General features: G+C 44.1%; 10 protein-coding genes, 1 long non-coding RNA gene, 2 other non-coding genes and 3 pseudogenes across 17 annotated transcripts; 13 read left to right on the top strand and 3 right to left on the bottom strand.

Annotated features, from left to right (window-relative positions):
• The first annotated feature begins 4612 nt into the window (after positions 1-4612).
• Positions 4613-7502, top strand: LOC117834269 (uncharacterized). Its single transcript, XM_072295663.1, has 13 exons — positions 4613-4810; positions 5097-5234; positions 5356-5437; positions 5540-5616; positions 5746-5861; positions 5980-6097; positions 6176-6292; positions 6406-6497; positions 6584-6650; positions 6733-6814; positions 6903-6994; positions 7092-7235; positions 7356-7502. The coding sequence occupies exons 1-13, from the start codon at positions 4613-4615 to the stop codon at positions 7500-7502; spliced, it is 1470 nt and encodes a 489-aa protein (XP_072151764.1).
• Positions 7503-24757: 17255 nt separating this feature from the next.
• On the top strand, positions 24758-29836 carry LOC117834192 (uncharacterized). Its single transcript, XM_034713821.2, has 3 exons — positions 24758-25270; positions 25468-25729; positions 29104-29836. The coding sequence occupies exons 1-3, from the start codon at positions 25116-25118 to the stop codon at positions 29587-29589; spliced, it is 903 nt and encodes a 300-aa protein (XP_034569712.1). The 5' UTR covers positions 24758-25115; the 3' UTR covers positions 29590-29836.
• Positions 29837-37396: 7560 nt separating this feature from the next.
• Positions 37397-42391, top strand: LOC117833785 (probable apyrase 3). Its single transcript, XM_034713385.2, has 9 exons — positions 37397-37777; positions 38609-38737; positions 38822-38878; positions 38965-39057; positions 39144-39349; positions 39453-39544; positions 41388-41602; positions 41726-41915; positions 42051-42391. Exons 1-9 carry the CDS (start codon positions 37499-37501, stop codon positions 42176-42178), a joined length of 1389 nt encoding a protein of 462 aa, XP_034569276.1. The 5' UTR covers positions 37397-37498; the 3' UTR covers positions 42179-42391.
• Positions 42392-42537: 146 nt separating this feature from the next.
• On the top strand, positions 42538-49896 carry LOC117833786 (probable apyrase 3). Its single transcript, XM_034713386.2, has 9 exons — positions 42538-47195; positions 47310-47438; positions 47852-47908; positions 48005-48097; positions 48233-48438; positions 48682-48773; positions 48890-49104; positions 49185-49374; positions 49501-49896. The coding sequence occupies exons 1-9, from the start codon at positions 46926-46928 to the stop codon at positions 49629-49631; spliced, it is 1383 nt and encodes a 460-aa protein (XP_034569277.1). The 5' UTR covers positions 42538-46925; the 3' UTR covers positions 49632-49896.
• Positions 49897-50448: 552 nt separating this feature from the next.
• On the bottom strand, positions 50449-59721 carry LOC117834270 (glutathione S-transferase zeta class-like; annotated as a pseudogene).
• A 59-nt stretch (positions 59722-59780) lies between these two features.
• Positions 59781-60974, top strand: LOC140220201 (protein FAR1-RELATED SEQUENCE 3-like). The gene is made up of 3 exons (XM_072290226.1): positions 59781-60095; positions 60302-60609; positions 60731-60974. Exons 1-3 carry the CDS (start codon positions 59781-59783, stop codon positions 60972-60974), a joined length of 867 nt encoding a protein of 288 aa, XP_072146327.1.
• Positions 60975-61554: 580 nt separating this feature from the next.
• On the top strand, positions 61555-65445 carry LOC117833438 (glucan endo-1,3-beta-glucosidase 7). 2 transcript variants are annotated; one of them, XM_034712921.2, is made up of 4 exons: positions 61555-62258; positions 63908-64287; positions 64418-65050; positions 65126-65445. In XM_034712921.2, the coding sequence occupies exons 1-4, from the start codon at positions 62168-62170 to the stop codon at positions 65339-65341; spliced, it is 1320 nt and encodes a 439-aa protein (XP_034568812.1). In that variant the 5' UTR covers positions 61555-62167; the 3' UTR covers positions 65342-65445. The 2 variants fall into 2 exon arrangements, with proteins under 2 accessions (XP_034568812.1, XP_072151655.1); XM_072295554.1 differs by lacking the exon at positions 61555-62258 and adding an exon at positions 62265-63475.
• A 95-nt stretch (positions 65446-65540) lies between these two features.
• LOC117833439 (uncharacterized) lies at positions 65541-71722 on the bottom strand. Of its 4 annotated transcripts, none has more exons than XM_034712922.2 (15): positions 71428-71721; positions 70764-70995; positions 70289-70368; positions 69730-69768; positions 69616-69634; positions 69052-69108; positions 68348-68475; positions 68138-68206; positions 67870-67955; positions 67682-67791; positions 67058-67108; positions 66637-66695; positions 66279-66323; positions 66110-66184; positions 65541-66007 (listed from the first exon to the last, which is right to left on the bottom strand). In XM_034712922.2, the coding sequence occupies exons 1-15, from the start codon at positions 71527-71529 to the stop codon at positions 65891-65893; spliced, it is 1269 nt and encodes a 422-aa protein (XP_034568813.1). In that variant the 5' UTR covers positions 71530-71721; the 3' UTR covers positions 65541-65890. The 4 variants fall into 4 exon arrangements, 3 of the variants coding, with proteins under 3 accessions (XP_034568813.1, XP_034568815.1, XP_034568814.1); XR_011898914.1 differs by having other exon boundaries at positions 65939-66007; positions 66279-66501; XM_034712924.2 differs by lacking the exon at positions 69052-69108 and having other exon boundaries at positions 71428-71722.
• An 85-nt stretch (positions 71723-71807) lies between these two features.
• On the top strand, positions 71808-71881 carry TRNAE-UUC (transfer RNA glutamic acid (anticodon UUC)). Its single transcript has one exon. It is a non-coding gene; the product is annotated as a tRNA-Glu (tRNA).
• Positions 71882-77870: 5989 nt separating this feature from the next.
• On the top strand, positions 77871-84773 carry LOC117866684 (PHD finger protein ALFIN-LIKE 8). The gene is made up of 5 exons (XM_034750952.2): positions 77871-78042; positions 78186-78218; positions 79562-79790; positions 83912-84038; positions 84136-84773. The coding sequence occupies exons 1-5, from the start codon at positions 77952-77954 to the stop codon at positions 84418-84420; spliced, it is 765 nt and encodes a 254-aa protein (XP_034606843.1). The 5' UTR covers positions 77871-77951; the 3' UTR covers positions 84421-84773.
• An 852-nt stretch (positions 84774-85625) lies between these two features.
• LOC140223578 (uncharacterized) lies at positions 85626-90656 on the top strand. Its single transcript, XR_011898915.1, has 3 exons — positions 85626-86197; positions 87269-87316; positions 90520-90656. It is a non-coding gene; the product is annotated as an uncharacterized lncRNA (long non-coding RNA).
• A 631-nt stretch (positions 90657-91287) lies between these two features.
• Positions 91288-92727, bottom strand: LOC117866683 (uncharacterized; annotated as a pseudogene).
• A 4762-nt stretch (positions 92728-97489) lies between these two features.
• LOC117866458 (putative clathrin assembly protein At1g33340) lies at positions 97490-99261 on the top strand. Its single transcript, XM_034750663.2, has one exon. The coding sequence runs from the start codon at positions 97849-97851 to the stop codon at positions 99073-99075; it is 1227 nt and encodes a 408-aa protein (XP_034606554.1). The 5' UTR covers positions 97490-97848; the 3' UTR covers positions 99076-99261.
• A 4319-nt stretch (positions 99262-103580) lies between these two features.
• On the top strand, positions 103581-106714 carry LOC117866361 (transcription factor bHLH18-like; annotated as a pseudogene).
• Positions 106715-108989: 2275 nt separating this feature from the next.
• Positions 108990-109959, top strand: LOC117833945 (21.9 kDa heat shock protein). Its single transcript, XM_034713535.2, has one exon. It carries the CDS (start codon positions 109154-109156, stop codon positions 109793-109795), a length of 642 nt encoding a protein of 213 aa, XP_034569426.1. The 5' UTR covers positions 108990-109153; the 3' UTR covers positions 109796-109959.
• A 2906-nt stretch (positions 109960-112865) lies between these two features.
• LOC117834893 (small nucleolar RNA R66) lies at positions 112866-112938 on the top strand. Its single transcript, XR_004635848.1, has one exon. It is a non-coding gene; the product is annotated as a small nucleolar RNA R66 (small nucleolar RNA).
• The last annotated feature ends 28694 nt before the right edge of the window (positions 112939-141632 follow it).

The raw sequence follows: 141632 nt of genomic DNA on the forward strand, positions 1-141632 counted from the left end.
TATCAATGCTTTTGACGTATAGCAAGTTTCATTAGATTCGTTATGAAATATATTTTCATAGCATACCTGTTTAATGTTATAAGTATTGATACTCTTCATTGTAAACTTGGTCAAGTTAGGGCAAACATAAAGAGACACTCTTTGCGGGATGGAGGGAGTATGTGTATTAGCAGCAAATAAATGCACCCAAATACATGACATGTCAGTAGTGGTGGCTGGCCAATAAATGCATGCTTATCAGAAAAATATTTTTGAGGATCAAATTTGATATGATGTATTAGCAGCCAATAAATGCTGACTTCTCAGAAAATGTACTATACATATATAATTTGAGATTCCGTTGATCGATGAAGGAAAGATATCACGTGATACAATAGCAAAATGGAAACAAGTAAAATGGCACATGTTTAATTTGGTCGTACCTCGAGCCTATATAAGCGCGCACCCGCAATACCAAGGAGCATCAAGAAAACCAGTCGTCTCTACTACGTCCAAAAGCTTAGCCTCTAGCCCTAATGGCATGCTCGAAGAAGACCCTCGCCTTCCTCGTCGTCCTACTACTGATGGCTTTCGTTGCTGTGGCCGTACCAGCGGGCAGGCGCAGCTTCCTGCTCGAAGCAGAGCATTGCTCCGAGTCTAAAAACTGTAAGGCGGACACGTGCGGGGCGACATGTGCCGTCCTCGGCATCAACGGCGTTGGGGTATGCAAGGTCGAAGGTGGTGTCCCCTCTTGCTGCTGCGTCCCAAAATCCTCCAACTCCATCGGCGTCAACCAGCTTGCTCATTGATTCATAGGTTGCCTATGATTGGGCAACTGATTTAAAATTTTTAAAATATATAAGGTATTAGTGCGTGATTTCTTCGATTTGTAAGGTGCGAAACGTGTGGCACAAAGTCTTAAATCCACCTCATGCCAAATAATAAGTAGCTGCTTGTAATACATCTATCAATAGATGTTTTATTTTTTTCTCAAAATTTTGTGAAATTTTCACTTTGCAATACGGCTGGCGATTCATGGACCCTCCGCGCTAGAACATGGATGGCATTTCCTACTTTCTCCCTTTCTGATCTTTAACGAAGATTGGATCATGTGACAACTTGGTACTGTGCAAGAATTGGGCTATGTGTAGAGCCAAGGGTGGAGGATAGTTGGTGCCAAAGGGTCCCCCATACTATCAAGAATTGTTGTAGCTAATGACCATCAAATGAATAAACAACACGGCCCTTTGGCGAGATACGACGATGGAGAAAGTGCATACGGAGCTCGTGGTACCTAGTAGGAGTTCGTGTTGGTAGGTCAATTGGCATGAGGATAATGTAGTCGTCAGGTGACGCAAGGTGTGCTGTCGGTGGAGTTGAGTCTTGCTCATGGCAGCAGTGGCACATTGAATTCTGATGTGTGATAGCGTTGGTGGCGAAGCCCGCACGTATAGGAGCTCAGGTTGACAACAAAATGGTCTTTTTTTCTTTTCTAGAAAAGTTATTTATGAAACTCTTCCGAAAAAGTTATTTGAAAAACATTTTTAGAAAGTTTTAAAAAATTTATACAAATGATTTTCTAAATAACTTATGTGAAAAGTTATTTGAATAATTAATACATTTTTTGGAAAAGATAGTTAATACCTTTTGAATTAAGTTTTTCCTAAAAAAATTTCTAATAAAGAGTTTTTGAAACACTTTTCTTAAAACCCCGCACCCTCTGAAATTCCATGCAAACTTTGCTACTATTTGGAGCAGTCACTAGGACCATCTTCTCTCTGGGACATTGTACGTGGCAAGATGAAAAAATTGGCAAAAATAGATATTTTGGTCTCTGAATTTTAAATCAAGGGTCAAATTCTGTCGGGCATGCACCCCAGGCCCACGAGTAGACCTTGGACAGTCCACTAAGGGACGTACTCGGATATGATCAGGACAAGGGATAGGTGTATCCCACTCGGACTAGTCGAGTATGTGTATGGAAAACTACTCGGGCCATACCGAGTAGAACTCTGTAATAGCACCCGACTAGGACTCAGACTTGTAACCCTGTCTTCCTGTGCATATAAGGACGGACAGGGACCCCCCTCAAACAGAACAACTCCGGTTCATCCAAGATCAATACAAACAAACACACATGACGTAGGGTATTTCGCGATCTAGCGGCCCGAACCTGTCTAAATCGTGTTCCTTGCGTCACCATTGATTCCTTGATTCTCGACGATCCTTACCGCACAAAAGACCACCTAGGGTACCCTCTAGGCGGGTTGCCGGTCTAAAACACCGACAAATTCATCCCTCAACTTTCACGGTCAATTTAGTCCCTCAACTTCTATTTTCGGGTCAAACTCGTCCTTATGCTGATGTGGTGCTATATCCTAGTATAAGACTAATGTAAAAAGTCCATTTTACCTTTGGCTCATGTAGGTCAAACATGTAGATACACGTACTCTTTTGATACATACACATGAATATATTTTTTAACTAATATAAAATATAGTTTCTAAAAAAAAGTATGTAATTGCACTCTTTAAAATCATGCGTGTGCTAATATTAATTAAATTTTAATATGCAAAATGTATGTACTCATATTCTTTCATGATATACACAATTTAATGTATGTACACGTACTTTAAAGTTGACATGTGCTCATATACTTGTAGTACGGTATACATGCTCCACATATGTATTCATACTCTCTCAGTAAATATACATATGCTCATACTTATTTTGGATAATATTGTTAATGTAAGGCGAAAATTGAGGAGGGGAAGAAGGAGCCAATGGCAAAAAATTACTTTTCGCATTAGTTTCATGCTAATATGGAGCCCTCATATCAGGGCAAGGACATGTTTGATCAGAAAAATAAAAGTTGAGGGACTAGATTGACCATTCTGAAAGTTAAAAGATAAACTTGACTCTCGGTGCAAAGTTCAGGGACTGAAATGGCTATTTTGCCTTAAAAAAGTGGAGCAGCCACTACTTTGCTAGTAGTAGTAGTAATGATGATGATGATGTGTATTACATCGCAATTGAATAGGTGGACCAAAAATTGCATTTGTTGCTTGAACATAAGTCTTGAAACTCTTGAATATATACCGTATAATCTTCACTTGAAAAGCATCATTCTTCTAAAATGAAATCTTGAATTGCACTCTGTGTTGATGCGATGAAATCTGAAATGATGAGATGAAAAGAATAAAATTAACGGGTGCACATATACACTCATCTATATTATCCAATACAACAAGTAAATAACAATAAGTGAATTCTAAACTGATACGGTGTCCTGACCTCCCATTGATGCGTGATGCATTGATGCATGCCCTGATGGTTACCTTCCTCCATGAAAAAAAACAAAGCATTATTTGTCATTGTCCAAAACATCTACTTAGATGATAATTCTGACATCACCGCTTGCATGATGGAGCACGTATTCACTATTCTTTATCGTTCTCACTTGATACAACTCTCTTGGATTCACTCGTCTGATTCCAAATGGAGGAACACCGTCAACTTCACGCTCCAAAACAATAACAAAGATGCGTAGCGGCGTCCAAACGCAGCCGGCAACGACCGCCTGTCAGCTTCTTCCACACGGCCGGACTGATTTTCCAATGTCAATGCATACGTACCGCTGCATTACTGAAGATAAAACATTTAAAACAGAGTGGGTCGTCTGCTCCGGTCTCCTGTTAAACCTGGGAATCTGACACTTATCCTCCTTACTCATTTCAAACTAAGAATCTTTGTTTGTATGCACTGGAACACTCTATAATCAGCTCAAAGTCCTGGCGTGAGACTTGGTTTTTGCACGAGGAAAAGAAAAAAGAAACGCTCCCTGTGTGGTGACCCAAAATTATGTTATCTTATATATTATTAATACAGTCACAAAAACTTATAAACCGATAAATGAGATCCAATATATGTTATCTACGCTGGGGAGGGGGAATGTCTATTTGCCACCACAAAACTTCCACATGAGACAATTTGGTTCTCCTAGCTAGTCCTAGGGTTCAGGAGACAAGGAGACAACCTCATACATAACACGAGGAGACAACCTCACACATAAACCATTGAAGAACTTAAACATGCTTGAATCTAGAACTATCTAGGATCATTGGAAACGCTTGTAAAGTCGTCGTGAGAATTAAGGCCTTCCTAGTACACAAGTTATCTTAATTTACGCCTATGACCTCAATGACCTCAACAGTTATATTTTTCATGTGCAGGCTATACATGGTGGAATCTGCAAGGTTTTGACACTTGGAAACAGAGGACATGAAGCCACTCCAAGAAAACATGGAAAGTGACAAACGCTAGAAGAACACATTTACTTCACCTACTACAGGACGGCAACCCAACGTTAACGCCAGACTAATCTACCTAGCAGCTGAACTTGTTATCAAATAAACAACACTTTATGGACAGCAAGAGAGACAGTTCCTGTAACCAGATAGCTGTATATATACAAATGCGACAGACTTGAACTTTCGTTCATCTTATCGAGTATATAACTCACCTTGACATACACATCCATTATGGACATATCAATACTACAACTTTCAAGTTGTAGCTAGAATCTAAGCACGTTAAACTGCAAAAACATACCATCAAGCTAGAAACGGTCGAGATGGAGAACGGGCATGAGATAGCAGCATCAGATGGCGAGAAAGGTCCAGAGCAGCACGCCATTGATGTTGGCCATGTCGAGCATGCTGATGGCAAAGGCGAGGACATCGACAAGGAGAGAGTGGCTGTGGCTGAGGAGGTGCAGAAGAAGAGCAGGAGAGTGGCAGCTCTTGATGCCTTCAGAGGGCTAACCATTGTGGTACATACGCCCATCGGTTCATATCTCCTATTTGGTTCATTAATCTGAAAAGTTTGATTTGTTTAGTCTCATCAGCATTTCTGATTGCCAAAGCTCCATTATGATCTGAAAAATGATTCAAGGAAGTTGCATCTATATTAAGAAACAAATAAGGATTAGGACTTAGGGATTAACTATACACGTTTGTGTTTTCTTTTTGTTGCTAGGATTAATTCAACTTTTGTTTTGTCAAGCGTAATAAGTGTTTCAGTGTCACATATAAATAGTTGAGTATCCTTGCTTGCAGCTCATGATACTGGTGGATGATGGCGGTGGAGCTTATGAGCGGATTGACCACTCACCGTGGAACGGGTGCACTCTGGCAGACTTTGTCATGCCGTTCTTCCTCTTCATAGTTGGTGTCGCAATCGCCTTCGCATTGAAGGTGAGTAAGCATGTACACACTAGAATTGAAAATTCAATAATACTCTGAATCTCTTGTTCTGTTGCAAGTGAACGTTTCGTGCTATCAGAGAGAACTGATCATCAGGTGAACATGATTGCAGAGAGTTCCGAATATCGGTGTCGCTGTGAAGAAGATTGCCCTCAGAACACTGAAAATGCTCTTCTGGGGTGTGCTTCTCCAAGGTAATTCTTTCATTACCATGATTCTGTTGCAGCTCTTACTCCAATTCATGTTTTGGTTGAAACATTTTTTTGTCACTGTCGGATTGGATGATATGTACAAAGGTGGGTATTCTCACGCTCCGGATGACCTTTCTTATGGAGTGGACATGAAGATGATAAGATGGTGTGGCATCCTACAGGTTTAGTTCATCTACCAATAAGAAAAAAAATTAACCCCTTATATATATATATATATATATATATATATATATATATATATCTGGTCAATGACTTCTAGTTCTTTCCTTTGCTTGACACTGGCCCATCAGAGAATAGCTTTGGTGTACTTCGTTGTTGCTCTGATAGAGGCTTTCACCACAAAAGTAAGGCCTACCACGGTGCGGTCTGGTCCTTATGCCATTTTTGACGCGTATCGATGGCAATGGTACACAACCTTTTATTCTTTCTGATAGTTTGAGTAACGCTAAGATTGCACATATCTTTGCATTTTTTATTGATTCTGAAAATGATGAGCATCCCTGGCCCTTTCTGGAAACCAACAGGTTAGGTGGTTTTATCGCATTTGTCATATACATGGTTACAACATTCTCGCTGTATGTCCCGGATTGGAGCTTTGTTTACCACAATGATGGCGATGTCAATGACGGGAAGCAATTTACGGTATCTGCAACTTGCCCTAGGCATACCAAAATCACTGAAATTTGTCGTATTTGATACAGTACTTGCTTGTTCCTGCAGGTACAATGTGGTGTGAGAGCCAGCCTGGACCAAGCCTGCAATGCAGTTGGCTATGTTGATAGGCAGGTTTGGGGGATTAATCATCTCTATACTCAGCCAGTTTGGATCCGATCAAAGGTACTTGTCATTGGTAATATGTTTACCGCAATGCAATATATTATATTAGCTAAACATTGATCATTTTGTATGGCTAGAATTACAAAGTCTGTACTTAAAATTACCTTGATCAGGACTGCACATTCAGCTCACCGAACATGGGAACGTTGCGAGCTGATGCACCAGCGTGGTGCCTTGCGCCTTTCGAACCAGAAGGCTTGTTAAGGTGGAAATCTGACAACATTAACAGATGGAGCTGAATATTTTTAGCCAACAATTCAAGTATAATCTGGCAATCTTTTTCACTTTCAGCTCAATATCGTCAATACTATCAGGGACAATCGGGATACATTATGGCCATGTTCTAATCCATTTCAAGGTTATTGCCGAAAACTCTGCTCCCAGCTGTATGTTTTTTTTTAAAGAAATGCAGTGTGCTCAAGAAAGCTTCTGATTTGCAGACTCACAAGGAGAGACTGAAGCACTGGCTTCTGATGGGCTTTTCACTCCTTGTGCTCGGCATTCTCCTACACTTCACGAAGGGTATTTATCCTGCATATTTACTGTCAGACATGGCTGCCATTTACAATCCCTGAACTCAGATTGTACATGTATTGCTCTGTTCTTGCAGCCATCCCAATCAACAAGCAGCTCTACAGCTTCAGTTATGTCTGCTTCACTGGCGGGGCGGCAGGAATCGTTCTCTCAGCTTTCTATATACTAGTATGGTTTATGTTTCATTTTCGACAAGAAACTTCTTCAAATTCATGCTAAAGAAACAAATAAATAAATATTATTGCATCCATTTTTTGACGGACAGATTGATGTCTGGGGCCTGAGGACTCCGTTCCTGTTCCTGGAGTGGATTGGCATGAACGCCATGCTTGTGTTTGTCCTGGGAGCACAGGGAATATTGGCCGCGTTTGTGAATGGATGGTACTACGAGTCACCAGATAAGTCTCTGGTAAGTAACTGACGGAGGTTAACTTTGGCGTAGAACATGGTTTGTCTCCGTTCTTGATCCAAATCGCTGTGAGTCAGCTAATGAACCTTTTGTTTTGTTTCTTCATTTGCATTTTTGCAGGTCCATTGGATCGTGAAGCATGTGTTTGTCAATGTCTGGCACTCACAGAGGCTGGGCACTCTACTCTATGTCATATTTTGTGAGATTGTGTTCTGGGGTGTTGCGGCAGGCGTCTTGCACAAATTGGGGATTTATTGGAAATTGTGATTCATTTTGATGACACATTTGTACAATGAAAAAGATCTATGAATATGTGTATCATTTTTACTGTCGTAAATCGGCTTGTTAATTTCAAAATGTAACATTATTTCGTATGATTGATGTGATAGCAATGCTCGTATTGATGTCGTCATGTATATTTCATTATATAAAGTGCGCATCTGTAATAAACTAGTAGAAAGAAATCAGTTTTGTTCGAGGGAATTTGGGCTTGGATGTTGCTACTACTTTGCTAGAAACCACACACACAGCCCTGAGCTCCTGGACCGGCCCTATTAAGATCTCGACCTTCATCGCCGACGGCCCACAAGGAGTCCATTCTTAGTAGTGGCCACGGCCTTTCCTGCGGCGTGGCGAGACGAGGACGATGAGACGACACACACAGCGACACGCCGGCACCTCCTCACCGTCCTCGGCTCCTCTGTGGTAGCCTGGTAGGTATGTTGCTGTTGCCCCCCACCAATTTCTGATTTCTTTTGAACTTCTTAATCCGTAGCCATGCCGCACATCCCATCGGACAGGCTTCGCGCCGCCCGCCACCCCCTCCTGATCCCTGCACCCGGTGTTGCCTACCTGCCTCGTTTGGTGAGTTGCTGGGGAAACCTGGCGGCTCCTCACCCCGGGCAGTCCGTGCACCAGGTGCAGCAGCATCCTGCCGCTTCCCCCGCTCTCAAGCCTCTCCCGTCCCTCCAGCTCCGCTCTACTGCCTCGCCTCGCCTACACCAAAAACCCCAGTTCTCCCACCTTCTTCCCCTCTTTCACCGTTGCTGCCGTGTCGCCCACCAAGCCACCAACACTGAAGCTGCAATCCCATCCACGTGCACCACTACCCTTCCACCATAACCGTTGCTTTTGCTACCTTGCACTCGATCATCGCCGGCCTTCATGTAGGGAGCCGATTCGTTGCCACCGGTGTTGGGTGTTTGGGCATACGGAGCGCCATTGCCATTCCCCACTGCACCCTCTTGTCATGCCCGGCCTCCCCTTCGACGGGGCGCTCCCGTCGCAGGACCCTCCATCCCCCGGCCTAGCTGTTCGCCACTCTGCTGTTACTTCCTCCACCTCCGGCTCCGATGGCATGCCAGGCTCTCAACCGTTCTAGACAATCCTACCGGATCTAGACTTGGAGGAGGGGGAGATCCCCCTGGCACCCCCTGCTGCGGCCTCCGATGGCAGCAGCGATTCGGGTGACTCCGATGATGACCTCACAGACACGGAGGACCTGGAGCCGCCTCAACGCCCCGACTCCATCGACGTCTTCATGCCGCCCACTCGCATGGTGCGCTTCGCCCACCTTGCCTACGCCCTCATCGACCCTCCTCACCAGGCTCCCGAGGACCTCATCCACGACTCCCTCATCGCCCATGGAGGGAACCCGTGCATCACGCTTGTGCTTTCTTCCTATGGGGTGTTGCTTGTCATGTTCAGGTCGAATGCGGCACGCGAGCAGTCCATGGCTGCACAACCGTTCCTTGGACGTGAGCACTCTGTCTTGCTAGAGCAGCATGATGAGATGGCTAACCGCTTCCACTTCAACCATGGCATGCTCATCTCCCTTGCCGTCAAGGACTACCCCATGGAGCACTGGAACCGCAAGCAGATCGTCTACTCTGCCAACCCCTACGCCAACCCGCACCTTGTCGACCCAATCTGCTTGTGTGGCATCGACTTCTCTACTATCCTTCTCATGGTCAAGGTGGAAGGTGAAGTCGACATCCCGCTCAAGGAGTACTTCAAAAACCATTCCGGGTTTGGTGCCTTGCCTGTATCAACATCATTCATGTCATGGATCTGGAGGACTCGGATTCCGAATCCGATTCCTCCGGACCCACTTCACCTGGTTTGGGTCCTATTGTAGCTCATGGTCTGGCTCCTCCAGGAGCTGGCCATGCTCCCCCTGGCGATGGCAGCTCAGCTGTGGGCAGCTCAGGTCATGGATTTCCGCCTCCTATCGGCCTGCCTGGTCCGCCGCCGCCTGGCAGCCCCTCCGCCTTTGGCCTAGCACTGCCGCCAGGCCACGCCTTCCTCGAAGGGCCTACTCGGGCACGCCGAGGCGACAGACCCATGACCCTCCATGACCTCCTTCCTGTCCCGATGGGCAGGCACGCAGGCCTACTCCAGTTCTCAGAGGTGCGCGCCTGCCCGCTGCTTTCCAAGCCTTCCAACGTGGAGGTGTTTCTTCGCCGTGGCTCCTACTTCGACATCCACATCAGTGGCGACGATGGCTACTGCAAGTCCTACTGGGTGCCTCTCCAGTCGTTCCACATTGATGTCCGCGGCGACTAGAGCATGCTCGTTGTCAATCACTGCTCCGCCTCTATTGGCTTCCTCAACCAGGTTTGCTTCGCTGGTCCCCGTCGCCGCACTACCTACTCGACGAACATCCTTTGCTCAGGTGCAGGGCCGTGGCCACCAGCCAACCTCTCCCTCCATGATGCTGTGGTGCTCTATGATGGGTTCCAGCCACTGCTAGTGCCACTGGCTGCGCACGTCGTGTTCGCGCTCATGCCAGCCACCGCTTTGGCTGAGCCGCCTGTTGCTGCGTCGCCAACCCCTGCAGTTGTCGAGGCTCCTGTCGCGCTCCTGCCTAGACCTGCAGTGGCACCAGGCACTCCTGCCCCTGCTAGCCCAGATGGGGTCGCGCTCCCTGCATTGCGGAGCCTTGGCTCCCTCGGCATCAGCGGTGATGATCTCGTCCGACCTCCCCCCCCCCCCCCCCCCCGCAAATACTGGCCTCCTGACCACATCCAACATTGTCGTCGACTGCTCCTTGCCTCTGCCAGAACCCTGGTTCAGCAACTCGGTGACCTCCACCGAGTTGATGTCTCATGACACCCTGGTCCTCCCGGCGTCGCCACCGCACTCCAAGCTTTGGGGTGGCCCAACCATCGACATGCTCTCAGTGGCCTAGCTTCATCCACCTGTGCCTGTGGCCTCTACTACCTCTACGCTGGCAACGACGCTTTAGGCTTCCCCCTTGGCCGTGACTATGGCCGCTTCGCCCGTGCCAGCCGTGCCTTTGGACATCAACCTCACTTGACACAAGAACATCGTTCAAGCTCTGAAGCCCCCTGGACGGCGCTGCAGCAACCATCTCCATGCCAAGGAGAATGGGCCGTGTGAGACGGTGGCCGCCGTGGCTATCCGCATCAAGGAACGCAAGTACGACCCCGACGTTCCCGTGCATGACACCTCCAGCTCCACCTCCGAGGACTCCAATGCTTTTGGGAATGATGATGACTCTGCAACCATGGAGGTGCCCCTTGCTCCTGTGGCCGCTCCTGATGCTGGTGTAGACGCTACTACCCCAGCCTGGCGCGTTGAAGATCTCCAGCTCCTCGGGAGGGCCTACAGCGTCTCCGCCAACCGCCTCACCGCTATGGAGTGCCTGCCATCCGCGGTGATTGACAACCTTGACTGATGCATTGCTTCATCGTCTACATGCTCCAAGGATGCTTTGCTGTTACTATTGCGCGGCTATGGCAATTTATGTAATTTGTGCGCCCCATGAACTCATCCCCACCCTGTGCGTGGTTGGCGTATACCTGCACCACTGTATGAACCTTCAAAGCTGGCGGCGCGCTGCACTGCTGCTCTTGTTGCTGGAGCATGTCTGGGTTTCCCCCATCGTGTTTTATTGTTCGCACTCGTCTCTTGCTCGTGTCCCTCTCGTCCTCCTTGTATTGGACGGGCCCTGGTTCTTCCATGGATAATCCTATGAGACCAGTCTCCATCCTTTCCTGGAATGTCCGTGGGCTGGGTGACAAACAAGTGCAACAATGTCTGGCTCGCATTCCCCGCCTCCACCCTATCTATTGCTTGCTTACAAGAAACCAAGCTCACACACATTGATCGCTTCAAAGCTTGCACCTTCCTCCCTTGCTGCCTCACCACCTCTTTCCACTTCCAAACTTCCATTAGCGCCTCTAGTGGTGTGCTCACTGCCTGGGATCCATCCCTATTCTTGCTGGCCTCCTCCTCCCCCCCCCCACGCTTCACTCTCACATCTGTGTTTCATTGCACTTCCTCCTCCTTGTCCCTCACAGTAACCAACTACTATGGTCCTTGTGATCACACTAACAAACCTATTTTTCTTGATGAGGTTTTACAGATACAAGCTGGTATTACTAGCCATGGGCTCTGCTGGGCGATTTCAACATGACAAGATCACCAGATGAACACTCAAATGACAACTTTGATCACCAAGAAGCAGCCCTGTTCAACAACACCATCCATGCCATGGCGTTGTAGGAGACACACTTGCTCGATTGCCGTTTCACATGGTCTAATCACCAAGAGGCCCCCATCCTGGTTGAGCTGGATAGATTCCTCATCAACAATGACAAGAGCTCCTTCCTGCCCAACTCTACGGTAACATCTGCGTCTGTTTAAACTTCAGATCACTGCTTACTTGTGCTCAGTGCATCATCTTCAATTCCATGCTCAACCATTTTTTGCTTCAACAACCACTGGCTCCGAATCCAATCCTGCGGGCCGGTCCTCCACTCTGCCTGGCACAGTCTTGATCACTCACCACCTAGCTCGGTGCGGCTGGTGAAACGTCTCAAGCGTTGCAGGGCAGACCTCAAGAAGTGGTAGTGTTCCCTCACCTTGCTAGTGGATATACTGTGCAATTGCAACCTTGGCATTGCCATGATGGACCTCCTCGAGGAGCAGGGACCACTTTTTTTATGCTGAATTCCTCTTGCGTTCATTGGTACGAGAGGCAGCCCAAGAGCAAGTTGCGCAGCTTGCCATCTACTGAAGGCAGCGTGGAAAAATTAGGACCTGCACATTGATGAAAACTCCAGGTTCTTTCACATGTCCACCACCATAAACTGGCGCCGGAGTCAGATTAAGGTGCTCCACCTGGATGATGGCACAGTGGTGCACTCACATGCTGCCAAAGCGACCCTCTTGCACTCCTATCACTGGTTACTTGGGCAGCCGGATCAGTGCACCCCACTGTTGGATCTATCAAGCCTCATGGCCTCTACTTCGCTAATAGCAACGCAAGCTTCTTTGAGCTCACTACACTGTTCACCCGCCAAGAGCTGTGCCACATCCTTCTCTCCATGCGTGCTGACAGTGCCCCTGGACCAGATGGCTTCACACCGCTCTTCTATCAGCGACACTAGGACACGGTTGCCGATGATCTGCTTAGCTTGCTGCAAGACTTCCAGGGCGGTTCCATGGAGCTCCACATGTTGAACAAAGTTTACCTAGCGCTACTGCCTAAGAAAGAGGGTGATGTCAAGCCAATGGACTACCGCCCCATCTCCCTCCAAAACTGTGTCACCAAAATCTGCACCAAAGGAATGACTATGTGCCTGCAACCTTTTGTGCCTCTCCTGGTTCACTCCAACCAGACTGGGTTCCTCAAGGGTTGTTGCATTGCTGAGAATTTCTTGCATGCGGCTAAAATCGTACAGTGTAGTCACAAGAGTCCAGTGCAGTCATTCTCAAGCTTGACTTCAGGAAGGCCTTTGACTAGGTGGATTGGACTGCTATGGACTCCATCATTCGTGCTAAAGGCTTCCCTGAAGCATGGTGCCTCCGGATCAAGTTTCTGAATGAGTCCAGCCAGATAGCAGTCGTGCTCAACGGTGTTCCTGGTAAATGGATCCAATGCCGCAAAGGTCTCTGGCAGGGTGATCCCCTCTCACCATACCTCTTCATCATCATCGCCGACCTTCTATAGCAAATGATTCTCTCTGCTTCCAACCAGGGATTCTTCAAGCATCCACTCGTTTCTGACCTCCCTTGCCTGGTGCTACAATACGTTGATGACACCTTGATCATTGTCAAAGCTATACCCACATAGTTGTAGCATCTTAAGAAGATCCTAGACAGCTTCTCCTCCATGACTGGGCTTCATATAAACTTTGACAAGAGTAATTTTGTCCCAATTGCTATTCTAGTGATGGAAGCTCAGCTCATGGCCAATATCTTCGGCTGCCCAGTGGCCTCCTTCCTATAGACATACTTGTGGCTACCACTATCCAACAATAAAGTGTGTCTTTGTGATCTACAACCTCTGTGAAGTCCGTCTCTGCTTACATCCCTAGTTGGTGTGGTCCTCTACTGACTCCTAGTGGCCGGATAGTGTTGGTCAATGCTGTGCTAAGTGTGCGTGCAATCTATGCTATGGGTTCCATTCTCCTTCTCTAAGGCACCATCCAAGCAGTCAACTCTGTGCGGTATGCCTTTCTATGGACAAGTGACGATGCTTGCCATGGTGCTCAGTGCAAGGTGGCATGGGAGAATGTCTATTGGGACAAGCAGAACGGTGGCTTAGGCGTCAAGGACCTGGCTATCTAGAACCAAGGCTTGCTGTCCAAGTTTCTCAGCAAACTCCATCAGGCGCTGACGACCAACTGGCAGAAGTGGTTCCACCAGTTCTACGACCAGGGTGCTGGCCATGATCTTGGAGAACCTCACCACCTTGACACCCCGGTTTGGTCTTCACTCTTGCAGCTCCTTCCGTAGTTCAGGCAGTGCACTAGAGTTCACCTTGTAAATGGCTTCTCCATCAACTTCTGGTATGACCATTGGATTGGACCTCAACCCCTGGCTGATACCATCTCCGCTCTCTTCTCCCATGCCAATCGACAACATATCTCTGTTAACCATGCCTAGAATGGTGGCAGTTGGAACCTACGCTTTGCCAACCGGCTGTCCTCGGCAACCATCTAGGTGCTTGTTGAAATGAACCCGAATTCCCATTTCTGAGAATTCAAGCCTACGCACCTCGGTGATAGTCCCAGGAAGGCTATCATGTGCGAATCCCTGTCTCAGATAGTACAAATCCATACCAATATAGAAATAGAGTACAAATATCATAGATAACATGAGTACGAATACATCTCAGCAGCACATGCTGATACAAGTCCATCAGGATTGAATCAAGAAAGATAAAACATCTACGTAGTGAAAACGTAAGCTATGGTGAACTCCATCTTCACAGGCGACTCGAGCGAAGAACGGTCCCTAGTCCTCCCATCCGTTGTTGTCAAAGTCGTAGTCGGGCTCCAACCCTGAAAAGCCACCATTTACCTGAGAAGCAGGTAGGCCATGTGAACTCCCCAAAGCAGCAAAGCCAAGAAAATGGGGGAATTATACTATATGCATGGGTAAAACCTATATATGGTTGTAGGGGTTTATGTAGCAGCAGCAGCAGCAATCAAGGAAGCAGCAATGCAACATCATCTCCGATCTCAACACCTCAAACAAGGAAGTCGGCACAAATCACTAGATCCTTCACCCAAGGGTCCAGCACCCAAACACAGTAGGAGATGTGAGAGCTTCCTCCCCTCCATCTCAACGGCAAACGCCAGCCTGTCTCAAAAGGGGGAAGGTAGGAGCACATGAAAAGTCTAGTCATAACTAGCGGTAGTCAACAACATTATCCATAACTAGTGGACACAGACTATAGCTATAGCTTTATACACTCTGTAGAGGTTGTACACCTGTACCCGCATGGATGGAGCCTGAACGGGGATTAGCCGTCCAAACCCCACATAACAGTCGAAGCCCTATAGTAGGTGGATAGCTCTCTCCTGCCTCCTCGAGTCTAGAACCGTCCTAGACTACAGGGCATGCCATCACCAGTGAGGACCTCGAAGCTGAGAAACCTACCCACATCGGGGTGCAGTCCGGTCAGAGCAGGACAACGCCTCAAACTCCTTACACGATCCTCCAATCCGCCTATAGGCTAAGCACTATCCACCACTAGTCTCGGATCGAACCCCGCCCATAACATAAGCGAGCGGTATGTATAAAAGTAGATGCTGTGACTGGTGGTAAACTGACTCGGTCCTTAAGTGGCCGAGAGTGAGCATTCTACTCCACAAGTATGTGCCGAAGCACCTGCAACGTACAAGTACGCCACCTGCTCCTCAGTAACAAACAAGGTACCCGCCACAGATATAGGGTACAAAGAGAGTCCAGAATGCTCACTTTTGGCAAGGCACTCCTTAGTACCAACCACGGCTCGCTCCCACCAAAACACGTCAAGAAATCACACTCACCCCAAACACACGCGAGAGTGTTCAAGGAATCCCATCACCAAAATCATGGTATATGTCCATTCATAACTCAAAAGCGTGTATATGGATATAAGTGGGGTGGACTAGCTAGGGGTCTGTAGCTAGTCCAAAAATAGGTACAAGAAAAATAGGATAAACAATTATCAAGGCATGGCTAAAAACATTGGCTATGCAATCCATCAACATCAAGCATCATAGATAAAGTACTAGCAACTAAGCATGCATAGGATCTATATAATTGGGAGTGACATGACACCTTCTTCGTAGTCGATTGGGTCCTCCTCGGCGTAGTCGGGGTCTTGAAGGTCTTCCTGGTCATAGCTCGAGTCTGAACAGAACGAGATACGATGAAGCGTAAATTAAACGACATCACATCTAGGCAAAAACTCCAAGAAAGCTAATTTTAAAAGATCCAAAGAACACCAATTTTGCTACAAACAGCACGGGCTCAATTTTACGAATTTAATGCAACTGGTTTCATATTTTTCGGAGTTAAAATGAATTAGTTATGAATTTTTAAAGATTAAAGGATTTATTTAACTATTTAAATAATTTCAGAAAATATTTATTAAAAAGGGTGAAAAGTGTCAAAGCCTGATTGTCCATGTGGCAGCCTGAGGGGGTGCCACGTGTCTGCTGACGTCAGTGTTGACCTGGTCAGCGGTCAGAGGTGGGTCCTACCAGGTCAGTGGGCCCCACAGGTGGGCCTGGCTTGTCAGTGGGCCCCACTGGTGGGCCTAGCTGGCCATGTCAGCACCACGTGGCACCTACGTGGGCTGCGGCGGCGTGACACGGCGCGGCACGGCCAGAGCGTGGTGGTAGCGTGTGTAGGCGCGAGGCGGCGTGCGGGCGGGCGCAGGCGCTCGGACACAGCACGACATGTGGCATGGCAGCGCCTGGCACAGGTGCGACATGGAAGCGCACGTGCGCATGCACTCAGCAGCCAGCTGCCGCTCGGCCGTGGCCTTGCGCCACATAGCGCACGGTGCGGTGCGCGAAGCGCGTGCACACGGGCACGGGGCAGACCCCGGCCGCGACATGGCCGCGGCAGCGGGGCTCTGGTGTCCCGAGCCCGCAGCAACCGGCGGCGAGGCGACGCTACTACGACTCGGCTCCTAGCTCAAAAGCAAGAGGCAAGGGGGAAGAAGAGAGAGGTGAGGCTCACGGAGGCTAGGGCGAAGAAGAACGGCGTTGGCGGCGGCGCTCGGGTGACGTCGGTGGTAGCTTCTCCCTCGGCGGCTTCGGCTCCTCCCACTGGCGGCCTTCCTTCCTTCCCCTTCCCTTCCTCTTCTACTTCCTTTCCCCCTTCTTCACCTCCTTCTCCTCCTTTCTGTCTCCTTCCTTCTGTCCTCTTGGGTGGACGGCGGTGGACGGGCGGAGCCCGGGTGGATGGCTTGGAGAGCCCCCAGGTGCCCTATATAGTGGCGAGGCTAGGGTTAGGGCGCGCTAAGGCTTTGGGGCATGGCGCCGGCAATGTGGATGGCTAGGATGCGGCGGTGGCTTGGTGCGGGCGGCGTGGCGCCCATCGAGGGCCACTAGCGTGAAAGCGGGGGCGCGGAGCAGGTCACGAGCGCGTGCAAGGGAGCGGTAGTGCGCTCCAGCTAATGAGGTGAGGCGTGTAGGCGCGGGCACAGCATGGACGCGCGGTGCGCGTGAGGAGGGAGTACGGCCGGAGGTGGAAGATGTACATGAGAAGGGAAAGGCGAGGCTGACAAGTGGGCCAGGGTGGCAGCAAGAGAAAGAGAGGAAAGGTGGGCGCGGCAGGCGAGCAGCTGGGCCGGGGCGAGGGAAGGTAAAGCGGACCAGCTGGGCTGGTCGCTGGCTGCGTGGCGGCAGCGGTGCAGCACGCGCGGGTCAGGCCGGTTGGCTGGCCGGACTAAAAGTGGGTGAGGTTAGGCGCGAGCGGGCCAGGCTAAAGGAGTTAGCAGGCCGGCGAGTTAGGTAGGTGGCCGGGCCTCAAAGGTCGGGTTGAGGCTGTTGGTTTGAGCTCCTGTGAGAGGAAAAGGCAAAGGAGTTTTTTTTGGGTCGGTTAGCTCGTGGTTTAGGGTCCAAGCTAGAGGTTAGCTAAAAGAAGATTAGTTAATTAGTTTGTATTTTGAATTAGATTCAAAATACAAATCACACATGAGATCCAACTAAAATCAAATGAAAATCCAAATCACTCGTGCAAGCATGTTTTAAATTTGAATGCACAATTTTAGTTACTAGCTTTTGAATTTAGGGGAAAGAAGTGATGGTTGATCTTAAGTTTGACCATGTAATTAAATGATCCACACATTCAAACAAAAAGTTTTAAATTTTTGTAAAAACTGGCACAATTAAAATCACTCAATTTTGAGGGATATTACACTTGTCATCATCAACCAAGCACTACATCAGGCTCACCCAAACCCCCTACTCCAGGATCAACAGAGAATGGGCGCTGCCATGGAACCGTTCTCCTCCTCGGCGTTCTACACCTGGAGCATGGCACCCATGCGAGTGGACGTGTTCGCCCACCATATCTGGGCTAACGCGGCCACACCTCGCTGCAAGTACTTCCTCTAGTTAGTGCATCGTCATTGCCTCCCGTCTGCCACGCTCCTCCACCACTGGAACATCATCGACTCTCCTGCCTGTGCCTTTTGCGGCGCACATGAAGACCAGGATCACCTACTCCTCAGGTGTCCTCGCGCCAGACGCGTCTGGTGCCTCCTGGGTTGGGACACGGCGCCACACCTTAGTTCCTTTAGGGAGCTCTGGGACTACCGGGAGCTACCTGACGGCACTGAGCCCCCTGCTCGCTCGGCTGTCATCACTGCCGTCCTCTGGAATCTGTGGAAGGGCCGGAATGCTTTGGTCTTCAACAGCGTGCATGTTCCACCGCACCACACCATCCTTGTCACTGCCTCTGACCTTGATCTTTGGAAGCACCGACTCAAGCATCCTGCTGCCATAATGTTGTGGAGCTTGTCTTTTAGAAACAATATAAATTAAGATAGCTTCCCTCTACTCTCCCTTCACAAAACATGTATGTAACAGCCTCACATATCAATATATTCGTTCAGTCGGCTTCTTGCCTGCCGTAGTCCCCCTAAAAAAAATTGTAAGTTCTGGTTTTGTGAAATCACTGTAGGGTTAGTTTTCCAATCTTGACTTATGGAATACCCTATTGGCTAATCGGATACGTTATTCGAAGTGCCCTACAATTGATGGGATCATATGCTCACCTCATCTGCAATCCTATGAAGCTTTGTAGTACAGGTTTCTTCTTTTCGAGGTCTTGTATTCATACAAGTGGCAGCTCTTTCTACTGGTTGATTCAGAAATCAGAATTATTGAATTAGGCACGCGGCGATGGAAGTACATTAGATCAATTTTTCTGCTGGATCCTACTAACCATGGCGAGACTTTGGGTGGAAAGGGAAATGCCAAAAAAGGCGGGGTACCACAAAGAAAAAGACTTTCATCAGAAAATAGCATTTCATTATCTAAAAAGTCATAATGTAAGAGTTAAATCCCGAGCCTGAAGAACATGGGCAGCGTGAGACTATGCCCAGGGATCTTGGAACACGCCAGCCTATCCTACCACCTTCTCTATGCTTGATGAGTCATCTTCTTCTTCCAAGCAACCACAAATGACAAGTCCTTTGAAGACAGCGATGCCAAGTTGGCAACAGAGCCAATGAAATCCTTCCTGCACAATGTATGTATCTTGCTCGCTCTTATCTGAAGCACTTCATATCATTGTACATCCATCACTTCATCGGCCATGTGCGGTGTGGCATGCCACTACAACAGCTATGCTACATTGGAAACTCATTCCTGCTTGAACCCGCATTGAAATTGATAAACTGAAAAGACGACATCTTGGTCACCGTGTGTCTGTGGTACTCTGCTCCCCAGATCAGAAAACTGGGCCCGCCCCCGCGTTGCCCTAGGGTGACTCTGGTGGCACCACCACTGCACCTCTAGCGCCGCTCCCCCCTCTCCCTCCGACTCGCCGAAGCTGGAGCCCGCCGACGGAGGTCCGCCCGGCCGTGATGAGGGTGGCGGCGGGCACATCAACTCCCCCACGAAAGACCTTCTCCCCCCTCCACAACCTCTCCCCCACCCTCTTCTTTCCTGTTGCGGTGATGGTGGTTGACGGCGGCAACCGCACCCTTGGGCTGGTGATGCCTAGATCCGGGCCGGATCTGGCATCGCCCAGGCTGTTTAGGGCCTCCCCTAGTGGATCCATGGGGACCGCTAGTGGGGGGCGGATGCCAGATCTGCGACGGCGCGGCCCACGGTGGTGAGGGTGACGGCAGCAACGCCCTATGACTGCGGCGGCCTGCGTCGATGTCGGCCCGAGGCAGCGGCCCGCTGCAGGGCGGCGGCACACAGAAAGCCTACCTCTCCTGGGCTAAGCTCGGGAGGAGGGTGTCTTAGCCTTCAGTGACCGCCACCGTGGGGAGCTCGCGGTGGATCCACCCGTACATGGCTCATGGCGGCGGCGCGGCCCGCGGCGGTGAGGTCGACGGTGGCGACAGCCCATGATGGCGGCAGCCCACGTCGGCGACGGCCCGAGGCGGTGGCCCGATGCGGGGCAGCAGCACACATGGAGCCTACCTCTCCTGGGCTAAGCTCGGGGGGAGGGCTCACGGTGGATCCGCCCATACATGGCTCGTGGCGGTTACAGGCGAGCGTGGCTTGGCTCTATGGCGGCGGCGGCGGACGGAGGGTTGCGATGGCGGGCGGTTCGGCTTTGGCAGCAGCCAACAAAGTTTGGTGGTTGTCAGGGTGTTGAGGTCCTCAGGCGAAAGCCTGACCGGCGCCGGTGACGACGGTGCCATGATGCATCGTGCTCCTTCTTGAAGGTGTTGTGGTGAGGAACTTGACCCCAGGGACTTTTTCCAGGTGAAAACCGAAGAACCAAAGCAGGTTCGGGTGGCAACAGCGTCTTGGTGTCGCTATCCTCTTGAGGTGCTGTTTAGGAGTCCTTGGGATGGCGTTACCCGTTCAGCTTGGAGGGATGGCGGTTTCAGTATACTACTACTACCAGTGTGCATGGTAGAGATTGACTAAGTGCAGTTTCTACGTGATAAGAAAACAACAAGAAACAGTTAGTTGTCGAGCAGGATCATCCTAACTTCTGAAGTTTCTAAGAAAATGACAGATGGGAGGGATTAGTTGCTGCACAAGGCCCATTGCTTAGTCTTTTTAGCGTTCTTTCTTAGTGGCTTGCTTTCTTTTTCTTTTTGACCCTCGTGTTGAGAAGGAGTCTAAGTACTCATATAGCTTGGGACTAGGTGGGACTAGGTGGCAGGATTTGTTTGTGGTCGTAGACATTAGAATTAAAAAACTCTGCTCCCCATCCGTTCTCAACCTGCCAACCATGCCCGTTTTGTCTGTGTTCAGTTATTTTCAATGCGGCGTGATCTGTTGTTTTGTTCTTTTGCAATAACAAGAAGGGCTCATCTATCATTCAAGTGTGCGGATGTAAATAAATCTCAAACTGCTTCTAAAAAACTCTGCACTGTGTCTGTTGTCTAGAATCCAAGGCATCTGGTGTCTAGTATCCAAGGCATGCACTAGATGCTGAGCAACAATTTAATATAACACGGATTTGGGTCTACTACACCTTCAGTTTTGCAATATCTGTCCATAATGACCATTCTCATATACAAATAAGACACCGATAAAAAAATACTAACATTGGATTATCTGCAACCTGTAGTTTTGCATTCTAATCAGATAAGTGTGAAATACTGCAAAGACAAATATATTGCAACGAGGAGTATTTCTACATGAGTGCAGAAAATCTATAGATTTAGTGCTACTGAACTGCATGCCTTTGTTTCAAAAAAAAAACTGCATGCCTGAACTTTTCTCCCTTAAATTCCCTTTTTTCTCCCCTTCAAAATTATAGGTTGCAGTGCTACTGGAACGCAGTGAGTAACAAGCGACGACAGCGTGGACTGCAACTGTCCTGATCGACTGCTAACCGTTTATTGTCAGATCATTGATTAGGTGAGCCCTGCTGGGAGCCTGTCGAGAGGCCTTGCCATGCTACCAGCTAACATTAGTGTCAGAGCTACCAATCCATACATCATGCATGCATGTTTCCTCTGATCTGTCACTGTCAGGCGCCATTTGCACACAAGATATATATACTTTCTCTCAGAAGTTAATGTATACCGTGAGATCTGCAGGTTCATAATCATTGAGCAGTCAGTTAGCATAATGCATGCATACCGTTGCAGGGAAGATAAACTGTCTGGTCAATGTTCTTCTTCGAGGGAACAAGCAGTGAGCAAACCAAAAGAACGGCCAGTTACATCCATGAACCAAATGGACTGAAGGAAATAAAATCTTATCAGCTTCTGCAGCTTCAGTCAACCAAGCAGTATAGTTACCTTATCCCTGTATCTCTGTATTATTCTGTTGGCAATAGGAACAGATGCATGCATGGTAGTTACCTAATAAAAATAATTCACACTTAAGTAAATCTACTGTCGACCTAATTTCCTCAGCTTTGTGGTGCATCCTGTTCTGTCTAGGAATATAGAAAATCAGAGTTAAGATGGCACTGATTGCTACTATTTTAGTGATGAGATACAGTTGGGCGGCCTATGATGACCCTGCTTCTGCATGTATATTCAATCTTGGTCATCAGCTGCTGGTCAACCAAAAGATAGAGCATCCACATGGAGAAGATGAACACCAGCTATGAGTTATGCATCCACCCTCAAAGGTCAACCTCTGGCTACCAGCAGAATGAAGTGGCTGTAACAGCTAGAGCTTGCCACCAAGAACTTCGTTGAGTCAACACGTCAAAAGATGGTAACGGAGCTGGATTTCCATTAGGTGTTCAGTGGGTTATTATGTTTTCTTTTTTTTAGTACACACAATTTGTGGATGCATGGTGCGATCTAGGAATATCCATGCATACACGCAATGCCTCAGTGGCTGACCAGCTAGCAAAAGCCAAGCTTACACGCATCCAAAACCATTACATGTCAGTGTTAGAAAAAGAACCAGTATCAGATGCTTTAGTTGCCAGTTTGCCACTATATGTGGTGAGGACACACTTTCATACATGTGATTTTCCTTTTAAGACAGTTCCTGATATTACACTGAGAACAAAGTTGTTGCATAATTTAATTGCATATTTATCCCTGAGTTTTGTCATTGGCTTCTAATTTGAAGAAGCTTTGAATGGTACATTACATAATCTCCATGTGTCTTTGTCGGTTACATACTTCCATTTGACAAAGAGATCTTGATCCATCAAGGGATGGAGGGGATCAAATGTGAAATGGGATCCTTAGTGAATGGAATGATCACCCATGTTTACAATAAAATTGGAGAGAAAATGCAACCAAGATCATTGATGACTTCAATCCGGATCTGTTGAAAAGTGAAGTGGAGATGATACATAATGTCATCAGGTTAGAAAGAGAGTCTCTGATGTCATGGTGAACATAGATAGTTCACTAGGGTTTCACCTAATGAGGTTGCAGGCCCAAAATGGTTGGTAGAGTACTAGAGTTTAGGAGGCACTATTATGTATGATCAAAGTCTTTGGTAATTAAAAAAAATCAAAGAAACGTGTTCGGTTAAGTTTAGGCCTTGAAGGACTTGAATAATACTGCACGTTGGCATCTTCCGCAGCATTCAACTCAGACAACCCAAGTCTAAGGGAACAGATTTAGAATAACTACGAGCAGAGTCACCCTCTGACCTACCAGCTGGGTACCAAAGACAGCAATCAACAAAGGCTTCAATTTCTGCTACGGTCACTTGCAAAAACAGCTGCAAGACTTTCAGCGTTTTCCCCAACTACAGCTTCGTGCTACTGCGCTGTTTTGAGTGTACTGACCTCGTAGTTCAACTAAGACTATGTGCGACTGTTGCCTGTTAGTCATAGCTATGCAACTGGCTATCACACAGTCTCAGTGACCTTTAGACCACTAGAATGATGCCGTTTAAGTCGGTCTAACTAATGTGTCCGTGGTAAGGAACAAGTTCAAACTTTTTTGTACGCATTTTGACATTTTGCAGTTTATAATGTTTTACCTGTCTTATTTGATCAATCTAATTGTGACAATATCTATGTTTCCGCGCCAAGGTAAATTTAGCCCTGATCAAATCTGGGTGTATATTTTTTTATTTGATAAATCTAATTGTGACAATATCTATGTATCTTTCTGACCGAATCAAATCTGGGTGTATATTTTTTTATCAAACATTATCTTGATCCTTTTCTAGTTAAAATGAAAAACACTAACAGTAAAAGCTTATCCAATCTCACCCTTCTTAAAAGGCTAGTAGAAAACATCATTTAGAACTTTCGGCCAAAGCATCTCACTTTCACCTTTCCCCTGCAAACTAAAGCACACAAATTGCATGCATGTGGTTGTGGTGCCTGCCTACTACTACCTGCTAATTAAGTACCTTGAACAATACGATGGTCTCTTCATCGAAAAGGTAATGATGGTCCTGTTCCTTCTGACGTGGCATGATTACTCCTCTTGGATCCTCGTTGGCACACATGTATGTGCAATGAGAAGCCATTATGCCCTAGAACCCGCAGGAGGAAGGACAAGTGCCCCAAAAGCCATTATTTAACCCCTTCCTTTTCGTCACTTTTTTGTATATAATATCTCATCAAATATGGTTCGGTCACCTAATGAAAGCTCAAATCTTTCCGTTGCAGAGTAGGCTTGCCAAGAGCATGCCAACATGCCATGTGCTGAAACCTTCCCTCTGCTTCATCCCTTTATGGTCACCAAAGGAAAAGAATCCATTTTCTTTGGCATTCCCACTATGGTTACAGCACTCAACCACTGAAAACTTACACGATTAACTTCTGTACAAAAAGGTTGCTTAAACACTGCATATGGACTAGTGTATTTTTGTTACAGCACTCAACCAACTGAAACCTACAAACAACCTAGGTGCTTAAAAACTTCATTTTGGGGGGCTAGAGAAATTTTATCATTGCACAATCAACAAGAATTCTTCAAGCAAGCACACTACAAAATCTCATTTCGACTCTTTTCCCCTCATTTTTCTTCCTCGTTTCACTTATATTCATCATGAAATAAAATAAGCAATACCTCCGATTCGTTAAGGACCGTTGCGACAAACCCTCCATAGAATACACACGACAAAACAAAAACACAACCCATATAGCTCCATCCTCCATGTGATTCTTCGACAAAAAAATTGGTCACCATGGCAGTACCCTCCCATTCTCCTCCCTCCCCAACCGTTTACCCGCAATGGCGACGTGTGCACGAGGCCGGCCGGGCTCTGCCGCGCTTCACTCCACCACCGCCCCTGCCTCTCACCGCTGCCACTCTCCATGTGCCCCAATCACTGCATCTGGCTCCACCCCCATTCCATCCCCTACCTCTCCCTGCAGCTCGATCTCCTCTTAAAACCCACCTCTCAAGTCTCCCGTTCCTTCCTATAAAGGCTCGCACCTGCAGCTCCGGCCAACGCAAACCTTTCACCCATAAAGCTCCTCCATTTCTTTCCCCAAATCTCATATCAGTATCTCACTGGAAAACTAGTTTCTGCGTCGATGTGTTCCATATTCCCGTCGCATTCGGTCGTCGGCATATCGGCGTCGCAAGCGCAGGAAGAAGACGGTGGCTTTCGGAGCCCTGAGAGCAGAGCCAGCATGAGCAGCAGCGGCTCCCTGACCTCCCCTTCAGCACCTGTCTGCTCAAGATCATGGTAACTACTGCAATCTTGTTTTTTCTAATCACCCTACATGTATAGGTCTATTTGGCTTTATCATTGCCTACTATAAACATAGTATAAAGGAGGATTATGATCAATCACTTAGCTAGGTGCCTACCTAGGGAGAAAGAAATCATTAGTTAATTACTTGAGCTGCTGCTGATGTTGACATATATGCAACGGATTTTAAGGTCTATAAGCGAGGACTCGCTGCGGCGGTACGTGAGCTACGCCAGCGAGAGCTGCATCCAGGAGCTGCTGGCGGCGTCGGACTCCGGGCGGGGCGCCGCCGGCGACGGCGACGACGGGTGGAAGGTGCTGGTGTACCAGAACGGCGTGGAGATATCGAAGCGGCGGGCGGGGCCGGCACACGTGTTCCGGAGCCGGTGGCTGCTGCAGGACGTCTCGCCGGAGCAGTTCATGGCCGCCGCCAACGCCGTCGACGCCGCAAAGGTACCGTTCTTGGTCCACGATGCGTCGTTTATTTTGTTATATACTGGTTATTAAATAAAGTCTTTGATTTGAGAATCGTCGCTAATGGAAGAATCCAAGGCGAAGTAGCAAATTTGTTACCAAGTTTTTTTTCTTCTCTTGGAAACCAAACCACAAGTAGGAGCATCTTTAACTTTGGGTCAAATGCATGGTTAAAGACAGGGGTAAAGATAAAAAAGTTTTCGCCTGTCGCAAACAGCTGGCGTAATCAAATCCCTTAACAAAAAGCGACCTCCTATGTTTAAGTTTTATCGAGTACTAGCCACTTTATTTATATATGGATGTGATTTGGCTATAATCAAAACCGCCTTTCGCTAATGGCAATGCAAGGACTACTTGTTTAAATCTGATTGGAGTATAAGTGCATTGCCACGATTCCTGTTAAATAGGTTGACTTCTTGGACGCACGGCAAAAATGAAAAAAAAAATACACAAGACCTTTGGTGGTAAAAGCTGGCGGTGACGGTGAATGGAAATCTGGTCGTAGATGGCGGTAAGTACACGGCCCGTGACTCGCGAGAGCAAATTAAAACACACCGTGCTCAAGCCATGCTGCAACCTAGCCCCGTGATTCTTTCTTTTCTTAAAGCCTTTTCCGTAGCGAAGAGCTATAGACTAGCACCGTGTCCATGACTGCATATGTACCTTGGACCCCGAGTTACTGCGTGTCCATGCACTCACCGTGCAACGGTGCTCTTTATTCACCGTCCATCAGCTGCAAGAGAGAAGTCTCGTGACAGTGAAAAGCTAATGATTAGACAGATGTTTTTTTTCTTCGATGAAATTAATGAAGCCTGGAGAGCCACGGTGGCAACCGTTGTGGACACGAAAACATATAGGCCTACTACAACTGTTTTGCCATAAAAACGTCTTCTGTCAGTTGTCAGCACAAACAAATATCAACGAACCAAAGTTGTCGGTCACCATGCTGGGCGCATTAATAAGTTGCATATGGCCTGTCCCTCGGAGTGCTAACAACTCTGGTGACCTCTCGGAGCTACCGGCTCATGCGCCTAAAAGATAATGTAAAAGATAATGTAAGAGACACATCCTTCAACAATTAGAGTCAATTACTAGCCCCACGCGTCAGCGCCATGCGATGCGATTTAGGAATGATGTATGATCTGCGAGACGCCCGTCGTCTTTTTTTTTTTTGCCACATCGGCAGAATAGTCTTACGTGGACGCAATTGAAGGAAGAAAGAGAAGAACGTCGTCGCCTCGTTCGTCGACGGCTCCAGCTCGTGCTCCGAAGCGGAGTCATCCCTCGCCGCGCGCGTTGTGCTAGCGCTGCTCGATCCCGTGCGGGCGAGTAACTGCGACGGCAGCAAATCACTCCCCTGCGCCGCCCGTCCGCCGGTCAACCAGTGGTGCTGCTCGCCAGCCGCCAGGTCGTGCCGTCCGCTCGCCGGCTGCGGCATCCATGCCAGAGATACGTAGCCGGGATGAGATACTCCATCTTGGATCTCTTGATTTGAGCAAAAAGTATTCTATCAAATGAATGGATTTGGTAGAGGGGGTGAACAACAATCAATTTTGATGGCCTAGTTACGGAAAGAACATGGCTGATGGATTATTGGTCAGTAGCTTTTTGTCTCAGGCAAGAGAAAGGGGAACGAGAGGTAGAAGATAAGGCGAATTTTGCAATATGGACCTTCATAGAGATAAAAAATCATCGAGACACTCTTTTGGCATGCACAAGAGGACGTGAAATAAAATTAAAAAGTTACGTTCATCTTTCTACTTAATTGGATTGTATTCTCTTAAACGATATGCAACGTTCGTACTTAAACAAGCAGCAAATTGGTATATAAAGATCAACGTTATACTTGATCATCATAGTTTTATGTATTCATAAATGAATTAAAGACATGCAAACAGCTCAACAAACAGGCCACTGTATGACTTGTCTGTTTTACTATCTATATCAGCTATCTAAACTGTTGTACGTGCTCCGAGATTATCTCTTGAACGAGAAATCGATAGCTCTTTTCTCTCTCTTTCATATGAGTAAAAATCTTATGTGTCGCACCTATGAGTTAGCTAAATTGGCACCGGTGGAAGGAGGCTTAAAAGGAAGGTCAAAGAAAATATGGCCAAGCAGCAGTTCTTCTTCTCTACAGTCTACACACATGGAGTAGTGAGTTTGGCATTGGCTAGTCCACATCAGAAAGCCGGCAGCGTGCGCGTGGATTAATTATGGGAAGGTAGATGCATGGTTAGGAGGATTAGCAGGAGATGCGTGCATGTGGCCGCACGTTGAGCCACATGCGCATGCGTTGCGTTGCGTTGCACCCGCGCGCTCCCCCAGACCTAACGCAATTAAACACCGAGTTCGGTTCATCTTGTTGATGGCAGAACATCGCCTCGTCATAGCTTACAGGTTTCACCGTTTTTTAGGTTCATGTTTGGTTACTGGTTATAATTGTGGTTGCCAGTCTGTCACGTAGCCACCACATGGAAAAATGAGTGTGCAGACTGCAGCCACGTAGCCACCACGCCAGGCTGGGATGGTCCCGATCTGGCACTTGAACCGCTTGCCACTCTGGCCACTTTGGGGCGGGTAACTAATCCATGGTCTGTTGTATTATTATTAGATCCTCTCCTCGTGGGCTACTCTCTCCGTTATAAATTGTAAATCGTTTTGAAATTAAAACGACATACAATTTGAAATAGAGGAAGTAGGTACAATAATTAGCTACTTCATCCATTTCAAATTATAGATCGTTTTAATTTTTCTAGATTTATAGATATTATTATATATCTAGACATAGGATATATTTAAGTGCATAGCAAAATCTATGAATTAAAAAAACTAAAATGACTTATAATTTGGAATTTGGAACGGAGGGAGTACCTAGGTTATCAATTTGGAATTTGGAACGGAGGGAGTACCTAGGTTATCAAACTTGCAATAGCTGGTGGTGGTCGTTGAATTCTAAACTTTAGCGAAGGTCGTCGTCTAAGCTGCTACATTTAGCATTTTCTTCTTAGAATAGCAGTGAGAACTTGTTATATTTCAGTTATGTTCACGGAAATGGAGTCAAGCCTCGGCTTTTCTTTTTGCGAAAAAAAAGAGATTAGGAACATTAGACTGTAATTGGGCCAGTATGGGCCAAACTAGACTCTTGAGCTCAGCCCAATATGGTCCTTGATATATTTCCTTGATCAAACTTGGTTATGTGAAAATCGCACGAGTTTTGGAACTCCACAGAAATTTTATAGAAAAAAAACAGCTTGAATTACATATGTTGCGTTTTTTCTTGGATTAATAAACAAAGATAGTAAGTTAGTAACATCAACGCGTTTTGATTTTTTTTTTTTTGCCAAATGCAGCAGTGGGAGTCGGACCAGCTGGTTGAGGCTTCGTACATCAGGGAGCTGGGCGAGGACCTCAGCATCATCCACCTCAAGTTCGGCGACGCCTCCTCCACGCGGCGGCCCGCGCGGCGCCGGGACCTCGTCGTCTACGAGCGCCGGCAGGCCATGGACGACGGCACGCTGGTCGTCGCCGTGGCGTCGCTGCCCAAGGAGATCGCCGCGGGCCTGCTGCCCCCGGCGAAGGGCGGCGGCAGCAACCCCGTCGGCCGGGGCCTGCTGCTGCAGTCCGGGTGGGTCGTCGAGAAGCTCGACGACGGCGACGGCGGCGCCTCGTGCGTCGTGACGTACGTGGTGCAGCTGGACCCGGCGGCCGGGTGGCTGCCGCGGTGCCTCGTCAGCCGGCTCAACAGCAAGCTGGTCATGATCATCGCCAAGCTCCGGAGGATCGCGCAGGCCACCGTGCCGGCCGCCGCCGCCGGCGGCGGCGGCGGTGAGATGTGACGTCGCCGGAGTAAATATTATGGTTTTGGTAGTAGGAACGCCGAGTGCATGTCGAGTGATGCCGATCGAGCTTCAATATAGTGCTATCATATATGTTATGTGAGTGAGAATGTAATGTGTGTTTGTGTTTATGTAGTGTATACGTACGCACGTACTCTGCTTCTGCAAATGGCTGCAGAATTGTAACAGCCAGCTGCAGTTCAACTGTCTACAATATATAGGGAGAAAAGTAGCATCAATTTTGTCATGTCCTTTTTATAGGAAAAAAAGTTTGCATCGCATATTATTATCAATCAATTGTCTATAGCTACTCGCCCTACCAATTAAGGAAGAAGCTGCAAAGGTAAAAATAAAATGTTGTATACGTCAAATTGTCAAAAGTTGTTGATCATGGAGTTTGAGGTCTTTCTAGAGAATAGTTTATTTCGCACCAAAATCCACGGCATCTTATATTGTTTTATTATTCAAGATGCACCCGGCACCCGCCAGCCAACGCCAAGTTCGAATTTGATTTCAGAAGTTACTGAATTATGGAATATATTTTCAAAATGATGAGTGGATATGATAGAAAAATTAGATATTTTGGGATCACTTGAATAGAAAAAAATCATGCTTTGATAATTAGCAACGATGGTTATACCTCTACCCAGCATGGATGAAACCTTAGGCTTAACATCGTACATGTCTAAATATTTGCATTACTTATTCACTGGTAGGCAACTTGTTGATTGGAAGACGTTTGTAGTGACCTCATCAATATTTAGATGATGTCGTGCGTGAAGGTCTGTGTGTATTCCTAAAGAAAAGATACAAAATAAAATATAAGGAAGCAAAGATATGGCTATTAAACTCCGTTGGGCCATGTATGGAGCTCGGCCCACAGTAGTTGGCTCTCCAATTTTTTTAACCCTTTTAAAACTAAAATTTTAATAATAATCTATGCCAATCTATATTTCCAAAAACTAGTTGCAGCGTCACTGTAGTTGCGCCATCGCATGGCGTGACTGTAGTCGCGCCCGTTGCATGTGGTGTGACAAGTCTAGTCCATGTGAGCATCCGTGCCAGCGTGGAGTTTGGTCACAGCAAACCATTTAGCATGATGTAAGTATTTGTCACGTTAAAGTACATGACACGACCAAAAAAGCTAGTTTTTGAAAATATAGATCGGCATCGGTTATTATCAAAATTTTAGTTTTAAAAGAGTTAAAATAAAAAATTTCTTGGCTCTCCGGCCTCTCCTTTGTGTCTCTGTCCGCTACGACACCAATCGCTGAGTTCTTGGCATATGTTTTATATGGAGCAACTTAGCTATTACTCCCTCCATCCAAGAATACTATTCCGTTTTGGCTTTTCTAAATATGCATAATTTTTACTATATATCTATAATATATATCTAGATGCATATCAAAAATTTTGTATTTAGAAAAATCAAAATGAATAGTAATTTGGGATGGAGAGAGTAGCTTTCTACTAGTAAATATAGCTCACGTAGTCGCTCCATTTTGCAGAAACGTGTGAATAACATAAACTTCATTGATTCAATCGGTTTGTTTGCTTCGTAATTTTTGTCCACGTGATAGCAGCTTCCATATCCTCTTACAAAAGTTTTTATATGTTTTATACCACCAAGAAGCATGTAGCCCAAGTGGCTAGGTGAACAGGCCAAGAGGTCAGGCTCTAGAGCTCTGGCCGGCTTTTTATGAGGCCGCTCGGTGTGCAAATACTAACGGTCCACGAACCCAGCCTGGGCCATGCATGAACCGCTTGTTGAATCAAACGGTGGAACTGCAGTGTGTTTACATCCTCAGGAGCATTATTGACATCCGCTCATAGCGCTCCAAATCCAGTTGATATTAGTATTAGGATATATCGTGGCTCCATTGTTTAAAGGGGCTAATAAAAGTAAGAAAGACACGATAAGATACACGAGGATTGACTCTGCCACTCAATTTGCAATATATTTATTATTGATATTATATTTCAATAAATTATTACGACATCTAGGATGCAAACTTGACATATATTGCAAATTGCAATACGGAGAAAAAACGTCTAAGTGCCACATGAAGACACAAAACAGTTGTATTTAGGCATTTTACTTTTCTTTGGGCCCTTTTTGTTTCCAATAACGATATACCCTTGAGAGAAAATTGTCTGCTTCGATCATGTGCGCTTGTGGAAAATCAATTGCCTAATGACAGTCAAGTATATATCTACTATATGTGGCCTTAATTAAGTGAAACTTATTTGGGCACGACTGCTAAATCAATGCTAAATACGTTTTTGTTGTAGATGAGCATTGCCTGAAATTATATTGTAGATGGATGCTTAACCCTAACATGCCTCCACTGAAATACTGATGGCTTAGTCCTGTACTTCCTCCGTTTCAAATTATAGGTTACTTTAACTTTTCTAGATTCATAGTTTTTGCTTCTAGACATTACATAATCTAGGTGCATAGCAAGAACTATGCACCTTAAAAAAACAAAATCACCTACATCAGAGGGAATATAGTTTTAAAAAAATTGTTGCACAACTCAAAGAAGTATTGATGGCGGTGTTCAAATAATGTTCCAAAAGTTATCACATTATGGTTTTAAAATTGTTGAGTGCATGCGGAAGGGGGAAACTAAAATAGATATTTAAATTACCTTAATACAGTAGAAACAGGGAAAAGGGGAAATGATAAAGAAAGACTGTAATGGCTAGTGTACCTTTTGGACAAAGGGGCCTTCTTTTAAGGTCTTTTGGTTGCAAGGAAACCATAGGGGAAAAGCATCAACGTGCCGCACGAGGAGACTAGAATCAAATTTCACGTATTGCTATTTACTAAATTACATGCACCAATCAATTCAACCTAAAAGCTTGCTTTTAAGTTTAATTAGTTGGTGCATACAACTCAATATAGTATCAGGGCTAGATGTGGCTAGATGTCTCATGTTCTTATCCTAGCAAAAGAGATTAAATGAAATAATAACATCCAACTTCTATTTCCATCTTTGAGGCTTGAGAGAGCCTGCACATAAGGGAAAATGTTGATGTACAAGTGACCCACGCAATCTACCCTTTCTACACTACCTAATAGACCAACGGAACAATCCTTAGAGCACTGACTCGTCCACTAAAGAGGTCGTGTACTTGTTCTATGTATATATCCGACTACCACAAGAAAGACTGTTGATTTTGGTGTTCAAATAATGTTCCAAAGTTAGCATTATGGTTTTAAAATTGTTGAGGGCATGTGGAAGGGGGAAATTACCTGAATACAGTAAAAACAAGGAAGAGGGGAAATGATAAAGAAAGCAATGTAATGGCTATTGTACCTTTCGTTCCAAGGGGCTTTCTTTTATGGTCTTTTGGTTGGAAGGGAAACTACACAAAAAAAGCATCAACGTGCCACACAAGGAGACTATAATCAAATTTCATCACATGTTGCTATCTTATTGAGTTATTACATGCACTGACCAATTCAATTTAAAAGCTTGCTTTTGGTTCAACTGGTCGCTGCATATAATTTAATATAGTACCAGGCCTAGTGGTCTCAAGTTTGATGAATTCTAGTGGAAGTGATTAAATGAAAAAATTAATTATATCCTATATTTCCACGTTTGAGGTTCAAAAGAGTCTGCACATGAGGGGAAGTGTTGATGTACAAGTGAACTAACCAAGCTTATCCTTTCTATACTACCTATCAGACCAACGGAACAGTCCTTAGATCACTGACTTGTCGATAGAAGAGGTTATGTACTTGCTCGGCGTATATATACACGACTACCACAAAAGAGATAGTGTTGTGTGATGGGTGGATTACTGGAGCAGCTCTCGTTCTTTGGGATGTATGCGTGCGCGTGTGAAACACTGAAACATATGAGAAGTGCAGCTTGCTTCAACAAAGTCGCCTTCTGATCCCACTGCTGTAATGTTCTCTCTTTATTCTTCGGTGAATAGTTGGAATCTTGTACAGAGACCGGGAAAGATAAAGGTGTAGCTTTGAAGGGGGTAGTAAAGTGGGTCGCAAGGATGCCTCTGACAATGATGTCGCGTATGAAGAATTGGATGCCTATTTGACACTGTTTCGAAACAATAGTAATTGTTTGGTCGAACTTAGAAGTATTCCATTTTCTTCTTCGGTTTCTTTTGATGTGCAGGGTAATGAACATTATTAATATCCTTACGTTTGCTGACTATTGAATCTGTCCACAAACTTTGTTGCCCGTCTATCAAAAATCATGGCATTTCAGTAGCTGTCGAGCTCTTTAATCGAGTACCTATTGATATTTTTTGAAATGCGTGCTCTGAGTTGATTTTAATATAGAAAATGTAATACCTTAGCTTGTACTTCCTCATTTTACATGTCACCTTAGGTTTGATCTATGTCAAACTTATCCAACTTGGTTTGTGGCAATGCCCGAGTATTAAGGTCAATGAAAGCGATGGTGGTGAGAGGAGTATGGAGACGATGCGATTGAATTGCTTCAAATGCATGATCCAAGTTCATGATGGGTAGTTCGTTTGCAAGGCGGCGGCGACGCTCTGCCCTTGCAGCGTTTCTTGCTCGCAGATGATTCCTTTGAGACTCAATCTCTTCCCCTTCCATGTTGGCGGTGAGTTCATCCTGTAAGACATCGTCTGGGTGACGTTCGTGTCGTGGATTCCTTTCTGGCGGCTCTTCTCCGTTGCCTTCTTGTGCGGCAACGATGGCGAGTAGTCCCCACTTAGGAGAAAAACTACCCGAACTTGATGTGATGACCTCTGTGGAGCCATTTTCTTCATAGATAGGCGATAGAGGTGTTCCCTCCTGATATGGAAGGTTGTCAAGATAGGCAACGAGGTGTGACTTGTCGTCCTTGGTGAGAGCAGTTAGCTTCATGTTGGGCCAGTAGATGAATCTGCCTTACGGAGTGGATGTGATAACCAGGTCCAGTGGACCTGATAAAGGAGTCTCCTCATCCGGATCCGAGTACTAGTCGGGATCCTCAATCAAATCCGAGTTGAATTGTGATTTGGACAGGTTGTCTTGGTAGACAACACCTGAGCTTCGGAGTCCGAATGGGAATCGACTTGTATCGTAGACCGATTTGCATGATGGCTTAAGAGCCAGCTCGTGGGAACCAGTCTGATTGGTGGGGGAAGTCGAATTGTACTTGGAGTCATCCCTTGAGCCTCGGAAGAGGTCAAAAATTTTGTTGAATTTTTCAATGAAGACTTCCAGAGCTTGGCGATGAAGGTTGATGTTGTACTGCTTCTCCTCCGGGGCCGGTACGATATGGCGGTGGAAGTTTTCAGCACCGTCTGCAATGCAAATCCAGGAGCCAAAGATGAACATCACACCCGCTTCGAATGCGACGGTGGGCTTGATGATGACTCGAGCCATCGAGTTCAACAGTGGATCTTTAGCGAGATCCCCTACCTGGCGCACCAGCTGTCGGTGTTTAGACCCAGCAACCTACCGAGGGGGTACCCGAGGTAGTGTTTTATGCGTGGGGCTCGCCGAGATCAGGAACTTGATGGTGAACTCGAACACACGATTGTATTGATTGAACTTGTTTGGAGGGGGTCCCTGCCTTGCCTTACATTGCCGGGGGCAGGGTTACAGGTCGGTTGTTTTATAAGAATACTAGTCGAATTCAACTAGAGAGTCCTACTCTAATTGCTACGAGTAGTTTCCTAATCCTCGACTAGTTCTTATCCTCCACGTAGACTACGCCATCCTGCACCGTAGTCTCCATGTCTCACACGTCTCGGTGTACAGCCCCGTATTGTAGGACTGTCCAAACCTTCTGGTGGATCCATAGATGTATGGCCGACAGCAGGGTTACAAGTCGGTTGGTTACGACTAGAGGAGTTCTACTCTTATTACAACGAGCACTTTCCTAATCCTTGACTAGTTCCTATCTTTCCATGTAGACTACACCATCCTGCGCTATGATCTCCATATCAGATGCGTCTCAGTGTCCAGTCCCATATTTAGGACTGTCCAAACTTTCTGGTAGGCCCATATATGTATGTACGACAGTGTTTGCTTAATTTGCTAGAAAAGTGGGGGTGTGCTATGTTTCAAAAGCTTTTCCCCGTCTCATATGCACCTAATCCAAAATATAAGTCTATCGGGACATTGTCATATACTCTGTACTATGGCACTATCTATGAAGAGCTCTTTTACAATATACAATACTAGGTTATACTAGTGCTCGAAAAGGACCAGTATAAAAATATCCGACGGTCAAGATTAATTGTATACTACTGAAATCTTCACATGTGGTATGGGTAGTATACATAAGTAGTATAAGTAGTATAAGGTTACCATGCATGCTAAAAGAACACAAATGGCATTGGCATCACTATAATTTTATTTTTGACACTAGCATAAAGTTTAAAAGACCATTCCATTTGAAATATCACTTTTTACAATGTAATAACTACTAAATTATCCATAATAACGAACAGTTAGATCTTATACATACTATATACCACTAAATTATAGTATTGTGTACGTAAAAGAGCTCATGAGAACAAATAATTTCGAATAGAGAAGTACATATTATAAAACTATTTTCATGATGAACCAAATAATGAGCAATAATATTACTAGAAAAAAGGTCCTGTAGATACGCTGTAGATACGCTGTATTTATAATGTAGGTATGCTTTATTTCATCTCTGCTTGTCTCCCCACAGACGGTATTAGGATATGTAGCGGGTACGGGTTATGAAGCGTGTCTATGAGATATAAGAGACTTTCATAGACACACTTACATATAGAGATGCTCTTATAGGTACGTTTAAAATTTCATATCTATCTACTAGCATGGAAATATTGTATAATGAGCTCTCTATGTTTTCTTTTTTTTTCCAAAGAAGCCCTCTATTGTGTTAAGAAACACAGCTATGCTTTAATTTTATAGTAGCATATAAATGGCACTACAGGACGCTTTGGAACTTTACAAAACCCGCATGGCACGGAACTCAAGTATGTAACACTAGTAAATTATCCACAACGTGCAAATTGCACAACATAAAAAACCTTAATCCAAGGAAATTTTCATTGAAAGATATTGTTTGTTCACATCGTTATAAGCAATGTTACTGATGACAACACGTCTGCAGAAAAGGGAAACAAATTTCGTTCAACGTACCCTTCATATACAATATAAGATGTACAACAATTGCTGAGTGTGATTAGCAATTGTCCGACTGGGAGATGATTCTTGTTCCGAAATAGTTTGTGGCTGATTCACACTTACTCTTGGCGATAGTTTTTCACCTTGCAGTGATATATATGATACTGTTGATTAAAGTTAAAAGGTTTCATCAATGATAAAGATATTAAATGGATTTGTTTCAAGATCGGAGGTGGAAGTCACGTTTTATTCCCTCTGTCCCAAATGTGGCATAAAAACCTAGAGGTTGTCCTCTTTGTCCCACTGTTTTTAGATTCGACATTCCGCGACCACTCCATCCTTTGCTTGGCAGTGGGCGGTGCTGCTGTTGTTTCCTTTTCTTTTTCCTCCTTTTTTGTCCCATACACACTTTAACAGACATATTTCAGCACCTTTATCCGTCAAGACAACTACTAACTGTTTATCAGCGCTACCAACTTGTGTACTTATTCTTGACTTATTTAAGCGGTTTGTTAGCTAGAAGATGCATCTTTATTTGTTTCACTGTCTTGGCGTCTTGTCAGAATACATGTGAAGGCAACTAGTAACCGACTTTGGAGCGTTTACACGTTCAGGGGCTTGGACTGCACTCTAACAGTCTTAGCACGTTAAGCACACATGAGGTGCTCAGCTCATGGGAAGAACTTTTCGTTTTGAGCTCTTTAAAAAGACACCCTTTCCTGTCGAGTAGAGCACAGAGCACGAGGTATAGCAAGTGAGACTCTCCGCATCCAGAGCACAGGGCTAGCCATGGCTCGTGTCGTCGGCATGGCGGCCGTGCTGATTCTCGTAGTGCAGCTGGCCTCCTCGTACCCCATCCTGGTCCATGCCGCCGATGCCGCCGGCGTTCTTGGTCGGAAGGCCGGCGTCATCGACGGCAAAGCTGCCACGGAGAACACGCCGGCTGGGATGGGGAGGTACGCCGTCATCTTCGACGCCGGCAGCACGGGGAGCCGGGTGTACGTCTTCAGGTTCGACAGGCAGATGGACCTTGCCCGTATCGGCGACGATATCGAGTTCTTCGCCAAGGTATGATGATTGCATTTACTAGCTCTTAGTCCTAAAGGCTGCTAGATTATGCGAAAATGGTGCTGTTTGAAATCTGATGTAGCAGTTAAAACTAATTACAAGTGATTGTATTATACAATTGCAAAAGTGTTCCCGCAAAAAGAAAAAATAAAGGAAAAGAGCAAAACACCACGCCAGAAACAATTTGAGCGAATTAGCGTGCTGGCGGGCGTGATTGGCACCCGCCAGCACAAAGCTTCCTCGGACTGGTGGGGGGCACCCGCCAGCACAGTGGCTACTGTGTTGGCAGGCGACGCAAGCACCCGCCAGCACAGATCGCCCCATCTGTGTTGGCGGTAGGCTTATGTGGCCTGCTAGCACAGAGGCTACTGTGCTGGCGGTCGACCTAAGCCCACCCCCAGCACAGATGGGGTGATCTGTGCTTGCGGTTGGCTTATGTCGCTTGCCAGCACAAAGCCCACCATAAATGCTCTTGTTCATCTTTTTCCTCAGGCAACCTTCCATTTGGAGTTTGCCCGAGAGGAGCTTGGGAAAAGCTCCAAACACCAAATTTAAGGGGGAAGGTTTTGCTCTTGATTTTCTTGGAGGAGGTGGCTATATAAGGCGAGTTTGTGCCATTTCAACCTTCTTTTTGAACTTCTATCCATCATATCTAGCTTCATTAGCTTGTCATCTATATCTAGATCTAGAACTAGGGGGAGAGAGAGGAGGGAAGAGAGAGAAAAAATTAGAAATGGACTAGATTTGTTAGCTTTTTAACAACAAGATTTGTTGTTATAAGATGTTTGTAGAACATTTTGATTGTCCATAATTAATGATTTGTTGGTGCAGGTGAAGCCCGGGCTGAGCTCGTATGCTGGACAACCCAAGGAGGCTGCAAACTCCATACTACCTCTTCTTGATAAGGCCAAGAGCGTTGTCCCTTCACGGCTTACAAAAACAACACCTCTTAAGCTAGGAGTATGTCAACAATTTTGCTATTATACAAGAACTTCACTTCCAAATAATTGTGATTAATTTATCTCTTACTAACCAAACTTGCAGGCGACTGCAGGATTGCGCCTTATCGGAAATCAAAAGGCAGAGCAAATTCTTGATGCGGTAAACATAATAATGTTTATCATCCAATGATATTGATTTGGACTGAAAATGCATTTCCTGATTATAACTTTTAATCGTTAATGCAGGTCAGAGATCTTGTCCACAAAAAGAGCAAATTCCAGTACAAGGCCAACTGGATCAATGTTCTTGAGGGAACTCAAGAAGGATCCTACCTCTGGGTACGTTCTAGCAGTAACACAAGAACAAAATAAAATCGGTCTATACTCGTATCGATTAACCTTCGTGTGCATTCTATGAGATGTAGGTTGCATTGAATTATTTGTTGGATAAATTGGGAGGGGACTACTCCCAGACGGTAGGCGTGATCGACATGGGTGGTGGATCTGTGCAAATGGCGTATGCTATCTCCGCAAATGCTGCTGCGAGAGCCCCTGCGGCGGCCAATGGAGAGGATCCCTATATTACAAAAGAGTACTACAAAGGAAAGGATTACAATGTCTATGTTCACAGGTTTGAATCTATCGTCCTAACTGGGGAGCAAAAAAAGCTAAGTGTAGCATTACTCTTCCTAATTTGTAACAGTGATCAGCCAAAACCTTGTCCATGCATGCAGTTACTTGCGCTATGGTGCTTTTGCAGCACGAGCAGAGATCCTGAAGTCAAAGAATGGGCCATTCAGCTCCTGCATGCTGCGTGGATTCAGTGGTACGTATTTGGACGAAAATACCCAAGGATCATACTTGCTTGTTTTTTTAGAGAATACTAGTCCATCAACCGTGCTCCCGCACGGGCTAATATTTTTAAAAGCTATTGTATTTAAAAATTATTTAGAAATTAAACTCTAGCTAATAATCAAAATTGTTTAATTACTACTCTCTTATTTTTCAATACTTCAACATAATACTTATATAGATATGTACCTATCATTATCCAGTTGTGATTGATTTTGAATTAATAATTACTCTATGCACTTTTTCATCCTTATTCATACTTTTTCTATTTTGTATCATACTTCCAATCCTCCATACATTATGTTTAGCATACAAATCAATATTTTTCATTGATTCCTCACATACTTGTATAAATGGTCTAAATGGTGGCACTCATCATGTGTATATACTTTAATTTAGTATTTTTATATTAACAATGACATAAATAGGTAATTTAGAATCATATATTAGTTTACTTTTTGACATTTCTGTAGGATGCACATGAAGATAATTACATTAAGATTTAGGTGTTTACTTTAGGTTATTTTTAATAACGACATTCGTGGGTAACATAAATAAAATTTTTGAATGACATTTTAAGTTATGCTTTATAATGACGTGTATTACTAAATTGGATGAATATATTATGGGGTTACTTTAGATTATTTTTTATAATAGCTGAGCTCGATAATTTAGATACAGGTTTAGAGCTCATTTTTCAATATTTTCACAATGACAGTGGTGGGTAACTTTTTAGAAAATATAATAGATCAATGGCTATGATTATTAGAGTTTACAGGATTGGTGTTTGATGTTTTTTAATTTTTATAAGAATTTGTCTTTTTTTTTCTAGCTTGTCTCGTGGTTAGAAAATATAATAGATCTCTTTTTTCTAGCTTGTCTCGTGGGAACTAATGCAGAGTCTCCAATGGAACAAAATAAGACTACATTGCTACAAAACTATTACCATAAGCTACCTCTCGTTTGTTAAATATTCAAACATAATACTTATGTAGATATATACTTAATATCTTCATCTAATTATGATAGATTTTAGTTAGTAATTACTCTATAATATTTTCATCCACATTTATAATCTTTAACTTTTCACTTTGCATCGCAGGTATGCGCTTGAATTTGTTTAATGAACCCTGATTTTGAGATACAATTTTAGCATAGAAATTTATATTCTCATCACTTTATATCCTTATAAATGGTGACACACATCATACGTAAAGACCTTAATTATTATATCGTATACCAATAGTGTAAGATATAGACGATTTAGAATCATATATTGTTGTATATTTTTAATTAAGGTTATTTGATTAAAACGTAGGGTTACCTTATGTTATTTTTCATAATGGCATGTGCGGGTAATATAGATGCAAATTTAATGGGTTACTTTAAGTAATAGTGGTAGGCAATTCAGTTGCAAATTAGAGGGTTATTTTAAATATTGTTTATAATGGCATAAGTGGGTAAGTTTGATGAAGATTAAGGGGTTACTTTAGTTTATTTTATATAATGGCAGAGGTGGGTAATTTATATATAGATTTAGGGGGTTACTTTAAGCTATTTTCATAATGGCGTAGGTGGGTAATTTTTTTTAAAATATAATAGATCCAATGGCTATGATGATTTGAAACTACCAATTGATGGTTGAATGTTTTGTTTTTTTGTGAGAATTTCTAGGATTTCTCTCTTTTTCTAGGGTGTCCACTAGGAATCCTAGGTGGCTTCACCTAAAGGCTTCAAAAGGAGCCTCCAATTAGTAATAGTAAGATTGTTAGGATTGTCAGGCTCTATAAGGTCCTTAAAATGTTTTTTTAATTAAGGTAATTACACCTATCATGGGAAGGAATATGATGCGACTGCTAGACCAGAAGGAGCAGTATATGAGAACTGCAGGGAAGAGATAACCAAGGCACTGAAGTTGAATGCACCATGCCACACAAAAAACTGCACATTTAACGGCGTGTGGAACGGGGGAGGTGGTGCTGGCCAAAACAACATCTATGCCTCAACGGGTTTCTACTACCTTGCCTCACATGTAAATCACTGCAACTCTGATGCATCAACCTTTTCTTTTTCTTTTGATAAAGAACTGATGCCTCAATTTAATTTTAGGGTCTGCAAGTTGCAGGAACTAAATCTTTAATTTTGTCTTTGAAAGGTTGGGTTCATAGACAGCAAAGCTCCGAGCGCAAAGGCTGCTCCTGCCGCGTTCATGGCTGCTGCAAAGAAGGCTTGCCAATTGGACGTCAAGAAAGCAAAAGTTGCCTACCCAAACGTTGATGACATGGATGTGCCGTACTTGTGCATGGATCTTGCTTACACGTACACATTGCTCGTTGACGGTTTCGGTAAGTCTCATTGATTTTTGACATTTACTCGAGACGCCAAGAAAGTTTTCTGCTGTTATCTCTTACTAGTGTTCCGAGCAAGCTGAACCTCGGACTTGAGACATCGTTCGTTTCATATATCTGGTTGCACTGCAGGTTTGCAGCCAATGAAGAACATCACATTTGTTGACAAAGTGAAGCATGGAGAATACTACATTGAAGCTGCATGGCCTCTGGGCACTGCTATTGAGGCCGTGACACACAAAGAGAAACCCGGAAACTAATTTCCGGCTCAGTAAGGGTATTTTGCACTTAATATTGGCGCGCGTGTGATCATGATATGTATCGCTCTTTGGAGTTAGCGCTCCTATTTGAAATGTCTGGTTCTCAATAATTGTGTGTACAACTTTATGCTCTCAGCGGTGTGTAACAAATTGCGCATCAGCATGGAGTTTTGTCCTAAATTTCAAATAGTAATAAATTAATTCTTACAGTCACCTCTCGGGTTAAAATTAGGACACTAGACCAGTAGCTAAACTTGCTGATAAAATTGTCAGAATAATGAACCAAGTGTTATTTGCATTGGTAAGGGAAAAAAGGAATTGGCACTTCAGCAATACTACCAATTGTTGGTAAATCTCAATTTTCGGTTCAAGAGTCAAGATGGTGCATTCGTGCTGCAGGTGCGGAAAATTTAGGGATTTGTTTTTTCAGAACTAACAATCGAGTCACAAAATTGATCATGGAAATAATGGTATTAAATATGCATAGTGCATAGCTGTAACGGACATATTCTCTCTATATTTCATTTGCGGTAGTTTTCTTGTCTCTCAAATAAGGAGGGGATATCGGATAGAATCTTGCTACATGTGGTGCTCAAAACTAGGGTTCAAGACATGGCAAACCCACCCATGTAGTTTTTTTTGTTAGTGGGGCTGGTTTTGCACACATTCTCCCCACACCTTACAGCTCGGCTGTTTTATTTTGGGCCATATTTATTAGTCCGGCCCACGTAGCATATCAATTCAGTAGAAAACTGTGTTTGGTTGGGTTACCCTGATTATTTCTTTTTTAAGATGTCTTCACATTATATTTCTTTCATGATATTATTTTATGTGTTCCATGGTATATTTAAACCATTGTTATATTTTTTATTGTTCCAATATTATTAAGAAGATATTTCAAAGTGTACATTTAATTGTTTTCATAGTATACATGAGATGTTCTGGGGTGTATTTTGGATTGTTCCCATAATATTCAAGAGATGTTCAAGGATTATTAGTATGAGATGTTCGTTGTTATACTTTAGATTGTTCCTATAGTATTTAGGTGATATTCTATGATGCATTTTGTTATTGTTCTCATATTATTTACGAGATGTTCCATCGCATATATATTGTTTTTTCATAATATTTATGAGATGTTTAATAGTGGGTGCATTTTTATAATTTTTATGCTATTCGTAAGATTTTACATGGTGCATTTATTATTATTTTTATAGTATTTACGAGATGTTTCACGGTGTACTTTTTAATGTTTACATATTATGCATTAGATGTTATACGGTTTATTTTGGATTGTTGCAATGATCAAAATTTATTTTTTAACATAATAATTAATTGATATCTTTATAAATTAAAATATTCCATGGTATATATATATTTTTTATAACCTTTGTTACAATGTTTTTAAAGTACCAGTGGTACTTGCAGGTACTTTCCTTTCTTATCTTTTTTTTAAAAAAATTAAATAGATTACACATAATTAAAATGGTATCATAGAAATTTCTTACTATTTTTTGTACTAGGTCCCACCAAATTTGTACTTCTTGGTACTTCACGGTACTTGTCGGTGTTTAGACCCGGCAACCTACCGAGGGGGGTGCCCGAGGTAGTGTTTTGGTTAGTGGGGCTCGTCGAGATCAGAAACTCGAAGGTAAACGTAGACACACGATTTAGACAGGTTCGGGCTGCTAGATTGCGTAAAACCCTACGTCCTGTGTGTTGGTTGGATTGAATTGCTTTGGAGGGAGTCCCTGCCTCGCCATATATAGTTGAGGGCAGGGTTACGATCGGTTGGTTACAAGAATACTAGTCGGATATGACTAGAGGAGTTCTACTCTTATTACACCGAGCACTTTCCTAATCCTCGACTAATTTCTATCTTTCCATGTAGACTACGCCGTCCTGCGTTATGGTCTCCATGTTAGATGCGTCTCGGTCTCCAGCCCTATATTTAGAATTGTCCAAACGTTGTGATGGGTGCATAGATGTATGCACAATAGTACTTCCTTTGTTTCATCCACCGTTCGATTTCTCGTGATGGACGGCTCTCATTTTTTTGAGCACTCTAAAATCTCTTTATTTCATTTGTTCCACATGTTGGATCATTTTTTAGTGCATAAATTTCTTTCCATACATTTCATGTCCATTCAATACAAAACATTCCTTGCACCCTGTTTGAATGTAGATATTAAAGCTTGGAATTCAGAATTAGCATTGGGTACCCTCAATCTATTTGGATGTTCATGGAATTCGAATTGAAAATCCCCTTCAATACCAAAAGGTATTGGGTTACCGCAGCCCCTTCCACAATGCCGAGCCCTCCCCCTCTATGTTCAGCGGCATTTGTTCACCTCATCCCCTCCGCTGTCATGCAGTTTCCTCCTCCTCTCCGTGCGCCACTCTTCTAATTCATTCCACCGCCGAGGCCCGTGCTGGACTCCTCCTCCCCGCACGCCACTCTTCTTCCCTCCGCCACCGAGCTGCACGCCACTCTCCTCCTCCCCTCAGCCACCAAGCCGTGCGCCGGTCTCCGTCGTCGCGCCGCAGACCACAAAGTCTGTTACCTTCTCCCTGTCACGTGTCACAGGTCTTGGTTGGGCTTGATTCAGGTCTGGACCACCTATAGGTGCCTTACGGATGGTGGGCATTGATGAGGCCTATAACCTTAGGTGGTGGATGTGAACTGCCCATCACCTTTCCATCATCGTATATCTTGAGTTTGCACATACGGAATATTAAAAAATTTACCGTATTTTACTGAAACCATCAATTATTTTTAAAGGGGTCTTTTTTTTACTTACAGTACTTACACGCTGCCATCCATCACTGATGTAAAAATTATCCTACCTGATACTCCCTCCGTTTTTATTTATAAGACGCACACGCATATCAAAATTCAAAATTTGCAATCTTTGATCAATAATTTGACTATCAATTTTTTATTTTTATAATGTAAACTGTTGGATTCGTAATCAAATATACTCTACAATGATTATAAGTTTGTAACCATAAATAATATAATATAAGATAAAGGAATTGTCAAAATGTTATTTGGAAGATCATGCCAAGTTCTACCATGCCCACTGTTCGCCTAAATGGCCTATTTAAACGCTAAACAGAGACCTCCATCTTGTTTAGGCCCTAAACGGTGAATTAAATGGTTGGACCGTTTAAACCGTTAAAAACCGTCTAAACCATCTAAACAGAATCGAGTTAAACATGATTAAATGAGCTAAATGACCATTTAATTCATAATTTACTTAATAGGAGGATTACAACTATACCACAATCAATACTAAACTAATTAGCATCGTAAGTATATGAAGTGTTGTGGGATTTAGATTTCTTCCAAAAAAATTATTTGATAGAATACTTACATTTTACATTTGTAAATATGTAGACTTTCTAGCATATTTGACTTTTATATACATAAATATGTATATTTTAGTGTTATTATATAAAAACATTTAGGTCATTTAAACGACCTAAATGCTAAACAAAGGGTGACCGACTATTTACTGTTTAGCGTTTAGGATAATATTATCGTGCCTTATAACATAGCAAGCAGTGATTCTCCGTAATGCTGAATTGAATCGCAGACCTAAAAGGAAAACAGATAGCGTTTGAAAAACATTTAAAAAACGCGCGCATGAAACATCTGCGCAAAGAAAATAGAACACGAGCATGGAAAGGCGGGAAAAGTCGAATTAAACAAAATCAGAGTCCGGCAGGAAAAGAAGGAGAATCTCGTCAAACAAAACAAAGGCCCATAACAAACAAAACACAGCCTGCAGCTGCAGCTGTTCAAGACGTATCGTTCCCATCACTATATATACTACCATACTATCCACCACTACAAGGTGTGGCCGTGTAGCTTTCCGACACTCGCGGTGACCTTTATTTGCCGATCAAGCTGAAAAAGCTATAGATCGTGCATCGTGTGCGTATCTCGTCCAGATTATTAGTTAATTGGATGGTTATTAATATAAGGATAGCAAAGGCTCCGAACTAGTAAATTCTAACCTTTAAATTCCCATTCACCGTGTCCACCAAACCATAGCTTCCCTTCATGGTTGACAGGATTTAACTAGGACCCTGACACTTCTACTTTGGATCAACTAGTAATCGTTTTGCTAACTGCGTTTCATGTGCCTTTAGATGATCATCAGTCAGTCCCCTCCAGGTCCAACGGAACAACCCTGAAGCACCGACTCGTCCACTTCCTCGGAGTACATATGTGTAACCAGCAAAATTAAAGTTTGCTTAATCTGCAAGAAAATCAAGGTATAGGCTAAACCCTAAAAAATATTTTTTAGGGTACATTAATAAATTATACTAGGTTATACTGATGTTCGAAAAGGACTACTGAATCCGTACACTTGATCTGGTCGGTATAAACATAATCAGTGAGGAAGGTATATACACTTGATCTGGTCGGTATAAACATAATCAGTGAGGAAGATATACCTTATATACACATGCACGTATTATTCTTCCCTGATGATATAATAGTCTAAAATTAGCATGATGTATATCATCATCTATCTCAATTGAATACACGTACATGTGAAGGTAACTCACTGGCTGCATGTGAACAATAGCTGGGGAGCTTGAGGAAGTCTCCCCCTTCAAATCTTTAAAAGGCAACCCTGGCATGAGGACTTGAACACGCACGCACACTAGCTCTAGTGTGAGTACAGGATAAGGCACAGGTTTCTTCCTTCATTGAGCAGAGCTCTAGGTAGCAATGGCTCGCGTCTTCGGCACGGCCGTGTTGCTTCTCCTCCTGCAGCTGTCCTCGTCGTACCCCATCGTAGTCCTTGCCGATTCTCCCGTGCTTGGCCGGAAGGCCGGCGTCGCCGCCGACAAGCCAGCCGCTGAGAAGGCGCCCGCTGGGCCCGGGAGGTACGCCGTCATCTTCGACGCCGGCAGCACGGGGAGCCGGCTACACGTCTTCAGGTTCGACAGGCAGATGGACCTCCTCGGAATCGGCGATGACATCCAGGTCTTCGCCAAGGTGCTAATTCCATACTACCTCTTCTTGAGAACGCACTTGTTTCGTTCTTCTCCGAGTATTTGTACTTTGTAGCACACTTTTGATTGCACACATTGGTTGTAATGTTGGTTTCAGGTGAAGCCCGGGCTGAGCTCATATGCTGGACGGCCTCAAGATGCTGCCAACTCCATACTACCTCTCCTTGAGAAGGCCAAAAGCGTCGTCCCTTCACGGCTTATGAAAACAACCCCTCTTAAGCTAGGAGTAAGAAGAAAAAATTATATACGTATCATGATAAAAGACTTTCACAATAATATCTAACTTTATTTTGAAAATGGGTCTTTATTTTTTCTTTGTACAAATTGTTTGTTAAAGTGTCATATTAAAGATCCGATTGATGCCATAAATTACACAAATATATTGAATCGCGAAGATCCGACAAAATGATCATCAATTAACACACTCCACTCCTTGATGTCGCCTAGGGTTGTTACACTCTCTCTGTTCATTTGCACCCCAGGATTTGAAAGATTTAGCATAAACCTGCTATATACTACACCCCTTATGCATGATTGCATATTTATTCTCAAAGTATTGCATGCAAAAGAGCCTAAAAAGTTAATGGGTCTGAAACTGCTTCCACTACGCGTTTAATTAGTGTTTTTCTTACCATGCAGGCAACTGCTGGTCTGAGACTTATTGGTGAAGAAAAATCAGAGGAAATCCTTGAAGCGGTAGTTTCATGATACTCTCTAGTTTTATGTTTGTCATGCAACATGAATGATTTTGACATGGCTAAAAAACCATTGGTTGATTGATTTTCGCTACAGGTTAGGGATCTTGTTCACACAAAAAGCAAATTTCAGTACAACCCCAACTGGATCAATGTTCTTGAGGGGTCTCAAGAAGGACATTACTTATGGGTATGCATTTCGAAGCCACACAACACCAAAAAAAATATGTTTAGATACTCATGATTAACTTTTCTTTTGTGCCTCATATAGTCATATTCTCATATAACATCGACCTCATTGTGCATGCCTTGAAATTAAATGTAGGTTGCTCTGAATTATCTGTTGGATAAATTGGGAGGAGACTACTCCCAGACGGTAGGTATCATTGATTTGGGCGGTGGGTCAGTGCAAATGGCCTATGCTATATCTGCATATGCTGCTGCTAGCGCTCCTGCAGTACCTGATGGAGAGGATCCCTATGTTACAAAAGAGTATCTTAAAGGAAAAGATTACAGTGTCTATGTTCACAGGTTGACTATTATGTTGTACTCCCTCCGTTCTAAAATGTAGATCGTTTTGATTTTTCTAGATATATAGATTTTGATACGTATCTAGACATAATCCTATATTTAGGTGTATAGCTAAACCTATGTATCTAGAAAAGCTAAAACGACATACATTTTGGAACGGAGGGAGTATTAGCTTGGTAATTAACTAGTGTAGCCTTTGTTTGTACATAGCACTAAAACTGATCAGCCAAATCGTTCTTGCAGTTACTTGAGCTTTGGTGCTTTTGCAGCACGGGCAGAGATTTTGAAGGCAAAGAATGGGCCATTCAGTTCCTGCACGCTGCGTGGATTTAGTGGTATGCACGTTGCCGACTTACATACTGAAAACTGAAATCAATGTACTTGACAATTTTTCTTAATGACAACGCCGGCATAACTAGTTATTCTTTTTTTGGGGAAAATAATTGCGAAGGTACATACAGCTACAACGGGAAGAAATACGATGCAACTGCTTCACCAAAAGGAGCAAATTATGAAAAATGCAGGGAAGAGATAACCAAGGCACTGAACCTAAACGCACCATGCAAGACAAAGAACTGCACCTTCGGCGGTGTGTGGAATGGAGGAGGTGGAGCTGGCCAAAACAACCTCTATGTCACCTCGAGCTTCCACTATCTTGCCTCGCGTGTAGGAACAACCAATGTCTCAACCTAAACTTTAACAAACACGCATGTTATGAGAACTGAATTTCTTCGTCTCTCTTGAAGGTTGGATTCATAGACAGTGAAGCTCCCAGCGCAAAGGCCACTCCAGCCGCATTCAGAATTGCTGCAAGGAAGGCTTGCCGATTGGGTGTTAAGAAAGTAAAGGTTGCATTCCCCAAGATTGAAGACGCCAGTGTGCCATACTTATGCCTGGACCTTACTTACCAGTACACACTGCTCGTTGATGGCTTCGGTGAGTAGCAACAATAATCAACATGCAAAGAAATTTTCCTGCTGTTAAGTATGGACTATTACTGTACTAGTGTTTCTAGCCATCTGAAGTTCAAGATTCATGATATGGTTCTATGCTCTGCTGCAGGTCTGCCACCAACAAAGAAGATCACATTTGTATCCAAGGTGAAGCACGGCGAGTACTTCATTGAAGCCGCATGGCCTCTGGGAACTGCTATTGAGGCCCTGTCACCTAAAAAGCAGATTGGGAATAATTGAATGATAGTTTCTGGTTCAGCAAGGGTATATCAGTATATGTCACTTAATGGTGGCTGTGTGACCATGTTATGTGTCACGCTATGGGGTTAGCATTCATGTCCAATAATTTTTTATTCACAAATAATTCATGTACAATGGCTTGGATATGACAATCAAGCTGAAGATTTGTTCTGAAAACCTTATCATGAAAAATTGTAATAAGCTTGCATAATTGTAAACTTGTAATACACCTTATCTTTGAAATTTATTCGTTCTCTACGTATCATCCATTTTTCCCTTCTTGTCTCTCATACATAAATAGACAGCCAAATCAACTAACAATTTAAAGAAAGTGTTAGAAAATTAGCTTTCATGGCGACGAGCCGCCTGCTATCCACCAGCGGAAGCGTCGATTGAATCTACCGAGATGAACTTGCACGATCATAGATGACAACGGAGACACTATCTTTGTTGACAAGGTTCGGCCGAAGCCTACATCCCCAGGCATGACTACGGCGCTCCTCCCCAATACCACAACACTGGTCACTCTGGGGTCTCGGCATCATGCCACCTCCCCCCTACGAGCCTGTCGCTATGTCGTCATGGTTATACCAGCAGCCCTCCTCTCATATTTATGAGGAAGCTCGGATTACAGAGTATGACACGGACTCTACCCTATACTGCTAAATACAATTCCAAGTCTCGTTGTAACTGGACTTTTACAAATATTCGACACAATATCTAACAGAAAGAATAGCTATAGACACTATTTCTGCTATTTAGATCCATGACACATAGGGCTGGAAGAGATGGTTCCAAATAGGTTTTGCATATGTGCTCAGGAGGAAGGCGCATCTGGTTGCTTCTCTGGCAATGCAGCTAGGAATGCAGGATGTTCCATATAAGCTTCATGGAGCCTTTCCAGGACAGGTTAAATTGACTGCAAAGGAAAAAAAACCTTTTTTAGGGCCAGCCGATGAATATGATGGTTTATGAAGTTCATCAATCCCCTACTTTTTTGTAGGTAAATTGCAACTGAAAGCTGTTCGATGAGCATATTCTAATTTATGATTAAACTGCAGGTTACAACCAAATATCAAGCATACACATGAGAAATTGTGTATGCTTTTTGATAAAATGAAATTTTGTACGTTTGGTTTAAGAAAAGAGAATAGATGAGGGTTGTGCCACTGAACCACCAACATTGTACTTCAACGCTGGGCTAGACGGCTTGCTGCAACTGCAAGCACTAAGCTTGCAATTATTTTCTATTCCCTGTTGAGATTGTAAATAAGAAAATAAAGCTGTAATTCGCAAGGTCAGTGACTCAGTGGTACTTAACATATCAATTCCGAAGCGCTTAATACCACCATATATCTGGGGTTGGAGAAATAAATCTGCCTGTACAGAATCAGGTAAAACAGAGGGAACTATTATCACAAGTATTCTAAGCTAAAATTTCTAGTATTAACTTTTTCGATGGCGCATTTTTTGTTTGTTGAATGGGGATTCATTGTAGGAATTTCAGCAGTGTGAAAGTGTAAAACTTTGATATGGTAGTTTGGACTTCGGAGCTGCTCATGTGCTCAGCTAGATCTTTTTGTTGGAGAATATCAGCTTGTCGGGTTCTGAACATCAATCCATGTTTCACTATCAATACATTTATGCCTCAAACAAAAATACACAAATAAATAGGAAAATGAGGTGCAAACCAGCTGGATTTCACTTCCTGTGGCATATGTAGTGTTGCATCCTTTCAGCAGCTTCTCAAGAGCTGATAATACATTGGTTAGAAATTTAAAAGCTAACGAAATAGGATTTATGATATCACAATTTATAAAAGGAAATCCTTTTTCGCAGAAATTGTTTATTGAGATTCATGAGAAAGAAACCCCATGAGATTTACTTGATCCGTGCAGTTACAGTTATTTTTTATCCAATTTCACAGAATCAGTCAAATTGATGAGAGAGTATTGAACCTGTGAAGCCCCTGTTGATCTGATGCTTGGTCCATTTAATCTCCTCGTTTGAGTCCAACTTCTCCTCTATGAAATTCTGCAACCAAGGTGCAGAAGAAAACTTCTCATGCTCTGAGGAATAAAGGAACAATAAAACACACGTCTATGGCAAATAGAAAGAGCTGTAGTTTCTGCAAATGAACTCACAAGGACAGGATAGTTTTGGAGCGGTTGAATGCTTGAACCGACAATATTTGCAATCTGCAACTCAAAAACCATAAGTCCAAGGCCATTTTTAATTCGGATGAGCAGTGCAGGCATTGTAATATAAAATGCATGAATTTTTTTTCACAGCAGCGGTGTTAAGTGTGTCTTCAGTTTTCATACTATTTGTTTGCAGAAACTATGGCATGATCAAATGTTTTGTCTTTATAAACTCAATTGTGTTATTTCAGTGAAACAGAGTACCCTGATGAAATGGTTGTTTTGGCTCGAAACAGAGAACGAACCTGGATATTCAGTGCCCTCTTCTGAGGTTCTTGTGGTAGCAGAGGATGCTGGGGGTACATGACCTCAAGGTACTAGTACACAGTACACACCAAAAGGAACAGAGACTTCATGACTATGGCAACTCGAAAAAACTCTTACAACCGAGGTCGCAAAGGAATCTGCGATGACCGTTTCACCGTCCACCAATGCCGGAACATAGTTGATTGGGTAACCTCTCAAATTCTTTAACCAAAGACCAGAAAAGACAGTTTCACCTGAAGATTTCTGCACCTAGATTCTCTCAAGGAGGAAACACCGGTAGCCATGTTGATGCTTGTCTGATGTAGTGACCAGCAGTCCATCAAGGAGTTACCCAGGTGGTAGATTTGTAAGCAGGGGAGATCGTGAGATAAAAACTCGAATAGTAACACAGAGGCGCAAGATTTAGACAGGTTCAACGGAGAGTAATACCTTACATCCTGTATTCTGATGGATTGTATTGTTGATCGCAGGTGCGAAGAGTTAACGTGAGGTGGGATGAGTCGAGATAAGTTGCGTTACCCTCGGGGGACACCCCTGACCGCCTTATATAGGCTGACGACCTAAGGTTACAATCGGATAGCATCTAATCCTAGTCGATTGTTACATGTTACATGGAAAGCAATCTGAGTCGGACTACAACAAGTATACCGCAATATCCGGGCAGAACCAGTTCGTCCGGCCTTCGGACTTGTGCTCCACGTATCTTCATGCATTGGCCCGCACAGCGTGGTCGGGTAGGCCCACCCGTTAGGCTCGACCAGTATCCTGGTCAGTGGGAACCCATGGGTACCATTATCCCTCAAGCCCCCGAGCAATGTGGAGTCAAACAGGAGTCTGACGTATGCGCAACGAAGCTTGTAATATACTTGGCTGAAGTTGTGGTGTCATCATAGTGATGGAGAGGCTGCGCAGTATTCAAAAAAGAAAGAAAAATTGAAGCTTCCACAGGCACGTATGACCAAAGGCACATGGCTATGCGACTGCCAAGCTTCGGGATGTCTAGTATCCTGTAGATCGAAGGGAAGCACATGGATGGCGTAGCAAGACGCACTCCATATGGAGTAACCCACGAGTATTGAAACGATTAAAGTAATCGATCTAATGGTCAAGAATCTGATATATTATTTCCATCATAAAAGGATACAAATATAGCGCTCAGCCCCCGAGCGTGAGGACTGACAGAGCTATGGAGGCACGTCGACCTGGATTAGGCGCCCAGCCCCCGAGCACGAGAACTGACGGAGCCGCGGAGCCATACCGAGTCATCTATGGCGCCTAGCCCCCGAGCGTGGGAGCCGGCCGAGTCACAAAAGCGCGCCGCATCGCCTCCCACCCCGAGCATCCAAGCCTGGAAGGTCGGACGAGCGTCAGGAGGCACACCGAGTGGTTTCTGAGCTGTAAAAGGACAATACAAGTATTATGTAGCATAATATAGAATATTGAATAACTTAGAAATTTAATTAGCGTAAAAGTAAATCCTTGCGCGTCCTGCTCTTATGGGCTATGTAATTTCCTTAGGTAGTTAGCCTGTTACGTTTAAACACCTAGCCTTGCTTAGCCAGCAGTCTGCTGAGAGCATATCTCGAGCTTGTAGATGGGGCATCACAAGATGAGTCGAGGTTTCACGGATTAAAGCGTATGCTACCAAGTACTTTAGCAACTGTTAAGAGAGACGGACAAGCCACAAAGCAGTCAGAACTGTGCGAAAAAGCAAAGAGCGTGCGCTGGGCACTCATAGGGCGCAACCCCCGACTGCCCGTGTAGTAGACAGATCAAACTGTATAAGCAGTCAGAGGTGTGACCAGGGTGGTCGGCGAAAGTCACGGAGACATAGGAGAATTGAGTCGTGTAGAGATATACAGAAGCTGTAAAATATTTAAATGAATACATGACTTAGCTTGGTTTGTGGCCGAGTCGAAAAATACGCCAAGACGGCTGAAAGCCTTGATGAAGGAGACCACTGTGGAGTGCGCCAAGAATGTCATGGCGCTTCTAAAGATGCACTTCTCCCGGCTGGCCGTGGAGCGTGTTGGAACGAGCGTTGTCGAGGGCTTTCATGCTGGTAACCTTCCGGAGTTGATCGAGCAATATCAACAAGCCTCGGAGGACGTAGTTAAGGAACTGGACTTGTAATGAAAAAATTGTAAAATGTATCAATCTGTGCCATAGGGCAAGAAAACTTATTGATTAACTCATGTAAAGGCAAAACTCCTTCCCTCAGTATGTTTGATAGGACACCGTGTGACCTAGGCCTGTAGCCGCTAAGCACCTAGCCTTATTTGGCCAGCACTCTGCAGAGTGCTAAGAGTGGATCTCAAGCTTATAGAGGGGGTGAATGCAAGGTTGCCTAGGTTTCGCATGGTAGGACGACGTCCACACAAGTTAGTCGCACAACATTAAGAGGGGTAGGAGAAAAATTAGGACCCGAAGGTCGGCGCATAGCAAGGGAAGCCCCCGAGTGTAAAGACGAAGGTGTGGTCTGTCAAACAGGTTGGACAGCCCCCAAGCGTGATTAAGAGCTCGCATAAGAAAGAGAAAAGGTGGTAGGTATGCAAAAAACCTCTAAGGTTTTATTTATTCAATATAAAAATGTAAAGAGAGTACATAGCTTTTGGTTCCTAAGGGTAGAAGTGCCACAGGTGTTGGATGTTCATCACAGTCCAAAAACTGGGTGGGTTTGGGTCGATTATCAGATTGGATCTGGAAAGGCTGCACGAGTTCTTTGGAAAACACGGCAGCCGAGTTCTTGATGCCAAAGGGACACGGGAAGAGCCATGTGCTGACCTTCTAAGGCGTAGTGCCTCCTCGGAGAGGTTGATGCACTCAACAATGGTGTTGCTGATGCGATCTAGCCCCGTGATTAGATCGGAGGGTGTGGGTGGGCGGGTTGCCGCTATGATGCATGGGATCCTCTTTAAGAGAGAGAGATCACCGACCTGCTGGGCAAGCGGCATGATGATCCTCGGGTGAAGACCTTGCTCTGTTAATGCAGGTCCGATGGATGCCGAGCTAGTGGCAGACACTGAGTTGGCGATGGAGGCGGTGGAGTCAGAGTCCACCAGCATGCTCCCAAAGCGAAGCTGGATCCGATTGGCAAGGAAGTTCTTTATGCTCTCGGGAAAAATGACACTGAGGCGGGATGCCATCAAGCTCGCTGGGGAGGATCTCACGATCACCCCTACTTGGTACGTCAACCGTTAGATATAGTGACCGGTAGTTCACCAGGGGGTTACCCAGGTGGTAGATTTGTAGGTGGGGGAGATCATGAGATCAAGAACTCGAATGGTAACACAGGGGCGCAAGGTTTAGATAGGTTCGGGGCTCCGGAGAGTAATACCCTTCGTCCTATGTTCTGGTGGATTGTATTGCTAATCGCAGGTGCAAAGAGTTAACATGAGGTGGGATGAGTCGAGGTGAGTTGCATTTCCCTCGGGGGGTGCTCCTGGCCGCCTTATATAGGCTGACGACTTAGGGTGACAATTGGATAGGATCTAATCCTAGTCGGTCGTTATATGGAAAGCAATCTGAATTGGTCTACAATAAGTATCCCACAATATCCGGCAATATCAGTTCATCCGGCCACCGGACTTGTGCTCCACGTATCTTCATGCCTTGGCCCACACGGTGTGGTCGTGCAAGCGCACCTGTCAGGGCCGATCAGTATCCTAGTCGGTGGGGACCCGTGGGTACCCTTATCCCTTGATGCTAAAATCATATACGCATAAGGAAGTACCTGGGTCTAACTGCTCGTTTGCGAGGAGATTCACCGGCTTGTACTCGTATTCCAGTACCAGAGAAGCATTTGCTCATGACTCATGAGGCTGTCTGACAGAGTCATGCGGGGTACCTACCTTTGAGCTTGAGGGTGATATGGACACGTTGCGAGCACGAGCTTCGCTAGAAGGAGTAGAGCTTCAGCTTCGCTGGCGGCTCCGGCACGGCACCCGCTCCGGCGATCGCCTAATTGGAATCGAATCGACGAATCACAGATTCAGAGAAGAAGCCGCCATGATCAGTTGCCATAGAGGTGCTACAGGTGATCAGCTGCCAGCAACACTACTGGAAAACACGGCTTTAGTCTCGGTTGGATAGGGTTATAGATCCCGAAAATCCAACCGGGACTAAATTTTCGAGACAAAAGGGGGGTCCTTTAGTCCCAGATTATTCACCCGGGACTAAAGACCCCTTTTAGTCTTCCGGTTGGTACTACCAACCGGGACTAAAAAGTTCCAAAAAAATAAAATAAATGCTAGTCCCACGCCCGTGCCGGCCCTGCACCGGCCGCCCACGCCTGCGTTGGCGCCGCCCGCCCGCGCCTGCGCCCGTGCCAACACGTCCTGGAGAGGAGTCAAGCGTCAGTGAGGACTCGAGCATACCTGGAGCTCTGGACTCCTGCCCTACACTCCTCACTACTAGTGAGGGGTGAGCAGAGAGGGAAGGGGAGGGGCAGCAGAGGGGGAGGGGAGGGGGCGGTGGTAGCGGGAGAGGGAGGGCTAGGGGAGAGGGTGGGAGAGGATAGGGGAGGGGGGTGGCGGCAGGAGAGGGAGGGGAGGGGTGGCGGCGGCGGGAGAGGGAGCGCCGGGGGAGGGGGCGGCGGCGGCAGGAGGGAGGGGGAAGGGTTGGCGGGCATGCAGAAGGGTGAGAGAAAAGTGAGAGAGAGAGAGAGAGAGAGAAGAGATAAGGGAGAGGAGGAAGATAAGGTGGAGTCCGGGAGAGGTGTTTTGTCCTGGTTGGTGGCCAACCGGGACTAAAGGCCCCCCTTTAGTCCCGGTTGGTGTTTCCAACTGGGACAAAACGCCCCCTCATCCCACTAGCTATTACAACCGGGATTAGAAGGAGGCTTTAGAAGTTCAGTTCTGCCTACTATCGTACATTGGATGAACAGCTGCCGGACGCCATAAATCAAGGCGATCGGCAGTGTCCATCGATCGAGGTCAACGGATTAGTGTGTTCTTGGTTTGGAGCTCACCGGTGAGCGAGTAGGGCAAAGTGCAGCCCAGTGGCTAGTGGGGGTGAGAGAATAATTAGGCTCTCATCGAAGGGGATCACGTAGGAGTACAAGTGATCGATCGCCATCATGTTCGATCGAAGCCACCAGCGAGGCAGCCATCTATCGTGCAGTTGTGCTTAGGTGACTTTAATGAACATACATCAGCCGCACAGAGTAAAATAAAAGGCTATTCTAAATCTTGGTAAGTGTTACTTTTTGTTTTTACTGGCTTCAAATTAAGGTCAAAATAATGGGTTTGGCGTATGCCTGCCTATTCTAACCTTAAATCTTATGAAAGACACATCTTATTTTTTTTCTTTCAAACCCAAACTTCTAGGAGAGCACAAAGAAACCCTTGAAAAAGAGTTTGAGTTTAGCTTATGGACATGCAAGCCTACTTTACATATCGCATACTCCTTGGACAGAGCCCACTAACACACATGCTTTGTTACGGCCACATAGTCCCATCCTTGCTCACACCACTCACCCACTCAACCTTTATCTCCCGTTGCTCATGCCTTCCTTTCTAATGCAGGTTAGTCCCTCTACGAGTTCCATAAATTTTGATGAAACAAATTATAGACGTACTTCCCCATTCCCTCCACATAAAAATCAAGTTATTTTAGTTTTATCATAAGTCAAATCATTTTATCGTTCGAGCATATCCATTAGGAAGAGTACCAACAGTAATGATAATAATTTTAGTTAAACACTTTTACTTTGGCCGTCAATTTTTAAAAATTTATATTGTTTAACATCATAAAATTTATGTTTTTAGATCCACCATAAGAAAAATACCTTCATGATATATTATTCACATGTTGTTTAAATGTACATTTTTTGGAGTCGACGGTGAAAGATAAAGTATTTGATTTAGATGGATCTACAATTAACCAATTATAACTAATTTGAATTGGAGGTGATAATTAAGGTTTCCGAATGTTTAACATTTGCCTTGTTCGGTAATGTTATAGACCATACGTCCGGAATCTTAAAAGGATTGGATCGTCGACATATGTTGCAATAGTTAAGCATCGATATTGCAACAACTATTGTTTCTGCGTATTTCATGGTGAATGTTGTATGAAACATGGTGTTTTTCTATCATAGAGTTGGACGATGTAGTCATTTTTACACATTATTTTTCATGTTGCAAACAATAGCCACTAATGTTGCACTAGTTAATTTTTAAAGTTTCATCGGATGGAAATTTTCCATCGAACATATGAGGCGCCGTTTTCCTTTTAGATGTGGTTAAGCCGCGACAGGTCGCGCATTAGGCAAGCGTGCGACCCCAATTTGGTGGGACACATAATCATGACATCCTACTGATTTAAATTAGCGTAGCGCATGTTGGAATAACTTCATTTGCTACTAGTGCCGTGCGGCTGTAGGAGGCAAGCGTCGGAGACATCGCTTTCGTCTGACATCATTAATGATGTCAGCTAGACAAAATCGTTGTATTTTCTTTAAACGAGCGTTACTCTCTAACCGAGCGTCCGTTTCAAATCCGTTTGCACGATTGTATTCCTTGCGATGAGATCTACAAAACAAGATCCATAATAGATGTGTTTTGGAGCCATTTTATACAAGTGTCAACTTATGTTATATGTATAATGTAACTTATGTGCAAGCTGTAGCACTTTATATAGTATTTTTGAAACTAACATGTCACCTTATTTATCTTGTAGGATTTTATACATGGACATATATAGTAAGTTATATTGTATAGTGTTATAATTGATATATCTAGTAGTACATTTAGCTTATATGGAGAATTTATATAAATTTATTAATACCAATTAATACAGAGAACGTGTAGCCAACTTCTTTATTCTTACTATATAATGTAACAACTTATGTAAAGGTAAAGGTAGCAGCTTATATACATATTTCATAAAAGTTACGGTACCACATATACATTATTTTTGTAGCAATTTATGTGTAGTACACAAATTGCTACGTACTTACAAAACTAGCTCTTATACATTTACATAAGTTGCTATAACTTTAAAGTTATTTCTAAATAGACATGATGGGTCGATCTCGTTATAAAAATGTAACGGTGGTGACGAAATTCAAAACGGACACTCTAGTGGAAAGTTATCACATTTTAAAAATGTAAATAAAAAAACAAAAACGCGCGTGGGCTAAGGCAACCTAGATAGCTTATGCAGGCTGCTTAGTGTCGCGCCATCCCATACGAGCGCGACTACGCGAGGTAGCCTTTTCCTTTCGAGCCGAGATCCATCCAGTAGAGGCCGCCGATCACGTGTTTAATTTTTGGCCCTCGAGCCCAACAGCCCACGGCCCATTAGATCATATCGGGAACGGGAAGAAGCGTTTTTCCTCACGGACCTCACCTGCCCCCAGAGCGCCGTCACTGCGGTCTCCTCTTCCCGGCGGCCGGCCGCCGCCACTTCGCCCTTCTCACAGCACTCCCCCCTCCAGTCCCAGATCACACCAGCTCTACCCTCGCCCCCAGCTGTAAGCTTACCAAGAAGCTCCGGAGAAACCCCTATTCGCTTGTCTTCCCCCCTGCCGTTCTTGCATGAATCACCGGCGCTCCCGGCATCCGTTGCTAGCCAAGGACCTGGCCCTTTCGAATCCAAGCACCTCCCTTTCGATTCATTCCGCTAGTTTCGGCTGATATCCCCCAATCTAAAGAGTTCCAGAACGTCGTCCGGGGCCATGTCCGCCGACGCCAGCGATGTGGCATTGTCTGAATGCGGTGCAACGGCGGCGGAGGCACGTGCGCCGGCGGTGGGGATGGTCTTCCCGTCCCCTGCGGCGGCCCTGAAGTTCTACTTGGCGTACGCGGCGCGGGTGGGGTTCCGTGTCCGGAAGAGCAAGTCCTCCACCTCCGGCCACGGCGACGCCGTCATCATGCGCCGCTTCGCCTTCTCCCGCCAGGGCCTCCCCGCCCGCAAGGACCCGCCGCTCGACCCCTCCAGGAAGCGCCGCGACCGCGCCTCCTCCCGCGCGGCGTGCCCCGCCATGATCCAGGTTAACCGCCTCCACGCACTTGGGTCGTCTCCCGCTGCGTCTTCGATCACACCCACCGGCTCGGCGGCGATGACGACGACGACGACGGCAGCGACTCTGACGCCAGCGGTTCAGAGAGTGCAGACACGCCAACCAAGCATTCCAGTAACAAGTCATCAAAGGTGCCATCTGGCCGGATTGCTAATACAGATGCCGATTCCTTCCAGAGCACTGCTCTTGGACCCGACGGCAATGTCACCCAGTGCCTGCTTGAGCATTTCAAGAAGAAGCAGTCTGAGAATCCCCCATTCTGCTACGCCATCCAGGTTGATCGCAGCAACTGTGTTACCAATTTCTTATGGGAGGATGCACGCGCCAGATTGCTGTATAAATGGTTTGGGGATGCGGTTGTGCTTGACGTCACCTGCAAGAGGAACCTGCCTGCTGCGCCATTCGTGGCACAAACTGGATTGAACCATCATAGGCAGGTTATCGTGTTTGGGTACGCTATCCTGACTGATGAGAGCGAGGAAACGTATGTGTGGCTGTTTGAGACTTGGCTTGCCTCTATGGGCGGGAAGAAGCCAGTGTCGTTGACGATAAATTATAATAGGGATGCTGAGATGGCTTGCCATGAAGGTCTTTGATGACGTTAGGCAACGGTTATGCCAGAGAGATATCTTCTCCAGGTGCAAGGAGAGGTTGGCCGCTGTATATGAAGCACATCCATCATTCAAACAAGAGCTCAAGGAATGTGTAAATGAATTGGAAAGGATTGATGAGTTTGAGTCGAAATGGAGGTTTTTGCTCAACAAGTACAATCTGACGGTGTGGTTGACAGGTGTTTCTGAATGCATCGAGCACCTTGTGCTCAAAGGTCGTGACGCGCTCTTCACTTGAAAAAACACCGGCATCAATATTTCGTCCTGAAACTGCCATCAAACTTTGCCGAGTGTACTATGCTCTGCACTGCAGAATGAGGAGGCAGAAGAACCGCTGGGCGCACGCCTGCGTGCGCTGTAGAATCTTGGTAGTCTGCACGCACGCACATCGGCACATGCAATCTGCAGCGGCAGCGACCGGAGCCCTGAGGTGCGCTGCGGTGCTATTTGACGGAAAACCTGCTCGGCGGAGGCGCGCGAGGTCGTTGTCACCGACTGGAGCGTCCAACCTTTTCCCTTTCGCCTGACCTCAGCGCGCGGGTTTGATCATCCAAGCACTCCTGTCCCTGCCTCCATCAACAATTAGCGCGATAACTACACGTGTGGCCGCCCCGACGCCACACCGTGACCAGCAATCGCCCATAGTATCCACTCAAAATCCTACTTATGACACGCCAGCCTATGGTCGAATGGCACGGCACATAATTGCAAAGCTTGGGCGAGGCTGACCGGCGAGACTCGGAGACGGAGACCAGATCAGATCCCCGTCACCACGACCTCGCGAGCCTGCTGATTTCGCCCGCCGGGACAGGCACCCAGCGCAGCCACATCCTCCCGGGCCAGGGCCGGGCAAATGATTCCCGGAACCCCCCCATAAATTCCGCAAACACGAAAGTTCGAGAGCCGCTGCAATGCACTGGCACTGCCATGATTCCCGATGCAAGCGACCCCTGTCGTCCGGTTCCATTTTCCTCCCTCTCGCCTCACCCCTGCTTTCTCGCCACCTCAGGAGCATTACACCTGAAGCAACCCGGCCGGCCTGGTGAGCACTGAGGCACTGAGCAGTGAGCGGAGCGCCTATAAAAGATTCCAGACGTGGAGGCCGGTAGAGCGATCAGGTCTAGGCGCAGCTCGTGCAGGCGGAATCAGAATTTCAGATACGCGCGCGCAAAGGGGGCAGAGACGGTGACCGGGGGGCTCTTTCTACTGCGCGTACAACGCACGGCGTCCTGCCGCGCGCGCGCGCTCCGTCTCTTCTTTTACGCGCGGTAGGCGGAAAGACCTCCGCGACGGCGCGACCCCTTGCGCTGCGTGTGTCTCCCGCCCCCCCGCCAACCTCGCGCGCCTTGCCTGCTTTCCTCGGGCCCCCCTTCGTCTTCCTCCTCGCCGCTACCCGCCGACTAGCCATTGGAGACGCGTAGGGCGGTTGCCATGGGGAGTGGTCGCATGGGGATCCGGAGGTGGTTGGTTTCTGCTGCTACGATCTTGGTCCTCCTGCAGGTCTTCCTCTTCCACCCGGCGAGTAAGTTCATGGTGCCATTACTTCCCCCTGCTTAGCGTACTCTTCATTGTTCAGAGTTCGTCCTCACTCTGCAATTTTGTTGTCGAGTAACCAATTTTGCCATGCTTCTACTGCTTGGTTAGCTCAATTGATCGTTTATGCTACAAGCGTTGTCTCCTAAAGGGGCGAACATCGGCATGCATACAGGCTAAACCGAATCATATCAGTTGCCTTTTCCCCCTTAGGAGTAAAGGATTATTCTCTGAATTCTCTACTAGTCCAGTAGCCTTCTCAATTTAGTTCCCTTTGGAGAGTGGATTCACTTTCAGTATACTTCTTGGTTCCTCGAGCGAGCGTGTACAACTGTTACATTACTTTATCGTTTCCGGAGAGACAAAAATTCTGCATACGTTAGACTTTCCACTACACATACGTAGCTGACTCATTCATTGGTGGGGTTAGTTTAGTTACCGAACTTTGTTGCTCTAGTTCCCCAAGTGGCGTGTAAAGCCGATGGCGATTGATGGTACAATTTTCCCTATTCTGAAGGTGGGACGGATTTGCTGAGATCTCTGCCTTTTGCTTCCCCATGAAAATGAAATTCCTCCAACATCAAAGAAAAGTACTGCTGCTCAGTGCTGAGGGGTGAAGCTTCACTCTCTCCTCGCCATGTGTCATAGTCGTGTTCTTAACGCCTGGATAAAGAAAGGAATTATGATGGAATTGCTCTCAGAAGGAGACGTTGACGAACCGCACAAAATCAAACCACGCCAAGTTGGGCACAAGTTCATAAAAAAAACATACATGATTCTAACTGATTGATGTATGCACAGTAGGATAGAGTAGTTGCATGCCCTGTTGTGTGACCAGCAACTGTGCATTAGTGCTGGTTAGGAAGGAAGAGTATGAGTAGCTGCTAAGCATCCCTTCACAGGAACTGTTCATTGGCTCTGGCATGGGTCATGCTCAGAGTGGACTGGCATGGAGGAGACTTTGACCCATGTGTCAGGCTCACACTTTGAGTCCACCAAACCGGTTGGTCAGGGAATCTAGCAGGAGCAAGGCAATTGCCCAATCATTAATGCATAGAAATCAACAACTCCTTCGACGACTACTGGACAAAACCCAAGAGTACTTGCAGTAGCCACCAATGCTTAGGCCGCGCGCCGAAGCAGAGGTGATCCACCATGTCGTGGTGTCCGTGCATGCCAGATGATGATGCTCACGGCTGTACAACTGTGCGTATCGTTGTTATCTAACCACTCCTTGCTCACATTTGCATGTGACCAAACGCGTCATGGGTCGTGTCCCCCACAAATCATGCTCACTTCCATTTGGCTCCATCCCAAGAACTGATACTTTTATTTTTTTTTCTGAAACTTTAAAATCTGATTCGTTTCGTCATCAGTTTTGCAGCTCCTGACTAAAGGCCTGTTCGCTTCAGCTTATAAGCCTGTTGAAAAGCTGAGACGGCTGATTTGTTGTGAGAGGAAAATACTATTTGGTGGTTGATAAGCCGGCTGAATAAGCTGAAGCGAACAGGCCCTAAATTTTCTGCAACTACTCCAGTTTTTAAGCTGATTTTCTGCAACTGCTGAACTGACGAAATGAACTGTGCGTGCACTGTAACTTGGTACGTCTTCTCATGCACGCCCGTTCACTGTTTGCAGCGTCGCAGTCGTTCATCGGCGTCAACTACGGGACGATCGCGGACAACCTCCCGCCGGCGGCGTCGACGGCCAGCCTGCTCATGTCCACGTCCATCGGCAAGCTCCGCCTCTACGAGCCGCAGCCGGACCTGGTCGCGGCGCTCGCGGGCTCGAACATCTCCATCCTGTTGGGCATCCCCAACGGAGACGTGCCGAACCTCGCGTCCTCCCCGGCCGCCGCGGCCTCCTGGGCCGCCGCCAACATCCCCACCACGGTGACCGTCTCCGCCATCTCCGTCGGCAACGAGCTGCTCAACTCCGGCGACCCCACCCTCGCGCCCCAGCTCCTCCCCGCCATGCAGAACCTCCTCGCCGCGCTCCCCGCCGGCTCCACCACCAAGGCACGTATCTTCTCTCGTCACACTCGTGCGATCAACGCCTTAACTAAAAAACAGAGCATACACACATGGTTGCCCGGTTGCCCCGACGAACGGTTGTTGAGCGAGTGAAGTTGTTGGCAACTACGAACAGATCTCCACGGTGCACTCCATGGCCGTGCTGTCGGCGTCGGACCCGCCGTCGTCGGGCGCGTTCCACCCGGACCTCGCCGGCAGCCTGGACCCGGTGCTGGACTTCCTCCACCAGAACGGCGCGCCCTTCATGATCAACCCGTACCCCTACTTCGCCTACGCCTCCGACACGCGGCCGGAGACGCTGGCGTTCTGCCTGTTCCAGCCCAACGCCGGCCGCGTCGACGCCGCGTCCGGGCTCACCTACACCAATATGTTCGACGCGCAGCTGGACGCCATCCGCGCCGCGCTGGACGCCAAGGGGTACACCGACGTGGACATCGTCATCGCCGAGACCGGGTGGCCGTACAAGGGGGACGCCGACGAGGCTGGCGCGACGGTGGACAACGCCAGGGCCTACAACGGCAACCTCGTGGCGCACCTCAAGTCCCAGGCCGGCACGCCAAGGACGCCGGGGAAGTCGGTGGACACGTACATCTTCGCGCTCTACGACGAGGACCTCAAGGGCGGGCCGGAGTCGGAGCGCTCCTTCGGGCTGTACAAGACGGACCTGACGGCGAACTACGACGCCGGGCTCGCCAAGAGCGGCAGCACGGCGGCTCCCACCATTCTGACTCCATCTCCGCCGCAGCAGGTTCTACAATATCAATTCTGTCTGCTGCCTTGGTTTGTTAGAATGGGGCGTTACTGATGCCGTCTGAATTTGCAGGGCATGCTGCAGCCGAGCAGGGGGGCGACGCCGACGCCAACGGGGTTCTGCCAGACGACGGCCGCCGTGCCGGGCAGCACGCAAGGCCAGCAGGTGACGCAGACCAGCTCGTGCTACATCCCTGCCGAAGCCGTGTCGCGGCGAGTTGACGCCGGGACACGGCAGCTTGTTTGGTTTGGTGTTTTGCTGTGCCTGGCCATGGTCGCCGGCAAGTAGCTACAGCAATACAGCGTTTGTATGTGTCGGAACTAGTACAGTATACAGTAAAGGCTTTTGCAGCCCACTCGCTGCCACCGTATATACATTAGATTTCACGAAAACAGCTACACACAGTCGAACGTTGAGCCGGTTCCTTTTTCCTTGCATTTGCGGACCAGCCTCAACGGTTGCACCCTTTTTGAAGTACAAATACAAATGCAAAGGATATAAAGGTAGGATTTGATTGCGTGAGCCTTCCAACTTAAACAAAAGGCCGATACACGAGCAATGTTGTGCATCTTATCTACAGAGCTAACTAAAGTTAGTTTCGTGATATGAACACTTGAGCTGCTTGCTTAAGCTGCTGCATCTTCGATTTATGCGCTTTGGCGTATCTACGCCAGCAACAACTTGATTTTAGCAATTCAGATATAGCTGGGCGCAGAGTTCAACGTCGATGGCATCAATATCTTGGAACCACAATCGAACTGGGTTTCCAATCTTCTAATCCGAACTCTTAACCTTGGCAAAATTCCTTTCTAATCAATGCTGGAAACATCACCATCATCATGATTTAAGCTTGTTCCAAAGATAGGTCGCTCTTCTGATGATCGGGTCTGCTGAGGAGCCTTCCGCATATGCTTCCAAAGCTCGTAGGAGCTTTATGAATTTGGTTCCATCGTCCTGAAGCAGTAGGTGCGAAGAATTTATACAGGGAGAAGCATAAAACGAGCACACTTTTAAGCTGTAATTACTACAAAGATATGATGCTCAGTTTTAAGTCACCTGTGGCTTCTGAAATGCAAGGTCAGTTGTCTTGAAAGGAACCATATAAGGAGGAAGATCAGAACGTAATTTGGCCTACAATTGGGTGAAAAGAGTTTGGTTGAGAGGTGGTCTCTTAACAATTAGAAAGGAAGCAAGAATTTTTCACAGAAATACCAATAAATAATACCAGGCTTTTGCAAAGGATTGCCTGTTCCGAGTCTGATATCAGAGCCTGAAAATAACCACGTTAACTTGGTTCCATGATATCATTTCATAAACTCTCATCGTGGCCTACTTGGGGGCATATGCACTAATTACGTTTAGGACCATATCACCAACGACAAGCCTAACTAGGATAATCCTCTCTCCTTGCCTTCTCACGTCCACCACTCCATCCTTGAGACATGGTGCTGACCACATCCATTACAAAAAAGGAATCATATAACCAAATGAAGTGAAATCCGGCATTGCTAGAGTTTCTTTGCAAAGACACAAGTGAACGTTTATACATGCGAAAAAGGAGAGGAGTTATCATGTACAGTTACCTGTTTAATTCGCTCATCCTCAACTTCATCCACAGATTTCAGTAGATTCTCCAAGGAACCTATTTAGAATTATAAAAAATAAGAACATCATTGCTGTGCCTTTGAAACCTCTCAAGGTAATCAGGGTGACAAATATGCCAATGCTCCCTACGAAAAAGCTTGACAAACAAGATTAAACAGGTGAATAGTCTATAGAAGACTCAGGTGGATTCCTAAAGGGACCCTGGTAATGTTTCCACTGTGGTGCGTATGCAAGATATTCTAAAATCTATCCAATTTTTATAGCATGTGCACTTAGATCAATCAGTTTGCACTAACAAGCTAAAATAAATAAATAACTCTGCTACAGCATATAAATCTTTTTTTAAATAATCCAGATCTAATTAGTCTTTCAAGGGCAAAATTCTATAAAGAAACATACCAAACTTAGTTATCAGCTTTACTGCATTAACATCTCCAATTCCGTCAACTCCTGCAAAAGAAAGTGTTTCCAGTCACATCATAAGCATCTCACTGTTAATGGGTTCCAGCAAAGATAAATTCAGATCACAGAGATGCATTGCGGCAAAGAATGATGAATAATCGCTGGTAAAAGTTATAGTCAGAAGATAATTTTGGGCACAGAAGGATTTGCATTTGGACTTACAAGGTAAGTAGACTTAATAAGGTTTATAGCCTCATTTGATAGGTCAGCCAAGGTCTTTATTCAACAGCTAAAGTTACAATTCAATCACACAATACAGCAAAGCAATAAGTAAACAAGTAGAAGAAGCAATAGGAAGGCAGTATTTCTATATAGCTACCAGTGTGCTTGGCTGCCTAGCTTCGTGCAAAAGAGAAATGAAATCTCCTTGTTTGTCACGAAACAGTTATCAGAAAAGATAATAGGCCAGGTTCATGCAGCAAACAGACCAAACAACCCAAAGTATGTTACATTCATATACTTAGTTCTTTCTTTATCAGTCAATGGGAATAAAAAAGGGAAAAGGGTATCACTTGCTAGAAGAGGCATGCATCATAGGACAAAACAGCAACAAAGGACTACCAGGTATATTGTCAGCCTTGTCTCCTGAAAGCGCAACAACATCAACAAACTGCGAGGGTTTCAGGGCTCCATATCTCTTGACAAAGTCTTCAACCCCAAATGAAACCATTCTGCATGTCCGAATCATGAAATTTAACTATTTGAATCGTTCAGTTACACTTGAAATGTAACAAAACATTTGAACTGACCCTGAACCGCGTGGAACAATCCTGAGCAAACGCAAAGAAGGTGACAAAATTTGGAAGAAGTCTTTATCAGGAGAGACAATCCGCACCTTCAAAGAGGGGCATTTTAAGACAAATGTATTAGTCATAAAAATGATCAAAATGCACGAGATTATACCTTGTGCATATGTGCCTGTTGTGCTTTGTGGTTGGGTGTAGGTTATTTTTTTTTTGTTTGTTTGATAAACAATGGATAGAATAATTGAAGAAGATCAATGGTGCAGGTAGTGACCTTGTAACCAGCCGACACACTGTTTACAGCCAGGGTGCCAATAACATCATCAGCTTCAACACCTGGGACCTGCATCAATTATTTTACAAAGCCAAATATCAACAGCTATATCATTTGAGAGAGATGCAACTCTCCTGCGTGTTACCCAACATACTAAATAGTAAATAGCTATCCAGGTTGTAATCAAATGCATAAATGATATTATTTTACCTCAATTACTTTGATTGACATTGCCTTAATGGATGCCTTCAAGTATTGCATACCCTGGACAACGGTGTCTGGCGTTGGGGTGCGATTGCTCTTGTAAGCAGGGTACAGCATATGACGAAAGGTCATTCCTAAGGGGAAAGAAGAGAGAATGGTATTGTCTCTTGGGTTCAAATATGAGAGGAAACAGGATAAAACAGCTGCAACTGAAAAGCACCCAATTGGAACCTGACCCTCCTAAAGCAAAGATATCTTCTGCCAAGTGGCTGTGCAAACATCAACACTTAAGTTTTGACATGTTCTCTTTCCAATACATAAGCAAAGTATCTCTAAGAACCTGCCAACTTGGAGCATACTACTTAGCGCTGTTTTAGTAGAGGAAAGAACAATTGGAAAGAGAATCAGAATCAAGAACTAAGCGCAATAGAAGTCGTAGAAACCAAAAGTTGGCAGCGCTACAATGGCATTACATAACATTCCAGAACTGCTTTATCCAAACATTCCTATATCATTCCTACTGGCTTTCCAACTGCTACTTCCTTGGTCAAGGAATCGAGTATAGCAAAACATGGCTTATGTGCAAGTCACTAAGTCAGGGCTCCAGGCCATCAAGAAGACAATATGCGGATCAGTCCAAGATCTGCTAATTGTCAGCCACATATACCTTCTCCCATGATCCCATCAATTCGAGACATCTTAACCCTTACCTTTTGCCATGTGACATTCTTTGGATGGCATGGCAGTATTATGACCATATGGAACTCCTGAAAAGAAAAGTTTGGTAACTTATTTGTTGCTTTCAGAAGTTTAAGGAAATTCAACACTTTAAATTTGCAGAGACTAGGTCCATCTCACAATCTAACCTCTAGGGATGCTCAAACAAGGAATTTAAGATGAAAATAAAAGACCACCGACCCCCACCCCCCTCCCTTCCGCCCCACCCAAAAAAGGAAAAGGTATAAAACATATATATTGATTTCATATTTAATCAAACATCTTTGACAAAAAATTGAATAAAAAACTTTCGTGAATGGTAACGAGAAATCGGATAGCAAGGTAAAGCTTCCGACATATCAATATCTTGGTCTAGTGCTGACTAAGCTCAATAAGCTGAACAATGCAAACATCATATTATGACAAGGATTCAATGCTTATTGATTAAAAAAGTGGCGAGTGTGTGCTGCGGAGAGTGATCAACAAGTGGCATGAATACTAAAAAATTAAACAGAATGTGTATACTCGGTATAAGAATTATCCTGGGCACAGCTTACCATCATGGTCAAACACGACCTACAAATGGGTTAACAAAATCATGAGGGATGTGAGGGAATGAAAAAACAAACAGATATTGATGGCAGTAGAAACCATGCTAGAACTGAACATACCGCAGCATGAGATGGAATGAACTCCAGCATGTCAAGAAGCTGCAGAAAATAATCAAAAGAATCACAAAGATGAAAAGCATACAAAGCAAAATATGAAATTGTACAATGTTAATATGTAGTTTGGCACCTCACAACTAAAAATATGTGCAGCCACAACAGGCCAATACACAAGTAAAACATACATTAACATTAACTGATAGTGAACTTCTGTAAGCCGCAAAACAGATTAATCCTCTGAAACAGGCAGCTATGTACAACAAATTTTCCTTTGATTTTTAGCCTTCCCAGCACGTCCAAAATTGCAATGGAAATGACCATCTAGATCCAGGCTACCACACTTGGTAAACACTCTATCTATTCCACAATTCTGTAACCTCATAAGAGTTTTGCTACAGCAAGAGTGGACAGGGTTGATGCTCACAGTCCATTTACTCTATTTGTGACAATGAATTAGAAAACAAAGCTGTAAAAATATATAGAAATTTAAGGGTATAGTTTTCACTATGGATCAGGGATTCTTAGGAAAGACTCTGTTTGACCATGGAACAATCCTACTTACCAGGGATAGAGCTTTGAATATAGTCAAAACCCAATCTCCATTTCCATCAGCGTGCTCCAACTGGCCATGCTGCAGTTGTGCTACACCCATAGAAATAAAAATAGATGAATTGCTGATTCCAGAAATTTAAAAAAAAAATGCAAAAAGAATGCATAGAAAATGAGATGAGCATGTGTACAGCAGTTGCTTTTGGTGGCCTTTTTTTCTTGTGAATTTCAATATTATGCAGGAGGAAGCTCATGTGGTTTAGACAAAGGCGGTTTCATTGACACAACTTTGACATGATGACACTAACATAACCACAGAAGAACAAGTTCAATTCCAGTATATCATTTGCCGATCAAAGTATGTATTAAAATGAAGACATCAAGGTGCTTCCTCTCTAGATGTTTGCTAATAAGAAACAGGAAGCAAAAGGCTAACAACACATATCAACAAAACGGTCCATTGAAGAAGAAATCAGAAAAATACTAACCCAATATCTTGTAGTAGGATCTGTACATCACTGACGTTCCATCAACAAGCATTATTCTGCCCTTTGAGGAATCAGCACGAGTGACACCATCGGTCGGATTCGACAATGTGTCCAATATGCCTGAGGGTATGCTGTCATCATACAGTGGAATCCGTGGAGTATCCTGCACTGATGGTCCTTGAAAACTCTCAATCGAGTCTGTGATTGGCAGAACTGACTTCCCTGAAAAGCCCTGATATTAAATAGAAATTTAAGAACAACAGTTAGTTTGAATGACCATCATTTTAAATTTAAGCCCTGATATCCTTGAACGTATTGTGATGATAAACTTTGAATGACAACCATTTTGAAGCGAAAAAACGCTTGACCAATCCAACACACTATGAACAAAATAAAAAACCAGTGACTATTCGAAACTGCAATATATATGGTTACCCTGAACTTCACAGAAATCGAACAGCACAATTCCGATTTTGTACATAGAAGAACCTTGACTGCAAGCAAAGCATGGCAACGCAACCAGATTGCAAGTGGAGTGGTTCACGAACTTCCTGGTTCTACAAGGGCTAGTGCCTAGTGGGCATCACACAAATATGCCCCGCCCCTTCCTAATCCCCAAGTCGTCACGCCATGAGAGGAGGAAGGGGTATATTGTAACATTTACCTTCCTGAGAACGGTTAGTGGCGACGGGAGCTGCCGGGAGGCGGCGGTGCGGTAGAGGAGGAGGCGGGGCGCCGCGGCGGCGCGGAGGAAGCAACAGCCCATCGGCGGAGGCTACCTCTTCCGCATCTCCCGCGAGGAATGGTGGAGGGGAGAAGGGCTAGGGTTTACGGGGTGGGGATTGGGATGGAAGATGAGGATGGAGATTGAGCCTGGAGGACGAGGCGTTCGACGGAATGCGCGGGCGGAGTGGAAAGAGGAGCTGCAGCGGCAGTCGCAGAGCGCCAGGCCAGCCAGAGAGGGGTTATGGACGGGGATGGCGTGGCTTAGGTCTGCGCTTGATTTTAGTAATATAATGGTAATCTGTTCCAATAGTTCACAAATCCATTGTCGTCTAGTCCGGTTAGGATACCTGGCTTTCACCCAGGCGACCCGGGTTCAAATCCCGGCAATGGAACAATTTTTGAGTTTTTTTTTATCCTTCAGGTCTCTGGGATCATTCCCTTGTCAATCAATTATCACTGAATCCAAAACAACGGAAATGCTAGCATGCTCCTCACCGAAATTCCATTGAGACTTGCAGAAGCAAGCATACTGCATAACAAAGTGGCCGATGAGATCTCCAAAAAGATTGACTAGATTGCTTAACAGTTTAGTCGCCATCAGTTCATGAGTCTTCAACGTCTTGTACTCTTTGTACTCTTGTTAACGACATCAGCCAAAATGCTACCTTCCTTCTCGATCATGCCTCGCTGCTTGTACAATGCACATGACCATTGTTGATCCATGTGGATCATATCTACCCCTGCACAAGCGGTTCTGTGACCTTCCTTCTCGACGCGGGCAACAAGCAGATGAGGCTGACAAATCATGGGTATCGGAATGGCCTGAATAAGCAGCGATTAGTGTACCATTGCAGGAGCTCCCTGCAGGCCAGTTTCTTTCGATCAGTTCTGGGTTTGAGTAAACTGCTATATGCCACAGTGCAATAGACTTCACATGGTTGGATTATCAGCTGTTCGTTGGGCATTGTGGAAGTCCAGAAATTCAGTTTGTCTTGAAGGAAAAAAAAAAAGATCTCCTACTGAGATTTTCTGTTTGGCTTCTTCCTTTTTATCATATTGGGCAGGTTTGCAAACCCCGGAGGACAAGGCCTGTTTAGAGATGGGAGCTGAAGCAATGAAGGGGACGGTGCTGCACTTCCATCCGCAAGAAGCAACCCTAATGACACTGGAATGATGCTACTTCAGTAGAAGATGATGATGCACGGGTGCTGGGAAACTGGAAGGTGAATGCTGGTGACAAAAGTTGGAGTTGGGTGCGAGGAAGCACTCCTGAATCTTCAAAGTCTCCTTTCTTTTGTTTCTGGTGGAGTGATGTTTCCACACAGTGGAGTTCCTTTGCTTTTCTGGTAGCTACCTGGTACTCTTAGTATCTAGTTCCAGTGGAGGTCTTTGCACCTAGCCTCATGTTGGGTTATTAGTTAAGTTTCCTATTAGTATCCAAACTCGTGATGACGAGATAACATCCGTAATTTCATTGCTTATGTGGTAATGAAATTCGGGCGATACCCACGGTGGAAACCAGCAAGACACTTCAGAATTCAGAACCAGATGATTATCGAATTCATTTTCAGATTCTTTGCCAGAAAGTTCAAACCGACAGCATCTCGCAGTCGCTGCATCTATTGATGCGTCTTGCAATGACCAGAGAGGCGGGAGGGATCGAGCTGCCTGCCCGCAGGTCGTCGCCGATCGCCGTCCTCTCCTCCTCGAGCGCGGCCGCCAACGCGAGGCGCCGAGGCAAGGCCTTGTAGGAAGCACGGAGAGAGTTCAAGCGCTGGGTGGTGCGTGTTTGTGCAGGTGTTCGGTTCCGGGGCAGAGCTATGGCGACGGCGGGGGCGTAGGCCTCCCCGTCAGTGTCTCCGGGCACCTCGTCACAGGCGCGCTCCGCCGAAGCTGGTGAAGACCTTGGAGGCTTGGAGCACCCTCGCGCCGAACGGGTACGGATAATGGATACAGAAGGTGCGACAGCGGTGGAAGTCTCCGCGCTTACCGTCGTCTCGTCGGGCGGCGGCCGGAGGGGAGGAGGAACGCCGGTGAGATAGGACCGCGGTCAAAAACTATTTTGCAAACGAGACCCTCTTTTGGATCGCGACTCCTCTCCGCGAACCAATTATTTGCATATAACCCCTATTTCGGATCGTGATTATTCTCCGTGATCTAAATATTTTCATATAACACCCTAATTTTGATTGCAACTATTCTCCGCGATCCAAATATTTACATTTAACCTCCTATTTTTGAATCGCGGTTATTCTCTGCGATGCAATAGTTTTCAACCCTCATTTCGTTTCGGCTGAACCTCCCTCGCTCGCTCTCCCATTGCTATGGCTGCCCTTTCCCATCCGGCGCCGGTGATGTGGACCTGCCGGAGAGGCGGAGACCCACAGCCGGTGCTGCATCGGATATCCCGGTCACGGATTCCCCTCACCTTGCCCCTCCCCGTAGTCCTCTTTGTCAGCCGCCTGCCAATCCTCTCCCTTCTCCAGGATGAGCAGAGGTAAAGAGTGCATCCAGATTCAGTTTGGTGGATTGGGACTGGAAATTGTCAGACTCTGCTTATTACGGATCTTTGATCGCCGCTTGCGTCTGTTGAGGTGAGATGCATCAAGCCATGAGAGTGTGTTTGGAAGGTTGTGTCTTGTGATATGCCTGATGCTGCACATTTTGGGAGTGAGACTCTGACAAGGAAATTCTAACTTGCTTCCCGCGCTTGTTCTCATCACCTGATGAATCCATGATCGATTGAGTTTGCAAGGGAGGAGAAGATTGCCAAGGGCTGAAGGAGGAGTCGAGGGCAACGGGATCAGTCAAACTACAGTTCTTAACATTCCAGTGGCGTATCATCAACGAGCCTAACTATGAATGTTCTTCCACACCTCTCATCAAACTGCGCCCAGACAGAACCATGGGCAGTGGTGCTCTGGTTGACTGGCTCGCGTCGGTGCACTATCTCCTTGATGATGGCCACCCCATCAGTTCATCCCTCGTCAACGTCGCATTACTGATCTGAAGCTCCGTGCCTTTTTCGATCCATCAGGCTTGCGCAGAGAAAGGAACAATCGGCGAAAGGCACAATGAGCCAAGCAGTAAGGCCTCCTTTGGAACGGAGGAAAAAACGTAGGATTTCCATTCCTATGGATTCAGTTACTGTAGCGCGCTTTGGTACGCGGGGATATGGCTCTGCGCAAACCAACCGGCAAAGCAAGCTCGGAAGCATTGTTCGAGAATAGGATAATCCAGACGTTATGCAACGCGAGTGTACGCGCGCCAACTTGCAAGGCAGTTCAGTTTCAAAATAGATTGATGATAACAATGGGCAAGGCAAAAGAACCGATAGTTCAGATCATGCTAAATCCCCATCGAAAGGCCCAGATTTAGAAACGATGTGGAAGCGCGAGGTTTGAGAATCAGTGGAGCAGATTTCGTTCTACAGGGATAGGGATAGAAGAGCATGGAATTGGAGCTCAAAACAATGGCATAAGAGCTTAAACTGTACTCCTTCCGTTCCAAATTATAGGATTTAGAAAAATCAAAATAACCTTTAGTTTGAAATGAAGGGATCTAAACAACTTATAATTTGAAATGGAGGGAGCAGCTAAGGCGGCGGTGCGGGGGAAGATGTGGCCTCGCCGGCAGTCAGGAAGTTTTAAGAGGCGTCGGAGCCAGAGGGAAAATGTCACCAGAGAGTTTTTTTATTATTATTTTCAATTGTATTTTTTTATCTACCATCCTAGTAACAATTTTGTGCTCAGTCGGTCAGTCCAAGAAAATTCCACGCACGTAACTCACACCGGCCTTAAAACGGCCCTCCAAACAGGCAAAGTTCAAGCACACCATTCACAGCATGAGTTAAAATAGCACAGACAGCATGAGTTATAAACTCAAAATAGCCTTTCGCAAAAAAAAAAAACTCAAAATAGTAGCAAACTACCCGTTCAGCACGCATCAAAAGCAAACGGCGACAAAAAGGGTACATTTCTGTTCCCGATGTTTCATGAAATCAGTACTTGAGTCAACAGTGTAGCAAACTACCATATGCGAAGTTATTTGTACAGCAAAAAAGGAAACTATTACATCGTATGCTATCTGAATATTCACGATATTCACGAAGCGATGAGGAGTCTGTAGGCATCGAAATGTTACCACTATTTCTAGCACAAACGGCTATAAGTGAAGGCTATCTACTGTTCTCGGTACAACCTCAGTGCCCTGAAAAAGAAAGAGATACTGGAGCAATTAGCAACCATTCATGTACCAAGTTCTGGATGCTCTAGTGATCTTAAGTCCCCACTGGACTGCAATGGCATTGTACTCGTCTAGCATCGCTCGATGCACCAAAGCGGGAGACAATGTTGAAGTTGTTACGGAGGAATTTCATGGCGACTTGCCTACCAGATCTGGTATTGCAGTTTGATAAGGCGATGTCACTACATTATCAGAATCAACTCCAGAAAGACTTTTCAAGCTTCTGTTTCAAGATGGTAATGAAGACTACATATCCAATGGAGAAACAAGCATCTGAGCTGTACACCAAATTGATATTTGACTTGTTTCAGGATGGGAGCTTGTTGCATCTTCAGACTTTTTAGTGCCGAAAGTTGAAACTGGGCACATTAGCAAATTTGAGGTAACTAAATCTTGTGTTGCCAATAGTAGATACACTGTTGTCTACAATAAGCCGGGGAACAGCATAACTTGCAGTTGCCACAAATTTGAATTTGCTGGCATTCTTTGTCGGCATGCCTTAAGGGTTTTAATTGTTATTGGTGTGCAAGTGCTTCCTGATAAATATATACTGAAAGCGATGGACAAGAAATGCCAAGAATGACATGTTATCTGCAGTCCCCGAAAGCTCAGAAGGACCTCTGGCCTGGCGGTGTAATGATCTGTACCGTGATGCTATCAGATTTGCTGAGGAAGGCACAGCATCTTCAGTGATGTACAAAATTGCCAAAGAGGCTCTGCTGAAGGCTTTTGCTGAAACTTATCCTCAAAGAAAGTTCCATCCGAAATAAATTAGTAGAGATCTTGCTATCATGGTAGGGCCTTTGTCTTACTCTGCAACTCCACCCTCTTAGATAAATCTAAAATACCTTGATGTAGTACAGTAGTAGCTTACTGCTGATGACTTGATGCAACGATGCTTCTTCTTTGTTGGCATTCTAACAGCTGTTATGTACAAATTGCAAGTAAATTCATTTGAGGTAACTGCTGCACTACTTTCGCATATCAGTAGAGTTAACAAGGTTACAAGGATCTTATCCATGTACCTGATGGCACAATCAAAAAGCAATCTGAATTCTGAAGACAGATGACCCCTCTCTGTATGGCAATTGTATGGTCCTCAGTGCACATCCTCCCTCCTTTCGGAATGTTCTTTTGAGGTAAGTCTGCAATTGTTTCGGAGGAGATGTCCTGAGACCGCACAGTTTAGTAAATGATGTAACAAATCATCCCTCTGAATGAACAGGAGGCAGCGGCGCAGAAACACCGCTCTTTCCATTTGTGGCTCCTGTTACTTGAAGAAAGGCCCATTCTGGTGCTGGTACTCATCACCTTGCATAGGATCTGACGATGCTCCAAAGACGGCAATCAAGAGCTGCATATCTGGCCTCTATGGCACCCTACAGGATTGTAACACTGTAGCTGTCAAACTGCCAGTTCTGTATATCTTCAGCATTCGTGCTTTTGTTGACAACAGTTTGCAAATGAAACCATTATTATGGCAAGTGGCCACTCAAGATGCATGCAGGATTCTTTAAAAAAAAGATGCATGTAGGATTCTATTTTTGGGCTAATTGCTGCCTGTGAAGGAATGGAGCACCAGCTTCTGGCATCAGCCTCAACTGTTCATCTGTTGCCATTGAAGAAGGCTGTGTGCTTCATTAGTTCATTGTACTGTTGTACCTGCAACCAAATCACAAGCATTCAAAAGATTAGATTCAAACTTCGCTGGCATTTATATGCCCCTCAGTTTAAAGCACTGTCCTCCACTTCTGTTCGTCCTGCCAGAAAAGATATGGTTATTTATCGATGAGAAAAGATTTTAATCTTCCATAAGTTGTGAGCCTAGCAGCTGACATATCGAACAATAGCTGACGAGTGGGTCCGCATGACAGTGGCGATGCTTTCACAGTTTGACCGCGCCCTGGCCGGCTGACTGTTTCCGCATCAGGGGTTCATCTGGAAAATTACGGTACCATTGGGAGCTGAGATGCAATTCCTCCAGGCAAAAGCACCCCTCGCCAACGTTTCATCCACCCCCTCGGCGTGATTCAAAATCCGCGCCCTGGTCCCCACCCGTCCCCTCCGTCTGGCCTCGTCTAAAAATCCCGGTCGCTCTCTCGCTGGCCTCAAGCTCCCCCCGCTTCAGCTCCCATCCCCCTCGCCTCGGCGCCCCCCCCCCCAAAACCCTAACCCTAGCTCACCCCCCGGCCCGAGCTCAGGCGCCCGCACCGGGACATGGACGGCGGCGGCACGCCCCGCTCGCCGGAGGACGTGTTCCGGGACTTCCGGGCGCGCCGGGCCGGCATGATCAAGGCGCTCACCACCGGTACGTGCCGCGGCTGCTCCTTCCATTTCCCCCCCTTGCGGAGGTGGTTTCTGAATGGTTTCGGGGGTTCATGATGCTCCGGAACCTTCGATCAGTGGTTTCCCGGGTGGCTGATTTGGTTCCCTTTGCTTGGGTTTTTGCAGACGTGGAGAAGTTCTACCAGCAGTGCGACCCAGGTGAACTCTCGCGCCCGCGCTCGCTCCTCCGATTCGCCGTACTTGGGCACCGAATTCGTGTGATTCGGTGGCGTTCGTGCTGTTTCGTGCCGGAATGATTGGGCCTTGGAGGAGGTTGACTGGGAGGTCTTGTGTGATTTCTGTGTTAGTTACCGAGAGGAGTAATTTTTTTGTGTGGATTTTGGTCCTATAGTTTGGGGATTGTTGCTTCTCGCTTCGATCTATCCCTGGATTTTACTGGATTTTCCCTCTTTGCTGGTTTGGGGAATTTGGCCTTGAAGGAAAAAGCTTCTGTGCCTTTTACCTCTTGCGGAAAAGTTTGATGGGATTATTCTCTGTTGGTTTGGTGCTTCTTGCTTTCGATCTACTAGCAGATTAGGGGGTGTTTAGTTCAGTTTAGTCCGTGTCACATCGAATATTCGGATGTTAATTAGGTGGATTAAATATAAGTTAATTATAAAACTAATTGCACAGATGGAGGCTAAACGGCGAGACGAATAATTAGGCTTAATAGATTTCTCGCCGTTTAGCCTCCATCTATACAATGGGTTTTGTAAATAGTCTATGTTTAATACTCCTAATTAGTATCCTAATTAGTATCTAAACATTCGATGTGATGGGACTAAACTTTAGGGGAGGTAACCAAACACCCAGTTTCCTGCTAACAAAAGGATGTTGGACGAATGAGGTATAGGAGGGAGCTCCTTTTTTTTTATTTTTGAGCTACTTTCCTAATTGGATGACGTTTACCCGTACTGTTCATTTTGGGCTCGGGAGACCTGGAGAGTAAAAGTAGTGGCAGGTGAGCACGTTGCCCACCTCATGAGGGGTAGTTTGGGCCTTTCAGAAGTCAGGGTCGCTTTCAGTGACAACGCAAAAAGAATAATACTACGTACTAGGGAAGTCACAGGAGCATACGAAGACTAGCACTGACACAGGGTTACTTCTTTATCGTGGTCCAAGTGGCATCGAAGTGGAATCTTCCTCTTATTGTATTATTTGAATTTCTGAACCAATCACCTTTTACTATCTTAACCCATTAGTTTCTTATTACAATGTGCTTTTTTGGCAATCGTTTATAGGGATACATAATGGGCATTGTCTGATTGGCATAATGGCATCTACTAATCCTTGACTGACTGATACAACCTGAGTTGTAGACTCGTACTTTTATTTTCCTGTTTTTCTGATTCTTTCTTTTTCCTGCCCTCTAGTTTCATTTTTCAGTGTGCATTCAGTCTTTTGAAACATTCTTGGTTCTGGTTTCTTTTGGGTTCAAATAGCATAAAAGAAAGAATCTCAACAAACACTCAGAAGCTTAAGACATAACATTTTGATTGCAGAGAAAGAGAATCTGTGCTTGTATGGCCTCCCCAACGAAACATGGGAAGTGAACTTGCCTGCAGAGGAGGTTCCTCCTGAACTTCCAGAGCCGGCTCTAGGAATTAATTTTGCACGTGATGGGATGGATGAGAAAGATTGGCTGTCACTTGTTGCGGTGCATAGTGATGCTTGGCTACTGGCTGTGGCCTTTTACTTTGGAGCAAGATTTGGGTTTGACAAAGAATCCAGGTATTGTACTTATTATTTTTTTGACGGGAAGGTAATGTACTTATTATTGATCTGGTTGTATCTCTCTTATGTTGGTGTACCCAATCTTGTTATCTGACTGTACTATGCTTGTGTGCTGTAGAGTAGTGAGGTTTTATTCTTATAATTGTTATTATGCAGTTATTACTTATCATTGTTTGCATTGATTGTGTTGAAAATCTAAAATTACTTTGGTCATCAGAGTCCTACAAATGTCTCATTGAGGAGCACATTCTGCTAAGACAAATACTCCTCCATTCTTCTCTCTTTGAGATATTGGATCTTGAATTCCAGATCGTCAGAATCATCATTGGTGCTAACTTCACTAGTTTATAATCTCCACATGCATCTTGCTGCCTTCTCCAACCAAGATTGCTGCCGTTGCTTTTAGTTGCTCCTGCTTGGTTTATCTTTTACTTTGTATCTGGTGGGTTTTTGGTCTATTGGTAGTGCTTCTTGGTGATTCTATCAATCAAGATTGCTGGTTTGTGGTGTAATCTGCTCTCTAATGTCCTCTATTCCGTCATGGTTTCTTCTCCTTGTCTCTAGAATTTTGACGTGAAGCTAACAGGTAAATAATAGAATGGTCTTCTACCGTTCTTATGATTCTCGATGGAAATACTGCTTTGGAGGCTTATTGATAGTACCATTAAAAAGCTTGAGACTTGTTTGGCAAAGTCGAGGGAGAGTTTTTTTTATTAAGTCAAAACACGTACTATTGTTTGTCAGATCATTGATGCTGAGATGGCCATTGCCTTTTTGTTGGTATTATCTGATTTACATTTCGGCTGAGAATAAGCGGAACCTTCGAAGGAATGATATCTTCCAAGTAGTTTGTCTTGCCCATTTTCATTGTTAAGGTTTATTCCTTCTTCACCAGATAATCCTTTTGAAGAATTCTTCATGCCATGTGGTTCCATTCGGTGTCAAATGGATCAATGGCCCAATCTCCATGCCAAACAAGCAAGAATGATGCACAGTCTTCCATTAAGAAGTTTGCAGCATTGTTTACATGATGTCTTTGGTCAGAGTTCAAACCACCTCATACACAATCATTTATTCGTACTATTCAAACTACCTCTTACAGAATCACTCCCTCCGTTCCAAAATGTAGGTTGTTTTAGCTTTTCTAGATACATAGGTTTAGCTATGCACCTAAATATAAGGTTATGTCTAGGTACATAGCAAAATCTATGTACCTTAAAAAGTCAAAATGACCTACATTTTGAAAACGGAGGGAGTACTCACTAACGATAGAGCTCCTTAGATGGAGCCTGGAGGATGCCATTTGCAAGATATTGCTGATTGGACATGTCTTTGTGCTATTTCTTAGTTGTCATTGGTACTCCATCTCCAACACTTGTGGCTGCTTATCCACCTAGCTGATGTTCTTTTGCACCTGCCCAATGGTTACAGTCAGGACTTGGACCACAAAAAGTTGTCCTGTGTGGCTAGTACTGTAGGTTTGATCATGATAAAGGATCCCTGCTTCAAGTTTTTTCCATGTGGCTGTTTTCATAAACATGGCCAACATGAGGATCTATGCCATGAGTGCTAGAATTGTTAGATGGATCATGAGGTCCTATCTTCTGCAACCTCCTTTATCAGTGATTCTTTGGCTTCATGAGAACACTAAACTCAAGCTCGTGTCATGTCATTTGTTAAACATCTGATCTTCGACTTCTGATCTATCTTCTTCAAGTCAAGACTATGGACATACCTGGACCATCTCGAACTTTCTTCTACTTGCTCACAGTCAGGTATTGTTGATTCATCTGGCTCTTTATCCTTGGCACGGATGCACCATTGTTTTTTTATGCTCTACTAGAACTAAAGCATCTTGTGTTCAGGCAGACGATGGTACGTCCTTACCTGTTATTTCCTTTTTCCTCCTCATGAGCAATCAAGCTGTATTTTAAGTCTATGGAGTGCTCTTCCTGGTTACCTCCTTGAGCAAAGGGTACCGTGCTATGATCCTTGATTTTGTTCTATCATATCTGCTGTTTCCTTGTTTCTCATCATGAGCAAACCAAGTTGTCTAATCATTCTATGCAGTGTGTTTTTCTTGGTCACACCACTACACTGGGGCTATCATGTTATGATCTCTGACATATTATTTGTTGTATCATTTCATGGTCCTCAGTTTTCCCCCAAAATGTTGAAACCCCTAATTCCATTTTCATGATCATTCTCATTTTCATCGGAAATGTCGAAAGCCCTAATTCCTTTACTGAAACATAATGCAATCCATGTTCTGTTCGGATAAAGAATCCAGGACTGAGGGTACAGAAGAGCAGAGTAAAAGAACCAGGAAGACAGCTAGCAAGTGGCCAACAGAGCAACTCAGTTTAACTAGACTGATGAGAAAACTATAAACAGATTAACACTCCGCACTGAATTGCTTCTACTCATTATATTATTTGCACATGATGTGTGATTTGTTTGAGTGTTTGTTTTATGCATATACTCACGAATCACCTCATCTGTTGAGCTGCTTTAGATAAGGATCCACATGGTTGCAGTGTATGCTTGGTCTTCATTCTCTTTTTCATCAATTTAGTTTCCCTACTCTGGCATGATAGATTGGGGCTTACCCTGTCCTACTCAGGCATGCAAACTTTCTAGGAGCTTGAGCTTTCTTTGTAGCCTTAGTGCAGAACTATTTTGCCTTTATAATCACAAGATAATGGGAATCGGTTATGACAATGTGGCATGCTGTTCACATAATTTGTTAGTATCAATTTTAAGCTGTGGGCTGTAGTTTCTCTTCTTTTGCTTAAATTTCTGGAGTCATGATTCTTGTCTGTACCATGTCTCCGAAGTTAACTGACCCATATAACTAAGAGGTTCGCTGAGTGAATCTTTTAACATTTTCTTGTCAAGTAACCTGCAACCCAACTCTCTTTGTTTCAGCATAGTTTGTATTGGCATCCATTAGTTATAATATTATTAATCGTGATTATTGTGGAGCGGTAAAGATGTTGCAAAGAAAAACTGCTACTAATAACCTGAGGTGTTGGCATGTTGTGAATTGCTATTCTAACTGGAAAGTGTTGGGTATATTGATTTTTGTTGTACATTTAATCACAAAAAATTCAATTTCACAATTTTAGGTCAAACTCAAAGATGAAATTTGATTACTGTTTGAATGACTAACCAAACAATCAAATTTGTTTATCTTGCTTATCACTATAATAATAAATTGATGGTTGAAAAATGTAGTTGCACCATTTGAGATTTAAATTCTAATTGTCTTATTTTGGCCTTAAGATATTCAATTCTACATAATCTTTTTGTGTCCATTATATTTTCAAATTCAAGCTTAATAATAATGTCATGTTAACACTTTGATAGGACTAACTTGATGTTTTTGAATTGTCTATGAATGTTGCCTCAATTCTCTTATGCTCATTTTTCTTTGACATTTCCTTTTCCCTCTAAAGCGGAGGTATTTCCATACAGTGGGAATCTCTCTTGCCACTGAAACAGCACATTCTTTTACCATATTAGAAAAATCGGGGGTGCATCAATAGTCAAAATTACCAGTTTGTTTTTAAGTAATAAACTTATGCTGCATTAATTTCTCACTGGTACCAAGATGGAGAAACTCTGAGTTCAGTTATATAGGGCTCGTTTGCTTCTGATCCTGGGAAAGCTGCCTGGCACAAGCAGCACATCCAGGCGCTTGGTTTTGTGTTCTGCGGTCTGGATTGCTGCACTCAGGACCGCATCCAAACAAGCCCGTAGTCTTTCTCCAACTACTCTGAGTTTGTAATTAGAGTTTGATACTTTGGGTCTATGCAGCCCTGATCTTTTCCTATTCAAGTTTGGTGATATGTGATGCTTTTTAGTATGCAAATCATAACATGGAAAACTTTTTATTATAACCTAAAGGAATTTGATGTATACATCAGACTTCATTATGCAAACTGTAACATGGAAAATATTCTTTTGTACTTCTTCTGGAATGTTTCCCTTACAATTAGGGGCCTGTAAGAGCATTTTAGGTGCTCTACTATTCTATGCTCTAAAGAAATTAGATGGATTTTCTGAAATTCATTGTCATATAATATATAATCACCTTTTGTGATTTTTTTTTGCAGGAAGCGGCTCTTTGTCATGATTAATAACCTCCCTACCATATATGAGGTTGTCACAGGAACTGCCAAGAAGCAGACCAAAGAAAAAACTCCAAAAAGCAGCAGCAAGAACAATAAATCTGGCACAAAAGTATGATTCCTTTCATTCTACTTTAACTGTTTTAGCCTCAAATAAGTTCCTAACTTCATTCCTCTTATTCCTTTTGGCATTATAAACACATATACAGCCACCGCGCCAGCCAGAACCCAACTCAAGGGGTTCCAAGATGCCACCTCCAAAGGATGAGGATGACAGCGGAGGCGAGGAAGATGAGGAAGAGGAAGACCATGAAAACACATTGTGTGGTTCATGTGGTGACAACTACGGTCAGGATGAGTTCTGGATATGCTGCGATGCCTGCGAGACATGGTTCCATGGCAAGTGTGTCAAGATCACTCCTGCCAAGGCCGAGCACATCAAGCACTACAAGTGCCCGAACTGCAGCGGTAGTAGCAAGAGAGCCCGAGCATGATCCTGGTGGGTATATCCGTTGCTCATGCCTGAAGAACCAGAATTTGACTCGCTGTACTGTAAAACACCTGCATGGGGGCATGGTGCTGAATGCCCCATGATCGCGCATTCAGTTGTTGCTTTCAGTGTAGGACCAGCTGTAGGTCTTGATGTGCTGTTTGCTGTATGTCAAAGACATTCTAGATCTTGTTGTTAGTAACTAGCAACTAACTGTAGTAGCCTGTATTTCTTCAAGCTTCTCCCAGTGCACCTGTATTGGATTTGGGAATAGCTTTAGATCTCAGTTGTGCATTATGTATCATCATCATGTACTCATGTTAATTTGTTAAAAAGGTTGTGTGTTTCAGTTTCTCATCGCCACTCGCATACTTAAAATTTCTTGGCACATGTAACTCCCCAACTGATTTACCATATTTCTTACTTATATCTAATTTTTTTTTTTGACTCCACCTTTAAGGGCTAATTTGGCAAGGAGGGGAGCAAAACCCAGCGTGGGGAGGTATATTACCAGCACTTGATATCCTCGTCATTTCCATGGGAAGGAACCCTGCTTGGGATGCACTTGATATCCTCGTCATGGGATTTATACCCTGCGTAATTTTGGCAGACAAGGGCACAAATCCCTAATTGCAAACAAATGCTCAAAACAATCAGAAAAAAATCGAGAAACAAATAACAGAAATTTTGTTCGTATGCAAAACTTCATCAGATAAATCATGGTCATTTCTTGCACAGGAGCAATCCATCCTTACATACATTTTAAAAATTCTAAAACCATGGTCATTTCTCATCATTACATAAATATAATTAAAATTCTGTGAAAATTAAACTCACTACGGAAACCTCAAAGTCGCCGAGTGTAATTTCTTCGCCGAGTGTATTATTGCGGGCACTCGGCGAATGACCGGTTTGCCGAGTGCAATCCTAGAAACACTCGGCAAAAAATAATACACTCGGCGAAAACACGATTTGCCGAGTGCCACAAAAAAAAAACACTCGGCAAACACCCACGGGGCACTCGGCAAACATGGGGCACTCGGCAAATACTTGAGCACGTGACTTCCACGTGCCGCGCTGTGCCGTCGCCGTGACGGACGTTAGGGTTTGCCGAGTATCGATGGGGGGCACTCGGCAAACTCCATGTTTGCCGAGTGTCTCGATGGGCACTCGGCAAACATGGAGTTTGCCGAGTGTCCCGATGGGGCACTCGGCAAAGATGCTAGTTTGCCGAGTGTCCCTTGAGGCACTCGGCAAACCTGGGGGTTGCCGAGTGTTTTTTGGCACACTCGGCAAAAAAAAAATTCCTCCTCCGCCCTCCAAACTTTTTATTTTATACTCCACATGTATGAGATTTAGCACTGCATGGTACAAGGTGGACTTCTTATTGACCTGTTTGCTATATTTAATCAATTAATTTCATTTAGAGTAATTTGATGATTTAAGTCAAATTTGAACTGCAGGTGTTTGGAATAATGGAATAATATGAGTGGAAAAATCATATTCATGTTAGTGAGTCCAAATTGAGGTCTTACCCAAAGAATGAAAAGAAATTTCGAACATTTTATTAAGGAAACACGACTACGAACGTGTGGCCAAATGATTGTTTAATTCTCAAAAATACAAATGAAGTTTGAAAATCACGAGATTTTGCAAGATGCTATGATTTCATATGCAGAGGCTGTGGTAAAAAATTGACAAGGTTTCGCACAAGTTTTGACATATGATGTTTAGAATTCGAAGCATCTCCGGAGAGGATTCGTAGAAGTTGGAAGGATCCGGTAAGATTTTGAGACGAATCGATACTTGAATTTATCATTGAGTCCCAATTTATTTTTATAGGCCATAGAGAACATAGATTGGTTCATGTCAAATTTTGTGGATTTTTTGGATCCGTTTGATAATTTTTATTTATTAATTGCAAGTATATGAATTTAATAGATATAAATTAAATATGAGCTATAAATCCATGAAATAATGGAACAATATTACTTAAAAAATGTAATACGCAATGTTTAGTGAATTTGACTAGGTTTACACAAAGTTTACATACTTTTAATTACTAAAAGTGTGGTTGCACATGCAATATAGGTACCTTTTTGCCGAGTGTCGCAGTAGGGCACTCGGCAAACAATGTTTGCCGAGTGTCATCCCCCGGGCACTCGGCAAAGAGTACCGTGGGTCCACGTGCCAGCGTCAGTAAGCAATGTGGGGGAAAAATACCCTTTGCCGAGTGCCCCTGATCTAGCACTCGGCAAAGGGTGAAAATGCCTTTGCCGAGTGCTAGATCAGGGGCACTCGGCAAAGGTTTCGAATATCATCCGGCTAAGTCCCCACACGCACACAACCACACACGCACAGGCATCAGCACACGCACCGCACGCGCCGCCCCCGGCCGCCCGCCCCGCTCGCCACCCGCGCCGCACGCCTCGCGCCGCTGCCGCGCGCCGCCCCCGGCTGCCCGCGCCGCCGCCCCGCCCCGCGCTGCCCGCGCCGCCCGACGTCGCCCCGGCCCGCGCCGCTCGCCGGCCCCGGCCGCCTCTGGCCGCCCCGCGCCGCCCCAGCCGGCCCCGACCCCCGGCCGCCCACGGTCGGCCCCCGGCTAGCCCCCGACCGTCCCGGATCGATCCCGACCCCCGACCAGCCCCGACGCACCGCCCCCGGTCCCAGCACTAGGTGAATTGATGCAATATTATCATGCTTGTTGTAGAGTCGGCCATCGTGCCGTTGTGATGTTGTAGATGTGATTGTCGGCCATTGAGCCGTTTTATTTGATGCAGGTGTAGGAAACCTCCCCGTGCAGGGGAGGTGCTGTCGAAATTTTAACTTGACAGGAGTATTTTTTTTTTCAGGAGAGCGTACGTTACCGTCCTCCAGTCGTCACTTTGCAGGATAGCAAGGTGAGGCATCCTACACCTTTCTTTCCGTATAATGTTTGTATATCACGTAACCTAGTTAGACGTCTCCCGTTCGAAATAGATACGGTTGGAAATATGCAGATTTTTGCATATCTATAACCGTATTTGTTTCGAATTGTCCACGTTTTTTGGACAGTCCGAGGATGTGTAGGTGGGTTTAGTATCCATGATCTATTTCGGTCCGAGATAGAGTTTCGGCAGCACCTCCCTGTTGTTCTCCAGATACACAATCTCCTATCAAGGACGTGTATTTGGAGAACAGCGGGGAGGTGCTGCCGAAATTTTATCTCGAGGGGTCGGAGTAGACCATGGATACTAAACCCACCTACACATCCTCGGGTGGGATTAGGACCTATCTTTACCTAGTAGACAATATAGGAACGTGTATATGCAATGTGAATTTTGTATTACTCACTTAAATGGTAGAGGATGGAGGATCGTCAGTGGATGTACACGGGTCGCACTAGTCAGAATACGTTGACCAATGAATGGCTTGACAAGACGGATGCTTTCTTGGAACGGGCGTTTGCAAGTGTCAATGGAGCTCGATCGACTTGGTGTCCGTGTAGCAAATGTGGAAATATGCGTCGGCAAACCAAGTTAGACATGGGCAAACATCTGGTGAAGAACGGATTTACGTCAGACTACACCAGGTGGATCTACCATGGTGAATCTGACCGTGGGAGAGAGGAGGTCTTGAGACAACGCATCGAGGAATTTGATGATGATGCCGGGGTGGGAGACATGTTAAATGACTATCATGAAGCACACTTCGAAGAAGCACGTAGGGAGGAGGAGCCAGAGGCTACCGCTAAGGCTTATTACAAAATGTTGTCTGCGGCACACCAACATCTTCACGGCCATACCAAGGTTTCTCAACTAGATGCCATTGCACGCCTAATGGCTGTGAAGTCTCAGTTTAGTTTGAGTCGAGACGCGTTTGATATTATGTTGACAGTTTTTGGAAGCCTACTCCCGGTTGGTCACATCTTGCCAAAGAGCATGTATGAGGCACAGAAACTCCTTCGTGCACTTAAGATGCCATACGAGCATATACATGCTTGCCCGAATGGATGCATCTTATTTAGGAAAGAGTATGCGGAAGCAAAATACTGTGTGAAGTGCGAATCGTCTAGGTTTCTGGAGGTAGACTGTGGTGACGGTCAGAAAAATACTCGGCAAAGGTGTATTTCCCAGGTGTAGGACAGCTTGTTTGCCGAGTGCCAGGGACAAGGCACTCGGCAAACAAGGGGTCTTTGCCGAGTGCCAGGCGTGAGGCACTCGGCAAAGGCCCTAATTCCCAACTACACGGGCAGGGTTGTTTGCCGAGTGCCCACCCCCTGACACTCGGCGAAGACACCATGTTTGCTGAGTGCCAAGGGCAAGGACACTCGGCAAACAAGCCGGCTTTGCAGAGTGTTGGCACTCGGCAAACGCCGGGTCTTTGCCGAGTGCCTCCCGTCTGGCACTCGGCAAACCCGCCGTTACGCCCGACGCCGTCAGCGCGTATTTCGCCGAGTACATCTTTTCGCCGAGTGTTTTTAGCCGTCGGCAAAATGTTTGCCGAGTGCTCGCGTTTTGACACTCGGCAAACTAGTCTTCGCCGACACAAAATTTGCCGTGTGCTGTTTGCCGAGTGTTACACTTGGCAAAGCCTTTGCCGAGTGTTTTTGGGGTTTCGCCGAGTGCCTGTGGCACTCGGCAAAGTTTCTGGTTCCCGTAGTGACTCTGTATCTATAGTTCTTCCACCAAGTGCTATGCAAGTAGATGCATGCAGGACAAATTACACTCTGTATTTATGGGATTAATAGATGCAATTCCATCGTAGAAATAGGATAGCCTTCCGGGAGCACCATGTCAATCCTTGTTAGATCCCTCGGGCTTTATCAGATAATACAAGCACATAATTAGTAATTAACGGAAACTGGTGCTATGGAGAAATAAGTACAATAACCAACAAACTGTACTTGTAACTGATTGACACAACCTGAGTCCTACAACCCGTAGCTACCTCTCATTGAAATAGTAATCCATCACTAATGCATTGGTACAGAGTAAACTATACTTCATTATGAACTATACTTGTAACTGAACCGCTAGAGCCCCATCAGCATGGCACTAAGGCTGGCTACCTCCTGTGCAGCTAAGCCTACTAATTTCCTGATCTGAAAATTATCCTGCCATTGTTAAATCAGTGCAAAGTTAGAAAATATGGTGTGACAAGACATCAGCATTGGAATTTCAAGTGCTCACTAGCCTATCAGGTATGAACCCCCACTTTCAGGATCTTTCCATGATGATTTGCCATGCTAGATTATCTCCGTATCTTAATTTATCTTAGCACTAGCCCAGAACCCATTTCATCTCCTGTTAGTTCATATGTTTCTGAACATTTGATTTCAGGCATTCTAAATCGTAAAAACTGGTGAACTAGCAGATCAAAGAAGGGAGCGTCCATCAGAACAGCTATATTAACTAGATGCATCTACAATAGCAGTACCTAGGAAAGAAGCTGGTTGAATAAATTAACAATGGATTACGCTGGCCAATAAGGATTGCACAATGCAGCTACCTTTGGGATCTTGGCGACTGATTCTCGGATCATATAGTGCTTCCCATAAGGGCTCTGCAATTAACCAAAAAAAATGAAATAATTTAGCCATGTTAGTAGAAGAAGGTTCACACAAAACAAAATTTTACATGGTTACACAAGCATTAGAAATTCATCTATTCAATCATATTTATACCAACCCTACTTACATTTCAAGTCAGCATGATCAGACAAGTATGTTTTTCATGAATCATACACTGAGCATATTCAAAGAGACATACCTGATTTTTCGCTTTAGCCATAATAATCGAACGTTAGGATTCTTGGTTGTAATGATGTCTTCCTAAGTGTCTCAGATTCAAAAAGATCCAAGGCATATGACTTCTCATTGGTTAATTCAACCATATCATCCACTTGATCAACACACTTCTCAATTAAAAATTCTTCCTCACGCCTTTTCTTTTCTTCAAGAGTTTCCAAAGTTTTGCTGGTTTGGCTCTTTTTGTACTCCACATATCCCTCAAGAGAAGATCCAACGTGACTTTGCTTACGTTTTTTTTCACCTTCTTCCTGCCTTGAATCTTGATTTGATGAGGTATATTGAGCTTCATTGTTTTCATTATGTGCCCTCAAGGTCTCTTGGATATCAAAACTGGAGGCAAAGGGATTTGTACTATAGAGACTGAGATCATCACGAAGGCTTTGTTCAGAATTACTTCTTTCAACATTGTACCATAGAGACTGAGATCATCACGAAGGCTTTGTTCAGAATTACTTCTTTCAACATTGTACCATAGAGACTGAGATCATCACGAAGGCTTTGTTCAGAATTACTTCTTTCAACAGGAGATAGAGGAGGGAGAGCAAGAGTTGGAGGAGGGAGATCAGGAGTAGGTGTAGATGACGTAAAGTTTAGGTTTTCTGTAGCAACACTTCCTGTTCACAGATACGATTGGAACTCAGATCAGATGAGTTTCAAAGAACCAATAAATTGTTTGATGCTAAAAGTAACAAATTAAGATATGCAAGTGAGGAAACTTCACCTTCATATAGTGATTCCAATTGGTAAAAGAAGGGAAATGGCTTTTTGTGAAACTTTGCTACTTTTGGATGATTTTATTGAATGTAATAGAAAAGGATAATTAGTTAACCACAATAACTTAGCTACTTTCTAGCATATTTTATATAGAGTTCAAATGGCTTACCGCAATTAGCTCTCCCATACTTTTGGTTCCGTTAGTATCATACACAAAGATTCATTCCAACCATTACCACTATCTCTTTTAGCATCTCTTAGTGCCTTGTAATTAGCTTTGACTCCTTCTCCTTCTCCTGCACCTGCTTCTTTATGAAATGAGCTACGACATTGAACTTTCTTGTGATAATCCTCCAGCCCTCTGATACCTAACCATTTTGACCTTTATATTTGGGGTTATTTTTGTAGTCATGTAATATTTCAACAAGATCTTTCTCATAAGTAGAGTTCCAAGCAGTCCTATCAGCTTCTCCTGCGATGCCTACATTTTCCAAAACATGTTAAGATGAAGTACAAAGCAACAAAAAAACTAATTATTATTATTATAAGCAGCCCACATTTGGTGTGCGATCTGATCTCTTAGAGTACTGCCATCGTTTGACTCCACCTCACTTGGATAGTTGGTGTCCCCCTCCGGCACGTCAACATATTGATCCGTTGGGATATACTCTGATTGGTCATCCAACCACCCCTCTTGACCATTTTGCCCTCTAATTATATTGTGAAATGCAACTGATGTAGCTGCAATCTTGATTTGATTTTCTATGGGATGGAAAGTGCCTACTTTCAGAATCGGGAACCTCTTCTTTAGAACACCAATGGCCCTCTGTATATGGTTGTGAAGCAATGCATGGCGATGGTTGAACAGTTCTCTGTAGTTTGCATAACCACTTTGAGATGAATGACGCCTTCTAAATTCAATGAGATGGTACCGAACTCCTTGATATGGGGTAATAAAGGATGATGTATTTGCGTACCCACCATCTACAAGATAGAACTTCCCCTCTAGCACAATAAATCCTTTGCTAACAGCAGATCTAAGGACTCCTGCATCTGATACTGACCCTTCCCATGCACATGAAATGAATGTGAAGTTAAGGTCGAAGTTGTAGGCTAACATAACATTCTGTGATAGGGTTCCTTTCCTATTTCTATAGGGAGGGGCCTTGTCTTCTACGATGGTGATTGGTATATGAGTGCTATCGATTGCACTAATGTAATTCTGCACAGAAGGAAAGAAATTAAGGACTTGGCACACAAGCAAAGAAAAGATTGGGGAAAGGATTATGCCCATCTGAAAGAAGGGCATAAAATGAGGATTTGTCGTGATTCTGATATGAGTTTGGAATAAACTTGGAAGTCTCACAAATCAATGAGTCAATGCAGGAATTATTTTGAAAACTTCTGTTATTTTCCGATGGATCGTCTCACCACTATGTTGAAAAGCTTTTTGTAGCCTTTGGTTGCTTGCATTGTGTGAAAGCATGAACATGAACATCCCAAGATGCTCCTCAACAGCAACACCTTGTGTGTTACGGAGCAAATTCTCTCTTCTAAGAAAGTCCGTTGTGGCTTTAAATATTTCAGGTTCCATACGGAACTCAACTTTACACCAACTTGGGTGTCCTTCAAGGATTACCTTAACCTTTTTGGCACAAGGAAGAGAAGATGTGTGCACGGGCATTTTCCCTTCTGGTAGGTACGGAATTATGGTAGGAACAAGTATAAAAAATAGCTCATTATCCTCTTCCTTCTCCTCCAACAAGAAGCCAAGAACTGCCTAACTTGCTCGTCTGAAGACCCCATTATCTAGTAAGGCAAAAACAAGTACAACTTAAAACTGGAAAGGAAATGCACGAAGAATAGAACATAGAGATATTCTAGAGCACATGGTTTATTGTTTCTCAGCAGTCACCAAGAGATATTGCAGTGTAGATACCTACTAAAAAACAGAGCAACCACATCAACAAGTATCATTCCAAGGTTAATCAAAGTGTTGAAACTAGAAAATCATTGAATATAGTTCCCCATTTTCTATACAAAAGTAAAAAATGTAATAAGGTTCGAAGCATTAACTGATGGTTCCAAAATTGATTTGCTCTTTATATAAAACACAACTTCTAACTATCATATGCAAATATTATTCTGAGAATTTTGATCAGATTTGGAAGCAAGTGCTCTACAATACTAATTTGCAGATACTTTATTTCTCAAATATAATATCAAGTACAAGAACGACCAACAAAATTGACTCATGGTGCACTCAATTACCAATCAACATAATTGCACAAAGATGGATATACGATTTACAGATGGATTATAGTATATATCCTAAATCCAGCTCGGCTGAATGTAATGCATACATGTGCACGACACAGCCAGAAAACTCATAAATATAACTGTACAGAGATGCAAGTCAACTGAATCTAAGGAAGGCAAACATGGATAAAGAACATGAAGCAGAAGATGCATGGTGACGAGACCGTACCTGCAGCGAGAGGTTGACCTGGGAGCAATCAGGGAGAAGGGAGACGCCAGGAGCAACGACGGTGATCGGCAGTGGTGGCAGATTCCTGCAGGAGCAAGCGGTGCCACCTACCCATACTCCATCTCCCTAGCGCCGGAGCAGAACCCTAGCGAAGAAAGGAAGCGGATGAGAAGGGGACGATTCAGAGGAGATGGGGATCGGAGAAGGGTTGGAGGAGGCGCACCTGGACTGGGATTCTTGGAGGAAGTCGCGAGGCGGCTGGCGGTGGAGGTGGAGGCGGCCGGCGGCAGCGGCGGCTTTCGGCGGGAGTGTGCGAGACGAGAGCACGAGGAGATGCGGATGGGGAGAACTACATGATCTCCGTAGGTCGGGCACATTACCTAAGGGAAATTGGGCTCGCTTGGGCTGAAGTCCCTGTCCTAGCGAGCTGCCAAAGTCGTCGGTTGGTAGCCCTGCGAAAACAATCGGTACGACCTTCCTTCGCGGGAAAAAGGCTGGGAACCCCGCGGGGAACTGGACTGCCAAACCAGCCCAAAGTGTAGTTTGCACCTGCCATCTGATGGTTTGTTCCATCTCGTCAGGGTGTATAGATTTGTTTGTTGATCATATGAACCCATGACTCAATTTCAGCAATTGCTTCATCATCTTTCCTTCCAGCACCATATCTTTGCATACTTTTTTGAGTCAGCTTATGAACGGTGTAAACCAGAGTAGTGGGGGTTTGACTTTGGCGGTTCTGCAGCTTGTCAATGGAACATAACGTACTACAGATCGGCGAGGGAGGGAGAGGACTGCATCGGATCGGATTCCCCGTGTAGTTTACAAGCATATCTGCACCGATCGCGGTCTTGCTTTCCCCGGCTCCTCTGCTTTTTGGTTTTCTGATGTGTTCATGTCCCTGTCCAGTTTGCAGCCTATCAAGCTTTATCTGCCACTCTGCCAACCTTGCCTTTTTGACTTGTCCATGTTTATCCCGATTCTTTGTGGTCTGTTTCAGCGCCTTTTTGACTTTGTCCATGTTTATCCCGATTTTTTTCTCTCCTGGCTGGCGTGCTAAATCCTGGCGACAACAATGGGGGTCTAGGGTTTTTCGGCGGTAGATATTATGATTCAAGTGGTGTAGCAGCTTGGATGCCACGGTAGCTTCTTCTGACTTGGGCCGGGTAGTTGTCGTCGCGCATTTGCAGCAGCTCCACCTCTTTGCAACTTCACGATAGTGAAAGGAACTCTGTACATCCTAGTTGTGTAGAAGCCAGAAATAGCGTCATGTAATTGTGTAAGATCAATAAATCATTATTTATCTAAAAATAGATAGTGCTACAAGTATTTATTTTAAACATTTGTAGTAAAATTAGGCATTCCTTTTGCTTTTCTCTCTCAAATATTCATTCATCATGTTTTGATATTTGCTAATGTATGTAGTCAGAAATTATATTCAAATAAGTAAAATGAGAACATTTTTGGGTTGGTGACAAACAAAATTTTCGCAAAATTTCATAAATAAAACTATTTTCTTCAATCTAAAGTTGAATTCAAAGTTATACCTTCTAAAATATAGAAATTTTTAGTAAGTGCAGTTGTTTTAAAATGGAGCAAGAAATACTAAAAAAAAGGCACGAAGCTAGACAAGACTACCAGTTAGTTATATTTAGTATTTGCAGCATAGGCGTGTCTTTCTTATTAGATTTCAGATGAATGACCTATATTTCCCATTTTCAAGAAAGAAAGGGTGATTATTTTGGCTTCTTGTGTCCATCCTCATCTTTAATAAGAAACGCCAAGTAGTGATGCAAGTTTTGATTTCTTTTTCGTCACAACTAGGAACCTGAAATTCGTCCAATTGACCTAATCCAGATTACAAAGCATGGAAAATGGAACGAAAATGAACTAGTACCCATTGGGTACAAATTTGCATCCCCAGAGCCAAGTTACATTACAACAAGGTTCGAATTTGCAATAATTTTGTCTGTGCTAACAAGTCGGGTGTAATAATCAATAATGTTCTAAAAGGTGTAGTGATTAATAAGCTTTTAGTTGCTCCACGTTATGAATTTTGATCAAATGGAATGTTAAACATGCATGTTCTGGATGTATTACTTCCTTGCACCACAAATATGAGGCTGCTCTGCCACTGGCATGGTCCCTACAAAGGGACATCAGTGGGCATCAATTGCAATCATTATGAAATTGTAAAATTTTAAAGGTATACCTTTATGAAAGTGCATTTGAACTAATCTTCGCATTTCAATTTCGTGTCAATTACAAATATATTACAGAAAATATTTTAGAAATTCACCCAAAACAACACTCTTTTTCGCTAGAGAGAGTGTCAATTTAGTCAAAACAACACTATTTTAGAATCGTCTCATCATTTGTATCAAAGAAAATACAATTCAAAGAATCACAACAACAATACAAAAAATTGATGTCGGCAAAACAGAATCCATATATATATAGCTTCATTTTACTTTTTAAAGTATGGTGGATGCTTTATTTGTGTATTGCTACACACTTTGGATCCATCTCTATTTTACACGTTTTATCTTCAATTATTGGGACATATTTTTCTCAATCTAATGACAATTAATTAATCAAAAAACTACTTTCGTTGTTAATGTATTTGAATCTGATGCTGTAGCAAAGCAGACGCCAAATTGCACCTATTGTAATATATGAAGATTCTTAGCTAGTGTTGCATGCACCACAACTTGTGTCTTGCCCCCTTGGCATTATTTTTTCTTTTACCTTCTCTATTTTTTTGTAATTTGTCAAACTAAGGCAGGAGCCAAGAAAGAATAACATCTAGCACAGAAATTTCAAATTCACTGTGTGTTCCACTAATAGGCAAGTTATTAATTATAACAAATTGAAATGCTTCCTTTGCCTTTACTCTTGTCGAGTATCGCCTTTTCACTTTCCTCTGCCCTCCTCTCCAATATAATGGAATGTTCTTCGTGCAATAGCGCATGCAAGGAGATGGCTTTGCCATGTGAACAATGACCCACCACTAGAAGAGGACGCAATCAAAGGATCAGAAAGTTTGTCGTGTTTCTGTTTTGAAACTACAAGGTTTGTAAAAACTGGGACATTGCTCATTTGGACATGCACATTGAAAAACTCAATGATGTCAATACCAACACATGTGATTGATCCTTTTGTGAACAAGAACGTATGGTCGGTGGACCGAAGCAAGTGGCATCAAAAATTCGACACAGATATATGATTTCATTTTTTTTTAACAACTAGCTCACTGGAATTAGTCATTTAGTTGTTTCATGAAAAAAAAAATGAAGCCCCTATAGTTCCTGAATCCAGACATCTAGCTAGTCACTGTAAGCGTCCTTAAATAAATCGAATAATGTCATAACTGTTGCATTATTCCAGCTTCCTTTTGTTCCAAATAAAATGATAACTTGTAGTTTTTTTTTTACCATTTCTCCTAGCTACTTTAACCACACTGCTATCACATCCATTATAACACAAGGAGAATATTAGAATATATGTGGGGTTGAGTTGTTTCAAATGGCTAGGAATCATGCACCATCAATTTTTTTTCTTTCCACCGAAATAATCTTTTGGGTGAAATTGTGGAGCTTACACTTTTCGCAATCCGATTTGCCCACGCATCCGGTGACACACTTTGTCCTACAAAGTGCATTGGAGCAGCAACATGGACGCCATCTTTAAACTAGGCGCGCCATGAGCAGTTCAAAAGCGGCTACCCTCCATTCTCCTGTCAAGTATAGATATTTGAGTATAAAGCAAATCTAACATTATCCTTCACCTATGCAGCTAGGAGCCGAGAGGGGGACAGCAGGTTCCTATTGGGACAGGTACCCCAGTGTGGTTTAAAACTGTGGCTCACCTTTAATTAGTTTCCAAATCCTACATTCCTCTCAAAAAGCTCCTTGCTTGATGTTGATGTGAAGGAATCCATATGCTAATCCTAAAAAACTATTGCTGTTTGAGTCAAACCTCCTGTCCAAATGCCAATGGAAGAAGCCTTTGATGCGTGAGGCACCTCATTCCAAAGGCATTTGATTCCCCCACCCAAGAGTTGACCTCCGAATATAATTTCTTGCACTCTCTCTCTACCCCTTTCTCTCTCTCTCTCTACCTCTCTCCCTCTCTCATCCATGTAGTGGGAGCTCGCTTTCCTCTTGCTACCCCTTTTCCACAAGTCATAAGGCTAATAGTGGACTTCTTGATGCGCAGGGGCTGCTCTCAAGAATTTCCTGTGAAGAAGACACTCTCATGTGACCATGGTCAATAGCCATGATCTATGGTTCCTTCTCTCTCCATTTCTCTCTCTAGGCCCACTTACAAGTGAGTGCATGCGCAAGAGGGAGTGCGCTATAACTCTCATGCACCGTCTCTCTCTTCTTCTCCCCCGGCCCTCTCTCTAATCCTCTCGTGACACACATGAGGGCATATAAGACATGAAGGTGTTCAAGGGCAAGATTTGGGCAGCCATCGGGTCACTCATGGATCACGCGGGTACAGCATCCACCAAGGCCTCCTCGGCGGCGGCCGTTCCCGACCGGGCTCTCCTCGCCGACATCGAGGCGGCCGTCGAGCGGTGCACCGGCGGCGGCGGGGGCGGCGACGACGACAGGCACGTCCACGAGATCCTCTTCCTCGTCTCCAACGCGCCGGGCGCGATCACTTTCCTCTCGCGGCGCATCACGGTGCGCCTCGAGGCGGCGCGCGCCCCGGCCGCGGCGCTCCGCTCGCTGCTCCTCGTCCACCGCCTCCTCCGCGCCGGCGACCGCTACTTCGAGCAGGACCTCCGCGGCCTCTGGGCGTCCCGCGACCTCCGCGTCGACGCGCCGCGGTGCAGCTGCTCCCCGCTCGCCGCCGGAGCCGGCGCCGCGTACGTCAGCGCCGGCGCCGCGGCCGCCACCGGCGCGTGCGCCTTCGTCCACGGCTATTCGGCCTACCTCGAGGAGCGCATGCAGTGGGTGATCAACCAGGCCGGCAACCTGGAGCCAGCGCGGCGGCCGCCGGCGCTGGCGCCGCCTAACCACGACGGCAAGCCTCCACCACCTCCGCCCTCCTCCTCCTCCTCCCACGACGCCGAAGCCGAGACGCTGCTGCTCAAGCTCGCCATGTGCCAGAGGCTGCTGGACCTCGCCATCCAGCTGCTGCCGGACAACAACACCAGCGGCTGCGCCGCCGTCCGGTCGGCGTTCGGCATTGTGCTCCGGGAGAGCTTCAAGGTCTACGACGCCTTCACAGAGGGCCTCGACGCGATGCTGCTGCGGTCGAGGAGCCTCGCCGGGCTGAGCAAGCCGATGAGGGTCTCGGCTCACGAGATCCTGAAGAAGGCGTGCGCCCAGACGCCGGACCTCAAGGAGTTCTACCACAAGTGCAAGGGGAGCAACGCCAGCAAGAGCCTCGAATACCCTCTCGTCAGGGTCGTCACGCCGGCGCAGGCCTCCGCCATGGAGGTGTTGCCCGTGCCCATCCCGGAAGAAGATGGCCAGGAGAAAGAGCCGGAGGCGGAGGCAGAGGCAGAGGCAGAGACTAGTGATGGTGGGGGTTCGACGACGTTTGCGCGCAAGATGGAGACGACGATCAGCACGGTCTGGGTTGAGTTCGAGGAGGATGACAAGCTGATCCCTGGTGATGGTGGTCACTCGTCCAAAGAGCCAAAAGCTAGCTAACAACTAGCTCTCGTAGGAGTTCTTGCGACATATTATTCCAAGTGTGTGTTAATTTTGGGTGCTCCGGATTGGGCTCTCCTCTCTCGTTGATCTTGGTTGTGTGCAAGGTTATATTATTTATTCGAAGGATTTGTGCATGTCTTCAATCAGCTGAGAATAAGCAAATAATTCTTCTCCTTGTGTTTATCTCCTTGACTTTTTTCCTTTTTGACTTTTGGCATTTGGTCTTTATTATGGTAGCTCATTGTCACTTTTTTGTGCTCTTGCCATCACTGCCTATGTGCATTATTCTTATTGTTACATTTCGCATGCTTAGTTAATTGAAGGGTGTAACAAGTGAATGTTGTAATCCACTCAATTCTCAAGATTACCAGGAACCAATCACTACTCCATAAGCCCTTGTACTGACGATTTTTTAACCCTGCTCGCGCGTGATGCCTCCTAGCCACTCCACCTATGCATTACTTGTTTTTTTCCATTTAACCAGCATTGCTGGCTGAAACTTTTGATGATAATTCAGATGTATAAACAACTTCAAATAAAAAATTTGTTAACTATAAAGTTTCGTCAACCACAGAACTTGTTTTTATCTGGTGCATTACCCAAATACATGAAAGCTTTGCCCTATGTTTGATCCTTTATTGAGAAGCTTTGCTCACCTGGGTTCAACATTTGGGTAAAATAGCTTTTACCCATGGTGAAAGAAAAATCTTTGCTGAGAAATCCTAACTTGCGTATTGTCCAGTAAAACGGGATAAATTTTGCATACAAACGCGAAATTGGATGGCTTTTTTTTTGTGGAAAGATAATTTCGAGGTTGACGTGAAAAAAGCAACTCAACAAAGCCATGTTGGGTAGTTTGGCCTCTAAATTCGTTTGTTTAAGTGACTTCAAATGAAAATATTGTCAATTGCAAATTTTTTGATCTCATTGCGGGCTATATTTTCATATAAACTTTGGCGCCATTCAAGTTCGTATGGAAAAGTTATGAGTTTTCAAAGTAAACTGCAAATATTGTCAATTGCAAATCTGTTCAGCTGTTGGTGAGGTCGATTTCCTATGTCTTGACTCTTGAAAAGGAAATTAACGAAAACATAAACTTAGTGCTACGGAAGCAAGGATATGCTTTTTTATGCTACAATTATACTACTTCTATAGAAAATAGTGTTTTTTGTCATGTGAGCACTCAGTCCCTAAATGAACTTTGTCCAATGGTACCTTTATGAATATGCAGATGAAAATTTATTATCCATGTATAGTGAGCAGATCTTTTTTGTTGGATATAATTTTTCATAGAAAGTAAATTCACAGAACTACAACAATGCATAAGTTATAAAAATCATACATCATTACACATGTTTGCTCCATGGGCACAGTACTACATAGTTTGCATAACTCATCATTAACTTGATGGCAATTTACATTTTGCTCACATTGTCAGCTTGATTGTATTTTGAAGGGTGTGCCATGTGTCAAACACACCTATGGAGTGGTTTACACTCTTTTGTGGGACTATATATATTAAATTCAATTATCTAGTATTTTTTTCAAGTATGTGTACTTTAGTGTTTTTATGCAATTATGTGCAATTTAAAAAAAGAAAATAAAACAATATTTCAAAGGCTTGCCCCCTGAATGGCTGAATATGCAAAAAATTGCAGTCCAATAAAAATATTATAATATGATACTATTCTCGTTTGCTCTCTTTGAAAAACAAACTACATTTAGTTGCCTCTAGGTAAAATGAAAAAATTCGCTCGGATAAGTATGTGGAACATATTTATTTGAGATGGAAATTTTTTATCCTAAAGGTGGAATATTTTTTAATTGAGCAAACTTTTTTTTATATATGTTAATCTTGTATGTTGAAATTATTGAGTCACATGAAAAAATATTTACGAATGTGAAATTATCTCTTTATATGAATTAAATTTTCCTTTTGTATAAGTCTTATTGTGTGTAACAAATGAAAAAAAATCAATCAAGATAGAATATTTTTATTTGGCTTAATAGCCATTTTGGTCCCCAAACTTTGCTCAGATGTTCAACTTAGTCCCTAAACTATCAAAAGGACAAATTCAGTCCCCAAACTATTTTTTTTTGTCCAATCCATTCCCCAGTCTCATGTGGCATGCCACGTCAGCTGCACATGTGAGTGAGCTAATGCTAAGCTACTCCCAGTAGAAATAGAGAGGAATCATCTATCATTGGGAGCTAACTTTGCTTTGGGTCGCGAAAGAAGCAAGCCTTGAATGATGCTCCTCTTCTTTGCATTGGTATACTTAATCTTTCATTTAGGGTACAGATATGTGAGATTAACAAGTGGTATTGGTGCGTAGGGTATATTTCGGGCCATGCAGGAGCTGCATTTTGATCGATCAATGTGGTGCAAGAGCAATCAATTAGGTCGTACAGACTTTCTTGTACTTTTTACAGCTACAGACAAGAGTGCCAATACATTCGATTTTAGAAAAAAAATCTGTTAGACATCAACAGTTTCTTCTATAGATTGTATATGTATACTCTGGACGTTTCACTTGTGGCGCACCCGACCAGCTGACGTGGCATGCCAACTAAGAACACATGAGGATATTGGACCAAAGATAATAGTTTAAGGACTGATGTGGCCCTTTTGATAGTTTAGAGACTAAAACGAGCCTCTGAGATAAGTTTGAGGATCAAAATGGCTATTAAGCCTTTTTATCTAAACTGAAATATTTTCATCTTGCTGTAATTTTTCATGTAAAGATGGAAAAAGTTGTAATTAAGATGGAACCTTTTTCATGTAAAGCTGGAATTTTTTTTATTTAAATAGGAACATTTTTCTTTTAAAGCTTGTTGAGCAGAGCATTAAAACGATGCATGTGTATGTTCAAATTATTGAATTAGGTGAGAAAATCTTACTACAACTGTTGTGATTTTTTAAAAATAAAACCATAAACATTTTGCAAGCAAAGAGGAGAGAAAAATGAAATAAAAAATGAACCCAACCACATGCCCTCTTCAATGTGCCGAAATGGGAAGACCAGATATGATCGACCCATACGCGTATCCGCCCGATAGGAGGTCGCTCTTTGATTTAGTAAAATATTGTGATATTTTGACAATCCTGCATTAAAAAAATGCTGACATGCAGCCGATGGAGATGTTCAAGCATAATTAAATGTTATTGACATATTTGCAATTAATTCAGGCTCGCCCTGGAAAGTGGTGTGCTATAAAGGAAACCCTAGGATGTCCAATGCACGCCCTGCTGTTCCCTTTCTCACTCAAGATTAGTTGAGTGTCAGACAATTCACCGAAGAAGTAAATCATCTGACTGAAGCTGAGATAGTAGCTATTTTTCTTATTCGTCTTTCGATTCAGAAGGTAGGTGAACTTACAACCATCTTCGGAGAATTATAGTTGAACTTACACCAGTCACCAGAAGGTGGTCACCAGCGCTGTCTGTGACTGAAGCTGAGATTTGCAGTTTCAGATTATATAGATCCTTGAACCAGGTAATTAAAAAAAGCTGCTGGGCATAACCTTGTTGTACAATCACTTAGCAGGGCCAACATAACAGAAAGAATCGCCCCCAATGTTTCATGGGCCTTGTGGGAGAGGGAAAACATCTGCTGCAAGCCAGCAGCTTCAAGTTGTGAAAGCCCAACAACAATTGATGTTCAGCCCAACAAGCAGGAGTGGTGTCACTGCCAAGTCCATACAATTAGCTAGACCCTTTTTTGTTTTACAAGAAACTTCTGCGAGTTCCTTTTCAGTTTTGAGAACAAAAAAGAACACAGAGGGTTCAAATTACATTAGAATGTATCCATGAGTGAGTCTCGGTTGCTAAGCTAACATTAGCGTCTAAAAACTGAAAATCTGGATCTATCTTTTCAGTTTCGAGAAGTTTGCCAAACTTATGCATGGAATGATGATGCGATTCCCAGAAGATATTAAATACCAAGTTACTACTGCCGCAATATGATGATGGCATGAACATGAATATGATGTTACTTACAGATAAATGTCAAAATAAATCTAACTTTATTGACAGCTGAATGGAAAGAGCATCCTTTGTAACATAATAGTACTGACCTGTGGCATTACAAGACGACACCATAGATTTGAAGTTGCTCTTGGATCTGCTTCTGTATGAATTAAACTTCACTTACTCCAACAACTGAAGCAGACATCCCTACGGAAATGTCACCATCGCTGCTACCTACTGTAGCTGCAACTATCGCGTGGTTTCTGAGCAAAGCACACTTGTTTGCAGCACAGATGAGCACCTTGTAGCATTCAGGTGTCACTGTCATCGTACCTGCAGTATCTTCGGATAGGCCTTATTCAGATATGCGCAAGGAATTGTCTAAACCTAGTGCAGATCACAAGATGGATTTTGACCCAAAAAAAAGATCATAGCTGTGATGTCAACGGTCAGCACAAACGAAAGAAGACCAAAGAAGAAAAGAACTATAGGAAAGCTGCATTCATAAAAAAAAGGGGATGTCTGCCTTATCCATTCACCGATCAGAATCCCCGACTCCCCGAGGCTCCGACGGCCCGACGCCGCCCTCGATGCGCCGCTCGCGCCCGACAGCCTCCGGCGGCGGGCGCCGTCGAATCCACCGCCCTCCACGGCCTCCTTCCATCGCGTGGTTTATTTCTTCCCCGGCATCTTCGTCATCAATTCCGGCCGAGCTCCCCCGCCGCCGTCGGCTCACCGCCCGGCTCCGGCGGTGCAACGCCGCCTCCGCCGCCGCCCACGACCACGGCCGGCGGGCGCCTCCGCTCCCCCACCGTCTCTCCCGGCTCCACCGCCGGCCGGCGAGCCACCCCGGATCCCTCTAGGCCCGCAGGTCACAAGTAACTCCCAACCCCCACCCCCGAACCCATATCCTAACTCTAACCCGCCGGAGTTCTCGCCGGACTTGAAGAAGACGCTGTCGTGGCATTCAATGATTGGCCAGCAAATTTCGAGTGTGGGAGGAGCAAAATTGCGCGAGTATGGTATAGGAACGCGTGCGTGCGTCTGCAGATCCAATTATCCAATCTTGCAAATATTTGATCCTGGGCCTTATCTGCCCAATGTAAGCCCCTCTCCAGTCTCCACCCCACTAGGTCTTCTGTATATATGCACAAAGAGTAGACTAGAAGCATATGAAAGAACGGAACCGAAGGAGAAATCAAGAGGTATGAATGTATTTGCTTTATTTTCCATTTTGAGCGCGACGTTGTATCGATTCCTAATCATCTTGTGTTGATCTTGTAGGATCGAGGCGATGGATGAACCAAACCAAAGGAATTCAGAGTCACAGCCAGTAAGAACATTGAGTTCTGAGAATTTCTTTGCCTTGATTTCGAGTAATTAATTCGTTTTGATCTTGATTTGCTACAATCGACGCTGGCCATGCCAGGAACCTGATCGGGACGAATTACCGTACATGTACCAGCAAGAAGAGCACGCCGGGATGCAGCAGCTGTACCAAGACCCACGGCATCCAAGCACGCTGGCCATGACCGGCTTGCAGAGGTTTGGGAGTGCCCCGGCATTGCCGAACCTGTCGTTTGGAAGCCCGGTGGCAGTCAAGAACGAGCCAGGGCAGCCGTCGTCGTCGACCATCCTCTCGTTCGGCGGGCTGCCGGCAGCGAGCACGCTCAACTTCACGTTGCCGTCGAAGGGGTGCCGCTGGAGCCGCCGGAGAGGCGGAGCCGGTCGCAGTTGAGCACGGCGGAGCATGTCGCTGCCGAGCGAAAACGGCGTGAGAAGATGCAGCAGCAGTCCGTGGCGTTGGCTACCATGGTACCTGACCTCACCAAGGTAATAATAGAGTGATAATATATATAATCCAAATGCTTATGCATTCTGAGCTTGTATCATTGTACGGTACACCGGCCATAGACGCAGTACAGGAGAAAGCCGGGCCACGGACGCACGGTGCTGGGTCAAAGACCTCACCCATCCCTGTGACCATTGACCAGCAAACCTGCATGGCTAGGCCATTGACATTGATCATTACTTGTGGTTGTTGGGACTAAGGGTGGTTGATCTATTGGCTAGTCTTAGTCATGCATGAAACGAATGTTAGACTGGCATGCGTTTTATTAATCCTAAGATTATTGCATGTCCAACTTTATTATGGTTCTGAATCAGTTTCAGAGGCACCGTCTGAAAAGGCCTACAGAAGGAATTAGCTATCATCCGTCGAATGTATTTTATTTAAAATATGAATGAGTCACAAAAAGCTTAGATCATGCTCTAGATGGAATGGGGTATCATTCCACAGGTTATACCTTTTTTTTTTTGGCCTCCGCTCGCTACATCAAGCCTATAAAGGCCCTTCATATATTCACTAGGATAATATATGTGCTTAATCACCTCTCAGGAATCAGGATGTCTCTTGTCATGAAGTCTGCCTTGAAAATAAGTACTTAACCACTAACAAATATATAGGTAGAAAGACGATTGAGAAAGATCCAGAATGAGGCCTCCTGCTAGGACAAATATATTATTTGGTTGTAAATTTTGATCTGAATTTAAGGTTATTGTTTCGACCTACTTGTATGGTTGTACCTATGTAGTATATGAGAGCTATATCTAGTTTTGTGTTAAGGCGTAGAGAGTGGTACCGTTTTTAGTTATATATCAGGCTATTTTAAGACATCATAAAGTTGGGCTACACGTTACATTCTCAGGCTATATAGATAAAGTCCTGCTTTCCTTTGCCACTCAAGTGTATGAACTATCGACTCGTAATAAGTGTGGAGCCATTTGACTGATGCAGATAAATAGTTAACTATTCAGGTGTATAGCTTTATTATTGAAGGTTTTTTGAGTACTTATTATACCCTGAGTTATTAACCTTTTGCATTTGTTAGACGGACAAGATCTCTATCCTAGGGAGCACCATCCAGTATGTGAAGCAACTCGAGGAGAAGGTGAAGACACTAGAGGAGCAAAACGCTAGGAGAACATCCTCTGAGTCATCCACCGTCTTTGAGGGGAAGGGCCACATATCTTCCACCGACAAACAGCACACCTCATGTCCTAGTGGGAGTGCCGAGAGTGTTGGTGGTGACTCCAACTCAAGCGTTGAGGTAACCATCCATGAGAACACCGTCTTGCTGAAAATCTGTTGCGAGAGGAGGAGCGGAGTGCTTGTGATGATCATCTCCAAGCTTGAGAGCCTGGGCCTTTCCATCATGAACACCAGCGTCTTGCCTTTCACTAACACATATTTCAGCATCAGCATCACTGCAAAGGCAAGGATCCCATATCCCAATTGACCATCACTATGTGAATGTTCTTAATTGCATCTTAGATGTACGGTTAACGTTCAACCTATTTGATTCTCTTATTCCAAGGAAGTTATGATCACCCTTTCAGAAGATGGTTTTCACAACCCCAAATTTATTTATTTTACATAAATTTAATTAGCAGCTTATTTTTTGTGCAGATTGGAGAAGGCTTTTCCACAACAGTTGAGCTCATGAATAATCTCAACATGGCTCTCAGAGATTTCTCTTGAAAAAATAGGCAAAATAGGAGTAGTAGTAAGTAAATGTAATCAACCTAATTTCTCTTTTCTTTAAAGTTATAATTTTCATTATCTATTTTCTTTTTCAATATTATTATAGTATTCCTTTTTTCTTAGTTTCTTTTGTTTATGCAATGACATGTACCAATGCTTCAAAAAATAAGGTTGTCTATCTAAAAATAATACCTTTTTGATAGGATCTTAAGAAAAATAAATATTTAGTACATGTACAATTTCGGAAAATGCAACATATTTCTTCTTTTGGTTTCTGTCAAGAGTGTTGATGTGGGGCCCTCTTCGGACTGCTAAACTATATCACCCATCCTTAAAAAGAGATAAGAACCCCATAAGAAGCCAACATGCTTGTCAATTTTTTCATATTCCTTTCTTTCCTCATATAAAGGTTGAGAAAATCAATCATGTTCTCCAACTAATACATAAAAGAAAACAACAAATGAAAAAGATCTAGAAAAAATCACAAATTTTTTTTGAGAGATTTTGCACATAAAGATTACCAACGGAAGTAATACAAAGTTTTATTGACTAGTTTTGCAAAATATTTTGCACAAGTTTTTTTCAACAATAATACACACGTTCTGCCAAAAGTTCACAGAAGGTTTGATTTTGTTAAATAAAACAGGTTGCAAAAAGTTCCCATTTGAAAGCAATTTCAAAGAAACTTTGAAAAAGTTTTTAAAAAGGTCATCCGAAGACTTGAAAATAGGAATGAGAAAATTTGAATCAGAATTGGAGTGGAGTGCTCGTGATGATCATCTCTGAGTTTGAGAGCGGGTCCTTTTCATCATAAACACCAGTGTCTTGGTGTTAACTAGCTCGTATTTCAACATCAACATCACTGGATCCCACATCCCAATTTTCAACATGCTTATTAATTGATCTTAGATGTATGGCTAACGTTTAACCTATTTGACTATCTTGTTCCAAGGAAGTTATGATCTTCCTTTCAGAAGATTGTTTCTAAATGCAAGTGTCCGATCATTTCTTCATTTCTAGTAGTATACAAATTAGGTAGTGCAACAGATATTTTTCTTCGTCACGTGAACATCCGAAAACTTTAGTAGTTCATGAATATTTGATAATTTTAAAGATTTCCTCTCGTTTCGATATTTCTGCTTTGTTTAAAAACTTTATGTATTATTTGTGCGGCCATATTGTTTGCTCTTATAAATTGTTCCTGAAGTTTCAGATGCGACAATTACATATTACATCATGTATGTTCTCCTTTCTAAGTTGTAAGACAAAACACATCATTTATTTCATTAAAAAATGTGTTCAAATGCTTAAGTGCTGGAAAATAAGGTTGAGAAATAGATAGTGAGGTGTTAAAATAGTTGGCTTGTACAAAAATATAGCATATCTAAATTTGTATATCAAAGTTCGAATATCGCAAAAAAGTGTCGAACTATTTCAATTTACGAAATTGTAATATATCCAAATTTGTGAAGTTGGAATCTAACAAAGGCATTCCTTCTATCGTACTACAAATCAACTTGTAGAAAAAAAAACATCTCAAAATCAATGAACTTCTAGCCTTGTCCGTCCCAAGTCTCCCTTTAGCTACTCCACTATATTCATGAACCGCTCACTCCTTAACTCGTCCTTGAACGGACTCCACATACATTCAGTTCTCTTCAAATCCTGCATTATTAATGGTGATGAGCAATTTCCAATTTTTAATGTTGCTCCTCCATGTAAAACAAAGTGAAAATCAGGAAATACATTGAAAAAAAAACAGGTTCTAAACCATAGGGACAAATCGTATTTTCACATACTACTCAACTGGCAAACTAATAGGAGTGGCAGATAGGGCACGTAAGTTACAGTGGATGTCAAATAAGGACATTTCCGACTTTCAGGGAAAAATAGGGAACTACTCTATCTTGTAGTTTTAAATAGGAAATTCTCTCTATAAAGATATTCTTTGGCTACAGAACAGGCAGCATTGATCACATTAATTTTAGAGAAGGAATATAAGAGAACATTGGTGCAGGAGAGAGTTGGAGTTGGATGGGGCGGAAAAGGCCTGTATTTTCCAAAGAAAGGAATCACAAAATAGAAGAAGTGAAAGTTCACACACTGGCAAATGTGGAAATAGCCATCCATCATCTTTCATCCATCAAATTGTTCTATACGGTTCAAGATTTTTTTTTTGGAAAAGGACTAGAGCAATTCTCGAAACATATTTGGCCCATGAATCTAGGAGGCCCATTTAGACGTTCCTAAACCCATCATGTACGAAATGATGATGCAGCCCAGGCATTGGTCGGCCTGCACACGACCCGACCCAAGGGGGTTGGCCCAACCCAGCCCAAGGACACTTCCAGAGTCTCCGGGAGCTCCTCGCTCTCCACCGACATGCCTCCGTCGTCAAACAACCAGAAACGCCTAGAAACGCAACCAAGCGAACCGTCTCGATCACCCATGTCGCACCTATAAATCGCTTGCGTCCGCTCTCTTTGCCCAGCATCCACACGAGCACGAACAAGGAATCAAAAGGTCCACCAAGCGCACGAACACTTCGATCGATCAGGCTGATGACAATGGCCGCTGCGTCTAGGAAGGCGTCAGTTCCGGGAACCTCCGTCCTCGCGGCGGTGGCGGTGGTAACGGCGCTGCTGGTGCAGGCCACGCCCGCAGCGGCGCTGGTGCCGTACGGGCGCGGGCTGATGTGGGACCTGCTCGACGACCCGTTCCGGGTGCTCGAGCAGTCGCCGTTCTCGGCCCCGGCGACGTCGCCACCGAGGGTGACGGGCGGCAGCGAGGCGGGGCTTGCCGGAGTGGCGCTGGCGCGGTGCGACTGGAAGGAGACCCCCGACGCGCACGTCATCTCGGTGGACGTGCCCGGGGTGCGGCGTGAGGACGTGAAGGTCGAGGTGGAGGAGAACAGCCGGGTGCTCCGAATCTCCGGCGAGCGGCGGGCCGACGAGGAGAAGGATGGCGAGCGGTGGCACCGCGCCGAGCGCGCCGCGGGGCGGTTCTGGAGAAGGTTCCGGATGCCCGCCGGAGCCGACGTCGACCGCGTGTCCGCCAGGCTGGAGAGCGGCGTGCTCACCGTAACCGTGCCCAAGGTCGCCGGGCACCGCGGGCGGGAACCGCGCGTCATCAGCATCGCCGGCGGCGATGATGGCGGTGCGGAGGAGGCGGCGGAGGTCAAGGCGTCCAAAGCCGAGATGTGAGCGTACATGGCGTTGCATTTTGCGCTCGCCTCTGTACGTCTGATGAGACGCTCCCATGATGTGTTGGCGTGTCGTGTTCCTGCGCGCGTTGACCGTGTTTATGTGTTTGTTGTGTACGAGCACGATCATCTTGTCCGCCCTATTATCGTACTCTCACTCTGCAATTCTAACATTCTTCACATAAATTAATAATAAAATGATACATGCACCTTTACTTCAAATAATATATCATCATATATAAATAATATTTTAAATGGAAGATAATATATTACCATACACAAACCCTTATCAATAATATATTAGCATACACAAACAATATCTTAAATGAAAGATAGCTTCAAACACCTTATCATAACAAGTTATCCAATAATAACAAGTTATCCAAAATTTTTATGTACCTACCCATAACTTAAATTGCTATGTGCACCTATACTACTATTGTATGCTAGAGTTGTAATTTTTTTAACTTTTGAATCCAAGAATTGCATTTTTCTCTGGATGGAGGGAGTGTATAGGTCCTATTTGGATCCGTAGAGATTATATAATCCAACTAAAATAATCACAATAATCACTAATGGATCTAAATAGGTTGAATTCTAGGATGGATTATAATAATCACTAATGGATCTAAATAGGTTGGATTCTAGGATGGATTATAAGGATCTATCCATCTAGATTCTAATAATCCGAGATTATATAATCCAACTAAAAATAATCACTAATGGATTTAAATAGGTTGGATTCTAGGATGGACTATAAGAATCTATCCATCTAACAATCCCTCTGCCTACTCCAACTTAGCTAACGGGAGGTTATAGGTTGGGAAACAACAATTGTACCCCTATTTCCCCCTATTTCAATCGTCCAAACTAAAGGCATTATAGACATTTTAGCTTTTCAAACAACTCCTATCCAGACCATGATCCTAGAATCCAAATAAACTAAATTATTACTATTTAGAATTCAAATTCTCATAATCACTGTCTACTATTCGGATTCTTATAATCGGGCCATAAACCTTTGGATTAAGCTGTAATGGAACGCCGAGGTTAGCCAATTTCCTCCCATACGGTGCCATCGTCCAGACGATACCCAAAATGCTGCATTTGGTCGTCCAAACAAATCAGATCCATAAATATTATTTAATGAAAATTTGAAGGTCCGACTATATATATTTATTTATGCAATCTCTACGTGACGAATCTTGCGACCAGGTATTGGGCCACGTCGCCCTGAATTCCCAGCCGTTCCAATCGTGTATGTATCTTGCCGTAGCCGTTCGATTTTGGACTTCCCACCTCCTCTCTCGCGGTTTCTCGAGGGATCTGCTCGCGGCCCTCGAGTGGCAGCCCCGCCCCCTGCGCATCGTCCTGCTGGCCGTCGGTTCACGTAGATAGCTACCAGCTCTGGCATCACCATGACGTTTCATCGGCTGCCCGTGCGCCCATGAACCGTCCTTCCATATCACCTCTCCTCTCTGGGAATCGATTAATCTTGGAGGGTCAAATTTTTGCTCTTGGATCATGGGACTGAGCTATTGCCTCTGCAAACATTTGCAGCGCGTTCGGTGGGCTTCAGCTGCGGCTGTGGCTTCTTCCGGCTTAGCTTTTCAGCCCAGCCATTCGGTGGGCTTCACGGTGAAGCCGTATTCCAACGTCTTCCACCGACGCCGCCTCCCGTCCCCATCCACCTCCCACAGACGCTGCAGCTCTCTCTCGCACCCTTTCCGCTGCCGCCGCTCCCTCCGCTCCCCCGCTCCGTCGCTTCTGCCCGCTCTCCGCCGCCGGCCGGCCCTCGGCTCGCCCGCTCCGTCGCGCTCGCCCGCGCGACGCCGCCGTCCCTCCCGCTTCTCCTCGCCCCCTCCATCGGGCGCGGTCCGTCCGGATCCGCCGCCACCGCAGCTTCCGCTCCGCCGCTCCCTCGCTGGCGTGCGCTCTCCGCCGCCGGCGAGGCGTCGAGTGGCCCTCTCCCTCACTCTCGGCCGGCCGGGCGACGGCGCCGTTCGTCCCGCTGGTCGCCCCCTCCGTCACTCGGTCCGGATCCACCGCCGCCCGTCCCTCCGGATCCGCCGCCGCAGCTCCGACCCGGCGCACCCGCTCCCGCCGCCGGTGGGCCGTCGCGTGGAAGGACCGTCTCCCACGCCGTCGCCCCCTCCATCCCCTTCGCTCACAGGTATGGCTGCTCCCCCATCGGTATGCCGGTAGTGACTGAATGGTTTCACCTCACTTTGCGGAAGTGATTCCTGTTGTGGTTTGCTTAGTTGGTCCGGTACTAGATTCCTGTGGTTAGTTTCAGAGGTTGATAGATTGTGTCCATCTCGCCAATTGTCTATTTATCATGGTTAATGTGTTATGCTAATCCTGCGTTACTTATTTTCCTTTGATAATTCTGGGGTTCCACTCAATAGTTAGCAAGTAGTGTTCTAATTACTACTAAGTAAGGTGTCAATCTCGATTCAATTGTTGGAGCCTTGTGCTTTTTGCAATGTTAAGACTGTGTTTTTTCCCGTTGGTTTGAAGTTATGGTCTTGGTATGGATTCTGGTTATACTTGCAGTCACTGTTATGTTTTTAGCTCTTAGATGTGCACTCACAGCTTTGAATTTCATTCCCTGCTCTCTCATGCGCAATTGCAGCTTATCTGCTACTAAGTAGCGATTATAGGTTCTATGCATTGCTTACCAGTGCTTGGAAATTATCTGCTTTGCTTACTTTTATAGCATTTCAATATGCCTGATGTACCATGTTCTATGCCAGATGTTCTGTCATTCATATCATCTGGAGATTCAGTTCTGCTAGTTCACATCTGTGCTTAGAATAGCATGCTATGTGAAGGTTGTTTTCTTTAAATATCACCTTCTATTTTAGGCAGATCGCTCATGTAGTGTCTTCTGATTGAGGAAAAGCAGGGTCTGCTACTTTGGCAATTTGTGGTGAAATGGATGCTCTGTATCTATGTACCGCCTAGTAGTTGTTCTGCTTAAAATTTGTCGTAATTGCAATCTTGTAGAACATTGATTTGCTTTTGATTTTTATTTGAAATGTTTACTGCTTGATGTTTGAATTGCTGGCTCCTATGATGGCATGGCATCTTTGAGACCTGATCATTCTTATGATGTCAACCATAAGCATATCTTCTGAGGACCCTTTTCATGTTACAGTTTGCATTTTTTAACTCCCTGTTGACTTGGTCCAAACAGCTATATGCAGTTTAGCTTTGAATGTTTTTAGTCGGTTTAGTTTATATGAATTACTTATCTGTTGCCTCGTAACCATCCTCCTCGCCTAATATGTGTAATTTTGTTTCAATCTTATATAGGTGAACGTTCCAAAGACCAAGAAGACTTACTGCAAAAATAAGGAGTGGAGGAAGCACAACCAGGACAAGGTGACTCACTAAAAAAGGGTAAGGACAGCCTATCTGCCCAGGGAAAGCGTCCATTTTGTAGATGAACGTGCTTATGTTCTGACTATGTTACATTATGTTGACCGTATGATTTTTGTTTTCTCACCTTTCAGGCGACAGATACAAGGCTACTAGGAGGCCAACCGTGAGGAAGATTCAAGGGTGCCCACACTGGCATCATCATCGACTGGGTCCTGCTCCCCCCCCCCCCGTGTTACAATTTCCGCCACAAACGCGCCAAGCCACCTGCTAAGGCAAGTAACATATGCATTAATTTTACATTGCTTAGTTGTGTACGCAGCTCCTAGTTGTCCGTAGATCGGTGCCATATAATTGCAGCTGCTGTGTGCTCAGATGAATAACCGTGCCAGCTGGGATGAGGGCACGACAAAAACTTTGCTGGACTTGTGCATTGCTCAGAAGAACCAGCTCAACTGGAGCGACAAATGCCTCACTAAGTTGGGATGGAGGAATATGTACTCAGGCTTCAGGGCAGAAACTGGGTTGCAATTGGGCAGCAAGCAGTTGTAGAACAAGCTCAACAACTTGAGGAGGGCATTCCTCGGCTGGCTGGCCTTGCAAAACAAATCTGGTTTAGGGCGCGACACACAAACTGGTGGTGTGTCTGCTGATGCCACCTATTGGGAGCAGGACCAACAGGTACGTCCTATGCCAGGCCCCTAAGTTACTCGACATCTTATTTGTACTGTTATGTTTGTGATCTTGATCATTTACTGTCTCTTAAACATTGCAGGACACCCAGGCGAGGTCCCAGTCGAGTTCTGTGAAGCCTCCACCTTTCCTCGACGAGTTATTTGAGTTGTTTGGCCATGAACCCCAAGACAGGGGCACCTTGCTGACGGCCGGAGGTATTCGTGAGGCGACACCTAGCATGGGGACTGAGGCCAATGCAGCGGACTTGGAGCAGGACCCCCCTGCTAGTAGTGCTCGTGCCATGTCGAAACGGCCGGTCCGGGAATTCTCTGTGGACAGTCCCACGAAAAAAAGAAGTGACAACTTGGAGCAGTACATCAGGGAGCTATCTGAGAGTGTGGCCAAGAGGAGCCTGCTACGTGCAGACCGTACCCATGACCAAATGGTTCGTTGTATGCAGATCCTAAAATAAGATGGTATAGAGGAGGGGTCTCCGCTTCACAACCAGGCTATGTATTTATGTACTAAGAGCGCGGAGTATCGGTCGACGTTCATGGAGATGGCAACGAAAGAGGGCCGAATGAGCTGGATACAATTCTACTAGGACATGACCAACAAGAAGTGATTGTGCCATGACTGTTAGTTGTAGTGATATGTATCTGAGAGTTTGGAAAATAATGTTTGCACTTGTGTTGGAACAGTATTGTTAGCTTCTGTAACATGTCTTGATCGTTGAACCTTTCTATGTTACTGATCGTTGAACCTTTCTATGTTACTGATCGTTTCACCTTTCTTTTTAGTGGTAGATCAATTCTTATAAGTTTTTGATGTCTGTTATTTGTGTGACGTTCCTATCATTACTATCTGTTATTGATGTCTGTTCTTTGTGTGACGTTCCTATCATTACTATCTGTTATTGATGTCTGTTCTTTGTGTGACGTTCCTATCATTACTATCTGTTAAGCTTTACATATAAGTTTTGTAGTACTATCTGTTAAGTTTTACCTATAAGTTTTGTAGGTAAGTTCCTTTCAAGTTAAATTCCTTTCAAGTTGGATCAAAACTATTTGTACCTTCTCTCATTTTATAGAACTTTGTTTACCTTGTCTTATTTGTTGTGTTTAACTTTTGGACAGGTACTTCAAGTATGAGTAGTGCAGAGGAACAAAACAGTGACACCGGCAGCGACACCAGCTCTGTGTTCGATCTGAAGTGTTTAGGAGGAGCTGCAGCCGCATATGCAGAGCTTCGCAGCATTCATCGTCCTGGACGGAACCCGCCAGTTGATCTGCCACGCCTGACGGGACGGCAATGGGTTGAGCTGAACCTCCGGGACAGGCGGCGGTGCTTCGATAATTTTCGTATGTATCCCGACACGTTCGTTCAGTTGCATGACATGTTGGTTAGCAATCATGGGTTGAAAACGTCGTAAGGGGTAGAATCTGTTGAGGCTTTAGCTATGTTCGTGTGGGCGTGTGCGACACAGCAGGCTTGCCGTCAAATTAGAGAAAGATTTGACCGGAGTTTGGACACAGTTAGTAGGAAGATGGCGCATGTGGCAAATGTAATGTATTCGTTTGCCCAGACAGTCATCGCTCCAAAGGATCCCGCGTACTCTAAGGTGAATCATAAGCTGACCCAATATGCACCGTTCTTTGATGGGTGCATAGGTGCTTTAGACGGTACGCACATTCCAGTACTGGTCGGGCGTGAGTCCCGTGTGGATTTTCTAAACAGAAAAGGTTGGACGAGCTTCAACGTGTTAGCCATATGTGATATGGACATGCGCTTCACGTATGTAGAAGCGGGGATGGCAGGATCGTGTCACGACATGGCGGTTTTGCGTGACTGTATGGCGGCAAGGACCTACCCACATCCACCTGCAGGTATGGGACTTCACTAAGTCTGCACATGAAGCTGCACTTGCAAAATGTGGTGCACTAATGTTGAATTTTTGTGATTATCTGTAGGCCGATATTATTTGGTCGACTCGGGCTACGCAGTTCGAGAAGGGTATCTGGGGCCGTATAGAAATACCAGGTATCACCTGGAGGAGTTTAGCAGAAGGGCGGCGGACACATTGGAGGAGAAATTCAACTTTCACCATTCCAGTCTTCGTGTAACACCCGCCATTTTTAGTCATCAAAGTGACTTTGAAGAATCGAAAGCAATTCGAGAAGAAAAGAAAAAGGAATTGACTGAAAATCAAATTCGGGTCAAATTCGGCCGAAATTTGAATTTTGAATTTGAAATTCAGAAAAATTCGGCGAAAATATAGAGTGGAAGTATAAAGATGATTAGAACTTAAGGGTCAAAAATTTGGAGTAATATTTGATCCTAAACACTCAAAAGGAATCAGAGAAGGAAATGAAAAGCTACGTTTACTATTCACCGTCCGAAAACAAGAAATCAGAAAAACAGCTCAGAGTACATTTTGGAAATTGAATTCTGATAAATTTCTCAAATAAGTAAATCAGGACAACTATACCATGTTGAAATATGAACTTTGGACTCCTAAATCTGGGTGTTGTTGATCCGGAATAGTGGGGGGAACTATTTTAAATAGAGGCCTAAAGTTGGCACTTTGTCACAATAGGCGGTTTTGCTGGATTTTGGTTAAGTCTGAAAATGGTATTGAGTACAGGACTTTAGAACCAATTTCTGGAGAAATTTCCTTAAAAGTGAGCAGATGTTTTTGGACATTAGTGTAATATGGATTATGGATAAGGTAAATGAATAGTTGTTGTCCATAGAAAGTGGAAGGTTTGAATTCAAATTGGAACCAAAAGTCAGCAATTGAGCAGATTTCGAGCTCCTTGCCGAATTAAGTCTAAGTCTGGAAAACATGACGAGTATCTATGTTTGAAACCGAATTCTGTCCAATTTTTCAAGTACGTGAGCAAAGGCAACTAGACAGCGGTGAAGTATGATCCTTGGACATGTTTAATAAGGTGTTGTTGCTCAGAGATAGCGAAAGAATCAAATTTAAATCAGAACTCAAATTCAGCACTCTAGCTATTTCGGCCAACTCTCGAGCTGCGTAAGTTCTAAGTCTGAAACAGTGTTAACTAGCAATGTTTGGAGCAATTTTCAGGAAAATCCAGTGCAAAGGCTATATGGTTTCTGGTGCAAAATGGAATCCTTATTAGTTGTAGAACACAAATAGGGAGTGTTTGTCCTATATGGAATACAATTGAGCTACTGAAATTGGTGCTAAAGAAGGGTAAACGACCACCTTTGCAGACTGTCGAACTGAATCGTAAATGTTCAGTTAACAGAAAACGTGACAGGAACTTGGAGCTCCAAAATCTCGACCTTAGGATGCTCATCTCGGGTAAAGGCCCATCTATCAATTAAAGTGCTCGGATTAATCTGCAAGTTTGCTTAAGGGAGTTCTACGAGTTGAGATGGAATATCTTAAGAAATGGAGGGATGAACAGATCGTTTTGAAAAGAAGAACTAAGAACAGTCGGAAACAGAGCAGCGCGGCAGTGCCGTGCCGCCGCCGGCTCTCGCGCATGTCAGCCAGTGCGACGGCCACCGCTGCGCCACGTCGCCTACCACGAGCCAAGCTGAACGTGGCACGGTAAAAGACCACGACGTTGTTCCCGCGCTTATCCTTTTCACCGGCCGTGTTACATCGACAGAAGCAAAGCTCGATCATGCAGTACCGCCGCCGGCCGATTCACTCACGACATCGCTCCCCTGCGCGATTCCACCGCCCAAGGGTCCGCCCGGCATCTCTCCGACACCCCACACCCCACCTTATCTCAGCTCCCCGCCGTCGAAGCTTCGAATCGCCGCCGTTACTGTCCGCCGGCCGCCGTCACCCAATCCCCAAGGTGAGCTCCTGAACCGAATGTTCTTCTCAATTAGCGGGCTTAGGGCGTCCTGCTAGGATGTAGGAGCTGTTGGGGAAGTCGGGGGAAACAGCTTGTGCCGCCTCCGTGCGCCGCCATGGCCGGCCGATGGCCAAGCCGCGGCCGCCCGTGGAGGGGCCGGCTCGGGCCGCCTCTCGGCGAGCTGGCGGTGGGCGCGGGTGCGCCTGACCTGGGGCGCCGCCACCCCGTTCCTCTCGGCCGCCGGCGAGCCGCCGTGGCCAGGACCCCGTCCCGTTTTGCCCCGCCGACGTGCACCCCTGTTTTGGCGCAAGGAAGAAGAAACCAGGCGCCAGGGAGTTGTGAGGAGAGAAGGAGAAGGCCGGCAGCCATTTCGGGCTGAGGGAAAGCCGCCAGCCCAGCCGGCCCGTGCGACGAAAAAAAAGAAGGGGAGGCCCAGGTGGGAGTGGGAGAAAAAGAAAAGAGGGGCCGGTCACCCGTCTTGGGCCAAGGGAAAGAAATTGGCCCAGCTGACCCGCGCGAGTAAAAGAAGAAAAGGGAGCCGGTGGGCTGTCCGCTGATCGGAAAGAAAAATGGGCCGTGCGGCCCAGGGGGAAGTGAAGAAGGAAGAAAGTGGGCCGGCGGGTGAAAGGGGGACCTTAGGCCGGATTAGCAGGCCGATCGAGTGGAAAAAGAAAAAGAGAAAGTGGGCCGATTGCGGTTGAGAAAGAGGAGAGAAGGGAAAGCCGGCCCAAGCAAGGAGGCCCACGCGTGGAAGGTTAAAAGGCTGGCAGGCCATGTTTCGGCCCGAGAAAAAGATAGGCCGTGGGCCCCACGCGTTAGTGAAGAAAAGAAGAAGGAGAATAGGAGACCGGATGGGCCCTAGGTGGAAGTGATGGTGGGTAGAAGCAAGTTGGGTGAGAAAGTTTGGGTCGGGGTGGTTATTAAATCTTAGGTTTTCTTTTACTAGATAAATAGATTAAATGCCGTTTTCACCATTTAATTCACAGGAAATTCTAGAAGTGTCCAAAATTAGTGAAACCAATTTTATTAGGATTGTTTTATTTTCCTTTATGCATTAAAATTCTTAAACCCTAGGAAAAATAATAAAAATTTAGGTATTTATTTAATGCCTTTTTATGTAAGGTATTTAAATAAATGCTTAAACTTTATTAAATGTATAAAACTTGAAAAATGCTTTATTATCCACAAATTATTATTAATTCATAGGAATTAGGTTTTTGAGATTAGAAAATTATTATAATGCTTTTAAAAATAAAAGAAGAGGTCTAAGGTAGGTTTAGTAAAGGAAATAAAAATGGTGGGCTAATCTTTAGGGTTTTTGTGTGTTGGCTTGCAACTTTATCATGATAAATTGTATAGTCCTTGTTGGCTTGCAACTTTATCATGAAGGAAAGTTGTATAGTCTTGTATTCAAAAGTTTGCATATCTAACTCTTGCATATGCTGAATCGTAGACGTCACAACTCCTGAAGTGGAATTCATGGAATTTAGCTGGAGATGGATAGCGTTCGCGAAGTGTGGAGTGCCTCCTTTAATAAAGAAGTTTTCCGAAGAACTAACCTTGTTGATCCCAGGCAAGCCCCGGTGCATTTATACCTATCTATTTTGGAGTCATTATTTCATGTGACTAGTTATCGGTTATTTGTTTATTGTATGCACTAAGTCTAGGAGTTGGATGAAACCTACTCTTGTGTATGATCATGCCTTGAATTAAGGACATCTTTGCCACTTGTTCAAATCTTAGAAACTACCCAAGTCTAGAATTGCTTACTTGCTTACCTGCTTGGTTTACCAACCTTAAGGAAAACTCTTAAGTCATACATGTTGCTTATGAAGGATAGTCTAGAATATGGAAACGGACAGAAGCTAGAGATGTAGTTCTGTCTGCTAGATTAACCTGGTTAAGGCCCGATTCATGTCTTAACTGCTGATCAAGTGATAACATCTGATCACTTACTGGGTATGGGACCAGTAAAGCCCAGTAGGTTAGTAAATTCTATGATCAGGAATGCTTCGTACCCGCATTTGACGTGCTGGAGATTGGCAGGGGTGTAGCCTGAAACTCACATGGAGATCAGGCCAGACGTGGGGTCCCATGTGGGGGTGCATCCCTGGGTCCGGGTAGTCGTATTCCTAATCATTGACTTTGCTAATCGAGAGGTTGTTAGTACGACCTGTACAGTCGTATATAGCTGGTGATCAGGGTATTCTCCTGCAGGATGTAATATGGTCCGGATCACCGCAATTCTCGGTTATGAATGCACTTGATCACTGTTGAGCATCGTAGTATCAACTCATGCGATATAAAATCTCCTGTTGTCAAGTAATGTATGATTTAACAGCTATGGTTGTTTTTACCTCTGCTATCATTTAGAATGGTTAGGTAATAACTTAACCCAAATAAAAGATAAAACTAAGGTATCACTAGTAGTAAGCTTTTCGGTAAAAATTGCATTAGCCAAGTACACCAAAAAGCTAAAGCATACACTTCCAAAGAAAGCTATTATATTGGTTAGTCGGGTAAGACTTGCTGAGTACTCCGTACTCAGGGGATCCCTTGTTGTTGTTTTCAGAAAACCCAGCAGGGACTCACCGAAGAGGAAGCCCTGAAGACCTAGGGTATCTTATGAGTCTCATGATGCCCTAGAATAAAACTTAGAAGTGTATTTTTCTTCCGGACTGGTTTATGTTTTAAATTCCTAGAACCACGCTAACCTGCACTATTAAGTTTATTCAAACTATGGTTGTAATATATCGTACCTTTGGTATATCTTTAAAAATGTAATATTTGTTGATATTATCCCATCGCGGATATTATCCTGATGTATGGCTATGAGACACATCGTGGATCCTTCGAGGAGTCCTAGGGACACTCGACGGACTACCGGACTTATGCTGTTTTAGGTGCGTTTCGGATAATTGCTGTTCCGACAGCGATTAGGCGCACTTAAACCAGCTTAAGTTGGGCGGTTCCGCCACACTTCGCAATGTGGTGGAACGCGCATTTGGCGTGCTGAAATCCAGGTGGCACATTCTGCGGGAAGTTCCACTATATTCTCGAGAATGGCAAACGAAGCTTGTTATTGCTTGCTTTGCACTCCATAATTATTTGCTGGACCTTGCCAATGAAAGTACTGCAGGTTCATCCAGGGCGCGAGATCCGGACTATGGGGTGTCCGAATGGGTGGCAGCTAATGCTACTCCTGATATGGCCAGTGTACGAGATTGGATTGCGGCGGGAATCTCGTTGATGTAAATGCTGGGTGTATGTTGTGTACGTTCATGTTGTAATTTGTATGTAACAAATTGTAGTAGTTTGTGTGTACGTTCGTACCCTCCAGTGTGTTGGTTATGTTTGCCGGACACAATTTAAATTTTGTAGTTTCATTTACCGTTAGAAATTTAATTTTCGAACGTAGCAGCGCATCCGTAGGGAAAACAGACCGAAAATTGCTAACGATAAGCTATCACCGCTCCCTCGCTCCCATCGGTAGGGAAACAATTTATTTTCTGTATTCTTAACAACCTTACATTTTTTAATTCTCAACAATTCCCGAATGATTTGTAGTCCCACACCTGATAATAGTTTCATTTTATAAAAAAGAATAGGTAAATGAGACTTGCTAAATTGTTTGGTGGATAAATTGTTTTGGTAACAGGGACTAACTAAAGTTTGGAGTTCCAGTGGCCCAAACGGCCGTTAGCCACTGGAACAAGCCGCAAGCAGCAGCTAGAAGCTGCGTTGCAGCAGCTGGCAGCAGAAGCCAGCAGTGGCAGCGGCTTCTAGCTCTGCCGAACGGCCTGAAAAACTACGACCGAATTGAATTCAACAATAGACAAGCTGCTGTTCCATCAATCATCCACACAAGCATTGGAAATAAAAGGCCTCGCATTTGACATGGCATTAAGCAATGGGGCAAGTAGCTGGAAGGAATTACCTGAAGAAATCGTTGATCTTGGTCTGCTTCATCGGAAACCCTGTGATTCCCTAAACAAAATGAAGTAGGAAAAACAGTGAGAAGGTGAGAAAGCACAAGGAAACAATCTAAAGAAATTGACGATCTTGGCCTGTTTCATTGAAACCCTGGCCCAAGAGATCCCTAAACAGAGGAAAGTAGGAAAAGCAATGAGAATATAAGATAGCACGGCAAAGCAACAATCTGATGAAATCGACTATCTTGGCCTGCATCATTGGAAACCCTAAGAGATCCCGAAAAAGAACAGTATAATGGAGGAAAAAGGGTGAGAAGGTGTGAGAAGGTGAGATATAGCACAGCACGGCAACAATATAGAGAAATGGAAAATAAGCGACGGGAGGGAAACGTGGAGGGTCGCAAGACTCACTTTTCAGGGGTTTGACGGGCGAGGCACAGTCGGGGCAGAACCATGGGCCGATGGGAACCTTGGCGACGATCGGGCGGAGGCAGAAAGTGTGGCGGCCGCCGTCGCAGCGGTCGCAGAGGAGTAGCTCGTCGTCGTGGTCACCGGAGCCGCAGGTGTTGCAGACGACGGCGTCGTAAATAGCATCGCGCGCGCGGGCGACAGGGGTCGGCGCGTCGACGACGGGGCGCCGCGAGCGGCTCATGACGTCGGCCATGGTGGAAAAGTGGCGCGGCGTCGGGTCCTGTCTGTCGACGAGGAGCGAAAGGCGCATGACATCGGCCTTGGAGCAGAAGCGGCGCGCCGGCGGCGCCTTGCGCTTGCGGCGTAGCTCCGGCGAGGTCGTGGACGACGGCGCATGGCTGCCCATGGCAGCGGAGAGGTGGGGGGCAAGGGGAGGCCTCGGTCGAGGTCGAGTCGTTGGTTCAAAATTCAGAGGCCCTGCGTCGTATATGCAAGTGACTTTCTACGTGAGGTGACCGTTGCTACTGCTCACCGCCGCCGCCGCGCACACAGGTTTTCGTTTCCTTTCCTTTTGTTTTCCTTTCTTGTGTTTCTTCCTTAACGCGTCTTCTTTTATATTCATCTTTCAGATTTTTCTTCTTCTCTATGCCACATTTTACGAATTCCGTTATGCTTGGCTTATTGCTTATTTAGAATATTGTTTTGGCTTATTGTTGTAACGAATGTATCATGTATATACTCCCTCCGGAAAATATTATTTGATGTTTTTGACAGATGGGCATATCTGTAGAATAAAAAAAATGCCGAATTTGAATCAACTCTCGTTCCGAATATCTTTCAAATAGAATCTTCTTTCTGTGTCGAATCTACAATATTGCTGTCATTACTTCATTCCTAGGGGATCATGTCGATTTCTTTAACAGCACCCAAGGTGTGACGAATATTATGGGCTACGAGAATTGCTCATTTTCCCTGGCTAAAATATCTGTCAAAATTTGCAGGGAGTTATTGTACTAAAATTTTGAAATAAAATGCCATCTCATCTCGCTTGAAAACCCTGGATGAAAAATTCCTGTGACACAACTCTTAATGCACCAAAACATTTTGCTACAAACTAATGAGTAGCACAACTGCCCGTCAGGCCATCACATGACCAAATCTCCACCGTTCCCATAGCATCCCATATGCTTTTGCTCAAGGTTTGTGAATCGAGTCAAGTTTCAATTTTTGCCAACAATGGATAATAATGTTTACCAACAATGGAGAAATTTTCTTACAATGGAAAAAGGTTTCAAGTAGTGCATAGTCACTGCAGCAGCTCCGCTCATTTGTTAGTCCTTTCCAGAACATGCGTTTGGCACGTTCTTTTCTTCATCATGCTGAATTTTAACATCCCCCAATATTTCTCAACCAAAGTAAATAGCACACGTGTAACCATGCAAAAGAAGCAATAAGATTAGCATGTCTAATCACTACCAGAAACGAAAAACCCTTTGCTTATTTTTAGCACGTGTCACATCGAATGTTTAGATACTAATTAGGGGTATTAAACGTAAATAGTCTACGTTTAATACTCCGAATTAGTATCTAAATATTTGATGTGACGGGTGCTTAAAAATAAGTCAGTGAACCAAACCAGGTCTTACTATTTTTTTTTACTGGGCACACCAAAAACTACCCTCTACGGCCTTTCCCGAAACTTTCGTCCATTCGCGTTTTAGATATCCCCGCTCACGTCCGCTCCGCCTGGCCGCCTCTCTCCCTTCTGTGCACGGACTTTACTCTCTCTCTCTTATCCCTTCCCCAGGCAACCTCTCCCTCCCGACGCGGAGGGTGAGGAGGCCTCGTGCTGCTCCTGCTCCGGCTCCACGAGGCCTTGCGCCGCCGCCCGCCGAAGAGGCCCCGTGCGGCCGCGCCGGACGCCGAAGAGCGCCGAAGCCGTGCGGCCGACGTGGGCTCCCACCCTGACGAACCCACCAAGGTCGTGAATCTCCGGTGTTCCCAAGATCCTGCCGTCGTTTCTTCCATCTGTAGTTGCTGCACATTGTACGCCGAGGTAAATTCGAACCATCCTCTTATTAATTTGCTGCGTGGACCTGAGTGATTGTGTGGTGGTCGTCACAGGCAGCCTGTTCCTCCCACTGGATCTATCCTCTCCGCCTTGGCCACCTCCCCTTGCTGATCCGTTGCTTCGACTCAACGTGCTACCTCCCCAAGCAAGTTCATGGTGGCATGCACGTTGACCTGAAGAACAGGTGGGTGGATCTCACCAGGAAGGTCCCCAGAAGAAAGCATTGAGTTTCTTCTCCTCTAGCAGTTCGCATGACAAATTCAGTAAATCTGTCATATCTCTGAACTCCTACCAGATGTATTTCAATCAAATTGCAATAACCGAGTGATAGTTCTGACGAATCTTGTGTTGACATCGGTTTTTTGACTAGAGTCAACTGAAAGAGTCAACCGAAGTTCTGATAGACGATGAAGGAGCGAGAAAGGATTTATTGATAACCTTGCATTGACCAATGCCCACCACAGATGATCGGGTTCAGAAGTCGATAAAAAACCGAGAGGGTCCAATCCGAAGCCGAATCGACTCCACCAAATAAGGAAAAGTGTGGAGATTTATCTTTAGTAGTAGTTTTAGATTCATTTGTACTGGTTCATGTTGTAACCGATTAGGATTACTTTAGGTATAAATATAAACCCATGAGCCTTGTAAATAATCATCAAATCAATACAACCTTTCGGCGTCACATCGCTAAAACCCTAGCAGTAGAAGTATAGTAGATTCGACAAGTTCCTTCCTGTGCACACAGTGCATCGGCTTCGATCTCAGGCGAGCTTGTAAGTACTGTTACCCAGTCATCACGTGCTCTATTAGAACTTTCTAAGTTGTGTCTTATATTCTGATATTCGTGCATGTGGCTAGTTATCGAGTTATCTTAGATTGTAAGTAGAACTTTCTAGGCTTTGTCCAATATTCTGCTTGTCTTCGACGTTGCTCACAATTATCGAGTTGTTTGGTTTTATTAAGTGCATCGTATTGATCTCTTAGTTTTATCAAGCACTCACAATTATCGAACGGCTTAGATCTGATTAGGTTGTCTTTATCGGCTTCTTGATCTTGTTTAAACGTTCATCAACTATCTGATCATATCAGCTGGTTAGATCTTGCATGCTTTATTGCTTTAAATATACTAGGTCCAATAGATCTTTACTTCTGCCTATCGTATTGCTAACCGTCGGATCCTTAACGTCAGAATGCTCCTATTGAGAGCCGATGCATTGGCTAGGTATTATCCATATCTCACAGAAGTGTGATGACATCATTGAGTCGATAGGTGCGCGTACGAGGCCTTGCGCTGCAAGCTTGTCTGTTAAGTTAATGGGCAAAGTTAATGTTCTTTCATTCGTGTTACCTTGTCTAAGTTCAATACACTTATCATGATATTAATTAGATCTGTTAGCTTAATTAGCTTGTAAGCAATAGGTAAGAGGTCCTTGTTGCTGTGTTCTAATCTTATAGATTAATAGATTGATATCAATGCCCTCTCATTCATGTTACCTTTCTGAAGTTCAATACACTTATCAAAAACATTGATTAAATCTATTTATCTGATGTGCGCATGGTGAGCAAGAGCTCCTTTTATGGCTGTTATTTTACATTGCTTTATCTTAGCCCGTCGGCTTATACAGCCGATGGTATATGCCATTAATGCTTCTATTTATTTATATCGCATGATTACATTGAAAACATGTCTGATGTGGTGTTTATTCTAAAAATGCCTACCCATGAGTTCGAAAGGCTTTGTCGCCGATCGGCTTAGAAACTTAATGTTTACCTTGTCAATTTTCAGGTCAAATTGACTGCCACGCCTTGCACCATGTGCGAGTCAATTTGTAACCTGCGCTGGAGTTAAGCAGATCTCTCAGGTCCTTTGTGTTGTTCAACGTAGAAGCCTAAAGTCTAAATTTTGCGTCAACACACTCTTGGCACACCTAGTGGGACAAACAATCAACAAACATCAATAGTGCTGCCAGGACAAGTGCCACCGCCAAAAGATAAAAATCAGGTGGAGGGGGAAGATGACCTTGAGCTTCAGTCTAAGATCACCTCTATGGTCAACAATGCTCTACTTAGTCCAACTGGCGTATTGGCAAATGAGATCCAGAAGATGATCCAGCAGGTTTCGTGTCATTATGTCAGCAAGTATTCTTGGAAAAAGGTATACCTCTAACACGTCTGGCTACAGAGGTGGTCCAGGTACATCTTCCAGATAGCTGACGGGACAACCAATAGTTGGCCAGCCGATTAATCAACAAAGGTCAGGGCCGATTCCTATCCAAACTGCAAAGCAACACTCAACACCACCAAGATAGCCAGATTTCACATCTGATGGAAACAAAGTGTTTGATACTCATCAGCCACAAGCTATGGATGGGTTGGTGCTTCCAGCGTCTCCACATTTGTAGAAGGGGATTGTACAGAGCAGTGAGGATTGGGATGCGAAGATTGCTGAGCTAATGAGGAATCAGTTGGGCTTAAAACCCAAAGACCAGTCCTATACATACCAGCCATCATACCTTGCTTGGTTTAATCAAGTGGCGATGCCACATCAGTCCCGTGTTCCTGATTTTGCTAAGTTTTTTGGAGAAGACAACATGTCTACAAGGGAACACGTGAGCCGATTCCTGGTCCGGTGTGGAGAAGCAGCTACTATGGATGTGCTTAAAGTGCAAATGTTCCCGTTATCTTTAACAGGGCCTGCTTTCACGTGGTTTTCAACTCTGGCACCCAACTCCATCAACAACTGGGAAGATTTGGAGAGACTATTCCATAGGCATTATTATATGGAAATCAGGAGATGAAGTTGATAGATCTTATGACGTTGACGCAAAGAAACGGGGGAACATCAGCTGCTTTTGTCCAGAGGTTTCAGGATGTGCGCAACAGGTGTTATAACATATTCTTAACCGATGGACAACTTGTTGAATTGGCTTACCAAAGATTGTTGGATCCTATCAAAGAAAAGTTTCTCCCTCAAGACTTTGAAAGCTTAGCACGTCTGGTATGGAGAGTCGATTCCAGAACACACGTAGAGGCAAGTATGGAGTCTCCAACTTCAACGCATATGATTCGTCTAATGAGGACTCTGACGCAGAGGGAGAAATTGGTGTAGCAGAGTGAGTCAAAAGTAAGAAGCCAGTCTCATGTCCATGGATTAAACTAATATAGAGACATACGACTTCGACATTACCATGGCCGATAAGATCTTTGATCTGCTGTTACAGGAGGGGCAGATCAAATTTCATATGGTCTCAAGATACCGTCAGCTGAAGAGCTCAAGAAGAGGAAGTACCATAAGCTATATAACTCTATCACGCATCATACTAATGACTGCAAAGTGTTGCTTCAATAGATTCAAACAGCTATAGAACAAGGGAGGCTACAAGTTGATGACAATAAAAAGTCGATGAAGGTTGACAAGCACCCATTTCCAGCGATCAACATGGTGGAGGCTGCACCGGTTGATGAGAAAGATGAATCAAGGCTTCAGTCAATCCTGGTTACATCAAGAAGGGCAAGAGAATCTAGCGCGGTGGATCCACGGGTGCAGATATTGGTTGAAGAATTCAAGAAGAAAGTAAGCTGGGGCCAAGAAGTTGAGGAGGCTGAAGCCAGCCGATCTGCTAAACAAATCCTAAGGTGACTTCCAAAATGCTGATGAACAAGTACCAGCATAGACGGGATGTTCGGGAAGCTAGGATAAATGATGACCGGAGTAAATTTGAGTCACATTGGAACTGTCATTTCTATCAATACTGCTGGAACAAGAAGCTGAGGTTACCATCAACTGTGAATTGCCCAGAGTGCAGTTCACAATATTAAGAGTATTGTGATTCCAAGAGACAATGCTGGTCGGTGCATGAACGGTTGGAGTATCAGTCATCAAGGCACCGTCGTGCAGTTGAGGGATCCGATGATGAGAAGGAAGTGCAATCTGTGCACGAGAGGCTGAGTTACCCTCCAAGGCGCGAATCTGTTTTCATTGATGAATCCAAGGAAGAGCATATCAAACAAGAGAAGCTAATTCCTAGAGAACGTTGGTGTCCAGAAGGTTTAACCAAGACTCAAAAAAGGAGGGTTCAATGCCTGCGCTACAAGGAACAGAACCAGGAGTGGCGTGTCAAGCGAGCCAATAAAGGCAAAGAGGTATCGACTGAAATTAATATGGTTTTTATTCTACCTGCTGAGTTTGGGATCTATCATAGTGATGAAGAAGAGGTTACCCAATTGGTGCTGCCGGCTCAGCAAGATGTATTCGAGAAACCAGAGGAAGAAAGACACCGTCACCTCAAGCCTTTGTACTTGAAGGGTCATGTTGATGGTCGACCAATGACTAAGCTATTGGTTGATGGTGGTGCTGCTGTCAGTATAATGCCATATGCTACTTACTGCAAGATTGGGAAGACTCCAGAGGATTTGATCAAGACAAACATGGTCCTGTAGGATTTTGAAGGGAAGAGGTCAGAAGCTAAGGGGATCCTGAACGTCGAATTGATGATTGGTAGCAAAATTGTGCTTACTACCTTTTTGTCATCGATGGTAAAGGTACATACAATCTTCTCTTGGGTCGAGATTGGATTCATGCAAATTGCTGTATCCCGTCCATGATGTATCAGCTATTAATTCAATGGGATGAAGATATGGTGGAAATCGTGCTAGCAGATGAAACTGCTATTATTGTTGTAGTCTGGGAATTTGACAAAGTACGCTGCTTATCTAGAAAAGTCTGGGAGAGGATGAATTCATGGATGCTGCAAAATTCTTGTTCCAGACGGGTCAAGCAGATGATGAGGAAGTGTAAAGCAAGTTCAAGCGTTTCTGTCGGCTGACCTATTAGATCGTAGTATTCATAGATAATGGGTCAAAGCCGACAGCATGTAAAGCCGATGTACAATGCATCGTCTTGATAGCCGATATCTGTTGATATCGCCTTTAGCAAAAAAAATATATAAATAAATATGTTTTCATTATGAGAAAGAGTATTGCTGATGAAAGTCAAGTACATTAGAATAAGTTTTGTGATGCGAACTTTTTCATACTAGTGGATTACAAAAGCCGATGATTGTATTCATCGTCTTCGGATAGCCGATGTCCTAGGATATCGCCTCAAGAACAAAAAATAAGAAAATACAAGAAGAAGCGCAAGTTTGACGAGTGGTGGAATCCTTCTGTTCCGGCATCTTCGAGAAGCTCGCTGGAGATGGTAATGGAGGTACATCACGAGGGTTCTTCTTGCATCGTGACCTCCTGGCTTCACATAAGAGACTGCGAAGGGAAGGAGTATCCTAGTCTATTTCACGAGAATTCTTCTAGCATCCGATGGTCATGGATCCTCTATGAGCTTCAAATATTATGAGCTTCCAGCCTACAAGTCCTATTCTTTGAGTCATGGCTATGAAGACGGGGCATACGATAGCTAGGTCTTCTACTGTGATGATGGCAAGGCAGAGGCCGCATGCTCATTCGTCGGTCCTCGATGATGGCGATGGCATCAAAAATGACGGGAGGCAAACAGAATGGTAGATAGTGGTCTCTTTTGATGGTAAATATCTACAATTGAATCTTTTGATGGTATATATCTAAATTTTATTTCTTTTGGTGCTATGGATCCAATTTTCCCTATTAAAATACATAATCATGCCAAGGCCGGCCTGGCCCATAAAGGTTTTGTGCTACCACGTGTATATAAATGCACCTTTAAAGAGCATTAAATTTTTTTAAAAAAATACGAATGTATTGTACTCCATCGTCTACCACAGAATTTGTGCCTGGACAAGGAGAAACAAAAATGGAGAAATCTGGCAATGAGTAGTAGCTGTTTGCACTATTTGACGTAGATAGTTGCAATCTGTTATTAGTTGCTGCTTGGTTTCTGTTGTTTCTTCTAGTACAAGCTTTTGTTCAGGCTCAAATTTTGCATGAGGGTAGATGATAGTATGTTCTGCCCATTCTTATTTTTTGTTGAAACTTTTTATGCACTTTTAGAGGAGTGCTTTGTGTGTATGCTAGCATGGAGAACCTGAACTTCTCCCAGATATATTGGAAAACTCCTTGCAAGGAAGTAATGCATTTGTGGATATATACAGACTACTAACCATTCCACCTGCAACCAGTAAAAACCATACAGCAGTTTGGAGAAAAAACATGACAAATTATAACAAAATAGCATGTTCCAATACCCATATTATATGTTCTTCGCTTGGTTTTTCCTGTAACTGCTAAAGCGTTATTGATGCTACCATATAGTGATGAGCCAGTATCAAAGGCCTGTTTTTTAGTAGTGTCAATCACAACATTAGATAACATGAAACTAGCTAGGAGCAGTTAGAAGCAAGCAGAAGTTTTTGGGATAACTGATGAGTGTGGGTTTTGTTACATGAATATTACATGTTTGTTTCATCTCTTGGGTACATATTATAATGCATTTGCCTTCCTTATTCCATGCAACTCAGCACATAAAAGACTATAAAACCAGGCAATTGAAGTAGTATTTAATTAAATGCAAATATACATGGATCATATAAATATATGTTTGGTGAAGATGGATTCCATTATATTTTTCATTAATTACAACAAGACTTAGTATGCAACTAATAATGAATTTTTAATCAACTAAAATATACTACTCTGTGCTCAATCCTTGTGATACTCGTAATTGTCTGACATCCCTTAGACAGTTGTACTCTACTCACCGTCTTTTGCCCATAATTTCCACATTGTTACTTACAACAAAGTAAAAACAATGTTTTATTGATCAAAGTCACTAATTAGACTTGCTCAACCATGGATTCTAGTGTTGCTTCCTTCTGATCTTCCCTGCCTTTCTTATCCTCTTCCGTTTGTTTGTGCTCCTGCTCATCATGCATACCGATGTCCATTGTATTCACCTTATTGCATGCAGCAGTCTTACTTTCCTTGCTTTTACCCCATAGCACGCAGTAAAGACCTCCAACCAGTAGGTTACCACCAACAATACTGCCATTGCAAATAAAACAAAAGATAGAGCATTCCATTAGTTCATTCATAAGATTTTCGATGTAAACACATCTTCTGCTATTCTAATCTAATTAAATTTATTACCTGCCAAGGTGAACAATTTCTCCGAGGAATAGAATCACTACTAGGGAATGGACCTCTCGTCCACGGCCTCAGTACCAGTCACTTTTTGGCTCGATAACGCATAGCCCCGGAGGGGGCGCCTGTGAGGCCCTTTAGTACCAGTTGGAGGCAACAACCGGTACTAAAGGGTGCACATTAGTACCGGTTGGTGCCCCCAATCGGTACTAATGCGCCACCCACCCTTTAGTACCGGTTGGTGGCAACAATCGGTACTAAACGGGGTGCACATTAGTACTGGTGGCTGCCCCAACCCAGTACTAATGTGGCACACCCCCTTTAGTACCGGGTTGGGGCACCAACCGGTACTAATTTCCACCTATAAATACCCCTCCTTCTTCCTCCAGCTCGAGCCATCTCCTCCAGCTCGAGCTTCACCCTTTCCATGGCGAAATAGGGGGAGGTGTTGCCGGATTTGTGACCATTTCTTGGGGATTTCACTCATTCAAGTGTTCTAAAGGTTAGAAACTTCATCCTCCCTTGATACATGGTCAGTATACTAAGTTTTATGCTTTAGAGCTAGAGTAATTTGTGATTTTTAGAATAAGGTACAATGGAGAAATTTTTCATTTATATGAATGTGTTATTTAGAACTCATATTTGTGATTTTTAGAATAAGTTACAATTTTTTGGATGCTATGTTTCGTACTAGTCAAAGAAATTGATATGAGGGCAGAGAAAAATAATTTTATAGTTTAGTACTTTTCAAATATAAGCTAAATAAATTATGGCAAATGTGAGCGAGATAAATTGTGGTACATAGAGATAATAAGATGAAATGGAGGTACGTAATTAGTCATTTTTAGAATAAGCTACAATGGAGAAATTTTTTCATTTATATGTTATTTTTGAGCTAAGTAAATTATGTGAAAAATATAGAATTTGTTGATAGTTTAGTCATTTGCAAATATGAGCTAAATAAATTGTGGTACATAGAGATGCCTTCTGTTGCTGGTGGTAGTGGCGATGGTGGGGGCGATCATCATTCCTCTCACGGCAAGGGGAAAACTATAGTTAGCTCTCATGACAAGTGGAAGAAAATGAGCACGTTGGAGAAAGCAATGCTTCATTATTTGCAAAGATGTCATGAGGATGCTGTTGTGCCTGATATGAGCATTGTACATGTCTTCTACTCTTTGAGGAAACCAAAACAAGTATACAATGACATCATACACGCTATGAACAAAGCATGGGCTCGATTCTGTCGAACTCACGTGGGTGAATTCAAGAAGGAACTTCAATGGAAGACTGAATTCCCAGTATATGTTGAATTTTCACATCTCATGACACTTCCTTTAAAACAACAAATATTTCATAACCTTTTTTTCCATATATATAGTGTTTGAGATAGGAGCCGGGTACTAATTTATGCGGATACTATGTATGTGAGTTAATCCACGGTCTTGTAGGTCCGAAGCGTATGACCGACCACGAATTAACCATACGTATACAAAATTCTCAACAATAAATTAGTTCTACTTAGAAAATTAATTCATATGTATATACTTCAAAAATCAATTCATATGCTTATACTTCAAAAACTAATTCATGTTTATATATTTATAAAAATTAGATTAAGTATTTCAATTTATTTGCTTATATTTCAAGTAAGTTTCAATTGTACAAACCCATTGATCTACTATATATATAATAAATTTTGCCAATGACACAGATGATGTACAGGAAGGATAGACTCTTCGACACGGAAGTTTTCATGGCAATACAAGAACAACTCTTCTGGACGAGGTTATAAATCCAGCGGAGGAGTTTTATAATGATGGATCAAATCTACGTCACCGTCACGACTCGGGTTCAGAGTAGTAGATACGATATGTGTATGCACAATATGTCTATATATATGTGTAATATTATTCATATATGTGTATGCACAATATGTGTGTATATATATAATAGTATCTCAAATGTAACATTAAAGATAAATAGAACTTTATATATATTAGTGTATTAGAACTAGTATACATAAAGGAAATAAATACGAAATACGAATATAGAATAAAGAAATAGAAAATAAGAAAAGAAAGGAGAAAACAAATTAGTACTGGTTGGGGAGACCAACCGGTACTAATTAGGCCACCCCCATGCCGGTACTAAAGCCCTTTAGTACCGGTTATTTCAACCGGTACTAAAGGACCCCCCTCTAGTACTGAATTGCCAATACGAATTGCACAACCGGTACTAAAGGGGGTTCCCGATCGGTACTAAGCGTGGATTCCCTAGTAGTGAATATTGTGAATATAAGGCAGAGTGGATTCCAGACGGTGAGGAAGACAGGCCGGTCCTTAAACTTGTCCAGCTGTGTCAGCTGGTCCCCCATACTCTCAAAATGCATGTCTATCTCCCTAAACTTGGGCTGAGTGTAACTTAGGTCCCTGTACTCTTAAAGTGAATATCTTACTCCCTAAACTTGGCTCCTGGTGTTATATAGGTCCCTAAACTCTTGAAATGCAGTGTCATCCCACTAATAGAACTTGATAAGATGCTTTCAAGCAAAACATTACTTTCATTGGCGCATTTCCTGATTTTTTTATTGCCCTTTCATCTTCTCCCATATTCATCCAGTAATTTATCTTATAAACCCCTTACTTTAGTTTAGTAAGTGGAACTACGAGTTATCCAAATTTGAACAATCTTCCAAGACTAATAGAGCACGCCTGTCATGTGTGCCTAGCAAGTTAAAGATTTGCCTCCAAAGTAAAAGATCATCAGTCTTTCTAGATTTAGCAATATTCTCCACACACGTTGAGCTGAAATTCATTTTATTTGACTATAATTAAATTATATCTACCTAAAAATAAGTTTTTATCAATTTAATTGAGATGACTTTTATTTTTTTAAAAAATAATTGAGATGGCAATACTTTTAGAGAGTATATGGACCTATATAACACCCGAAGCCAAGTTTACGGGGCTAGATCTATGTTTTGAGAGTATATGGACCTAAATGATACTCGAGCCAAAGTTTAGAGAGCCTGATATTCATTTTGAGAGTACGGGAACCTAAGTTACACAGTCACACAAGTTTAAGAATCAGCTGTGCACTTTACTCTTGTATATTCTTAGTATTACTCCCTTTTCTTCACAATGGTTTAGCCCTGTCAGGAAGCAAGAGATTCAACTTCCAGCTATCTATTGCTTTTCACCTCTTCAACTTGCTGAGCTTAAGGGGGTGTTTGGATCCCTGGGCTAAATTTTAGTTCCTGTCACATCGAATGTTTAGATAGTAATTAGGAGTATTAAACATAGACTATTTACAAAACCCATTGCACAGATGGAGGCTAAACGGTGAGACGAATCTATTAAGCCTAATTAGTCCATGATTTGACAATGTGCTGCTACAATAATCATTGCTAATGATGGATTAATTAGGCTTAATAGATTCATCTCGCCGTTTAGCCTCCATCTGTGTAATTAGTTTTATAATTAACTCATATTTAGTCCTCCTAATTAGCCTCCGAATATTCGATGTGATACGAATTAAACTTTAGCTTCAGGATCCAAACAGCCCTAATGCTGTTCGAGTGTGTTTCAGTCAATAGTTGAGACTTTGTCGATTGATTATATGTGCAGGTGGCATGTGATGTGATGCTGTTACTGTTACTTCAAAGGGACATGAGAACAAAAATGTATGTTTATATTTCTTTCCAAAAGAAACAACCATGTGAAGCGTGACAATATATGTATGTGTGTGTGTATATATATATATAGCATGTATGCTTATTCTTGTGCAAATTTATATGCTTTTTGCAAAGACTCTTGCATATAATATGTTTTTCTTTAGTACGATTCTATCATTGATTAGTCAGCACGAATCCTCTAATTTGATTTCTTTTCATATGAAATGGAAGAGATCCAAACGCGCATGAGAGTAAACAATTGATTAAGCCGGAATGATTGCATCGTGGAAGAAAACTAAATATTCTGTGATTTGTTACAGTCAAAAGAAGATATGATTTTCTCTATTTTAATATTCACACCTGAATGGTTACCAAATGATGTTTGCCTGTGGAACATCTTGTACTGGAGCATATGATTGATTGGGGCAAGTTTAAAAAGTAAGAATTTTTAAGATTTGATTTAAGTTTAAACAGAATCTTTAACTTTTATATCCACTACCATAGTTGAGATGCAGTAATGGTGACGGTTTCCAAGAAAGGTGGAGGAGGTACATATATGATCATGTACTGTGGGAGGAACTGCGCTTACACGATTGTAAGAAAATTAAAGCAGATTGACCTCTATGTAAAACCTGACTGATAGGATTTTAAACAAGTTTGCAACTTCAGGAACTGTAAAAGAGGGTTCCAACCAATGACAGCCTGATTGATAGGATTTTAAGAAAGTAACTTTATGAACATTAATAGTCCGATCAGAAGCTAATATAAGTCCGTTTTGATTTTTCTTAGTTAGAACTTAATTTTTCATTATGAAAGCTACTTTTTCATAAAATAGTTACCATCTTTATGTAAGATGGTATATTTTTATAGATATTACTAGTGAAAGTAAAAATATTGACTTAGGACAAACAAACTTATGGACTTATTTGCGATAGGAAGAAATATTTTTTACATGGTATTTATGTGGTGGATAAACAAGATAGGCTAGAACAAGGTTTAAGCTTTTTTTTAGGCTGCAACGCGGGACGGAGATCACCACTGAACTCAATAAAATGGAGCAAACCCAGAACGAAAAAACAAGATTACCGTGAAACGGTGAAACAGATGAGAAACATGATGTATACCATAGCATGCTTTTGTGCATAAGCTGTTGCCTAAGTTACATATTACTTTGCTATCTTTCGCCTCTTGTCAAGCTCTTTTCTCATCACTCTTTTCATCCAAATAAAATCATTAATAGTAAATCTTGTAACTCACTGTTACATGCACTACTTGTGCCTTCAGTGTTACCTAGCTACATGTGTTTCTAGATAAAGAGCACTTAACAAAAGCAAAAGTGTGGATCAAAAAACATCGTAGAAGTAAAGGATGCAACAACTATCAAACCAAAGTTAATAACACCATGAGCAAGTAAATCTTCACCGAAATAATTGTAAGCATTGTTGCATCACTGAAATTGAGCCTTTGCAAGACCACCGAAAATACACACTTTTGCAAGTAGTCAGCGAGGCTTGCCCCGTACAGCACCTTATCCTCAATCCTCAGTCTTGCTCTTGGACCTCTTTGGATGGAACATCATAGCGATTCTTATTTTACCTGCTTCATCAGGGGGTGTTGTGGAGGTTGCATCTGGCGCGGCGTGAAGCGTGAACCAACGAAGCTCAGATTTGCATTGGCACAGCTCGCATCCAATCTAGTAGGAAAATCTACATCCTGAAACGGAGCTCACAAGAGCAGAGGACTTCCATCCTGAAAATAGAGCTTGCATCCTGTATTGCTGTCAAGGATCATGATTCACCAAGCATGGAGGTTGGGAGTGGTGGGTGGTGGGTGGTGCGGGGTACACAGAACAAAAAACCCAGATTAAAGAATGGTTTACTGGTAGAACTAATGAATTTTTCAACTATCAATATAATATTATTTCTCGTAACCTTGTATGGAAAATATCCAAGTTTTCTGCCCATGTAATAAAATCGGTCAAAATCTCACATGACATAAAAGATGAGATACCAAACAATATTACAATAGTCTATTATATATATCCGATGTTTCAAAACTAATATCCAAACACAAAACTAAGCAGCTCATTCAAATGGTTTGTCCCAGCTCAATTGCATGACTGGTCTTTAAAAAAAAACCCAACTAGTAAGATTGCGAGTTCATGCTGATTCAACCTAAACCGGAATAATTTTTGTTATGTGGGAGAGAGCATGAGGAAGAAAGGCCATCGAGCCATGATAGGGCTTAAGGGCAAATATAGGCATCCATCCTGTTTTCTCCTGGCTTTGGAATAGCTCTTGTCAGTTGAAGCACAAGATCTTTTTCTGGATGCTTTTAAAGGATAGACAGAGTACACGGGAGCTCTTAACAAGGAAAAGCATGGAGTTGCAAAGTTATTCGTGTGCTCTAGACATCATAATCTTTACATACAATTCTTCAAGAAGGAATGGACATGTTATCCATAGGGCTAAGAAGAAAAATTTTCCTACCATTATACAACAGATATAATCTTTGTTGTAATTTTTCCTTATTTAAGTATTTTTAATATATAGTCAGTCGATAAAAAAAACATGAGGAAGAGAGAGAGAGATGAATGTGGAGATAGGCGGGCTTGCTTCTCAAACCCATTTGATAATTTATTTTTTTATAACCTATCTAGAGCATTCCCGTCCTGAAAATGTTAAACAATTCAGCATATTTTACTCCAGAAATTTGTCTTTTAATACTCTTTTTGGGTATTTCAAAAAGATCACATGAAAACCAAGGAATTTCAAAAGTAGTACACCGTAGAGTGAAAAATAATCTTTGATCAAATGAATCATGCTACAGTAGTGCGAGAACCACGGTTCTGCCAAGATGTCTCTCTACAGTGAAGACACAAATGTATGTCGTGTGAGATATCGAAGCGCAAGAAAGAAATCCAGCTATCATACCTCTATGTTTAGAAAATGTCCCATCACTACGTCATGGAGCAATATGTCTTCGTCGGTCTACCACAGAACAAAAACGGGAGATACAGCAAGTCTTCCTCAGCTTGGGTACCTCGCGTACTATCTGGGATTCTGGGTTGGCATTGGTGGTCTCACTATACCACAGCCCAAAATTACCGTCGGACATCCGACGGTATAAGTGCAAAAGTAACGATGAAAGATCGGTCGGTATCGCATCTCGACGAATGATTGGTCGGTACTTAAGGCTTTTACAAGCCATGATCCGTCGTTATATTTTTTTTACATGTACCATTGAGTCATCGGTTGGTACAGCCCAAGAATGGCATCCACCCATCCGTCGGATTAAGTACCACGCAGGCCTAAACTTAACGCTCCCGCGTTTTTCCGGCCCAGCCCGCGCAAAATTTTTACCCAGGCCCACCGGTCAGAAGTGGCAAACCCTAATCCTCCAAAATCTCCTCCCACGCCCGCCGCCACCCAGCAAAAATCCTTCACCCGCTTCTTCCAAATCGGCCTCCCGCGTGTGCCTCCTCCTGCGCCGACTGGCCCTGCGCCCGCCGACCACGCCGGCGCGCCTCCGACCTACGCCGCCCCTCCACCCGTCGACTCCTGCGCCGCCCCGAGCTCCCAGGAGGCCCCCTACACGTGCAAGTCGCAAGTCACAAGTCACGCGATTTTTCACGCGAAATATGCGCGTGCGCGCTGCGTGGGATTCGAACCCACAACCTCCAGCCTCGCGCGTAGCTTCCTTGCCATCCCACCTACACACCACATCTGACTATATAGGGGATGCTATCCTTTTGTATTAACTTGTGGGGGATCCTTTTATCCACTCGGGGGGATTGCTTCTGCAGTAGAAATTTGCTAAGGGCAAGAACTCCTTTTTTGCACTTTTTCCCGTCACTTGAAATCTCATCAACTGCAAACATTGTATAATAAAATAAAAAAACATGCCTAAATGTTCCTTTCAGTGCTTTTTCTAGTCTTTTCACATAGGAAAAAAATGTAGCTTTCCTCTCTTTCTATTAAAGCAGATGTTATTATTCTCTTGAAACAGTGAGTTGCTATATTATTACAAGCATTTGGAAACTATCAGGCAATAGCTGGAAGTATTGGAGTAAACGAGCTTGTATAAAGGTATGAATTTGTTTCTCTAGTTCATATGCTTTACTGTCAGTGCCTTTCTTAAACTTTTGAATTAAGCTTTTGATGTGTTGTGTAGTTGTATTCTCTGTGAAAATATTTAGTGTGAAAGTCACTTTATCTCAATGGATAAAACATGGATCAACAATGATGCTAGGTATGTCACAATTATTTCACATTCACTAAAATGGTCGATCAGTTCATGGGATTTGACATAAAAAGTTACGTGTAGGCACACCAAGGAATATCTGCAAGGAGTGAATAGTTTCCTAGCTTTTGCATTTAGGAATTCAGCAGTAGGCAACAAGATATTATGCCCTTGTAGAAAGTGTGTTAACTCATTTTGGAGAGAGGCAAGTGATATACGAGAGCACTTGATATGCGATGGGTTTCTACAAGGGTACACAACATGGAACTTACATGGAGAACCTATCTCCATGAATCATGACAACTTTGAAGGTGTTGAGGTTATAGAGGAGTCTAATGAGGATGATGACATATCTGGTTTGCTTAGAGACTTAGCTGCTGGTTTAGATGATAGAGGTGATTTTGATGACAATAGTTCTGATCTGGAACCTTGTCCTGAGTTGGTTGCCATTCAAAAATTGGTAGAAGAGAATAGCAAAGAGTTGTATCCTAATTGCAAGAAATATACACAATTGCGTTTCCTTGTCAGATTACTACACCTCAAACTCCTTGGAGGGTGGACCGATAGATCTTTCAACTTGCTACTAGATCTTCTTAATGATGCACTCCCTGGGGGTTCAGCACTACCTAGAAATTTTCATGAAGCTAAGAAATTGGTGAAGTCAATAGGAATTGGGTATAATAGTATTCATGCTTGTGAAAATGATTGCATTCTGTATTGGAAGAAGGATTCAGATTTAAATTCATGCCCAAAATGCAAGGTTTCACGGTGGAAATCGATAAGGAAGAGTCTAGATGGAAGACATACATATAAGGTTCCTAGAAAGGTTCTTCGTTACTTTCCAATAAAGAAATGTCTCCAAAGGTTATTTCTGTCCTCTAAAATAGCAAGTCTAACTAGATGGCATGATGAAGGCCGAAAAAAAGATGGTCTTCTAAGGCATCCTGCAGATTCACCACTATGGAAAGACTTTGATGAAAAGAATGAAGAGTTTGCTGCAGATAGGCGGAATATCCATCTTGGATTCGCTACTGATGGTTTTAACCCATTTAGATCCATGAATGTTACCTATAGTGTTTGGCCTGGTATTTGTATTCCCTATAATTTTCCACCTTCAATGTGCATGAAGCAATCCAATTTCATTCTTTCTTTGCTAATTCCTGGTAGATACAGTCCTGGTAGTGATATAGATGTTTTTTATCAGCCCCTAGTTGATGATTTGTTGGATATGTTTGAGAATGGAGTTAGAACTTATGATGCTTCAAAGGGTGAATACTTCCAGCTGCGAGCAGTAGTACTGTGGACTATTACTGATTTCCCAGGTCTAGGTTATGCTTCCGGTTCTATCACTGCTGGTGGAGTAGCATGTCCTGATTGCCACTCCAATACATGTTCAATTCAACTTGGTAATGGTAGCAAGACTTGCTATATGGGTCATCGAAGATTCTTGCATGAAAACCATCCATTTAGGTTTGATGCTAACAAATTTGGTGATACTGAGTTTAGGCCAGCACCTACTCCACTTACCGGAGAGGAAATTTTGGACTGCACCAAGAACCTTAATACAGTTTTTGGTAAGGATCCATCTGGAAAGAAACCAGCAAGCAAGAGACGCAAAGTAGGATAGCTGTTAGTCATTTTCAAAAGGAGATCTATTTGGTTCAAGCTTCCATATTGGAAAGATTTAATGCTGCGGCATAATTTTGACTTCATGCACATAGGGAAAAATATGAGTGAAAGCTTAGTTAACACATTCATGGGCACAGCTAGTAAATCCAAGGATAATTTGAATTCTCGATTGGACATTCAATCTCTAGGGATTAGAAGTGATCTTCACCCCGTTGAAGTTGAAGACCAACTTTATTTACCACCTGCACCATACACAATGAGTCCTGATGAGAAGAAAATATTTTGTCAAGTACTAAAAGGGGTGAAGTTTCCTGATGGTTATGCATCTGATATACGACATAATGTACATGTTAATGAGAGAAAGGTATTTGGACTTAAGAGTCATGAGAGCCATATTATTCTACACCACTTGTTGCCACTTGCTGTGAGAAAAATATTACCTGAAATAGTCAGTGCTGCTGTGATTCGAATAAGTAATTTTTTCAAGAAACTTTGCTCGCATGTCATTCGAATTAGTGATATGGAAAGTCTAGAGGCAGACATAGTTGAAACCTTGAGCCTTCTTGAGGCTATATTTCTTCCTTCCTTTTTTGACATTATGGTTCACTTGATGGTACATCTTCCTGCCCAAGCAAGAATAGCTGGTCCAGTTCATTTTCGAAGCATGTGGCCTGTAGAGAGGTAATTTTCGTAGGCATATTGCAGCATAGTGAATAAAATTTCATACATTCACATTTTTATAATATTATGAATCTGCCTATTATTTATGTGAATAGGTTCTTGATGAGGTTGAAGGGTTCTGTTCATACAAAAAGTCATCCCAAGGGATCAATTATGGAGTGGTCTATGTTTACTGAGTGCCTTACTCTTTGTTCTCGTTATTTGCATGAGACTCAATTAAACCA

The sequence above is a fragment of the Setaria viridis genome, chromosome 8 (genome assembly GCF_005286985.2).
Source record: "Setaria viridis chromosome 8, Setaria_viridis_v4.0, whole genome shotgun sequence".
Lineage (NCBI taxonomy): Eukaryota > Viridiplantae > Streptophyta > Magnoliopsida > Poales > Poaceae > Setaria > Setaria viridis.

Bases quoted from the DNA above. Each gene is read 5' to 3' on its own strand.
- LOC117834269 (XM_072295663.1), top strand. From the start codon at position 4,613: ATGGAGAACGGGCATGAGATAGCAGCATCAGATGGCGAGAAAGGTCCA. The intron at 4,811-5,096 runs GTACATACGCCC...CCTTGCTTGCAG, and splicing joins TCAGAGGGCTAACCATTGTG to CTCATGATACTGGTGGATGA. The intron at 6,293-6,405 runs GTACTTGTCATT...TACCTTGATCAG, and splicing joins CAGTTTGGATCCGATCAAAG to GACTGCACATTCAGCTCACC.
- LOC117834192 (XM_034713821.2), top strand. From the start codon at position 25,116: ATGTGTTCCATATTCCCGTCGCATTCGGTCGTCGGCATATCGGCGTCG. The intron at 25,271-25,467 runs GTAACTACTGCA...ACGGATTTTAAG, and splicing joins CCTGTCTGCTCAAGATCATG to GTCTATAAGCGAGGACTCGC. The intron at 25,730-29,103 runs GTACCGTTCTTG...TGCCAAATGCAG, and splicing joins ACGCCGTCGACGCCGCAAAG to CAGTGGGAGTCGGACCAGCT.
- LOC117833785 (XM_034713385.2), top strand. From the start codon at position 37,499: ATGGCTCGTGTCGTCGGCATGGCGGCCGTGCTGATTCTCGTAGTGCAG. The intron at 37,778-38,608 runs GTATGATGATTG...TTGTTGGTGCAG, and splicing joins ATATCGAGTTCTTCGCCAAG to GTGAAGCCCGGGCTGAGCTC. The intron at 39,058-39,143 runs GTACGTTCTAGC...TATGAGATGTAG, and splicing joins AAGAAGGATCCTACCTCTGG to GTTGCATTGAATTATTTGTT.
- LOC117833786 (XM_034713386.2), top strand. From the start codon at position 46,926: ATGGCTCGCGTCTTCGGCACGGCCGTGTTGCTTCTCCTCCTGCAGCTG. The intron at 48,774-48,889 runs GTATGCACGTTG...ATAATTGCGAAG, and splicing joins CACGCTGCGTGGATTTAGTG to GTACATACAGCTACAACGGG. The intron at 49,375-49,500 runs GTGAGTAGCAAC...GCTCTGCTGCAG, and splicing joins ACTGCTCGTTGATGGCTTCG to GTCTGCCACCAACAAAGAAG.
- LOC140220201 (XM_072290226.1), top strand. From the start codon at position 59,781: ATGTCCGCCGACGCCAGCGATGTGGCATTGTCTGAATGCGGTGCAACG. The intron at 60,096-60,301 runs GTTAACCGCCTC...GATTCCTTCCAG, and splicing joins CGTGCCCCGCCATGATCCAG to AGCACTGCTCTTGGACCCGA. The intron at 60,610-60,730 runs GTATGTGTGGCT...TGATGACGTTAG, and splicing joins ACTGATGAGAGCGAGGAAAC to GCAACGGTTATGCCAGAGAG.
- LOC117833438 (XM_034712921.2), top strand. From the start codon at position 62,168: ATGGGGAGTGGTCGCATGGGGATCCGGAGGTGGTTGGTTTCTGCTGCT. The intron at 62,259-63,907 runs GTAAGTTCATGG...CACTGTTTGCAG, and splicing joins CTTCCTCTTCCACCCGGCGA to CGTCGCAGTCGTTCATCGGC. The intron at 64,288-64,417 runs GCACGTATCTTC...AACTACGAACAG, and splicing joins CCGCCGGCTCCACCACCAAG to ATCTCCACGGTGCACTCCAT.
- LOC117833439 (XM_034712922.2), bottom strand. From the start codon at position 71,529: ATGGGCTGTTGCTTCCTCCGCGCCGCCGCGGCGCCCCGCCTCCTCCTC. The intron at 69,769-70,288 runs GTAAGTAGGATT...TATTTTCTGCAG, and splicing joins TATTCAAAGCTCTATCCCTG to CTTCTTGACATGCTGGAGTT. The intron at 67,792-67,869 runs GTCAGTTCAAAT...TCGGACATGCAG, and splicing joins ATTGTTCCACGCGGTTCAGG to AATGGTTTCATTTGGGGTTG.
- LOC117866684 (XM_034750952.2), top strand. From the start codon at position 77,952: ATGGACGGCGGCGGCACGCCCCGCTCGCCGGAGGACGTGTTCCGGGAC. The intron at 78,219-79,561 runs GTGAACTCTCGC...TTTTGATTGCAG, and splicing joins CTACCAGCAGTGCGACCCAG to AGAAAGAGAATCTGTGCTTG. The intron at 79,791-83,911 runs GTATTGTACTTA...TTTTTTTTGCAG, and splicing joins GGGTTTGACAAAGAATCCAG to GAAGCGGCTCTTTGTCATGA.
- LOC117866458 (XM_034750663.2), top strand. From the start codon at position 97,849: ATGAAGGTGTTCAAGGGCAAGATTTGGGCAGCCATCGGGTCACTCATG.
- LOC117833945 (XM_034713535.2), top strand. From the start codon at position 109,154: ATGACAATGGCCGCTGCGTCTAGGAAGGCGTCAGTTCCGGGAACCTCC.